The 144,179-nt window shown below is 39.9% G+C and overlaps 4 protein-coding genes and 1 non-coding gene across 11 annotated transcripts; 3 read left to right on the top strand and 2 right to left on the bottom strand.

Annotated features, from left to right (window-relative positions):
• Positions 1-2,191: 2,191 nt before the first annotated feature.
• Positions 2,192-11,452, bottom strand: LOC120554245 (gastrula zinc finger protein XlCGF17.1-like). 2 transcript variants are annotated; one of them, XM_039793022.1, is made up of 3 exons: positions 11,269-11,312; positions 11,082-11,118; positions 2,192-4,084 (listed from the first exon to the last, which is right to left on the bottom strand). In XM_039793022.1, the coding sequence occupies exons 2-3, from the start codon at positions 11,095-11,097 to the stop codon at positions 3,003-3,005; spliced, it is 1,098 nt and encodes a 365-aa protein (XP_039648956.1). In that variant the 5' UTR covers positions 11,098-11,118; positions 11,269-11,312; the 3' UTR covers positions 2,192-3,002. The 2 variants fall into 2 exon arrangements, with proteins under 2 accessions (XP_039648956.1, XP_039648955.1); XM_039793021.1 differs by lacking the exon at positions 11,082-11,118 and having other exon boundaries at positions 11,269-11,452.
• Positions 11,453-30,131: 18,679 nt separating this feature from the next.
• On the bottom strand, positions 30,132-43,738 carry LOC120554227 (zinc finger protein 501-like). Its single transcript, XM_039792984.1, has 2 exons — positions 43,575-43,738; positions 30,132-32,540 (listed from the first exon to the last, which is right to left on the bottom strand). The coding sequence occupies exons 1-2, from the start codon at positions 43,636-43,638 to the stop codon at positions 31,126-31,128; spliced, it is 1,479 nt and encodes a 492-aa protein (XP_039648918.1). The 5' UTR covers positions 43,639-43,738; the 3' UTR covers positions 30,132-31,125.
• Positions 43,739-58,761: 15,023 nt separating this feature from the next.
• Positions 58,762-106,260, top strand: LOC120554377 (protein SON). Of its 2 annotated transcripts, none has more exons than XR_005638386.1 (20): positions 58,762-58,894; positions 60,360-60,590; positions 63,741-63,775; positions 68,747-68,949; positions 71,486-71,670; positions 72,379-72,596; positions 75,916-76,198; positions 78,463-78,656; positions 80,506-80,658; positions 83,288-83,460; positions 83,630-83,764; positions 86,245-86,331; positions 86,660-86,878; positions 87,533-87,643; positions 92,196-92,312; positions 93,620-93,767; positions 95,567-95,635; positions 95,995-96,113; positions 101,443-101,558; positions 102,953-103,054. XR_005638386.1 is itself a non-coding variant. In XM_039793253.1 (20 exons), the coding sequence occupies exons 1-20, from the start codon at positions 58,812-58,814 to the stop codon at positions 104,702-104,704; spliced, it is 2,940 nt and encodes a 979-aa protein (XP_039649187.1). In that variant the 5' UTR covers positions 58,762-58,811; the 3' UTR covers positions 104,705-106,260. The 2 variants fall into 2 exon arrangements, 1 of the variants encoding a protein (XP_039649187.1); XM_039793253.1 differs by lacking the exon at positions 95,995-96,113 and adding an exon at positions 104,627-106,260.
• A 2,344-nt stretch (positions 106,261-108,604) lies between these two features.
• Positions 108,605-136,856, top strand: gucy1b2 (guanylate cyclase 1, soluble, beta 2). Of its 5 annotated transcripts, none has more exons than XM_039793248.1 (18): positions 108,605-108,886; positions 112,330-112,403; positions 112,480-112,574; positions 115,510-115,670; positions 119,121-119,220; positions 121,274-121,446; positions 121,544-121,640; positions 121,727-121,777; positions 122,109-122,212; positions 122,389-122,490; positions 123,162-123,255; positions 124,867-125,063; positions 128,051-128,174; positions 128,254-128,402; positions 129,254-129,400; positions 130,203-130,357; positions 131,666-131,847; positions 136,539-136,856. In XM_039793248.1, the coding sequence occupies exons 1-18, from the start codon at positions 108,668-108,670 to the stop codon at positions 136,730-136,732; spliced, it is 2,418 nt and encodes an 805-aa protein (XP_039649182.1). In that variant the 5' UTR covers positions 108,605-108,667; the 3' UTR covers positions 136,733-136,856. The 5 variants fall into 5 exon arrangements, with proteins under 5 accessions (XP_039649182.1, XP_039649183.1, XP_039649184.1 ...); XM_039793250.1 differs by lacking the exon at positions 108,605-108,886 and adding an exon at positions 112,116-112,141; XM_039793249.1 differs by lacking the exon at positions 122,389-122,490.
• trnar-ccg lies at positions 110,143-110,215 on the top strand. Its single transcript has one exon. It is a non-coding gene; the product is annotated as a tRNA-Arg (tRNA).
• Positions 136,857-144,179: the final 7,323 nt, after the last annotated feature.

Raw genomic sequence — 144,179 nt, 5'->3', positions numbered from 1 at the left:
TTAGATATAACTATAGTTAATCAATGGGATTTAATGTAAATTGGAGTCTTATGGGGCACCACTTGTACAGATTAATTGACTATATTGGAATACATTTTTAACTTAACCAAAATTAACATACCAAAAACTTGCAAAAGTTGAAAGATTTCTGGGTTCTCGTCACAGAAGTGGTTAGCAAAATTCCCTTTTGAACAAAGTCACGTAGACATCACATATATTCTGAAGCGTTTATTCACAAAATTATTAAAGCAAAATGAAACAATATCTAAATCAACTAAAAGATCCAATCTAAAAAGGAGGAAAAGGGTGTATGTGTGTACTGTACAGACAAATACAAGATGGCTCAGCTGGAGCTAAGCAGGTAATTAAAACAAGATGGCCGCTTCTTTTTTAAAGTGCTCATATTATGCTTTTTAGCTTTTTCCCTTTCCTTTATCGTCTTATATATCTTTTGTGCACGTTATAGGTTTACAAAGTGAAAAAGCTCAAAGTCCTCATACATCTGCTCTTGACTGGCTTGTAGTGCTGACCTAGGTACTGCGCATGTGCGACTCCCAACAAAGATGGAACAGAAGGGAGATGCCTCACTCTGTAGCTAAAGCGGAGAGCTCAACACACAGGGTGTTTTTTTTTATTAAACCATATAAACCTATTCTGATATAACCTCTAAATACAATCATGAACCTGAAAATGAGCATAATATGAGCACTTTAAGGCCACACGGGTTGCCTTAGAAAGAGAACATTTAAAGGGAGACTTGAGTCTCCTCATGGTATGTTCTATGTCTAAGTCAAATCAAAAGGTGGGAGGTTTGCTTATTAATTAAGTGTGTATGTCTAAATGTCTAGGAGTCAATCCGTGTAAATTAAGATGCCAGGTCAGGAACATGGATGTTTGTTACATGCTAGACTTTGGATTGGTGTGAAGCCTAAACCAACATCAACATAGCAGAGTGGCTTTCCAAAAACTTGACTAAACAAACATTACAACAATATAGGACTAGATGGCATTACATCAAATTAATGCAAGTACATTAACACAAGTTAACATTTTTGCTGTTGCTATGCTAATGCTAGCCCAGTTGGTTAAATCACCAGAGAAATAAATCCTTTTGTTAGCTGGCAGTTCTGCCATTGTGAGAAAGCCAGGCTAGATGAATTGTGGTTCTGAGGTCAAGTAATGCAGGCTCTGTTGTGCTGCATCCCAAACGTGTAGGCTGCAGACCTGCCAACCTTGAAAAAACGTTTTGAGTAGCAACTTACTGATTTATTGTCGAAGTTCCGGTTCATGAACACGGCGGCACACACGTGGAAAAAATGCCATTAAATGCCAAATCTGTATACATTTTAAACCCTAGAAAATAATTATGTTCAAGTAGGCTACTTGAATTAAACAAAACATTGATTATATTAAATACAATTAATTGGATCATAATATAATCCAATAAAATATATTACACTGCATAATGAGCACTTTTACTTTTGGTACTTTAAGTATATTTTGATAATACTTTTGTACTATTACATAGGGAAGATGTTGAATGCAGGACTTGTAACTGATAAGTCATTGCAGTTTTTTCTACTTTTATTGCAATACATAATCTGAGTAAGTCTTCCACCTCTGGAAATCACCAACAACAGTCGTGCATGAATACCTGCAGCAGTGTTTAACACTGAAAACACACAGCTCAGTTCAGCGTTTCCTTGCAGCTCTGCTACAGTAGCAGATAACCTTTGACGTTACCTGCCGGTCACATCGTCTCTAAACAGTCTGTTCACAGTGAAGTCCTGCATGGATCAATAGGTGTTCTAGTCCGGTGGCTGCTGTTTGTTATAAGGCACACACCGAGCAGATTGATGCGCTCACAGAGCCAATCTTTGCAGATGTTACCGCTTGGTGTTTGGCTAGCTAATAAGCTGTTAGCTTGAGCTTTGTCTGAAGGCGCTGAGCAGCCAGCCAAGGTCCGACAGACACCGACACATTCCGCACATCCTCCGCTCAGTTGACCGCCCGGTACCGGTCAGAGGCGTGTTTACTTTGTGTCTCGGTCCTCCGGTACGTCCAGTGACGGGCTCCGGTCAGTTTTTAATTAGCCTACATTAGTAACAGTTAATTTTGTTACAGTATGAACTTAATCCTAGGAAAGGCAAAACATATATAAGACCTTTGTAATGAAATCCAAGACTTTGTATACCAAATGCAAGGCTTTATTAATAATAATAATATAAATAATATTTCTCCAAAGTTGACAGGTAGGCTACGTAAATTAATTCATTTCACAATTTCACCTTTCTACATCAAAATCAGTTTACCTTTGCAAGCACCGTTCTCCCTCGGGAAAACCCATAGATATATGGGGGAAACCAACCAAACTAAAATGGGAATGAGGGAGGAATAACACTTGCATTTGATGCTTTCGTTTTACTATCAGTAACCGATATCCCCTCTTGACATTAGAGGAAGGAACCCGACGCTGTGATTGGTCCAACTCTTCTTCTTTAGTTTTTTTTTCCAGCATGCTCATGGCTGCTACGCTGTTTTAGCCATAGGTTTTAGCCGCCTACTACCATCAAGTGTGGACTGAGACGGTTACTGCACGTCAACGAGTGAACTCAAAGCAGTCACCTGATTTTTGCGTAGTTTAAAGTGACAAATCGTATCACCGTATTTAGATGTCAAAATGCGTATCTACTACGCAAAATGCGTACAGGTTGGCAGGTCTGAGGCTGGATGAAGCTGGTACCTTCAGTCTTTGTAGATAGCTTGGTGCTAACGGTTTTTGTTCTTCAGCCGTTTTCGGCACGGTGATAATGACTGGTTTACTCTAAGCAGGCACACGCACCATCTGCTGGATGATGATTGGATTCGAGACTTAGGACTTTCAAGGACCGACGGAGTATAACATCTCACATCACTTTTAGAGAATTCATTTATTTTCAGAGGGTTTAAACCTGACTGAGGTCCTCTGTTCTCCTTCCAGACTGGATCTCCACTCCACATGGCTACATTTTTTCTCTCCTGTGTGTGTGGGTTCTCATGTGAATATGTAGACTTCCACTCAATGTAAAAGCTTTCTTACAGACCGAGCAGCTAAATGGTTTCTCTCCAGTGTGGATTCTCATGTGTTTTTGTAAATTTCCACTTAATGTAAAAGCTTTCTTACAGACTGAGCAGCTAAATGGTTTCTCTCCTGTGTGGATTCTCATGTGGGTCTTCAAACTTCCACTCACTGTAAAAGCTTTCTTACAGACTGAGCAGCTGAATGGTTTCTCTCCAGTGTGGATCCTCATGTGTCTACGCAAACTTCCACTCTCTGTAAAAGCATTCTTACAGACTGAGCAGATGAATGGTTTCTCCCCTGTGTGGATTCTCATGTGTTTCTGTAAACTTCCACTCAATGTAAAAGCTTTCTTACAGACAGAGCAGCTAAATGCCTTCTCTCCTGTGTGGATTCTCATGTGTCTATTTAAATACCCACTCTCTATAAAAGCTTTCTTACAGATTGAGCAGCTGAATGATTTTTCTCCTTTGTGAATTTTCATGTGTTTTTGTAAACTTCCATTTACTGTAAAAGCTTTGCTACAGACTGAGCAGCTAAATGTATTTTCTCCTGTATGAGATCTCACGTCGCTCTTCAGATGTCCACTGGTGCCAAATCTTTTCACATACTTTTTCGCATCAGAACTACATCTCAAATCACAGACTGGGACTTCATTGTTATTCAGAGAGTTTAAACCTGACTGAGGTTCTCTGGTCTCCTTCCAATCAGCACTGTCGTCAGTCTCAGCTTCAGACGAGTCTCCAGTCTCGTCATCAGTATCTGGTTGTAAACGTGTACCTGGATCTAAGGAGAACTGAGGTTTCTCTTCATCCTCTTCACTCTTCACATGGAGAAGAGTGAATGGGAACTTGGTGATATCAGCCTCCTCCAGCTCCTGAAGCTGCTCTCCCTCCTGACTGATCCGGAGTTCCTCCTGTTCCTCTTTAATGTGTGGGGGCTTTGTGTCCTCCTGGTCCAGACTGGAGCTCCATTCCTGCTGATGTTCTTCACCAACAATCACTTTCTGGACATCTGATGGTAAAGCTGAAACACAAACACAAAGCCAATAATGTGAATCTTAACAATAATTTGCTGGAGTCTTGGGGGACACCCCCGGTGACCAGGAAAGAATGGGAGAAAAAGTTTTCAAATCTTACACTTTGCACCCGGTGAGAGAGATAACTGGAAAGCCAAACCAGTGGGTCATTAGTAACGCCAATGCTGCTAAATCTGTGTATGACTGTATTGTGGTCAATGGAGTCAAAAGCCTTGGCAAGGAATATAGCAGCGCAGTCATGTTTGGCATCTAATGCAGTAATAATGTCATTGAGTACCTTTGTAGTAGCTGTAACACAACCATACCCAGATCGAAAGCCAGACTGTGCCCCGGAGATTTCCAGAATCTTCCGAGACACATGGCAAGATGGAAATAGGCCTGCAATTCTTTGGGTCAGCCTGAGCAATGCCCTTAAACAGAGGAAGCACAACCACTTATTTCCAAGCAGCTGAAATTTCGAAATTTGTATGAAGGGAGAGTTTAAAGAGGACTGTAAGGGGAATGACAGGGGCCACAATTGTAATGTGATAGTGGCAAGCTCATCTGAACCAGCTGTTTTATACGGAGGCGTGGAAGGGCTGTTTGTACCAGGGACTGCAGCTATCATATAAAACTTTTGCGTTAATGCGTTAATTATAAACTAACACACTTTTAGCTAGCTACCACACACAAACTTTCACATATCTCGTCCAAAGTAAATACTATTAATGTGAAACTGAATATTATTGTTTACCATGCCACTCGGAGGCTGTGGACCAAATATGGCGAAGGTTGGCCATTAGGTAGTGCTATAATCAACATAGATGTGTTTTGATCTATACCTCCCACATTACATATCACACATTCAAAGTTTTTACATCCACATGTCTCTTCAATGAAGCTGAATCATACGGCCTTGGACACGCCCATTTAGAGGTGGGATCTTTTTTCGTAAAATTGCGATGAATGCAATTTTTTTGCTACTTTTGCGAACTTCTCCTGATCTGCACAAAACTTTGCATGTAGAATCTGTGGACTCTCATGACAAAACGTTTTTAAGTTTTGATACTCTGGAAATGTGCAAGTTATAGAGGACCAACTTCCTGTAGGTGGCAGTCAAAGCAGGAAGTGTTAAATAAGCCTATCTAAAAAAAATATGTTTGTAAGTACATGAGTTATACTTAATAGATAATGAAACAACCATTTAGAAATGAAATCATTTTCCCATTATAAACCAGTTGCAAACTATTACTAAATGCTTTGTTCATCATTTGTAAAGCATTGCTCCTATGTTAATTTTCATAAATAAAGCATTTGTATACACACTCATAAATGGTTTGTTCATAGTAAATAAGGCTCTCGAAAATGATGTTTATACATATAAGTTTGACAGTTAAGTACTTTTATAAACTATTTACAAACTATTAGTAATTTCTTTGTTTATCATTTGTAAAGCATAGTTCCTACATTCATTCTAAATCAGTAAAGCATTTGTAAATACAGTTAGTAAATGGTTGGTCCATAGTAAGTAAGCCCATGTAAAATGTTTATGAGTTGATGTTTTTAATAATTCATAAATGATGCATTAACCATTTGTAAATTAAGTCATTTTACCATTATTAACTAGGTACTCAGGAAGTTCTGTTAAAACAAGGAAGTTAATGATAACAGACTATCTAGACCTACATTTGTTCATGCCTTAAATAAAATGTTATGATTTAGAAATAGGTCTAAAACCAATAGCTGGGGTGGGGCTCACAAAACATACTTAACTAACCAGCAGTAACTCCTGAATTAGTCATGGATTACATTATTGGTAAGCATTTGTAACAGATGTATTAACAACCCAGCTATTAGTTTAGGCCTATTTCTAAAACATTTTATTCAAGGCATGAACAAATGTAGGTCTAGATAGTCTGTTAATCACCAACTTCCTAGTTTTGACTGACCTTATATGTTCCTGAGTACCTAGTTAATGATGGTAAAATGACTTTACCAATTTACAAATGTTTAATGCATAATTTATTAATTATTAAAAACATCAACTCAAACATTTTACATGAGGTTACTTACAATGGACTAACCATTCACAAACTGTATTTACAAATTCTTTATTGATTAGAATATAATGAGAAAATGATTTAATTTATGAATGGTTGTTTCATTATCTATCAAGTATAAATCATGTACTTACAAACATTATTTTAGGCTTATTTACTATGAACAAACCATTTATAACTGTATGAACAAATGCAATACTGATGATGAATTATGTATGAACAATAAATTAATAATGAAAAAATCATTAAGTAATGCTTAATAAATGATCAATTGTGTGTAATTATTAAGTGCTACCAAATATTTTACTACAGCGTTTTGTAAGAGAGAGAGAGGTGGATGCGCTCAGAGCAAACAGCTGTCGCAGAGCCTGTACGGAGATATGATTAACATGATTTCTCTGTGTGCCATGTAAACATCATATCCCAAATATGATCAAGAAACAGGATAAGCCTCATAACCACAATTTTCCTGGCCATGTTAACACACAATTCAAACAACACGCTAGCTACGTCCATGGGTATAGCGATAGGCTAGGACCAGTCATAAAAATGAACATTCTGATTAAAAGTGGATGGGTTGTTGGTGAAATAACTGGTGGTGTAAGAAAAAAAAAAAAAAAATCGATACACTTCGATTTTCGATTTTCAAAAACCCAATATTGAATTTTTTATTATTTTTTTACATGCAAAAATATTCATGGTAAGACAGTGGTTCATGTTTATGTTGTGTTTAAACCCCCTACCGCCAGATGGCTATGCTGAGACACACCACTAGTGTTCTCGCCTAACAGTGCCTGACTTTTTGCTAGAAGCAGAAGCTAACAATGTAGTATGGCTGAACCCCGTGTAAGACCAGCTCCCACTGCATTCCGTGCTGAAGTGTGGAATCATTTTGGTTTCCAGAGTAAGAGGGCACTACAGATATCGAAAGGAACCATGCAGCTTGTAAACTGTGTCTGGCAAAAATCAAGTACTCGGGTAATACCACGAATTTGAGGGCACATTTAGCAAGACACCATTCAGACACTCAGTTAAGCGGACAGCAAGCTAAACAGGACGACCCTTCACAACTCACTCTTGCTCAAATTCAAACGCACAAATAACCACCGACTACCACCGACAAATTACTCACATTAGGCGTAAAGTGTAAAAACTAATATAGTCCCTATTAAATTGGACTTCAATCTACGTACAAAAATATGATGAATTTGGGCTAAGATTTAGTGTTGGTGTACATTTTACATTGACTGTAAAACTAATACTAGTTTGATTTGATGTTTTTCAGCAGCAAGGGGAGGTAGGAAGAGCAGGTTGATCAGCCAAACTACGAGGATGGCCCTGTATCCACCCAGTCCACCAGCAAGACACCAAGGAGCTCCTGTGCTTTGGCAGACTTGCTTGGACCCCTACCAAAAACTTTGCAAAGCCAAAATCTGCACATTACACTGCAACAGCTGAGGTTAAACATTTTAGGGAAGAACCCCCTTTGCCACTTCCAGAAAATCCTCTCAGTTGGTGGTCCATCAGCATGAGTACCCTCAGCTATCCAAAGTAGCAAAGTACTTTCTTTGCATTCCCGGTACAAGCGTCTCTTCGGAGAGAGTTTTCTCCTCTGCGGGAGATATTGTTACTGCACAGAGAAGTTGTTAACCAGCTGGTTCTCCTCCACAAAAACCTTAAGATTAAATAAGCTTCCCTTTTCATTGATTTAATAATTAGTGTTACATTCCTCAATGTTTCCTTTAGGAATCGTGATTTTGCAACACAAAGGGTTATGTGTTGGGCACCCTGTGTATGAATAATAGTGCAAGCATTTGTTTTTAATGGCATAGACAAATGTCCTCTCTTTTTTTCAGATTGCACCTAATGTGCTATGCATTAGCCAAGATGTCACAGTCAGGGACTATGTATTTTCTTTAACTGACAGTTTACATTTGTTCATCAATTCCTTTAGTTATGTGTTGGATGTACCCTGTGTAGTAGAATAGCATTTTTTTTATTGACATGACACGTCTTTTCTTTTTTCAGATTGTGTATTGTGAAAGGGGCTATGTATTTTCTTTTATTATGGCCTACTTGAGCATATAAACATTTGCTCAATAAGAACCTCCATCCATCCATCCATCTTCGTCCGCTTATCCGGTGTCGGGTCGCGGGGGGAGCAGCTCCAGCAGGGGACCCCAAACTTCCCTTTCCCCGAGCAACATTAACCAGCTCCGACTGGGGGATCCCGAGGCGTTCCCAGGCCAGGTTGGAGATATAATCCCTCCACCTAGTCCTGGGTCTTCCCCGAGGCCTCCTCCCAGCTGGCATCGCCGGAACACCTCCCTAGGGAGCGCGCCCAGGGGGCATCCTCACCAGATGCCCGAACCACCTCAACTGGCTCCTTTCGGCGCCAGCCGAGCAGCGGCTCTATCTCGAGCTCCTCACGGATGACTGAGCTTCACCCCTATCTCTAAGGGAGACGCCAGCCACCCTCCTGAGGAAACCCATTTCGGCCGCTTGCACCCTGGATCTCGTTCTTTCGGTCATGACCCAGCCTTCATGACCATAGGTGAGGGTAGGAACGAAACTGACCGGTAGATCGAGAGCTTTGCCTTCTGGCTCAGATCTCTTTTCGGCTACAACGGTGCGATAGATGGAATGTAATACCGCACTCCGCCATTCTCGATTCTCGACCAATTCCCGCTCCATTGTCCCTCACTCGCGAACAAAACCCCAAGGTACTTGAACTCCTTCACTTGGGGTAAGGACTCATTCCCTACCTGGAGAAGGCATTCCATCGGTTTCCTGCTGAGAACCATGGCCTCCGATTTAGAGGTGCTGATCCTCATCCCAACCGCTTCACACTCGGCTGCGAACCGATCCAGTGAGTGCTGAAGGTCGCAGGCCGATGATGCCATCAGGACATCATCACATCATCTGCAAAAGCAGCGGTGAGATCCCCAGCCCACCGAACTGCAACACCTCCCACCCCGACTACGCCTCGATATCCTGTCCATAAATATCACAAACAGGATTGGTGACAAAGCCGCGCCCTGGCGGAGGCCAACCCTCACCTGAAACGAGTCCGACTTACTGCGAGAACCCGGACACAGCTCTCACTTTGGTCGTACAGAGATTGGATGGCCCTGAGTAGAGACCCCCTCACCCCATACTCCCGCAGCACCTCCCACAGTACTCTCCGGGGGACCCGGTCATACGCCTTCTCCAAATCCACAAAACACATGTAGACCGGTTGAGCATACTCCCCGGGCCCCTCCAGGATCCTTGCGAGATTGAAGAGCTGGTCCGTTGTTCCACCACCAGGACGGAATCCGCATTGTTCCTCCTCAACCTGAGGTTCGACTATCGGCCGAACCCTCCTTTCCAGCACCTTGGAGTAGACTTTACCAGGGAGGCTGAGAAGTGTGATACCCTGTAATTGGCACACCGCTCTGGTCCCCCTTTTTAAAAGGGGAACCACCACCCCAGTCTGCCACTCCTTTGGCACTGTTTCAGACTTCCACGCAATGTTGAAGAGACGTGTCAACCAGGACAGCCCCTCCACACCCAGAGCCTTGAGCATTTCTGGACGGATCTCATCAATCCCCGGGGCTTTGCCACTGTGGAGTTGTTTGACTACATCAGTGACTTCCGCCCGGGAAATACAATAAGAATAAATAATAAGAACCTGTGAACCACATTCCCAAGCTGGCAGTTTAATTTTCTGTGTACTGAATTGTTTACCTAAAGTAAACTTCTTTGACTTTTATGTGCATAAAATGTCTTTTTTAAATATTAGTTTTTCTAAAATTGTACTTTAAAAAAATCCCAATATAATCGCCTTACGCACAGTATCGAAATATATTGCAATATATTGAATCATGACCCATGTATCGTGATACGTATCGTATCGCCAGATTCTTGCCAATACACAACCCTAGAAATAACGTACAATCAATGAGATAATTTGTACTGTAAACAGAGCAGAGAGCAGAACAGAGCTGCTGTCGGCTGCTGCTCCTGTGCACATTTACGCATTGTTATCATTAGATGTGTTGCACAGTGCGTGCAGGATTACGGCTCCGCAACCACTGGTACTAGTGTGAAGATGTCGGCTTCTCTTCCGACAAAAACTTCACTTCACTAACAAGTTGGTGCAGGTATGATAAGTAAATCGGTTTCATCAAATTTTGAAATTAAAAAGCCATTGAATTTCAGCACTGAATATTTATGCATTGAAATTATGTACCTGAATTTTAGCCTCTAAATCTTACTCTTCAAATGTTCAACAACTAATTCTCACCTTTATTTTTTCTATGTTCATAAATTCAGAATCCAAAATTTCAGATGCAAAATACAATGTATTAAATTAAACTTATATATTTTCAACTTCCTCAAATTCTACAGGCCAAATTCTGCTGCAAAATGTAATGTTTAAAATTCTGTCAGCTGGAAGTCTGTCAATAGACTCATGGACAAGTTTATTTCCTCAATAGTTTGTTTACACAGCCAGAGGCGAGGGAGAGCAGCGTCTGACAGGGCAGAGACGTCTCTCTTTAACATACTTTGATTTAACGAGGGTTGTATAAAACGTTGCTTGCCAAACTTTTTTTATTTACATGAACAAAACAGTTAGTTTTAAGAGTCCTGTTGTCATTCATGTCTGATATAGCCTCTCTGAACACTGGTCTGTCCTACATGCATAACTATTTTAGTGCTAGAAATTCAATGGCTTTTTTTAATTTCAAAATCCGATGAAACAGATTTACTTCCATATGCAGGTTATGCTATATGTGCTCTACTGATGTATGAGAAGTAAATATAGCGCCGTGGAGACCTGGCATTGTATTGGTCGACGTTGTAAAAGTATCAGTGTGGAAACTCTTGTTCAGTCGTCTGTGGACTATTTGAGCTAATCGGCTAGCTTTCTCCACCTAGCTACCCCATTCACGTTACTCACTTGTTCTGGACGCCATCCACAGCTGCTTGTATTGCTCCTTTCAGTTATAAACGGACACACGGTAAACGGTAAAGACTCTTAGTTAATCCTCTTCTATAACACATTAGCTTAAGGGGCGAACAGGCTGTGAATGACTTGGCTAACGTTAGCTTAGCATCATTAGCAGAGCAGTATAAAGAAAGCAAACCTTCTCGCAGCTCCGTTTCCGGGTTTAAAACCACCTCTAGCTGTTTCCGGTGTCGGTCCATATCTGATGAACGAACTAACTCCTCGGGTTCTGCCGCAATTTGGATCCAACTAACGGCTTCTCTTAGCTGACTGCGCCGATGTTTATGTCGGTAAAATATAATCTTCTTCTTCTTCTTCTCTGATTTAAGGGTGGATCGCAAACCAATAGGTGCATAGTGCCACCCACTGTACCGGAGTGTGTAACAACAGGGCTTTGCATAGGCTACTTCAGGTTATGCTGTATACACACATACAAGACGTCTTAAGTATTGAGAATTTATTGGATATACAAATAGCCCCAGAATATGAAACGTATATGTATATAAGTGTTTTGTTTTCTAGTATTTTTTAATATAATAAAAAAAAAATATATATATATATATATATATATATATATAAAAATATAAAATATAATTTTATCTTTTAGCTGTACCTTTCTGATCACATACACTAGGGCAGGGATCTTCAACAGGGGGTCCGGGACCCCTGGTGGGTCCTCAGAGTCAATGCAGGGGGGCCTCAAAATTATTGTTAATTTAAGTTTTTAAAAAAAATTAACATCAGTAAACACAAATCCAACATATCATTAGCAAATATAAATCCCCACTGCTTACTGGCCTATAGGTAAGGTAGTCACTAAGGCCATCCACAGATACAGTTCATCCTAAGGGTTCACTGTGCCATATGTACTTTATGTTTAACATTAAAACATGATTTATAAAACCATGGCAACAATTATTAGCCAATTTCAAAACTTTGTATTCTATGCAACAACAAAAAAGCTTTGTATAGACAGCCCACATGTTATTGTAGGCCAAGTTTAATATGCAACTTCATTTTATACATAATATATAGTAGGGGGTCCCTGCTCCATCTCTCTTTCAGTTAAGGGGTCCTTGGCTTAAAAAATGTTGAAGACCCCTGCACTAGGGAGTAACTTCTAAACCTTCGACCACCCACTGGTCAGACTCTCACACAAACTGCCAGAATATCAAACTTCTAACAACAATATTAACAGCAATTTTCATACAGCAATATAACAGTAACAATAAATGTCACATGAATAATTATGAAATAATAACATTGCTTAACTGAACAGCAATGTGTACCTGTTGTATTTTAATGCAGGCTGATAGCAATAAGGTCAAAACCACTGGGTAAACAGAAAAGGCTCCAGGATTAATAAATCCTGGCTGTTAGCCTGGTCGGGACACAAGACACAATGAAGTGCTGTGTTATTGACTTTAGACAAGGTTTTTGTTGGTCAGTGGTGCGATCACTTTCCGCTGCCTCAAGATAGCAATACGCTAACAATGCACCTAGATACACCTCCTTGTAAGACCAGCAAGCCCATGGCCGCACAGATAGGTGCAGGATGGGTCCGGCGTAGGGTCCATGTCTCCACGTACCTACATACGTAGCCACAGAGTAGCTTTAACGCAGAACCATAAATCACACTTAACCCTTGCTGCTACATGGATTATAAACCTGCCTGTCCTATTCTTGGTTCTGCTGCTGAATAAGCATTAAATATATTCTGAAATGAGCAGAACGCCTTTAAATAGACTTTGTGGAATGAAGCGAGGTATGTACTGTACATCCTTCCTGCTGATGTTAAACACACAAGTTTGAATGAAATGCTTTTCCGATGTCAAATTCAGAAACATGCCCCATGACCTCGGATTTCCGAGCTCAGAACTCGGAATACCCCCCAGTACCCCGATGCCCAATGCCTCAACAGTTGTGAATGCTGTAGTAACATTTGTTATTAGCACTTGTGTCTTATTTGTGTCTCACTAAATCAGTCATACACACAGTCCTGTCCAACTTCTATCTGTGGACGCTATATGCAAACTTGGCTTCCGAGTTCCAAGGTAAATGGAATGCATTATTAGCTGCATGCTCGTGTTGAATGAGTATTGTAGTCGTAGTGTGGATAATTTTTTCAGCTATGTTAAAGCAACAATATCTTCAGTTGAGTGTTTGAGTTTGTCAACGAGCGACTAACTGCTGCTGCTGATGAAATATTCAGAGGTTTTGAAAAAACTATCATCGAGTAAAAGGAAGAGATTGATCATCAGCGCAGTGTAACGTGAATGGTGTAGGTGGAGAGAGTTAGCAGTTAGCTCAAAGAGTCCACAGACAACTGAAAGGAGCTTCCACGCTAATACTTTATTCTACATTGACCATTAAATGCCAGGTCTCAACAGTGCTATATTTACAGTCTAGTACAGGGGTGTCAACCGAGCTCCCCTGAATCTTCTAAGAATGGTGACGCCAATATCAATCGCCTATTTGATTGTTCAGTAGGCGGTGCTTTTATACCGGTTAATTTCTAATCTCAAACATGACCTGCTCGCAAGCAGGTTTGCTGTTCCGCATAAATTACCACTGCGATGTAACTCGGTAACAAGTGACCCACCGAAAACAATCCCACGTTCCCCATAGACGACAACAGCGTAATGACAGAGGAAATGTAAATCGCTCCAGTAGTAGTTTGTTGCACCAACAATATATCCAAAAACCCGGGTCTTCGATTTGTCCTCTTGCCATGTCCTAAAATAGATCCTGATAGATGGGCTTTGGCTCCAGGCTATAGAACAGAAGGGCATCACCGAGAGGGAAGAATCACGCTGTCACATCAGGAGAGAAACAGCTGTTGTGTAGCGGGTTTATCAAGACTTTCACACTGATATATGAGGCTCATAAGAAACGTGAATATTCTCATTCAGTGTGGTAAATGATGCTGGTGACAGTTACTACTGATGGATAGCTAACGTTAGCTTTAGTGGGAAGCTGCTAACAGTTGAGCAGCATCAGACTGTCATCTCCAACTAAATTTCAGCTTATAGATCGAACAGTTGGTTATTAATATAGGTTGATTAATTACAGACGACACTCAGCCTAACAATAGTGATTTAATCAGATATGTATTTCTACATTTAGCAGTATGCGGCCACCGTGTTGGGTCATTGATCTACTGATACAGGGGAAGACTGAGGGGACATGACGGTGGCGATCAACCTTAGTTTATTAAGGTATCGTAAATGCTCAGGTTCAGGCAAGGTTATACAATAAACATTAGACATGTGTCTAAAACAAACCATCTGTTTAAAAAAAATACACACACATTTGTCAAAATTATGATCCAAACATGATCGGGCATCTGGTAAGGATGCCCCCTGGGCGCCTCCCTAGGGAGGTGTTCCAGGCACGTCCAGCTGGGAGGAGGCCTCGGGGAAGACCCAGGACTAGGTGGAGGGATTATATCTCCAACCTGGCCTGGGAACGCCTCGGGATCCCCCAGTCGGAGCTGGTTGATGTTGCTCAGGAAAGGGAAGTTTGGGGTCCCCTGCTGGAGCTGCTCCCCCCGCGACCCGACACCGGATAAGCGGACGAAGATGGATGGATGATCCAAACACACGTCAAATTGCATTGACTTCTATGGGATCGTCTGTTTTCTATCCCCCAAAAGGGGGCGCGGCCTTGAGTTTTAGTGAAGTACCCTGGGCCGGTTGTGCGTATAGGAACCTATTACATTATATTACTCTTCAGTGCTATTTAGACAGGTCTGAACGTGTTTATTAGTTCTTAAGATGAGATGAAAATAACAGTTTCTCCGTGGTTCGAGGCTGACTTTCTCAAACAGAGCGTTCAGTGGATACAACCACCTGGCTAGCAAACAATGCAGTGTTGTGGTAAAAGAAAAAACTGAGAACTTTTGATTACTGAGAAACTGACTTCCTTAAAACCTTAACCATAAAATTCTATTTATTTACCCATTAAATTATGTAATTAAGAGACTAATGGGATTTCGAGAAGTTTATTAACATAATGTGTAAACAATGGATTCTGGTATAAAGTATTTTTAATGGATCATGTGCACCATTCAAGGGCCCCTAAACATTTTTAAAATGACCAAACAACATAAAAGCTATTCCACAAGTTATACCATAAAGAATTCCTTAGATCAAGACAAACCATTTCAAACATCCTATCTTTTTTTTATTTGCTTATGGTGCAACACAAGTGACAAACTTTAAAACAAGCATATGATACAGCAAGCAGGGCGACTAGACAACCGAAAACAAAAGCAGCAACATTAACAACAAAAAAGGCATGATGATTGGCTTAGTGTGTGTGTGTGTGTGTGTGTGTGTGTGTGTGTGTGTGTGTGTGTCCTGTGTCAACAGGGGAGAAAGTATAAATCAAAGATAGAAAGAAAAGTGAGAAAAGAAAAGAAGGGGGGGGGGAGAAAAAAAACTACAATGCTATAGGAGGACAAAGATACACCGAGGCAGATCTTATTTTATTATTATTAAATTCATAGCTCTTTCCCTCTTTTTAATTTTCTTGCTTTTGCATGCTTTTCCACCAGAACTGTAGCTGGTGGCCATGTCAGACAGCCGAGTCCATCCATCATTCTTCACAGTAAGCTAATCAATGAGGTTTCGAATAATGTGAACGCCAGCACTAGCTGTCACCGTTAGCTCTGCTAAGTTTGGAAATAACGGCACAGAATGATACTACTGTGGACGCCACGTTACACAGTGGTAATGTTAGACAACCCCCGTGTTCTGCGATGTGAAATTGAAGTTTGTGTTAATGGAGCAGCATTTTGACACTAAAACATAGTAACTTCGACCAAAATGTATATGTTTGGATTTGAATACATAAGGAACACAATTGGAATGCTACAGAATATAAAAACATATATACCTGAACTCGTCATTTAATTAACATTTAGGTAAATATACGTATTGAATCAGTTTTGGAAGACTCCCGAAATTAGAGGCCTCAGATCAGGATCTGGCCAAATAACCTTGGTTAGAATATCCCTAATGTTTACATTTAGCCTAAGCTAAATGCCTGGCTAAGCTATTTATTGTACCGTATGTTTTCCTTTCTGCAAATGCACTTTTTCTGGCCTGAATGCTATTTTTTATTTTCATGTCGTTCAGACCATGTTTTTAGACGCCAATATTGTGGCTATTTTTATGTGGCCTGCATGCTATTTTAAATGTTCCGGTCTTGGACCATGTTTTAGAAGCCATACTAGGCTAAGGCCATTTTATTTTGTATTTATAAATTGTATTACTATTTATAGCGTAAGGCCTATATAAATAAAACTGCAAGCCATGTTCCAAGGCTTGTTTCCTTTAATTTGTTAGGCTATTTGAACACAGCCCGTATCTGACTTGAATTCTAGTCTTTGTTTTGGAATAATGCAACTGAGCCAGCATTATGAGACATTGCCTTTTATTTATTTGACTATTCACGGTTAGTAAGACTATTAAATAAGCTAATTGTTTCTTTCAGCCTGTTAATAAATGTGCATTGAATTACACATTTCAGTTGTCTTTCTAGACTTATTGTAGGCTACTTGTTGCATACTGCTCTGTTGTTTGAACGGACGGAAAATAGCAGAGTCGCAGAGAGGTGTCTGGGGAGTGTATTGCGTACATGAATGTATTATTAGACCGGTGGTGGAGCAAGTGAGCGTGTGACGGTGACTGCACAGCAAGTGGTCGGAGCAGAAGAGAGTTTAAAGGGATATTTCACCATTGGAAATTTCTTTTTCGAAATTGGTACTTTCTAGGCCAAGTAAAGCCAGAAAATATGCTTTATGAGTCCACTCCCAAGCCACGCCTACCATTTACAGACATAGACAGACAGATAGTGAGGCATTCAACTCAACTCAAGTGTGTTTTATTGTCATTTTAACCATTGTGTACTCCTCGCGCATTGTGTATTGATGAAACGTATGCCACCTTGGTTCCAACTAGTCCTTTATTTCCAGTAAAACAGCATAACAGTTAACTCAGTTCAGCCAGTCACCCGAAATGCATGGAGACACCACATGCAGACTGTAAATAATTTTTCTCAACACAATGATTATATTACACAAAATGTACCTGATGATGAGTAACAGAGCATAACAGTTAACTCTTCACAGTTCAGCCCGTCACCCGAAATGCTAAAACAAATAAGAATGTAGTAAATTTAAGCTAAAATGAAGCTAGCAAAAACGTTACGTGTCGACAACAAATGAAGAGAAAAACACCATTTAAAACAATGAAAGAAGCAAAATAAACATACTGCATTTACTCATTTAACTGAATGCTGAAGATAAATACAAAACACAGTTTTACCCATAAGAAGGTGATTCAAATAAATATATATATATAACAGAGCTAATGTTAGGGCAGCTTACCATGGAGACACCACCATTGACATAAATAAAATGGACCAACAGAGCCCATTGCTCTGGACGGAGACCAGTGAAGGCTATTAGAAGCACTTTTCCGGTGATCGCTTGCTTTACTGCGCAGCCTCCAACTGAGAGAGACAACGTAAATGTGATGTGAGCAACGTGTCTGAAAGTTGTAAGTCTTCTGGTAGCTGTGCCAAGAGAAATCTCAATCATTCCCAATCTTGCAGAGACGGAGAGTGTAGATATATGTAAGGAGATAACATGGGCACAGGCTAATTATTGATCATTAACATCCTAGTTAACATTAGTAATTAAACCTAAACAGCTCATGTAAGTCGAAACTGCCTGCGAGCTTCTCCTGTACTATACGGTAATTCTTCTACTGTGCGACAGTAAGTCACTTGGTTATGACACAATCGTTAGCCTATTTTTATAAAAACGTCTGCTACGGAGCCATAACGTGAGGTACAAGGTAATGGAGCCTTTTCTACATTGTCATGTTTCTTTAGAATTAAACAATGGACAAATAGAGTCTTTAAACACTTCAGATGTAAAGTTATTCGCTGTCAAAGTGGCGCCAAAATGTATGCTAGTCAGTGGAATGCTAACAGGAGGTGATCTCTTTGTAGCGTCAAAATGGCGCCATAGGAGGTTCGAGTTGTGAAGTGAAGCTTACCCCCTTGGACACCACATGCAGACTGTAAATAATTTTTGGGGTTCACCGTTCATGTCTGCAGGGGTGCAGAAGAGGCCGCCCCGATACACACAACCAGGTCTCCATGGCAACCACAAGAAATCTCCGGAATTTAAACAAGATAAAAAGCACTATTAAACATGACAGTTAACTTTATAAAAATAAGTTGATGACTAATAATAAATCATATAAAATTAATATTGAAAAGTGAAATCATTAACTCCTCTACACATATACACGGAACGTTTCACCGTGGCTCAAGTGGTGTTACACATTTAAAACGACATTATATAAAAACGACATACGAAACAGGCTACATTTAGTGCACACACATCATTGGCTCCGTAAAGTTCAGCTAATGCATACTAGCATTAGCGCTTAGTGGGCTGTAAACTGTACATTGTACATTGTAAATTTGCGTGGAACGTAGAATGGTCGGCATTTAACAGTCACAAACTCCACCAGCAGTTAGCAGTTAGTTGGATACAAACACCCCATTTCTGCACCAGTTCGTGTTAACACAGCCCACCTCTCCACAAGTCTTACCCGGCGACAGCAGCAGGCCTGGTAGCTGGATAGTCCGGTACACTGTTGTTCAGCCATGTTTCCACAACAACAAAAACACAGCAGTCTCTGAACTCGCATTGGGAGTTTCGTTGAAGTTGGATGTAGTCCACTTTGTTGTCGAATGAGCGGACACTTGCAAGTGTAATGGGTAGATAAAATACCCTTATATATTAGTTTAAAAAAAAAAACTGTTACCCCCTCCTATTTTTTTTATTTTATTACATTTAAGATAAGTTTCATGTATTTCACTTCATGCCAGTAGATGGCGCTTTTGCACTGTTTAACCATAGTGGGTTGCCGTGGAGACGGTAGCTCGAGCGGTGAGAAATAAACATCCAGTGCTTGAGAAAGACATAATTTCTGTATCTCCACTTCTTTCCAACCCACAGGTATATTTTTAAACCTTTCCAATCTCTGTTAATATGTATCAAAAGAGTATATCACTAGTACGGTTGTTTATATGATGTATGTTGTCATGTTCTGTGTAGAAAGGTTATTAGGAGGTGTTTATATGTATTTGCTAGCAGCGTTAGCTAGCGAGCTAGCAGAAGCTAGTTGAAGTCAGTGAAGGCTCCGTTCTCTCGTCTTTCTGTACGGACTGTAAACAGTGTTGTTTTGATTGAACATCAGTATGTTTAAGTGTAACGTCTATTAAGTCTCTCTGTACTTTGTATCATTTTGTTTGTATTGCCGGTGCTCTGTTCAGTATACATTTTGTTAGCCAGAGGCTGTCAATGTTCAATGGAGGCTACGCCGCCGTCAGTTGATGTGCGCGTGCCGGTAGATGCAAACGGCAGACCGATGCGTTGTCGTGGTGATCGATTATCACACCGTCAGTAACCAGTTTAAATCTTAATATAGTATTCTTGGTATTTGATCTATGAAAAGGTTGTTTGTATTGTAATGTAGTTCATAGTAATCCAATGTAGCCTCTGAGCTGTTGTATGTGTTCACTTTGAAGGAATAATCTAACAGATAGCAAGATAGCCATGTAGCCTGTGTCTACCTACTTGGAAGTGCTATAGCAATTGTTTCAAGATATAATATGACCTATAGTGTCATTTGTTGATGTATATTTGATATGTTATACCGTAAGACTGGTATCTATTTCACAATTATTAAGAATAGTTATTAATGGATGTTGTATTTTATCTGATCTATACCAATGTGTTACATATTGGTTTGTTTATTGTATTCAGTGTAATTATAGACCATTTACATATTATATAGTCCATGTAATGGCTAAAGCTACAGTTGAGGATCTCATAGTATGGAAGTATAGTGTATTTCATAATTGTATGTGTTGGTAATTGTCCAGTGTCCTAGTGTGTGCTAGGCCTATCTGTTGGCATTGTTATCTAATTACTTTTTGAAAAGAAACTAAAACAACAAAAAAAAGAGAGATATTTGGCTGAGAAATAAACCTCAAGTGCTTGAGAAAGACATAATTTCTGTATCTCCACCTGCAACTTGTGATTCTTAGTAAAGACGTAGGTAATATATTTATTAGACATAATTATAAATTAAAAACAGAGAAAGCTTCAAGTGCTGACACTCGGCTTGCTTCGGCTAGCTTTGTGTAAAGACAACAGTCCAACCCCCTATGGGCGGGTTGAAAACATGCGGAACTAGCTGGCTGTAGTCCACAGACTCTGGCAAAAATGCCTCCGATGACGCTAACTGACGATTTTTGTGTCATCGGAGGGTTTTTTCCAGACCTGCAATACAGAGAAAGCCAGTCTCAGGGGGACATGAGGGAGGGAAGCACGGCCGTTCGAAAATACTACTGGGTTTCTACTGATATAAAGCTTAATGCTAATCGGTGGAGCATTCCTTTAAGTTTAGTAGCAAACAGATATCAAGTTAATATACAGCACATGGACATAAGAACGGCTTAGCAGAGTTTGCAGTTTTGTGCACTGTACATTAACCTGTAGCAGCAAAAGTTAACACCCGTTTTCTGGCACGTTTGTGAGGTCAAACATGGCACACCGGAAGAAGAAAACAAAGGCATACTCGTCTACTTGCAATGGGAAAGGAGTCTATCTATCATTAGCAGATTTTACTGTTTGAAAAATCTGCATATATGTGCCATGTTAGGTGTGAAAAGGGGAAAAGAATGTAACAAGACTGACTTGTGAATCTAATCATACTATAGAGTCCCACACTATTATATTATCTAGGTTGCGCTGCCACCTGGTGGACATCCCAATACACTACAAACAGGCACACTGCCTATAATACAGCTACTATAACTAAACAAAACAACAACAAAATGATCTGTATTGGCCCTCTATCGGCAGATATTGCTCATGGATGGTAGACAATCGTATCGGCGGCTAAAAACGTGGTCGAGGCATCTCCAACAGCTGCAGCTGATTCAGAACCCTGTTGCTCGAGTCCTCACTTAGACCAAGAAAGTAAATCACATCACTCCAGTTCTGTGGTCTTTACACTTGCTTCTTATACCACAAATAATTGATTTCAAAATATTTCTGTTGGTTTATAAAGCAAAACATATACATTTCTGATCTGCTGCTACATCATGAACCACCCAGACCTCTCAGGTCATCTGGGGCAGCTCTGCTTTCTGTCCCCAGAGTCAGAACTAAACATGGAGAAGCAGCGTTCCGTTTATATGCACCACATATCAGGAACACATATGGGACTACAGGTGGAAATTAGCAATTGTTGCTATAACCTGGCCCAAGACATATTCTCTTGTTTAACAAGTTTAATGTTTATTTGTGCATTGTCCCTGTTTCAAATAAATTAATTTCCAACAAACGCCCAGAAAACTGCAGGTCAGCTGCAAATCTCACTCAATTTAAGTCAAAGACTTTTCTTTGTCATGCCGCCTTTCTTTAAAGGGGTGATAGAATGATTACATAGGGTATTTCACACTGTTCCTTATGGTCTCCTAATGGGGTATGTAACATTAGTTGGGCTGAAAATGGCCCGGTTGATATTTTATTGGCCCTTATGCATCCCTGTGTTTTGGCCCTATTTGTAACAAGAGCTTTTCTTCCAAATATGGTATGGTCATGAATATTTAGATGAGCTGCGCGCTGCTTGGTTGAGCCTTAGCCCCGTACACACACATATAGACGCAGCTGATTGGTTGAGCGACTTCGCCATACACACGCATTAGAGGTCGTGTGGCTGATTGGTTGGGCGAATCCCCAATACACAGACATTAGAAACGCGACAGAATCTCATATTCCAGACACTGCAATGTTTCCTTACCAAATTCACTTCTGAGACTTTTTTATGCGAGAAATCAACTATGAAAAGCTCAAATATGGGCCGTTTTACGAAAATGGATGGCTAATTGCAAATTTGGTAATACTGTGTGTCGGAGTTCAGCTGCCTGTGTTGCTGGCTCGCCGCCTGGCCTGCCTTCCTCCACAGACCCCGGCTTGCTGTGAGCTTGATTGAGCTCCGGCACGGCTGCTGCAGCCCACAGCACCTCATACCCGCGCAAAGTCACCGTTTGGGCTGGTGGACTACTACCAAACGCCGCTGCCCTGACAAAGCTCCAGGGCCTGCATCTCCTCTCTTCCTGCTAGCTAAATGGCCCGTGTGTGAGAGCGCGGTCAGCGAGCTTGTTACACCAGCAATCTCTTACCACATGTTACACACATGTCACGCCACTTAGCTATACAACAACTAACTATATGTTTTATAAAGCTAACAACGGTGTCCGAGTTCAAGTTAATGAATATTTGTGAGCTGTACGGGTTTCGTTAGCTGCGACTGTTCCTACAATCCTATGTGTACAGATTGCGGCTAGTTAGCTTCATTTTTGGTCGTAATTTGAGTATATTTACAGTTTGAATTTCGTCACACCACTTATACAACATCTAACTATATGTTTTATAAAGCTAACAACGGTGTCCGATTTCAAGTTAATGTATATTTGTGAGCTGTAAGGGTTTCGTTAGCTGCAACTGTCCCTTCAATCCTGTGTACAGATTGCGGCTAGTTAGCTTCATTTTGGTCGTAATTTGAGTATATTTACAGTTTGAATTTCGTCACGCCACTTATACAACAACTAACTATATGTTTTATAAAGCTAACAACGGTGTCCGATTTCAAGTTAATGAATATTTGTGAGCTGTAAGGGTTTCGTTAGCTGCGACTGTCCCTGCAATCCTATGTGTACAGATTGCGGCTAGTTAGCTTCATTTGTGGTCGTAATTCGAGTATATTTACAGTTTGAATTTCGTCACGCCACTTATACAACAACTAACTATATGTTTTATAAAGCTAACAACGTGTCCGATTTCAAGTTAATGAATATTTGTGAATTCCAGAGGAATTCTAAGAGGAGGCTAGCTAGCTCTCATTGATAGAGCTCCATCCAGCCGCAGGCTCTATCAATGAGACTCATGGACAAGCGGCGTTTATTTTCCCAATCGTTTGTTTAAATAACTCAACACATTATAATTACACACATTATAAGATTAACTATAATCTGTGGTAAGAGAATGCTGGCGTAACAAGCTCGCTGACTGCGCTTTCACTCACATACACCGGGCATTTAGCTAGCAGGAAGAGAGGAGATGCAGGCCCTGGAGCTCTGTCAGAGCAGCGGCGTTTGGTAGTAGTCCACCAGCCCAAACGGTGACTTTGCGCGGGTATGAGGTGCTGTGGGCTGCAGCAGCCGTGCCGGAGCTCAATCGGGCTCACAGCAAGCCGGGGACTGTGGAGGAAGGCAGGCCAGGCGGCGAGGCAGCAACACAGGCAGCACCAGCCTCTGAAGTCCGACACACAGTCGAACAAAATTTGCAATTACACATCAATTTTCGTAAAACGGCCCATATTTGACCTCTAAGTAGTTGATTTCTCGCATAAAAAAGTCTCAGAAGTGAATTTAATGGTAAAATAGCATATGAACAATGTATACATTTTCTGAGATCTGCACGACCTAGATTCAGAAGACTAACTGATCTCAGGTCAGTTGTGTAGCCTATGTAAATGTTGGGGCGTGACCGTTCTCTTAATACACCCATGGGCTGACAAAGGTTCCGGATTTTGGGAGGTTGACGTCAACTTCCAGCTTTGTTGGGATTTGCCCGTTTTCAGCAGCAGTTTCAAAATATGAAACTTTCATAGTAAAAGGGTGTCAATGGGATTTTGAGCTTATATGTATGTCCTATTTACCCACCGAACTGTCGTTATTCAACTATGACAGGGTAAAATCGGTTTTGCATTCTATCACCCCTTTAAACAATTGTTCATTTCATGTACTGAACTGCAAGTTTTATTCTTGTATTTTATACCTGTCATATTCTATTTTAGCCGTTTTTATATTTTAAAGGTCCCATGGCATGAAAATGTCACTTTATGAGGTTTTTTAATATTAATATGCGTTTCCCCCAGCCTGCCTATGGTCCCTGGGTATCCTGCTCTGCCATCGAGAAAATGAAAGCTCAGACGGACCGATCTGGAATCTTCTCCTTATGAGGTCATAAGGAGCAAGGTTACCTCCCCTTTCTCTGCTTTGCCCACCCAGAGAATTTAGCCCACCCATGAGAGGGAGATATCATGGCTTTCAAACAAGCAAAGTGGCAGTTGGTCAAGGCCACACCCCCAACCTCCACCTTGCCCCTCCCTCTCTCCTCCTCAATAGCTACTGACACAGAAATGGCACATACTAAGGAAAGCTCATTGTGGGACTGGCTCTAGTGGCTGTAATTCTGCACCAAGGCGGAATTTCGGGAAAGAGACTTCAGATACAGTATTAGGGGACCACTAAGGTCTATATAAAAGCATCCAAAGAGCACCATGTCATGGGACCTTTAACTGCTTTAATGTTTTATGTACTGTCTGTCACAAACTACGAAAAAAGACAACCCAGTCAGTTTTTTGTGGGCTGCCTACAGAGACGCCATTATCTGTATCTGTGCAACTACCAAAATGATCTGTCTCTGTATATTTTCACATCCTCTCTGTATTTAACTAAACTAAGTTGTATGAACAGTCTGAACCACACCAGAGTCCACTTTAACGAAAATATTGTGTCCAAAAAGATTCTGTTTTGCATTGGAGATAGAAACTATTTACAGTAAAGATATATAGAAAATACCCTTCCCTGAAGGGAGTAATCTTAAATTATAATAATGCTGCGTTTATTTATATTTCAACTACTATACTTGGAGGATCCTATCTTAACTGTTTGGTAACCATGGTAATGGACCTAATTAAGGAGAAAAGCCTTTACAGACGAACAGCTGCTAAGTCAATCTTCCTATCCTAACTTAACATAAGAAAAGTGCATTACACAAGCATCTTAACTTTTCAAAATCTTGAATAAACTCTCCTAACTTTAAGATAACCGTTGAGCTATCCCAACTCTTTTGTTTCTGTTAAGTTTGTGGCTCTCACAACCAATTGCTAACAGTGCTCACAACTACAGTACAAGCTTGGGCGGCTTTGACTCAGGTGGTAGACCGCCTACCAATCGGACGGCTGGTGGTTCGATCCCTGGCCCTGCATTCCCATGTCGAAGTGTCCTTGGGCAAGACACTCAACCCTGAATTGTGTGAAGGTTTATCTGATGAGCAGGTGGCACCTTGTACGGCAGCCGTGGCCACGAGTGTATGAATGTGTGTGAATGGTTCCTGTACTATGTTAAAGAGTCGTTAAGACTAGACATATATGAATATATAATACAAAAATATATATAAATATAAAATACAGTCCATTTAATTGATGAGGACTGGTGGTTTAATTTGGCTGTCCTACACACAGAGTAACATTATGCCAGGCAAGTAATAAATCTATTTGGTCAGAATAGGTGATCTGTATTTAGGAGTGTACATTGCCTGATAAAGTTGAGTCACAATACTGACTGACTACAGTTTTCTCAACTCTATGGTACCACAAAACAGTGTTATTGATACTTATTATAACTGCTGTTAATAATTAAATTTTTATTTTACAGGTTTTATTTATTTTTCTCACCATGTTTGCATTAAATTGATATATGCTTACACAGGAATATTTTAGTTTGATGTTAGAGTGTTTCAAGATATTTTTTTTTCTCCTCATCCAGCCTTTGAGGTTTTTTTTTTTTTGTTGTCTAGTGGCATTCATAGTTAGAGAGGTTAGTCAGAGTCTCACGAGTCTTTTACCCATCTCCAGCTTTCACATTTGAGATGGGAGGTTTGGCTCAAAGTGTGTGCCCTTCGACCTCTGTCAGAGATCTCACTGATTTGGTGAGTCTTTTCTTCACGCAGCCTCCTGTTAGGCAGTGCATGGACACAGCTTCTTGTGCATAAGTGTTTAATGATATCTGAAATTGAACTCTTGCAAATGTTTGTTTTGCTTCACGTTAAAGGAACTATGTAGATATTTTGTAAAATATGGGTTGAAAAATATCAAAAAGGGAGAAGTGTAATGGAAAATCACTAACTTGTCTATTAACATATCGTACTATTGAGTTTTTAAATTTTTAGCTGTGTGGACTCTTTACCTCTGTTTTGATGTAAGGACCCTGATGGCCTAATTTTTCGCTCTTCTGTTTATCTAAAGTGCAGTGACTGGCTTTTCTCTACCTCCCATTTTGGTCACAGATTTGGAGGTCAGATGGACTAAAGGGTTGTTCATTTACCCCCCTCCCCACTGCTGTCAGCTTGTAGAGGGGTTAATAATCAAGTGATTCTCTAAGACTCTTTGCTCATTTTCTCAGACTCTCATGACGAACTAAAACCTTCTTTGCGCAAAGAATAAATTCCTTCAAATACTTGGTTGAATGAAGCTTTATTTCAGATCTCACCTAGGTATTAGAATTTCTACCACACCAGGAAACATGCTGGCCAATCAGAGCAGACTGGGCTTTTTCGGGAGGGGGGCTTAAAGAGACAGGCGTGCCAGCAGAGCGTCTCAGACAGAAGGTGAATACAGGTGCAGCAGCCATGGGCAGTATGAGAAGGATAGTGTGTTTTGAACAAAAGTATGAACCTGAAAATGCTATATAATATTTCCCCTTTAATAGGCAAATTTAATTGTGGGTAAGTCCAGTGCTGTTAACCATGATTAAAACAATCCTACTGACCTTAAACAATAACTTTATGAGTATGTTGAATGTTGTTTAACCTTATACCATTCTGATATGGTTTAGCCACCGAGCATAAGCATTAGTCACATGCCAACGTAGCACATTGTAGAAATGAAATATATTGAAATATATCAATAAATAAGGTCTCTACTGTGTTGCAGAGTGGCATGTAATCAATGACAAACATGTAAAATATATTTTCATCCCTTATCAAATAAATAAACTACAAATACTTAAAAGTAATTCTGATATCTCCCTGGACTCTATTTTTGACTTTGCCTCACTTCATGGCCATCCATTTTGTTTCAACAGTAAATCTCACCTTTCTTTGATTTAATCTCTCTAATAAATCAAGATATGTGTGTGTGTCTGTCTTTGAAATATCTCATGAACCGTTCATCCAATCTACTTCACACTTGGTTTTCTGGGTACCCGATGGACTTGGGGTTTGGAATTTGGAGCAGTTTAGACAGCACTGAATACTGGATATTAAACTGTGAATTAAAGTGAACGACCAATCAAAGGATAAGGAAAAAATGTTGAGAAAAAAAAAAGCATTGCCATAACGCATAAAGCTAAAGGTATCGGATTAATCTAATTGTAAATGACATAAAGTCCTGCGCTAAGGATCACGTAATTAGTAAAACTTTATTTCTGTTGCACCTTTCACAATGCTTAAAACATGCCTTTAATAAAACAAACATTCAAAAACAAAACAATCTAAAGCCATAAAAATAAACACTGTATAAAACACTATGATACTGTATATGATGACCATATTAAAGCAACGTGCTCTGCCAGACGGAGGCATCGAAAACAGAAACACTGTAAAAATGTTTCCTGTTTAGCATATTATTTATTTGAATAAATTCCATAACATGCCAATATAATTACAGAACATATTTGAGTTTTCTTTTTCCAAATATATCTTCATTCAAATTTACGATGATATCTTATTTTATTTTGTCTGGTTTTCACCGCAGATCGATCAAACAGGTGTTTGTGTAGGATATTAATTGTAAGAATGGCTTTGTGTGAAGAAAATCATTACTAAGACACATTGAAGAAAATAACCAAAGTAAACAGAACATATAACTAACATCCTGGAGAATCATCAATGTATAAACTTGTTTAAAGGTCCAATATGTAATATATTTACTGTATTTAATCAAAAGATGACCACAATATGTCATCAGATATTAAGGAAACATGGTAAGTTGAAATACTATCTTCTCTGACAACAATGCTAAAACCAGAATTTTTTACTTTGAAATATCCATTCCGGGAAAGAATGTCTGTTTTTATTTTGGCCTGTCTGCTGTTTTCAACTGCCCATTTGGACACCGGGGTTGCCAGACATTAAACAAAGAAACACGCAAAAACAACAGGCTGCAGCGATGGTAGCAGCTACCAAACAAATTGGATTAACAGAGATAGATTCATTCTACCCGACCTAAAAAAAAAAAAATGCATATATATGCATATTTCTAAACAGTTGCATGACCAAAGACGTGGTAAAACATCGGTAAATATTGGAGATGCATTTAAAAGACGGAGACAGCTTACAGCCCAAAAGGACGCAGAGTTGGCCAATTTCTTCCTAAACAGGTAAGCTTTGAGCTTCATTAATTTTCAGTCATTTCAACATTCATGTGCTTGCATTAGTGTTCATTTTGTCACCTATTTTTTATTTAGTCGTAGTCTTAGTCTTGTGCCAAATGTCCTTGTTAGTTTTAGTCATATTTAGTCTTTCACATATCTTTTTTTGTTAGTCAAGTTTTAGTCAAAAGAAAACTCAATATATCTTAGTCAAGTTTTAGTCAAAACATTTTAGTCTTTTTTTTTTTTTAAATAAATTATTTCTGATAATCATTTCAGTCAAATAGTTATGACACATTCAGATTTTTTGTACGTAAAATGCGACCAAATATCGAGCCTCATTTCACCAGTAAATTCCTGTTAAATGACAAAAACAACCACTGGATGGGAAAAGGGTATTTTACAATATCTTTGAATGCAGCACGAGGCTGGCTAGGCGAATTTCAAGTGAAAGCAACATCTGTTGTTTTTCAGACAACGGCAGCTACAGGAATCCTCTACAGTGAAATACAGACAAACTTCTACACTGTTTAGCTGTCAGCATTTTAACCGTGTTTACTCCAGCTGCTAGATAAAGATATTCAATTCAATTTTATTTATAGTATCAAATCATAACACAAATTATCTCCAGACACTTTACAGATAGAGTAGGTATAGACCACACTCTATAATTTACAAAGCCCCAACAATTACAGTAATTCCCTCAAGAGCAAGCAGTGCGACAGTGGCGAGGAAAAACTCCCTCTTGGGAAGAAACCTCGGACAACGGCCGGATGGGGATGTGATGAACAGTGGCAGTAATAGTCACATTAATAATGGAACAGTGACTTCAAATGGTAGTCGTAGTAGTTCATGTCATATCAGTGCGCTGCAGGGCGTTATAGGATGTAGCGTGGCCCAGCAGAGCATGGATGGACGGATGGATGGAGGTAGGCTAACGTTACCTGCTGCAAAGTGTAGTGTTAACTAGGGTGACATGCGGCGATGTTTAGGAGCATCAGAGAGAAGCGCAGCCAAAATCTGCATTGCTTAGTCCGGTAGATAACGGTCATTAAGATACCAGTGCGGTAACAGCTGAATATTCTATCTCATGATGAAAAAGTAGAGACGGTTGTAGACAAAAATTAAGTGAGATTTTAATCTTAGTTATTTTATGCAAAACATTTTAGTCTCGTCTTTTTTCGTCAACAATAATGCATGTTAATTTAGTCATAGTCAGCGTTTTTGGACATTGGTGCAGTCTCGTCATCGTCTCGTCTTTTCGTCATGGAAAAAGGTCGTTGAACATATTTAGTCTCGTCTCGTCTGACGAAATTCGATACTCGAGTTACGTTACTTGCAAAAAAAATGAGACAGTCGGTGAAGTGATCCTAACTGGTGCAAACGCCGCCATGCTAACACGCTAACATTACCGGAAGACCAGGCAAGCGGGCCACAGCCAACCACCATGACGGACATATGAGAGAAACCGCAAGTTTGACTTCCGAATAATGGAAACATGCAATTTTACTTTGGCAAAACAACCCTGTAGCCTGAAAAATTGGATTGGTAAGCTTATATTCTCTACAAGTCTCTCTACAATGTATGTTAGGGTGTAATGTGCAGTGAAGTGTAATGTGCAGTGTAAAGACAAGCTGTATAACAGGGTCTGTAAAATAGTAAGGTTAGTAAAATCTCCCCCGCCAAAATTCTTTCCCTGCTTCTGTTCAGCGGCCGTAGCCGACAAACAGCGACGACTGCGAGGTCGGGGTCTTTTTACCGGCTGTTGCAGTGACGTTAAGCGGAAAAAGGGTGGCTGTCAGTCGGGCACAAAGCTCTGCAAGGTCACGGCCATTGTTGTTACGTTTGGCCAATAAAATGTAACTTGCGGCCGGGGTACAGATTTCCGCAAGATCACCGGCTTTTATAACTGTCAACATAGCAGCATCTAGCAACTCCGCTGCCCTGTGGAGTAATGTCTGGCAATGCGAGACTAGCATCTAGCTAACATTGACATTGTGGGACATTGGGTTTAACGTCCGCAACCTGACAACCCCCGTGAACTTTGACGCTGGGGAGGAGGGAACGGGGTAGATGACTCTCCAGTATTTTGAATTTGGACTGCAGTAACCATATTAAATGCTAGCTGTCAGTATTACATATTGAAACTTAAAAGTTCATGTTGGTTGGTTGGTTCATGTTCACTGACTAAGTGGTGAGAAAGGCAAGGCAGAGACTGTTTCAGACACCTGAGGAACTTCCAGATATCCCCTCAAATACTGAGGAATTTCTAATCCTACATCATCAAGAGCTTCACCTCATCATGCTTGGTACAGAAACAGCACAGAACAGTACGGTAAGGCCCTGCAAAGCATGATTATAGGTAAACATACAATAGATTGTACCCTCCCCTGCCTAAAGGATATTTACTCCAAACGCTACAAGAACAAGGCTGAGTTATTAATCACCCAAACATTAACTTCATAATCCAATTGATTTTTAAACACTGTCAAAATCATTTCTAAAATAAGATTATTGGATTTTAGATTTGACTTTTTTTTAAAAGACCAACAGAGTATTAGATCTAATATCACTTTTAGAGACCTCATTAACTTTAAATTAAAAAGTTTTTACACCTGAGGAGCTCTGCTCTCCCTTCTTGACTGAAGCTCTACTCCACACGTCTAAATGGTTTCTATCATGTGTGGGTTCTCATGTGTTTATGTAAGTTTCCACTCTCTGTAAAAGCTTTCTTACAGACTAAGCAGTTAAATGGTTTTTCTCCTGTGTGGGTTCTCATGTGCTTATGTAAATTTCCACTCAGTATAAACGATTTCTTACAAACTGAGCAGCTAAAAGACTTCTCTCCTGTGTGGGTTCTTATGTGCGTCTGTAAACTTCCACTCACAGTGAAAGCTTTCTTACAGATGGAGCAGCTGAATGGTTTCTCTCCTGTGTGGATTCTCATGTGTTTATGTAAACTTCCATTCTCTGTAAAAGCTTTCTTACAGACTGAGCAGCTAAATGGTTTCTCTCCTGTGTGGGTTCTCATGTGTTTATGTAAATTCCCACTCACCGAAAAAGCTTTCTTACAGACAGAACAGCTGAATGGTCTCTCTCCTGTGTGGATTTTCATGTGTCTATGTAAACTTCCGCTCGCGGAAAAAGCTTTCTTACAGATTGAACAGCTAAATGGTTTCTCCCCTGTGTGGGTTCTCATGTGTTTCTGTAAGTTTTCACCTAGTGTAAAAGCTTTCTTACAGACTGAACAGTTAAATGGTTTCTCTCCAGTGTGGCGTCTCATGCATTTCTTCAGAATTGGCTTGCGGTTATGGGTTCTCATGTGTTTATACAAATTTCCACTCTCTGTAAAAGCTTTCTTACAGACGGAGCAGCTGAATGGTTTCTCTCCTGTGTGGATTCTCATGTGTTTCTTTAAACTTCCGCTCTCTGTAAAAGCTTTCTTACAGGTGGGGCAGCTAAATGGTTTCTCTCCTGTGTGGATTCTCATGTGTGCCTGTAAACGTTGTCTCAATGCAAAATATTTCATACAGATGGAGCAGCTAAATGGTTTCTCTCCTGTATGAGATATCATGTGTCTCTTCAAGTGTTTATAGGTGCCAAATCTTTTTCCACACCCAGAGCAGCTAAATGGTTTATCGCCAGTACTACATATTTGATCACTATTCAGAGAGTTTAAATCTGACTGAATTTTTTTGGTCTCCTTCCAATCACCACTCCTATCAGTCTCAGGTTCAGAAGAGTCTACAGTCTTGTCAGTGTCTGGCTGTAAATGTCTGTCTGGATCAGAGCGTCTGACTGGTGCTGGTCCTCCACAGTCCTCTCCATCAGCTTCTGTTTTCATCTGTTCCGGTTGTCTTTCATGAAGTTGTGAGGAATTAGGTTTTTCTTCATCATATTCATTCTTTACAGGGACAAGAGTAAATGGAAACTTGGTGATATCAGCATCCTCCAGCCCCTCCCTCTCCTGACTGGTCCAGACTTCCCCCTGTTCCTCTTTAATGTGTGGGGGCTTTGTGTCCTCCTGGTCCAAACATGAGCTCCACTCCTGCTCTTCACCAACAATCACTTTCTGGACATCTGAAGGTAAAGCTGAAAGACAGAACACATTCACTAATGTGAATCTTAACAATACTTTGCTAGGTAACTAAATTCACTCTGATAAGGACACATATCATAATGACATCAATTATCTTGAACTTTCCAATTCAAATTCTAAAGAAAGTTACCGAGCTGGAAGGTAGGATAACCTTGGTGCACCAGATCAGGATTGATGAGGCCCTGCTCGATTCCATGGTAGCTACGGCAAACGCTATGGTTTATGCTATGTTCAGACTAAAAAAAAGTGATCCAGTGCTTTGTTGTGGGTTGTGCGGTGGTGGGAGTGTCATTTAACAAACAGCCTATTTTTTGTGACGTCACGTATTTAACATTTAACATAGCAGAAGGCAGCTTTATTTCAAAGGAGCAAGAGAAAGAAAAGAGACAAGCGAGACATAGCGAGTGCTTTGTTGTTGCAGGAAACATTTAGCTATTACACAAACTCCCGGACAGTTCAGTGCTTGTGTTTAATTTTTTACCCTCAGCGTTTTAAAACTTTCTTGTGGCAGCGATAAAGGCAGTGATGTTCCCCGTTTACTGTACGGGATTCAAACCCCACCTCAAACCATGGCTCAAAACACACCGGGAAGTAGGGCTGGGCAATACATCGATATTACAGTGCCTTGCGAAAGTATTCGGCCCCCTTGAACTTTTCGACCTTTTGCCACATTTCAGGCCTCAAACATAAAGATATAAAACTGTAATTTTTTGTGAAGAATCAACAACAAGTGGGTCCCAATTATGAAGTGGAACGAAATTCATTGGCTATTTCAAACTTTTTTAACAAATAAAAACTGAAAAAGTGGGGCGCAAAATTATTCAGCCCCTTTACTTTCAGTGCAGCAAACTCTCTCCAGAAGTTCAGTGAGGATCTCTGAATGATCCAATGTTGACCTAAATGACTAATGATGATAAATAGAATCCAGCTGTGTGTAATCAAGTCTTCGTATAAATGCACCTGCTCTGTGATAGTCTCAGAGGTCCGTTTAAAGTGCAGAGAGCATCATGAAGAACAAGGAACACACCAGGCAGGTCCGAGATACTGTTGTGGAGAAGTTTAAAGCCGGATTTGGATACAAAAAGATTTCCCAAGCTTTAAACATCCCAAGGAGCACTGTGCAAGCGATAATATTGAAATGGAAGGAGTATCAGACCACTACAAATCTACGAAGACCCGGCCGTCCCTCTAAACTTTCAGCTCATACAATGAGAAGACTGATCAGAGATGCAGCCAAGAGGCCCATGATCACTCTGGATGAACTGCAGAGATCTACAGCTGAGGTGGGGGAGACTCTGTCCATAGGACAACAATCAGTCGTATACTGCACAAATCTGGCCTTCATGGAAGAGTGGCAAGAAGAAAGCCATTTCTTAAAGATATCCATAAAAAGTGTCGTTTAAAGTTTGCCAAAAGCCACCTGGGAGACACACCAAACATGTGGAAGAAGGTGCTGTGGTCAGATGAAACCAAAATCAAACTTTTTGGCAACAATGCAAAACGTTATGTTTGGCGTAAAAGCAACACAGCTCATCACCCTGAACACACCATCCCCAATTGTCAAACATGGTGGTGGCAGCATCATGGTTTGGGCCTGCTTTTCTTCAGCAGGGACAGGGAAGATGGTTAAAATTGATGGGAAGATGGATGGAGCCAAATACAGGACCATTCTGGAAGAAAACCTGATTGAGTCTGCAAAACACCGAGACTGGGACGGAGATTTGTCTTCCAGCAAGACAATGATCCAAAACATAAAGCAAAATCTACAATGGAATGGTTCACAAATAAACATATCCAGGTGTTAGAATGGCCAAGTCAAAGTCCAGACCTGAATCCAATCGAGAATCTGTGGAAAGAACTGAAAACTGCTGTTCACAAACACTCTCCATCCAGCCTCACTGAGCTCGAGCTGTTTTGCAAGGAGGAATGGGCAAAAATGTCAGTCTCTCGATGTGCAAAACTGATAGAGACATACCCCAAGCGACTTACAGCTGTAATCGCAGCAAAAGGTGGCGCTACAAAGTATTAACTTAAGGGGGCTGAATAATTTTGCACGCCCAATATTTCAGTTTTTTATTTGTTTAAAAGGTTTGAAATATCCAATAAATTTTGTTCCACTTCATGATTGTGTCCCACTTGTTGTTGATTCTTCACAAAAAATTACAGTTTTATATCTTTATGTTTGAGGCCTGAAATGTGGCAAAAGGTCGAAAAGTTCAAGGGGGCCGAATACTTTCGCAAGGCACTGTATATTGCTATCGTGATATGAGACTAAATATCGTCTTAGATTTTGGATGTGGAAATATCATGAAATTACATAAGTGTTGTCTTTTACTGGTTTTAAAGGCTGCATTTCAGTAAAGTGATGTACTTTTCTGAACTTACCAGACTGTTCTATTATTTGTCTTTTACCCACTTAGACATTATGTCCACATTACTGACGATTATTCATCTAAAATGTAAGTGTGAAGATATTTTGTTAAAGCACCAACCCTAGAATATCGCCGCAATATCTATATCGAGGTATTTGGTCAAGAATATTGTGATATCTGATTTTCTCCCCATCGCTCAGCCCTACCGGGAAGTCTGATCTCCGGTTACATGATTGGCCACCACAGCGTGAGGTGGGGTTGGGCCAGCTGCATGTTTTTTGGAGTGTCCCCCCTGTGGCAAACTGGGGTACTACCCCCATTCAAAATGAATGGAAAAACGTAGCTTTAAAAATTTGTGAGTTGAACTATTTTATTTTTAACTGGGTTACCTTGGTAAACTGTGTATCTAAACACAATCTTGACTGGGAAAAAGAAACAACTCAGTTAACCCTGTGCAAATCAAGCCATTTTTTTGCGTTTTTTGCTCCTGTGACATTTTTACTCACTGTGAGCTCATTTTTCCACTCTCTGTAAGTCTTGCGTCTAAAATTAACAAGCAGAACCATGGCCAGAAGGAGGAATAGCTCCTAAATATTTTTTGAGCAGTATAACACAGTTATAATGGCATAAAATATAAAGAAAACGTAACATTTAAAACTTAAGTTAAATTTATTTGATAATTTATTTTTAAAAAAATTGCCTAAGGGTACACATGTATATACAATACATTTGTTTTTTGGCTGAACATCATTCACACAGAAAAGTATTTACATTTAAAAACTTAACACTAGTGGTAGAATGTTACTAAGTACATTTACTCAAGTGTTGTACTTAAGTATAAATGTTGAAGGTACTTGTCCTTTACTTGAGTCTTTTCTTGACACTTTCTACTTGGGCGTGCTGTTTGTGCCAGAGTGACCAACACAGCCACGTTGGCTGACTTGCGACAAATGCTGGTTGAAGAATGTTTGTGAAATTAATCGATTGTTAAATTGCGCAGTCCACATACTCAGCACTGCTGCTCATCCCACAAATGCATGTTCCTTACAAATGGGGCACAATTTGAAAGGGAATCAAACAGGCTTTCCAACGGTATAAGATTTATTGCCAAAAAGCAACATGACATCATGACTTCACGTCAACATACATGCCACTTTCCTAAAGCCAAATGGCTTGTTATCTGTACGCATTTTGAGCTATCTGTGTGTATATCTACGCTATATACAGCAGACAGCAGTCTGCTGTATCACAGCGTGAACATACACGCCACTTTCTAAAGCCACGTGGCGTGTTATTGCGAGACTACGTTTTATCGTGAGGCTACGGTTGGTTTTAACGTCACACGCGGGGGAAAAGAAAAAAACGGTTTGGATTAGGAAAAGAAGAACTGGGTTGGATTTAGGAAAAGGAGAACTGGGTTGGGTTTAGGAAAAGAAGAACTGGGTTGGGTTTAGGAAAAGAAAAACGTGATAAGGAAACACGTGGGACGCAATCCCCGGTCTCCTGGGTGAAAGTCCTGTGTTTTACCTAGAGATGGTCCGATACCATTTTTTGCTTCGCGATACCGATACCTGAACTTGTGTATCGGCCGATAGCGAGTACCGATCCGATACCAGTGTGTCATATATTTTATTATGTTTTAACAACTGTATACTACTATCCCTGTTTGGACGTGATATGATTTCTATCTTTGTTGTTGGTCTGGCTCAGGTTAAACTCTTTAAAACATGAACAAACAAACAATGAATGCCACAGAACTTTCTTTTATTATCCAGTTTGACAGTCAGTTATAATGGAAAAAGAACAAAAATAAACTACTTTAACGTAGATTTTCTTTAGGGCTTTATTACGTGGTATTGGATCGGTGCATAAACTCCAGTACTTCCCGATACCAGCGTTTTAGGCAGTATCGAACATCTCTAGTTTTACCCATCCACCACCCCGACCAACCTCCCTACGTGGAGTTTCGCCCTTTCCTACTACTCGCTACGGCATCAATTCACACGCAAACGCAAGGCAATGTAAGTCAATGGAGGCCAAACGGCGTTGATAAACACACTGAAAAGCGACTGTGCATCTTCATACCACGCCAATAACAGCATACGAATTGGCGTGTCACACATACGCCACTTCATGAGATCAGTCTGCAAAAAGCATTGTTACCACAGAGAAATAATCTACCAAACACAAATTTCCTTACTTTTTGTGCTAAGTTTAGTTCAAAACAATGCTGCCCAGTTATTAACAAGTAGGGCTGGGACAATATGCTTCTGTCGTGATTCGATTATTTTACGATACACGGGTGCTGATTTGATTTGTATTGCATGCATTTTCTTTTTTTGCTTACTGTCATGACGTAATCGCCGTCAACTATCGCTGTCAACTATCGCCGTCAACTATCGCCGTCAACTATCGCCGTCAACTATCCGTCAACTATAGTTTTGATTTTTTTTGTAAATAAGTACTGTACTTAACTACACATTTTAGCTACTTGTACTTTGATTATTTCCTTCTCATGCTACTTTCTACTCCACTGCATTAATCTGACAGCTTTAGTTACTAGGTTCTTTACAAATTTTTTTTACACAAAAAGCATGTAGTTTATAAAATACTATGTTTTATTATAAATTAAACTACCCAACAATATACAGGCCTACAAGTTCAGCTGAAATGATTAGCCGATTTAACACTTAGTTTATTGACAGAACTGTTTTGATCGTTTTTCTGCATTGAGTACTTTCACTTTTAATACATTTTCTTACCTTTTTTTACCTTTAAAAGTAAATTTTCCTGATGATACTTACATACTTTTACTTAACTAACATTTTACAATGCAGGACTGTTAGACTACTTGTAACAAAGTATGGAGCACGCGCAAGATGGCGCCACAGTAACATCTCTCTGTGTTTGCTGTGCAAAACATAGCAACAGACATGACAAAATGCAATAGGTGAAGTTTAACTGATCTACAACGGAGGTAACCTAACTTTGTTCATCAAAACAACACGAAAACTGAACTTTTAACGTTACTTCTATTCTTCGACTTTGAAATCAACCTAACGTTACCGACATGGATGTTAGCACATTGCATTATAAATGGAAATGGAAGTGGACGAGAATATTTGCCATGCAATGCATAACTACGCCAAGAAAAGCTTTGAAACGCAACCTGAAGAAAAAGGAATGACTCATTTACCGGCAACACCTGTTCGGAGCCCTGTTACTATGAAGTCCAAACCAAACAGCGACTGCGTGAGTTACTAACACAGCCATGCTGGCAATGATGGAAAATATGAAGTGTCCGATACTGCTGACCAGCTTGCCGCCTCGGTGGACATGGCGCACAGACTTGGCCCTCATTCAGGAAACGCATAATTGTGCAATTTACATCCCGCACTCAGAGGGACATGGTCTGGAGAGAAGCTAGAATGTCTGATTTGCTGAAGATAAGGCTCTTTGAAGATCTCCCACAAGACGCAAAAGACGCCAGGAACAAGCTGTGGCCTTTGGTTGAAAAAGCTAGGAAGGAGGGCAGGATCCTGGAGGCTCTTTTGCCATCATTGATGATTCCAGGAATGACATTTAGTCAAGTCAGCTTAATATCAAGAAGCACAGTTTAGGTAATAGTTAAACTCTTGGCTTTTTTTTTTTTTTCCTCTTACTCTTAAGAATACTGTAATACCACTCCGTAAATTGGATACTTTATGCTGCTTCCACTGTTGTTTTAGCTACTTGTTTTCTTAGTTGAAGCCATTCAGTGGGTTTTCGCCCGGGGCTTTAAAAAGGAGACCCCACACCGGAAGTAAAGAGGAACATTAGTTGACGAGCGGCTAACAGCAAAAGCATGCGGAACTGATGATCTATAGCACCCGAATGGCAGCCGGTAAGAAACCTAGCTCTGAATGAACTGAGACTGCTAAAGACCGCTTCTGCTGTTGTAAACATTGGCTTAGCTGTAGCCACACGGTCGGTGATACAGAGACTCCAACGTCACTTAACCCTTTGTCTGGGAGACTTGTCTGCTTACCGTATTGATTGAAAATGTGTTTCAACTATTGTTGGTGTTTGTTAACTAAGCATTGGGTGGAAGTAGTGTTTGGTAACTGTTAAAAGTGCAATCTTCCTCCGGTTTTGTAGCAAACATGGTGAGATAAAGGGCTAATATGAGCTAATTTATAGCCTAATGCTTTTGATGTTATGTAATGGTGTTGGTTTAAATAATTGCATTTTAAATATGGTAAAATAAGTACGATAAAATGTTTAAATACTACTTTTAGATTAGGGCTGTCCCAAACGATTCTTTTTTAAATGATTAATGTAGCGATTATTTTTTCGATTAGTCGACTAATATAACGATACATTTTTCGATTAATCTAACGATACATTTTTCAATTAGCGATTATTTTCCAATTGCTCAATTATTAACAATTTACACAAAACAAATTTCAATAAGGTTCAAATCTCTATTTATTAAAAGGTTATCAATCCAACCACAAAATAAAGTCACTTTCAGGAGGAATAAAAAAATAAAAACTTAAAGTAAACCGAGCAAGTGCAAAAAGAGTAGCCTGGATTTGCTTTTTTTAACAGTAAAATAATGAATAAGCTCTTGTTTAACAACCAAGCTCTTCTCCCTTTAATTTAACTTGAAATGATTTGTATCTAAAGGCTGGTTAAGCACTGTAGAGAGGAGTTGGACAGTTTTTATTTTGTCTTGTTCCAGTGATTGGCACATCTGGTTGATGTATTTCCACTCACATACCCAACAACTGCTGAACAACGCCGACACACAGTCCTCGTCTTATCCACCACTCTCTCGCCTGTAGCCTACTACTGGAACTGACCCGAAGACCGAAGTTTTCGAGGCGGGGACGGTATTAGACAAGAGGACATGACACGGGAGGCTCCAGGCTGCAGGCGTACAGTCTCGAAGTTTTGCCAAACTTGCGATCTTAAAGAGGCCAGCGGGGAACTCTTGTGGGTCCCAACCACTCGCCATACTCGTCCTTTAGTGCTGCTATCTCTGACTCACTCACTGGACCGACCGTCGACCTGACAAAAACACTGCATGTCGGCAGACAAGCTGGGCTAGCTTCAGAGCTAAGGCGGGGCTACAGTTTAGGTGTCCCTAGAACCCGCGTATCCAGCAGTAGTTCCGCATTACATTAGTTCCACATTACATTCATTAATTTGCATGCAAGTTTTATTTATTTATTTTATTTAGTGACACGTCGACGCAAATTATTTGTGTTGATGCATTTACGCAGTCGATGACCTCGACGAATCGTCCCAGCCCTATTTTAGATATGGGTAAAAAGTACTGTAAAAATGTTTAAAAAATTGGGTTTAAAAATGTTTGAAAAATATGATAAAAATGTGTTAAAAAGCAGTTAAGTTGACATGATATAAAGCTAAAAACTGTTACAGCGCTAGGCATTTTCTGGTTTTTAGTGAAATGTGGAAATTATTGAATGGTTACTATGAGTTAAAATGTTACAGAAACATGAATTTTATTGTTATTTATATCTGGTACCAGAAATGTGTATATTTTCTTTCTTTGTGTTTAAAGGTTTTTCACCTGCTACTGCAACTGCTATAAAAGACTAAACTGTTAAGCATCTTAAAGGAACACGCCGACTTATTGTGAATTTAGCTTATTCACCGTAACCCCCAGAGTAAGACAAGTCGATACATACCCTTCTCATCTCCGTGCGTGCTGTAACACTGTCTGACGGCTCCAGCATTAGCTTAGCCTAGCACAGATCCGGCAGGTAACTGCTTCCAACTAGCCTACTGCTCCGAATTGTGACAAAAGTGACAAAATAACGCCAACATGTTCCTATTTACATGTTGTGATTTGTAGAGTCACAGCGTGTACAAAAAACAACGTAATATGAGACACAGCCATCTTCTATCTGTAAACAAACCGGGAACTATATTCTCAGACAGGCTTGCTGCGACCATATCACTCCGCCCAAGTACTATATTCTTCCGCCTGAGAATATAGTTCCCGGTTTGTTTACGGTTAGAAGACTACAGGGTCTCGTCCTGAGCGATAGACTAGCAGAGGAAGTGTAATGTTTACTAGCGATCACGTGCAGTCAGTGAATGGTTAATATGCTTTTACGTCCGTTTTGGTGAGCGCAGAGGGAAAATATGCCATTTTAAAAGTAGCCTGACGTATTAAGGTGTATACCGCCAGTGTGATATTTTTACGTCCGTTTCAGAGCGTGAACAAAAAGCCGTCTATCAGCAGGGATTGTAGAGTGCATGTCGGGGGAATAGCGCGGACACGCGCTTCACACCGCGAGCGGGCACGTGCGCCACTCGAAATTCCGAAAGTCGCGTTCTAATCCGGTCCGAATACTACCATTTGCGTAGGAACCGGTACCATAGTGGAACCGGTTTTCGGTACCCAACCCTAACCCCTACTAATCATTAGTGCTTGAATCAGTCAATCAGTAAATAATCATTAGATAACCATTCGTTATTCATTCATTTAAGGGACAATTCCTTCGCAACCTATCCCAAGATGGCGGCCGCATGTAAACATTAACGCTACGGTCTTTATAGTCTATCTTTGTAATAACCTGTCTGTACACTTACAAACTTCTCAATGCTTCGGTTTGCATGTAGGGACCCTCATTATACTACCGTTTAAGTGTGGCGCTATTCTGATCCTTGTTAGTGGTATCAAATAGGGATTTACCCTGTCCAACCTATAAAATGTTTTGAAACTCCATTGTGCATAATAATTTGAAACAGTGAATTTTGAGTTTTTTTTTTTTTTTCCATTGGGTGGTTATATATATATATATATATATACACACACACACACAGGCATGAAGTTAACTTTTTTGACCATAAAAAGCAAAACAGGACTTGCTGTGTCTCTATGATCCTATCCTGTCCTATTCATGGTAGCCTACTCGTGGACATTGCGCCGTCATCACGTGCTGTAGTGGGGGGGGGCCCGCCTTGATAATCCTGCATAGGGGTCCGGTGTTGGCTCGTTATGCCACCGCATATAAGAGATGAGATGACTGACAAAATCAGGAGTAGCCTACACGCACCACAACAACAACAAAAACACTGGTGAATGTGGACCATAACACGAGTTGTTGCAAAAAACTTGCAACTTTTTTTGTATAGTTCTTAAAAATGAAAAAATAAATAAAAAGGAAACTTGTTTTGGAGAGAATAATAATTAGTACTATTAATGAATTACTGGGCTGAGATTTCCTAGGAACCTTACCAAAAAGGCTCAGGATGATGATGTTGGTATAATATGAAAACGGCTGGTGGATTTAAGACACAAAATAATAACTTATTGAATGAATCAAATATGAACATATCTGTCAGTGGCTTGTTGATCTTTGCATTGTTAGTTAATTTCCTATCCTGGGCTGGGAATCACATTCCTACGGTTTAATAAAGTACTTATTGGACTTTAACTTATCATTGCACTTACAATAAAGTAGCTGTCCTCAATTTAGGTCATCCTGTAGGTCTCATCTGCGTTTTTTCCTGCGTGTGTGTGTGTGTGTGTGTGTGTGAGTCGCGGGGGAAACGGAGCAACAGGCCCGCCCGTTGCAGACAGCTGACAAGATGAAACAGCAGCAACTTTCAGAGACTTAAGAGTGAAAAATCGTTACAGCGTACATTGATGTTACAATGTATACATGTTGGCAGGATGGTCTGAAAAGTGTTGCACTGTCTTTTGCTGTATGTTTTTTTGGTAAATGTGAGATGTTCGAGTCACATACACGTCTCATCTTCATAACATAAACAAGGAAATGAATTTGACCCGTTCTCCCTCCCGCTTGGTCAGTGGCTGCGCGATAGGGAGCCCTGGCTGTCAATCAATGTCTTCCAGTGATGCGGGCCCCTGATTGGACCAGGCCCCATCAACGACTTCATATCATGCATTCTGACACACTTTTATGCACCAATTTACGGTGAAGAAGAAAAACACAGATGACATTTCAAAATATATTAAAATTATAATGGAAAGTATGTTGTTGCGTGTCATTGGGCATTTTTAAGTGGGTATATGGAAATCCTGAAGCTTTCTTAGTGGGTATGCTGCGTATACCTGCGTATCACGTAGACTAGACCACTGCTTAAAAATTGACTTTGATACTGATTGCTCCTTCATGCCTGAAACTGCTCTGCATCTATTTAGGAATTGTGCTCATACTGTGAGGTTTTGGTCTGATGCCCTTTGTTTCATTCAAGCACATATCATTGTTGATTTCTCCTTCACCCCCTCAAAAATATGCTTCTTGGTTTCTATGATTTCAGAAAGGAGGAGTATGTTACTACAGCTTTCACAACTGTTGATGCACGGAGCAGCCATGTTGGATTTTTAGCTCGGGGGTGTCCGAGTTCCGAGCTCGGAAATCCGAAGTCAGGGGGGCGTGTTTCCGACTTTGACATCGGCAAATCCGACTTCCGACTACAAATGGAACGCACTAACAACGTGTGAGAACGCAGAACATCTTGCGAGGTAATGTAAAAGTAGTCCCTTCAAAAAGAAATCTCGCCGTTACCCTTCCGGGGGCTCCGTAAGCTACGACTACATGCTGTGTATGGATGGTTCAGCTAACGTTAGCTTGGCATCATTAGGAAAGCGGTATAAAAACCTAAACAAACCTTCTCCTCGCAGTTCCGTTTCAGTTTTTAAAACCCCCACCAGCTGTTTCCGGCGCCGGTCCATCTCTGATTAACTAAACTAAACTAAAGCATTGGATATTCTGCCTTTATTTCTGTGTACGGCTTCTCTGCGCTGACTGCTCTGGGTCGGTAACATATGAACTTCTTCCTGTTTTTTTCTTCTTCTTCTCTGAATCATGGCAGTTCACAAACCAACGTATTAAGGTGTATACCGCCACCTCCTGTAGCGGAGTGTGTAACTCCAGGCTTCCCAATGTTACATTTTTAGGTTTATATATATATATATGCTTATTATACCAAAATAAAGTCTTGTATCATTCATTGAGTTTTATCATTGAATTAGGACAGAAAGGTCAGATTAGGCTTGGACAAAAGTCTTGTCGCATACAAAAATATAGTAATGTATGGTAGAAATTATACTTTATTTTGAATACACAAACAGTATTCCCTAGTTTTCCACTCCTCCCTAAAATCCCTTCCAAATGCCAGTCCAGCTTTTTTCTAATTCATGAATCTTATCACACAAGATGTTCCTCTCTAAATCAAATTTGCCACATCTCATAATTACATGTTCAACATCTTCAATTAAATTAGGCCTACATACATTAACATACAGACCTGTATTAAATAAAGACCTGCTTTTAATCCAGTAGAGTATGTCCGAATCTCAATATTGAGAAAATCACTTCCTCTCTTCTGCATTTTCCTTTGAAAACCATCACGTTAAATTATTTCTTTATGCCGTAATAGTGTCTCCCTTTAGTTTCTGTCCCACTTCTTCTGCCATGAACCCTTCACTGCTTCTCTTATTAAAGATTTGGCCTCACCTTTCATTAGGGGTCCAAGCCCGAAGATGGACAAAACTGCAGTAGAAAAAGCTACGCGGTTTGCACAGCAGGGCTGTGGAACCCTATTGTTTTTTCTAAAGATTATTGTCCTCCATTATTCTTCTCGCGTAAAACTCCCGCTACAGCCTAAACCGTACATGGTGGGGGGCCACTCCTGAGGTCAACCCTAGAGTGGGGTACTGAGGGGTCAAAGTGGGCGTGGCCTATGGGACCCAAGTCTAAATTTACCACTTACACTAATGTGAACAACTTTAAATTTACAGTGTAGATGGACAATGGGTCATGGACCACACCTACCAAAAATTTCACATGTGGACCACTAGGTGGCGCTATAATGTTTTTTTGCCTTTAACTCCCACATTACACATCACACATTAGAAATCCTTACATCCACGTGTTCCTTGAATCAAGCTGAATCACATGATATAGGCCACGGCCAAGTTTTTTCAAAATATCGCGCAATGCGCAAAACCAATTTTTTAGAACTCGTCCTATGCCGTGCGACCGATCTGCACGAAATCTGGTAGATAGCATCTCCAAATGGACCTGACCAAAAGTTATTCAAAGAATTTTGCTACGTTAAAGTATGCGCAGTTGATGACCAAACAAATTTTCCTAGCTAGCTACCACACACATATCATATCTTATCTCGGCCAAATTAAATGTTATCAGCAAAGAACATGTGATCGCGGTTACATGTCAGTTAAACTTTTCATTTCCAATCCTATCTGTATTTGTGAGTGGCGCTCACCTGTTGCGTTGAAAGCCTACTTTACGTCTTTATTGTCGAGTTAAGAGTATGTTCGTGTCGGCCGCTGTCCATTTCCTAAAGTTCTGAAATGCAAACAATTTTTGACTACTTTTTTATTTTTTTAAAGGGGCCGCGTGCGCCTGTGAGCACCCATGGAGGAAAACATAAATCTGCGCCTATGACACCATTTACAACAACTTGACCACCTCCCCTGCTCCTTCAACCACCACACCTGCCTCCACCCTCTCAGTCACTCTCTCATTTCTCTCTGCTGTCCCCTGTGGTCAGGGGGGTTAAGAAGTTTGTTTATTGTAGAGAATTGTTAAAGGTAGTCTGTATATGCATGGAGATGAACTGTTAACCACTACATTTGCAACGGCAATGTACCGCAGACCGCGCGGCTCACACCTCTCGATATTTACCGACGTTTGCCTCCCCACCCTCAGGCTTTGGGTTCTGCTTTCGCACACTCCCCTGGGCGTCGGGGGCGGGTGGCATCGGTGGCTTGGACCCCGTCATAACTGCTTGCAGTTCTAGTTATCATTTACAACCAAATCCCTTATATTTCCGTTGTTGTGCATATCCCAGCAATCCACTGAGACACTATGATCAAGAAGGTGGTTCACCCAGGGCAGGGCTTAACCATTGCAACCTGGTTATGCTGACCCCTGTGAACGGCCCTCAGACCGTACGAGCTACAAATTTTGATGTAGACTTAACGTCCAGGAACCTAAGGCCATTTTTACAATTCCTTTTCCGTCTGGTTTTATTTTCTTAAAAAGCTTGTAAAACATCAACACTGTTGTCTATAGTCAATCAATGTACATCATTTTTTTCCGGAAAAACTGGGCTATTAGAATATTTGAGCTGTAGTGAGGTCAATTGAAAGTAAAAAAAGGTTGTATGACCTTAAAAACAAATAAATAAATAAAACGGAAAATTTATCTCACAGATATTTATTGATATCACACAGAACAATAAAAGCTAAGCCAATCTCCTGTCTAAATCAGTTCCCATATGTCTTGGGTGTCAAACTGTGAAGAAATAAACATTATAACTTATATAGTTGACAAAATATATAACATTTTTCAAAAAAAGTCCAGACGCTTTTGCCAATAATCAAAATAATAATGTTCAAATGTATTGATATCACACACACAGCAAGCATTTGTGTTGTCTAAAACAGTTATCCTATATATTTGGAGTCATCCAGTCCAAAAATAAACATAATGAACATTATAACTATATAAATGACAAACTATTTACATTTCTTCAAAAAAAGGCCCAAATGTATCCCAAATAGCTAAACAGTGACGCCATTCTTCTCTGTAGAACGGTCATAGACCGTAGTTATCTCTCTTTTTCACTTTACTCTTTGTTCTCGCTCTTTTTTCCTGGAGTGAACTCTCTTTTCGACTATATACTCTTTGTGTGATGGACCTGCCTTCCCATTGGTTGAAAAACGTCAAAACAGTCTTGCAAAGCATCATGGGAGATTTATGCTAGACTGTAGCAGCCGGTAGCACAGAGCTAGCGGCAGAAATGACGGAAAACTGATAAATTACGGACATCAAGTGGATAAATCTTGGATGTAAGCATTTGGATTTATTGCTGAACAACTCCGAAAAGATGCACAAGTTCCAGGCTGGATAGAAAACCTTCTGGAAAGGCTACGAAGACAACAAAGACACCCCCATGACGGCTAGCTTCTTAGCTTCTAGCTGGAAAAAACGGTAAGAAGATCGATAAAAGTTTCATTAAATAATCTAAATATTAATCAGAGGTGCCGTGTGACGTCGTGGACAATCCCGTAGGGCTCTGAGGGTACAAACTCTGTGTGTGATTGGATGAGAGTTAACAAGGGAAAAAATAGTAAACAGTCTTGTGTCTCCTCTCTCCTCTCCTTCTCTAGCTGTCAGAAAGACAGAAGAATTGAAGAATTGAGGTGAGGTGCATGATGGGATATCAACACACATATTTCAAGGAGATTGTTGACTTTATTTGGCCATATAGTTCATATTTGGAGATATTACACACCTGATTAAATTAGTCTTTTGTATGGATGCATGGAAGGATGCTGTTTGATGACAACATATTTGCATTTGCCCACATTCATGTCAATCTTTCAAGGGGTGGGCTTTAATTGTAAATGTAATATTTTAAATGGTTTTATTTAATGCATGCTTTTCCAAGCTTTCATATGCCATTCTGTCCCTGTACTGTTTTGTTTTCCAAGTATGGCTTGCAATAAAGTAATTGTGTTTATTCAAACATGTGAGAACATTTATCATTTTTCTCCTAGAAGCCATTTATTCATTATGGCACTTGAGTATTTCTATAAGGGGCCCTATGACTAGTGGGAGACTGATTTAAAGCTACATTGTGTAAGAATTACTCCCATCTAGCGTTGAGATCATATATCGTAATCAACTCTCTCTCGCCACGCAGTATTGCAGCTACGGTAGCCTTCACTCTTCAAAAAGCGAAGGTGTACAAAAGGCCGTCTATCAGCCGTCGTTGTTGGAGTTAATTTGTTCTCTTAATACATCCATGAGTTCATGTCAGAGAGTGGCGCGGACACTACGAGCAGGCACGCACCCGACGGAAAGGACAGAGAAAGAAAAGGAGACTGCAGCGGTCCAGAGGATAATTAACTAGTTGGGATTTGGTGAGTGCCTCCAAAGCAGCTCCAATGTTCACTCTTTTTTCTGATGATGCCGATCTCTTGCTCTTTTCAATATCCGTTTTCTTTTTCTGGGAGAAGAAGAAGACTCCTGTTCCTGAAATTTGGATTTTGAATACGTGTGGTCCTCCATGTTTCCTTCTTCAAACTTGCCGGGGCTGGGAAGCAAAATTACGAATCCCACTATGGCCACACCAAGACCCGCCCTACGAAGCAGCTTGATTGGTTGGGGTTATGCATTTTACCTTGAGTGGTTAAGGTTAGGATAGCCGATTGGTCAGGGGATAGGACCTGTACAAATCAGGTTACATTGGCTACCGGCTAACGTATTTCAAGATGGCGCATCATTATGGAGTGTCTACCCCAGTTCATGCAAGCGCAAATGTAAAATTCCAAGCTAATAGGAATACTTGGAATTGATGGTGGTGGTCAATATTCATGAAAAAGGACAAGTTTGTGAAGGGCAATACAGATTTTGATAATGAACAACTACAAACGTTGCACACTGGGGCTTTAAAGGGGTTACTATAGGTACCTTCGTATATGTCCTTACCTGCAATTATTCTTGGACTTTTGTCCACTTTTTCTGGTAAATGTACACCCTCATTGTTGCATTCATTAATAGACACTCCACAACTCGCTTTAGCACTGACCACTTTATTTAAAATATAAAGTGCATGAAATGGGAATGCAACAAATGCAAAACATAGGACCAAAGTGTAGAGAACAAAATGTTCCAAATAACAGAAGAGTTGTAGAACATGACAATGGAGGGGGTTCCAATGGAACATGGAAATAGAATAGCAAAATATATACAACATGTAAAGGTACTTGTATTGTCACATACACATACATAGCAAAATTCATTCTCTGCACTTAACCCATCCCTCAAGGGAGCAGAGGGCAGCCCAGGGACCAACTCCAGATCTGAGCCAGTGCCTTGATCAAGGGCACTGACTGGAGATAGATAGATTTATTCATCCCGAGGGACATTTTAGGCAGCCAGTAGCTTAGACAACCATAACACAACAAACACACATACACACATATATCTCGCAGACATAAAAATCACTCAGAAATTTAAAGAGTTATAAAAATCACTCACAGAAATTTAAAGAGTTAAAGGTGCTATGGTAGACTGTGTGCAATGGTGGTAGTGCAAAAGAGAACAGTGCAGGGATTGAACAGTGCAATAGGTTATTATTAAAGGTCCCATGACATGGTGCTCATTGGATGCTTTTATATAGACCTTAGTGGTCCCCTAACTGTACGTACACACCGCCGCCGACTTGAGCTTCTAAAGATACCGGAAGTCATTCATTTTCAATGGAAGCTGTCGGCGTCGCGTTTTGGGCGTTTTGAGCGTCCAGAGCATCAATCAGAAAGTTGAACTTTGGAAAACTTCATGGTAATGAGCTATGACGCGGTTCGGCGGCAAGCAGCGGCAAACGGCAGCAACCAATCGGAATATAGACGTCCTTCGTGCTGGCTGATTCCGGAGAAATTTACGATGTAAACTTTTGTTCCTACCAAGACATTAGTTCCATGAAAATGGAGGAAAATCTCATAATCGCCATTGCTGGGTTCCCCTATCATTTATGATATGACGTTGTTTGCGTATAGGGACCAGTTAACGTTACCTGCCATCATATGGTCTCTAAACAGTCCGCTCACGGTGAATTCCTGCACGGATCAACAGCTGGCGGCTGCTCGCTCTGCCTGTATTCTGCTGCGGTTCAGCGGCTAACGAGCGAGCTAACTGCTAACAGACACCGCTGCGACCAACAAACAATACAAATTCTGTCCTTATGTAATTTATAAAAGGTTTCTAGTGTCGGTGTACTGGCCGTGCAGTGGCTGCTTCTGCTTTGTCTTCTATCGTGTGTTGAACGTGATCGAAGAATGCTGCTACGTCAGAGCGGCCAAAGCATCAAACAGCTTCCCCGTACTTTTTGACAAGCGTCCTCGACAGGGCGGCCAGAGCTTCTTTGCAGCTCAAGTCAGCGGCGGTGTGTACGTACGGTAATACTTTATCTGAAGCCTCTTTCCCGAAATTCAGCCTAGGTGTAGAATTACAGCCACTAGAGCCAGTCCAACAATGAGTTTTCCTTAGTATGTGCCATTTCTGTGTCTGTAGCTATTGAGGAGGAGAGAAGGGGTGGCAAGGTAGAGAGTGGTGGTGTGGCCTTGAGCAACTGCCACTTTGCTCGTTTGAAAGCCATGAAAGCTCTCTTTCTCATGGTTGGGCCAAATTCTCTGGGCGGGCAAAGCAGAGAAAGGGGAGGTAACCTTGCACCTTCTGACCTCATAAGGAGCAAGATTCCAGATCGGCCCATCTGAGCTTTCATTTTCTCAAAGGCAGAGCAGGATACCCAGGGCTCGGTTCACACCTATCGCCATTTCTAGCCACTGGGGGACCATAGGCAGGCTGGGGGAACTCATATTAATGTTAAACAAAACTCATAAAGTGAAATGTTCATGCCATGGGACCTTTAATTATTAACTATGACTATGAAAAGACAAGAATGTTAACATAATAGAATTAGAATTTCTTGACAAACCAGAAAAGAAATAATATACGTTAAGAACAATATATAACAGGGAATAAGTTATAAAATGTAGATTTTATGACCACAATCCAGATTGTGTAGGAGGGCTAATATAGCCTATAAGACAGCCAGGTGTACAGCAGACAAAATTATATAATGGTAGGAGCTGAGAGAGAAAGGCTCATGCAAAAAAAGTCCATTTCTCCCCTCCCCCTTTGGTGGTAATGATAAAAAAAAAAAAAACTTAGATTTATATCAAGATACCCATTTGGACCTTACAAAAAACAAAAAGGAGGGTTAGGGGCCAAAGGCCTCAGTGCATATATGTGCTTAGATGTGCTTTTATTCAGCACAGAAGGCTCTGTCTCAAAAGGTCCAGAATCTGGTGCGGCATTCGGCATTCTGAACCTTGTCAGAGGACCGGAGGGGCCGTGATTGACTGTAAGTGTCGAGGTCTGCACAATGACAATAAAGTTGAATATAATCTAATCTAATAGAACAGCAAAACTATATACAAGTTGGTTGTTCTCGATAAGAACACAACACCACAGTGTAGCTAATAAACAGCACAGGGGAACACAACAAGTGTAGAACATTAACAGTAATATAGAACAGCAAAACTATGTACACTATTTACAACCAAAACATGGTCCACTGCCTCTTGAAATTCTTCAAATGTCTCAAAGTTTTTTTGAGGGGGATGACTTTGTGCTCTCACAATTTTTGTTTTTGTATTTTTTGTGACCTTGTGTCGGTAGGCCACACAGCGCACAAATGTACAGCCTAACAGGGGCTTCTTGGTTAGCGCCACTGTGCTCTGCCCTCTTCCTTTTGTAGATTATTGACCTTGCCGGTGACCAGAGGTGGGTAGAGTAGCCAAACATTTTACTCAAGTAAAAGTACTGTTACTTCAGAATAATATGACTAGTAGTCATCCAAATAATTACTTGAGTAAGAGTAAAAGAGTACTTGGTGAAAAAACTACTCAAGTACTGAGTAACTGTTGAGTAACGTCTGATTTATTTTTTAACACAAGCATTCAATCAGACAGACAAAAATACAAAATAATCATCTTTAGGCAAATTATAGTTCATCCAATCAATTAAATTAATTTAAATTAATTAATTACAAAATAATAAAACATTATTATATTATATTATAAAATAATCCAGGTATATTCAAGTACTTAAAAAATAAAATCAATAAAATAATAATACATAAAAAATAAATAAGCACAAGTAACACAAATTTCCGAGGAGAGAGAGGGGTGCGCTCATTAGGGGTGGGAATCAGAAGAGGCATCACGATACGATATCATCCCGAAACTTATGTCACGATACAATATTATTGCGATTTTAAACATATTGCAATATTCTGTGATATATTGCAATTTATTACCTTTTTTCCAACTTTAAATTTTTCCCAATTTCAAATGATGTCCCCAAAGGACAATTTTGTCAACATTTGTTTTATCTAAAAAGATACATTTCTCTGTTTGTTCATCTCCCTTCAATTGTATTGTTGCAAAATGGGGATTGTCAGCAGACAGACTGACCAACACATATATCATAAAAGATCGATACTTGGCGTCTGTGTATCGATACAGTATTGCCACGAAAAATATCGCAATACTATGCTGTATTGATTTTTTCCCCCACCCCTAGCGCTCATACAAAAAACATTTAGAGACCGACAACCCCGTTAATATTCCCTGATGGGTATATTTATATTACATATTGGCTATTTCTCGGCTTCTTGAGCCATGTGTAATGCGCACAGCTGTTTCAGTTATGTTTTTTATATTTTTTATTTGCTCTCACGATCGCTTCCACTGCCAGGGTTGCAACTAAAATAATAGGCTAAAGAAACGGCAGTTTATGGAAAGGACAAGTGTAATTATGGTCAGATCTTGTGCCTGACTGATGGGGAAGTGATATTGATAATCGTTGTGATGTACACATCTACAGCGTCGCCTATTAATTTTTTTTGCCAGCTGTCCTCCTGTTTTAGGAAGCAGCGACTGTATTGCGTTTTGCCTGTAAAACCGAGTCTGTGTTCTTCGTATTTATGTAGAATTATAGTTTGCTCTTCTTATGTAAAATATGTGGCTATTGGTCATGTTGTGCAAACATCGCCACCAAGGAAAAGGAAAAACCTCATACTGACGGCGTAGGATGGATAGGCCTTGATCGGTGATATTTCTGGCCGACAAGGCCTCCTGTCTCCTGATGAACTCAGCCACACCGACCTCCTGCTGTTGCGGCAACCCACAAGTCTTCGCTCCACAGTTGGGGTGAAGCCACAGCTGTTTAATGAGGCAGTACATCAGGCGGTCCTTCCTTGAGTCCAGCAGGTAGGCAGCTGAGTATCTTTTTCTGAACTTCAGCTTTTGCACTATGGAAGACTCTGCTGGATCTCCATTCGTGCGACTGAAGAGCGCATTGCCCCAGCGTGCTGAGTAGAGACTCAATGATGCGTACATTGTTGCGTCGGGATCTGTCTTCCTTTTCGGCTAGCTTATGCTCAAATTTCTTCTGGTCATCAACACAGGCATTCACCATGTTTTTCATCTGCCTGTTATACCCCTGTGTCTTGTCCAGTCGTCCAGATCACGTACCGTAGCACCCTGCCTCTCAAGCTCTGTCCTGGTGTGTTGCAGCGAGGTATCAATTTCTGCTAACGCTTCTTTCACTGCGTTGCGGACCACTGATTCAAGCACATTTTGTTGCTTTTCCAAGACCTTGGCTATAATTTGTAGTAATGTTTTCCATGTTTATGTCCGCGCTAGCATCAGTAGCCATGTTAGCTGCTGCCATGTTGGCAGATTTCTGTGTCCGGGTAAACAACGAGACCTGCTTTTTTGCTCCTGCAGGCATTTCACTGAGTCACTGTGGTAACAAACGAAACAAATAGACCTGGTTTTTCAATGAAAATACGGAGGTGGCTGAGGAGCTCTAGCCCTGAGCGACCATTGCGATCACGGATGTCACCGGAAGTCACCTTAACCTACCTCTCTATCGAGAATGTATTGTCTGAAGCGCTTCAGCTACTTGGTGATGATGTCGTCCTCCTTCATGACAAGCCATTGTCTAATAGAGCAGTAAGCCTGAGCCATCTTTTGCTCGTGGTCACTCCCAGATTGAGGGTCAGCTTGAAGGCGCTTATGCAGACTGTACCACTACCCAATCTCTTGAAACGTGAAAGACCTGAAGCGGCCTTGTCCATAAATGGCCCTGTCTACATACATCTCAAGATGGCAGGAGACTGGAGGGAACAGCTGCACATATTTTAGGAGGTTGTCCTTTACCCACTCATCATTGATGGCTCTTCTCTCTGGTTGGCGGCTCTCTTTAAAGTGGCGATCAAGGACACTAAAATATGACAAAGCATAATTAATCTATGAAAAACATACTAAACATAGTTTGATTCTGTTCAGTGCAACATGCATACTATTTAATGTATCAACATCATTTTCCACCAGCCATTTGAAACTTTTGCCATTGTACATCCCAAACGTGATGATCAGTTGACCCAGACACTGCACCTCCGTTGGAGTTGACGTGATCAACTGGCATCTCTTTTTAGCTGAAGACAGAAATTGTACACAAGCACAGAAGCTCTAGTGCAAAACAGTAGGTTATCATGACTGCGGTGAAAATATTAGGTGGAAAAAACATCTATGACCCTAATGGCAAGGTATTAATTATTATATTGTTATAAGCCTTCTTCTCGTACCTCAGCTCGCAGTAGTCTGTGGTTTAGGATACTTTATATGCCTTGTTCTCCTTTGTTGCCTTAAGAAGGCATTGTTGCCTATCCTATGACACACTTGTGTCCAGAATACACAGTGTAGGCGTCAATGAATCCATCTCTGGTCGATTGTCTAAAAATAAATAAATGAATAAATAAAAAACAGTAAACTCAAAGTGTTATAAGAACTCCAGAAGCGTAATGTTTTGTAAGCACAAAATCCCACCTACGTCCACTTTGTCCAGTTATGTCTGATTCTTTTTCAGAAAACACACGGCAGCTCTTCAGGACTCCAGCTGAGACAGCAGCTGGTTTCTTTCTCCAGAAAGCAGGCCATACATTACAAGGCTTGAGGTAACATTTAAAAAAAAGACTAACTTGACTTCTACTCACAACTACGTGCTTGGCATTTCACTTTTAACATTTAACAATTACTATAGGTAAAATGAAGTTACTATTTTGATGAGTGCATGGATAAATTTATACAAAACTAAGTAGCTTTTTTGAGTTCTTGACTGAATTAAAATACAAATGATTCTCGCTGCTTTAATATTGTCATTACTGATGTCTTTCCGTTTGTGTACTTTCAGAGATAGAAGATGACTGCCAGGGGGAGCCAGTCATTGTGACAATGCTATAACAATTATTTATTATAAATAATGAATTTCTATTTTTATATTATTATAAGTAAATAATGTAACTGTAATTCCTTGTGGTTGAGTTTGTTTTCTCTGAGGTCTCTAACATTTTCCCCACATCGTCCCTGGTTTTTAGTAGCCTTTTTCCCGACCTAGACCAATTTTTTACATTACTTTAGGTGGTACAGTTTTCTCCAGCAGTGCAAAAACATATTCTGAATTTTTAAAGTATTGAAGTATACATTGTGTGAAATAAAAAAAATAAAAAATATCAAAAGAAACGGTAAGTGGTACTACATTGTACACTGGTCCTGACCTGTATGCATTTGTGGTGTCTTGTAAGCCTATCCATTCCTTATTGTTAAACAATTGTATTCTCTATCTCAGTGACAGTGTGACCTATGTACATCAATACAGATGTGTATTAGGCACACTGTCAAAATTTCGTGCAGAAGTGTCTAGTTATTATTATATAATAACACACACACACACACACACACACACATTGACCGTAGCAGTCTCACTCCTGGTCAGTGTGATGCGGGGCTCTGCGGTCGGAGTTCCACCTGCCGATTCCACTGATGAGTTAGACCTGGTAAGGCCGTGCCGCACAGTGGGGACCTGAACATCACAACAACAGGTATCAGAATCAGAATCAAAATCCGCATTATTAATAATAATAATAATAATAATAATAAATTGAATTTATTGGCCAGGTTTGCGTAAACAAACAAGGAATTTGACTTCGGTTAATCTTTGATCTCAAAGTACAACACTCACTTAACATATTAGAATAAAAATAGAATGGACAGTAAGAAATATAAAAACAAAAAATACTGTTAAGTATGCAGTATAACAACAACAATAGAATTTAGAAATTTACAAGAAATATACAATAACAATTGAAGAGAGGGAAGGAATAGTGCAATTACAGTATAGTCTGAGCTTTAAGATTTTAATATAAATATAGTGCAAGGCAGTTCAGTGCAATGGTAATATATTAATAACATTATTGTGATTGTAAGATTGAAAATATACATGAGGTAGATGAGCAGAACAGTGTTGATTGACTTTGTTCAGTGTAAAGGTGGGGGCTATTTCTGAGCGGTATTATCAGAAAGATACAAAAGGGACTTGTGTTGTCTTTTTTGCTGTTAAACAAGTATTTTCCCCCCTTAGATTACCTGGAATCATATGGGGCAGCGACTTGTGGAACCCCTCCAGGCTGTTGCTCCCACACAGGCCCTTGGAATACAGCAGGTCCACACCGTTGATGGTCGTGGTGCGGGCAACCCGGTACACGGCTATGCCTGGTGGGTCCTGGATGCATTCCAGGTGTCGCTGCTGGCTGGCCCACATTTCATCAATGGCAGCTGTAAACACAAAAACACACAAACATGGATGTCATTTTGCACATATTAGTAGGAAAGCTTTTTTGCACACCTCTTTAGGTCGGGCAGGTGCGTAGGATATGATCAAAAGTAGCAGATCAAAAAGTTTAGAGAAAATCCTGCACACTGACCATTACGCAAGCAATCATTTATTTAGAAGAAAAATACAACGTTTCGGTGTCAGACCTTCATCAGGTAAATTCTGCACATATTTGCAGAATTTGCACATATTGACATTGTGCGTGTGTGCGTGTGTGTGTGTGTGTGTGAGGTGTTTTTTCTTACCAGGGGACTTGAAGAGGCTGACACCGCTCTCATGGTGTACCAACCAGACACGTCGCAGATGTGATGTACCTAAAACACACATCAGAGAGAGAGAGAGAGAAAGAGAGGGACGGAGGGGGAGAGAGAGAGAGAGAGAGAGAGAGAGAGAGAGAGCATAGCTGTACATACTGTACATATCTGTCCATATGGTTCATTCAGTATATCCATATTTATTCAGTTTTTCTTATTATATATTCTGTTAATACTCTGCATATTTCTATATCTATATCATTCTTACTACTAGTATAATGTCACTGCTACTACATTGCACACAACTGTACATGTTGTTCATACATTGTTCATATTACATTACAGCCATATTTATTCTGCTCTTATAACATTGCAATATATTTCTTGTCCTGCCTATGCACCACCTCTCTATACTTGTATATCTTTATTAATACAACAATAACAATATTTATCAACAATTAACAATGTTTATTAATACAACAATAACAATAATAACTTTATTCTACAACATGATTTTTCCACCGGTGGTTATGGCATTAATGAAAACTATGCAGACTATGCTTTGTCTGTCATGACAAGTTAGTAACGTTAATGTTAACAGTAAAGTTAACGTAACCGTTGTACACTATTAACAATATTCTGTAGTGGATATACAACAAATAAAATGTAATGTATTATTTAAAAGGACTCCGAAAAAGCTAATAGAACATTTTATGAACGATTAGCGGTAACTTTAACTTTAACGTTAACGTTACCTATCAACGGGACTTTTAGTTAACTTAGGCTATAGCTAGCTTTAGTTGATACCATTACCGTTCCCAAACGATGAAATGACAATAGTTGTTTAAAGTCGACGATGTAGCCTGTGACAGGACAATACATATTTTATATCATATTTAATATCTCCAGATCAATACAGGGTAGAGACGTACTTTTCTTTTTGTTTAGAAGCACAGAAATGTGCCATTTCAACGAGGTCCTTGAACAATTGTAGGCCATCCTGAAGGTTTTCTGTATCCATTATGGAATTACAGCGTGTTTGTAACATAAATAAATTATTATGAATCCAAAAATCAGCTTCGCGACCTTTGAACCTAGCATCTTACTATGTTTTTAGCTCGTTAGCTCGCAGCTATATCTTTACATCAAGTCCTTCGGTGCCTTTGTAATCCTTCCAGAAATTTAGTAATCCGGCCTGAATTATTTATATTTTTATGGCCGATATAGCCGTTAATATTTCAGAATTGTAGCCGTATAGAACAACTGGGCTACAGGACATATGTTTTAAAAAGCCATATAACAGCCAACATTTAGCCTAAACAGCAATAAAACTCAACCGTTATTTAGGATATTTTTAATGGGCGGATTAAAATACAAAACAAGTTTATAGATTATGCATTAATAAAGGGATGGAGAGAAAAGATGAACAGAGACACTGACCCTGAATCAAACCACCACTGCATAATTGCATGAGTGCCACACAATCATTAATATCCTCTGCTCTTGTCTTCTGGCAATAACATACAACAATTGAGAAAAGAAGGATTGAACACCAGTCAGATAACTCTGATCCGACCTTTGTCATTGGTGTGAAAGAGGTATTTGTTGTTGCCTACTGTATTACCAAAGTTTAGCAAAGTACAAATACTTTGTTACTTACCGGTAAGTAGAATTTCACAAATCTGTATTACTTTGTTATTTATATTTCTGGAAACTTACTAACCCTACTTTTACGCCACTACATTTCCCCTAAGCATCTTCGTTACTCATTAAGTGAAAAAATATTTCGGTATGTTGGAGTCAAAGATTCTTCCTCACAAAAAAAGAAAATTCTGTTTCTGTTTTTGTCTTTTTTTAATGTCAGACTTAAAACAGACAATAAAGTTCATAATCAAAGTTTTTTACTTTTACTTCTAATTCTTAAGCACATTAATATCAGAAAGTTACTTTTGATACTTAAGTACAGCAAATATCAGATACTTTAAGACTTTTAATGAAGTAATATTCTAAAAGGGGACATTTTCTGGTAAGATACTTGTACTTTTACACAAGTATTGCTTTCAAGTACTTCATACAAGACTGCCTGTAAATTCTCCCACCTGCCACAGTCATACGCCGCATGGCAGGGTCATTAAATCAGCATCACATTGCATGGCCTAGCTATTTGACAAATCATAATAATATTAGCCATAATAACCTTAATGACTGGAGGGCAGCGCTACACGAAAAAGGGGAAAACAGATTGACACCCGGAACACAGCAGAGGACGAAACAGTTCCTACCCGGACCGGCAATGAGACGCACACTTAAACATGGCGGCCAACATAGAGCAGATTTTCCAAGATTTTATATTGAATAAAATCAGGGAAATAGAAGACCAGAATGAAGACAAAACGTACGTCAAATGTTGTGTTTTGTTTTCGTTTTAGCGACACTGAAATGACAATCAGCTAGCTAGTGAATAGTACTCAACAAAGGCGATCGTCTTCCAGCTAACGTTACAGCGACGGGTCGCCGTCTGGTTACCAGATTTAACATTCAAGCTAATTGTATAGCTCCATATTTATACATTTAAACGTTGGGATAACTAAGTAACTATGTTTTTTTTAAACGATAGTTTCAGTCGAATGCAGTAGTTATCTCTCCACTTGCTCGCTTTATGAGGAAGGAATGCATACTTAACGATCCGTGCAACGTTACGCTTCTGGGATTTCGGATCAGAGACGTCTCCAAGCACACTTACAATTAGAGCTGGGCAATGTATCGATATTATATCGATATCGTTCTATGAGACTAGATATCGTCTTAGATTTTGGATATCGTATTATCGTAATATGGCATAAGTGTTGTCTTTTCCTGGTTTTAAACGCTGCATTACTGTAAAGTGATGTACTTTTCAGAACTTACCAGACTGTTCTAGCTGTTCTTTTATTTGCATTTACCCACTTACTCATTATATCCACATTACTGATGATTATTTACCTAAAAATCTCACTGTGTAAATATTTTGTGAAAAGCACCGATAGTCAACACTACAATATCGTTGCTGTATCGATATCGAGGTATTTGGTCAAAAATATGGTGATATTTGATTTTCTCCATATCGCCCGGCCCTACTTACGATACAGTCATAACCCATACCTGCAAACTAGTCGCTTTTTTGGCGAAAAACGCCGTTTTGAATGGGAAAATGTCATCCACGTGAATCGTGTAGATCTGAAGAGTTTTTATTTTGGGGGGTAGGTCCGAGACCCAGTGCTATTACGGCACCGGTGCCTTAACGACCGTTATCTACCGGAACCGAATAGCAACACGGATTTCGGTGCCTTATTTAGGTGCCACTTCAATGCCTGTGCTTCTCTCTGATGCTTCGAAAACGGACGTTAGAGGGAACTGAAACATCGCTGCACGGGACGCTAGTTAACGCTACACTTGGCAGCAGGTAACGTGAGGGTGGGGGAAGATGTGTCACCTTTTTTAGCCCTTCTGAGTTTGCAGGTATGATAGCCACATGAACGTACACTTCCACATTGAGTCTGACATTGTGTCGGTACAGTAATCGATTCCACATTCCTCTGAGAAGTAACTCCAGGTTTTAAGTCCTGGCAGCTGTTTTAAAAATAAATAAATAAAAATAAGATCTGGATAACTTGGCTTAGCAAAATCCTGTCAAATTTAGAACATGCACAAGAAAGTCTGTTCTGGTTTTTACTCAGCAAATGTATTGAAATAACTCCTGCACTTCATGGGACAGGCCTCTGAATGAATTTTTACATTCAAGCTCAGGTTTCTTGTCAGTTGAAATAACAAATGTGACTTAATAGTGATCTCTCTCTTTTTTTTGCGTCTGTGTCCATCAGTGCTGCCGAAGGAGATAATGTTAATGGCATTGAAATGGTTGGAGCAGAAAAAGCCCCTTCGGAGATAGACAAACAGGACGACTTAAGGGGCAGTGGTTCACAAAAGAAACAAAAGAAGCACAAAAAACACAAAAGCAAGAAGAAGAGGAGAAACCGAGAAAAGGAGGAGGCGAAGAAGAGCAGTTCGGAGTCTGGGGCAGAATTGGAGGGAGGAACCAACCATCAGCCAAGGTAAAACTGTGAATTTTCATCAATACTTACAAAATGGTCTTATTCAAACTATTTAATAAAACTGTTGTTACGCTTCCATAGTACCATGACTAAACGGATAACAGAAAGTAACCCACGTCATTTCAGCTGATTAATAGTAACTTCTGTAATAGAAGAAAACTTCAGCGAACCAGATAAGAACGCAAAAATTGCACAATTAAACAAAAATGACAGGGAATGAAGGGCTACGTTATCACTTGCGTATCGGCCGATACCGAGTACCGATCCGATACCAGTGTGTCATATATTTTATTATGTTTTAACAACTGTATACTACTATCCCTGTATGGATGTGATATGATTTCTATCTTTGTTGTCGGTCTGGCTCAGGTTAAAATCTTAGTGAAACATGAACAAACACAAACAATGAATGCCACAGAACTTTCTTTTATTATCCAGTTTGACAGTCAGTTATAACGGAAAAAGAACATAAGTAAACTACTTTAACATAGATTTTCTTTAGGGCTTTATTACGTGGTATCGGATCGGTGCATAAACTCCAGTACTTCCCGATACCAGCGTTTTAGGCAGTATCAGAGCCGAGACCTATACTGGATCGGTATACGGTATCGGACCATCTCTAACACGAATGGCTCTATTTTCTGGCACAGACTTTGGCAAAATACAGGGATTCGCTAAGCTTAGTTGCTAATGAATCTGTTATCTCTTCTCTCGCTCTCTTACTGTCAAAGATCCCTGTACATACACATTTTTGAGCTGACACTAATCGCTGGCAGCCGGCCACATGAGCAGAAATTAACATTAAATGTGTGAGTAAGTTGATAACAGGCTTAAATTTAAACTTGACAGTCTGTCTGGTTAAAGTTCTATCTGCAAGCCACTATCAGTCAGCCGGAGATCTTCTGTGCGAGTGAGCTGCGTGTTTTTTGTGTAGTTCCGAAAAACTCCCAACAGAGTGACATGTTGTCATTCTAGCTGATCAAGTGAAATCATCAACCATACCTTTCATTCATATCGAATATCATATCAATAATTTCAGTTTATAAAGTCAGTATTTTTTCTCCTGGACCTTCCTTATTTGGTAAAGTAGCTTGTGAAAATTATAGTTTTCTAATGGCAGTAGGCAACAGCTGTTGTCAATGTCAGATACATATTTAATCAACATTTATTTAAATGAAGTGTCAGATCAGACTTGTCAGCAGATACCCAAAAGTTAAAGCCCTCGCATCAGGATAGGGGCCGAAAGTCCTTCATCCCCTACATACAGACAGCTGAATTTGATCAAATCCAGTCGTCAATAAATTTCACGCAAAACATCCACACTTGCATGACCTCCAACCCACAAATGACTAACTCACACCTCATACTACCCTACAAATATGCTCATGTACAAGTAATTAAACAGTCACAAATCCTTAGCTCCTAACTGTCCAAAACATGTCTTTTGTTCCTTGGTTTTCTCTTCACAACAAATACAATTCTATATATCTAGGCCTTACTACACTGGACATAGGTGAACCCATGTGTTATGACTTTGTGGTGTTAATTATTGCCTCCCCCTAAACTTAGTCTCCATTATACTCCTTTATTCCACATTGTTCTCTCTTTTTGTTTTGTACTTTGATTGCCATAAGGATGGTGGCAGCTCTGGAATTAATATTGGTGATATTGTTGTCAGTACGGTTATTGTTGATTATCATAATTTTTTTTTTTAGACAATGTGTACAGTGCGAGGCTTTATGACTTAAACACCCCCACCCATGAATTCCATATATTAAAAATGAATACAAATCAGGTGATGTTGAGTATCTGGATTACTGTTGAAATCTGCGAGGCAAAAAAAGCACAAGGACTTGGATATGAATGCATACAGGTGGAGAGAGAAAGGAGGAGGGAGGAGCAGGATAACTGAGGGCTTGTCCAAGGCAAACCTGAGCCAAACCTAACTATAAGAGCCCTGACATCTGAAGTTGAAAAATAAACGCTCAGTGCTTTCTAGTAGACAAGCTAAGCTATTTAACGCACTGTTTCGTAGCAGATATGTTCACAAGTCATTTTTTGGAAGTCCAAGTCGAGTCTTAAGTCTTTGAGCTCGAGTCCAAGTCAAGTCTCAAGTCTTTGAGGGGGCAAGTCCAAGTCAAGTCTCTGGCCATCTGATCTGTCCCTGACACTGTATTGTTAAATCTTATGAATTCAAAGCATGTGCTGTAGCTACCATCCATACCATACAGTATCAAAATCAGGTCAGCTCGTCATACGTTTCCCCAACGTATATGCGCCAATAAAAGAAAATAGAAATACATGAGTGAATTTAGATTTAAAAAGCAATAATTGCAAGAAAACAGGTTGTTGACGATTCTCGAAGCTCGAGTCCGAGTCAAGTCTGAAGTCTTTTGGGTTGAGTCGGAAGTCAAGTCCGAAGTCAGATGTTTGTGCGACTTAAGTGCGATTCGAGTCCGAGTTTCAGACTCGAGTCCCCAGCTCTGTTTCTTAGTAATCTCAAATATATCTTGTTTCTTATTGGTCGACATATACTGATCAGGCTCTAATATGTACATACAAATTGTTGAACATCTATGATTTTGAAACCATGCAACTAAGCAAACTATGCATAGTCAAAGCAAAATTGTGTAAAGATTGAAAATGCAAAGACCCAAAGAAGATCCAGTGGTTCTTTGAAAGCATCTGGACAGGCAGTACAAATGGCTGTAGATAGGTGGGCCAATGCATTTTTTGTCTCAGTGCAAGTTATTAGGTTGTTTTTTTGTCTTTTGTTGGCTCACTTTTACTCACAACACGCTATCCGGCAACATAGGATTCCATTCACTACGCTATTAAGCTAACTAGCGGCAGCGCTGCCGGTGTTGAACTGGACTAAAACAATGCATGCACAAAAAATGCGTTGGCCCACCTATCTACAGCTAGGGGAGACTGTGATAAGCCCTATTTCAACAAACGGTGGCGTATCCCTTTAAAGTTCTAGGCACTGCCTTGTTATGCTGTTCATTACAGGCCTTATAGCGTGCAGCCTAATGCTTGCCAAATTTGGCTTGTAAAGTAATTTGAGTGGTTGGGTTTATGTTTAAATCTTTACTATTGATACCCGCTTTTTGAATTTGCCTAATTTAGGTTTTTATCTTTGCTTCACAGAAGAAGAACGCCAACGGAGGTGAATAAGGAGCAAGGTAAGTCCGTCTCTTATTATTTGAATAGCATCATTCATACAACAATGTGTTGATCAGCTGTGGTGAAAAAAAAAATTGTTTATATTAGTGAAAGTACAGGTGCCATCATGGAATACTACTGTATTAAAGTCACATCAAAGTATCAAAAGTTTTCTTATGATGAATGTGATACAGTCATTTATTTTATTGTGGCTGATGTGCATCTTATTTAACCAATTTGCTGGCTACATCCCCATACTTAAAGCTACAGTTGGTTACTTTGAAATAAATCGCTTTTTTTTTTGTCATATTAGCTCAAACTGTCACAATATCCTGACAGTGCAACGTGAATCAGATAATCTCTGAAAAAATCTCTGCCTTCTCCTGGTGCTCCCCATGGCATTAGGAAAACAACCAATCAGAGCTGAGGAGTCGATAGCCGCTTTCCGACCGGAGGGATTTTTGCAGTTCCTAGAACCCTTTTTTTCTCGTGTTCCGACTGGACCAATTTGGGGATTTTTAAGTTCCTCTGGCCGCAGTTCCTGTAACTCTTTCAGCTCCTACTTCAGGGCAGGGTCTTTTCGCTGTTCCCTTTTCCGCATAGGAACCTAGGTCAACGAGGGTCGGTTTTCCGGTATAGACAGACCAACAACGGGACAATTTTAACAATTTTTGCCATCTCATTCATCACTAAATTCACTTCTGACAACGTTTTAGGCGAGAAATTAACTGTTTAGATTTCGAACCTAGGCCGTCTTGCGAAAATTGATGCCGAATTGACAATTTGCTTCAACGTTTTCGGAGGTGAGAAGCTCCACAAAGCTGCTAGCTCATCGTCTCTCAGACTGCTCTCGTAAATAAGAGGCTTTTATTTCGCCGTTGACGGTTCGTTTGTTTAAATATCACAACACATGCCCGTCATAAGATTAACGGGAACCTGTGGTTAACTGTCTTTTTGGAGTTAAACTCCACAAGCGTGCCCCGCGGGCTTGACAACCTCGCTGCCCGACAGTCTCACACACACACACACACACACACACACACACACACACACACACACACACACACACAGTTACATGTGTCCACAGCGCAGCAGGCAGAGGCGGGGGAGAGAGAGATACCCGTTTCTCTTCGGGAGACTTGTTTAAATTATGACAGATTTAGTGTTTAGTTCATACTTTTTGTTGTTGTATTTGTTTTCTGATTTTAACGCTATAAAGACCGTTTTTCAGCACTCCCTTACCCCTCCTATAGTCCCTATGGCCACTTGGCCAGTGTGAATGCAAATGGGAAAAATGGTTTTGGGGGAGAGTGGTTAGTAGATCTGCTCAGAAGTGGACTTTTCCTATAACTACGTTCCTGTAACTACTTGGTCGGAAAGCAGCTAATGATGCCATGTCAATTACTGCTCTTGAGCTGTGGTCAAACTACACACTTAAAAATGATGGGTTAAAAATAACCCAACTTGGGTTGTTTTATAACCCAACCGCTGGATCACTATTGCACCGGACCAACAGTAGTTAATTTGACCCAGCAAGATGGGTTGGTCATTTTTAACCCAACAGATGAGTTAAATATTCTACCCAAATGCTGGGTCAAATTAATTACAATTCTGGGTTGATTCAACTACATATTTGTTATATAGTGTGCCCAAATGCTGGGTCAAATTAATTACAATTCTGGGTTGATTCAACTATATATTTGTTATATAGTGTACCCAAATGCTGGGTCAAATTAATTACAATTCTGGGTTGATTCAACTAAATATTTGTTATATAGTGTATAGGTGAATGCTTGGCAAAATTAACCCATATCCCAGATTAATTCTAACACATTACAGTACAATTTAAGAAAATAAATTGCAATAAAACTGTTAAACTACAAACCTAGAACAGAATACATGCTAGATTTATGCATATATGCAATAAACACTTAAACAATACAAAAACAAAACATAATGGAATCTTTGAAAAAAATTTATTATATCAACAATATAGTGGAACTGGTGCAGTTCATATCACTCAGGTAGGAAAACATTCAGAGCAAAACAACAATTACGAATGAACTGGCTGAACATTCAACAGGCCAACAGTCAACAGGTCTATAGTGAACAAATTCAAATTCCTATTAAAAAGCTGCTATTAAGAGCCATTAGCTCTACTTGCAAGCAAGTATTCTACTTTGAATAAACTTTACCATTTTAGACTCCCCTCCTGGCATTTCTTATGACCAAGTTTCAAACAACTTTGATGCAGCATCCCCATGCAGGACAAGCCTGTGCAATCTATAAAATGGAAAACACATTTTTAAAACCAATTCAATGTGGCACACTAATAAAACATTATAAACAATGCATCCTCATATGTAAGATCATATTTCCCTATACCTACCATGCCTTTGGTCATTAGGTGAGGGAACTCTTCTTCGAGGATCTGATCGATGGTCCAATTGTTGTCCCTAATCCACTTGGCCCTGTACGTGACTGCCGTGTTCCGCATGTAGGTGTCTATCGTGGCTGAGGGGCTGAGAATTGTTTCTCAACCATTCTTTAAGCTGTGACTCACGTTCGTCTGATATGGTACATTCTGTAAAAAGAACAAGAAAGTTGTCATTCACTGAAATATGGATGTTTTGCTTCATCAAATAATTTTTCAGTTTAATAATTACCTGGTATGAGAGCCCTTGCAAGAGCGCCATCATCGGGCATTTGTGGTGGTGTTCTGTGCGCGCTCTCCGAATTCCTGGTTGATCTCAGCCCGCTTCCTGGCGTTCGTAGCCTTTCCTCCAGGAATCCAGTGGCTGGCTCTATTCATCTATTGGAGTCACTTTGACACATTACATGGAAGCTACTGAAAAAAAGAGGAAATTATATTTCATAAGAATTCATGTCTGAAAAGGGCTTTAGTAGCAATGCACACTTGATATGCTGTGGATGGGAAAACAAATATTTCTTACCTTTAAATCTTTCGACAACGTCTGGCACTCTGTCAAAGTGTTAATGACAAAGCTATCCATTGATCTGAAACAAACACAAAAAGAGCTTAAGCAAAAATACAATTGCTATTGTATTAACTATTCGGATATCACCATGTAAAAGCAATGCAGACTAACAGAAGAATGTAATCCAACGTGAAGATAACAGCCATTTTATTTAGCATCACAATCCTCCCTCTCTACCTATACAATTCATATGACAAATTGCATGCATGTAAATTGTTTTTATATGAATGCAATTCATATTTGAATATTTGTGGCTGCTCACAGCATAGCCTTCAGGGCACGACTGTCAGTACAACAGTCTACAGCAGTGGTTCCCAAACTTTTTATTATATATTTCTTAACCGTTAACTCAAGTGGCCCTTGTCGTTTGCCAGGCCGCCATTTAAAATAAGCATTTGTTCTATTTATTGTGGGTCACCACATTACTTAAATAAATGCACATACATGCATTTAGTCAGACATATCAGGTTATCTCACTGTTTTTACATACTTTAATCAGTCAAACACTGTGTTATGCCTTCACATTTCACATTAAAAGCTTCAGGAAAAACAAGAACGTTCATTTAGAGCCAGTTAAAATAATATAGCCTCGCAGCAACTAACTACGGACAGCCTGTAGGCTAGTAAACTATCTAGCTAGCTAGCTAGATAGTTAACTGGCGAATCACCTGGCTAGCTTGAAACTAGCTGGCAAATTAGCCTGGTGAACTCAATAAACATGACCATATGCCCATGGGCATTATGAACTTGTTTCATTAATTCATTAATATAATTCAGACCAACGGATAAGCTGTAGGCTATCCATGCTTCCATGATAACGGCTAAATGGCTAACGTTAGCTAGCTACGTTGTTAGGCAAACTAACCAACTAGCCTCACAATATAAAAGATAGTACTTTAATAGGTAACGCAACACAGACAATGTGAATTAGACATGTAGCTAGTGTACACAAACCTTTTATTATTTATTTGCCTCGTTGGATGACCAGACTGGTTCTCTGCTGTGACAAGCGCTCGCTGTGTGGACTCTGGTGATGATCTGATAACGTTCGAAGCACAAACAACCCAAGTGCTGGGTCAACCAATGTATGTTGGGTTGATGGATTTTGACTCAACGCATGAGTTGCACAAAATAACCCAACTTCCATATAAATAACCCATAATGGGTAAAACATTTCATAACCCAGCGGTTGCGTAGATGAAATAACCCAGCATTTTTTAGGGTGTAGGCAACGCTGATCAAATATAAATCAAGATTCTGTAAATGCATTGTCTATTTCTTTTTTTGGTGGTGGTGATGGCGCAGTGGATATAACACATGCCTTTGGTGTGGGAGATCTGGGTTCGATTCCCACTGTGGTACATCAACCAATGTGTCCCTGAGCAAGGCACGTAACCCCTAGTTGCTCCAGAGGCGTGCAACCTCTGATATATAGCAATTGTAAGTCGCTTTGGATAAAAACGTCAGCTAAATGACATGTAATAAATGTAATTTAATGTTTTAGTGTGGTGTATTTAGCTCTAAAATCAGAGTGTCTGCTCTGGCTGTTCGGGCCTGTAGGCAGTGCTTGTTTTTGGCTTCACTTGGTCACAAACCTTCTCATTTTACTGCTAAACAGTACAATAAAAAGTATTCGAGGTGAGAAATAGGCAATACAGGAAAATAATCTTGATTTATATTTGATCAGCACTGCCTAGTTTAGACAGGCAGCGCTAGACAGTTTGATAGCAGTTCATCATTAGTCATTGACACTGCATTAGAGACTCCTCGGCTCTGATTGGTCGTTCATCTTTGTGTGCGGTGGAAACTTGCAAATGCCATTAGGAGCTATCTTCTCCTACTGTCAGAATATAGTGACTGTTTCAGCAAATAAAAAAAAAGTTTCTTTTTAATTACCTACTGAACCTTTAAGACTCCAAAACCATATTATACAGTAATTACTGTTGTACATACATGCTATACTGGCACAGAGCTGCTGAACTGTCTGTCCAGGTGAGGATAACGAGAGCAAGTCCAGATGCCACAAGCGGAAAGGAAAGAGGAAGAAGAAGAAGAAGAAGAAGAGAAGGAGGAAAGGTGACGAGAACTCATCAGATTCCGACTCAGAGTTCGTGTCAAAGCAGAGGGAGAGTAATTGTGGTGAAAGCTTATTGCCAAGGCGACGAGAGGAGCTTCCTGATATCATCCCAAAACAGGTACATGTACCAACAAAAACTAACTGGAAAAAAACAGTCAGCGCATGCTGTCTTAATAAGTCTATGTCCTTAAAATATTAGTAGGGGGAAAATTAAATATAGGTTCTGACCTCTTATTAGCAGATACATAAAGATCCTTAGAATTGTAAAGGTCCTATGACATGCTGCTTTTTGGATGCTTTTATATAGGCCTTAGTGGTCCCCTAATGCTGTATCTGAAGTCTTTTTTCCGAAATTCAGCCTAGGTGCAGAATTAGAGCCACTAGAGCCAGTCCCAGAGCTGGGGGATGGGGGTGTGGCCTTGACAAACTGCCATGCTTTGCTTGTTTGCAAGCCATGATGTCCCATTCTTTCTCATGGCTGGGCAAAGCAGAGAAAGGGGAGGTAACCTTTCCCCTTATGATGTCATTAGGGGAAGATTCCAGATCGGCCCATCTGAGCTTTCATTTTCTCAAAGGCAGAGAATGATACCCAGGGCTTGGGTATCACCTATCGCCATTTCTAGCCACTGGGGGACCATAGGCAGGCTGGGGGAACTCATATTAATGTTAAAAAACCTCATGAAGTGAAATTTTCATTCCGTGGGACCTTTTAAAGGAGTCTCTGTAGGATTGGGGTATTGCTAGTGACTGATCCAAGACAGTCACACATATAATTTGAAGGCTACTCTTGCAGTGTCTCATTCCATATGTATCTATTTCCATGTTTTAATGATCAAGCCTGTTTGAACTGTTAAGAAATATTTGTACACCAAAGTTATGGTTGGGAACCTTGTATAGAACCAATATGTTTCCTTCTAAATTGCATAAGCTCGACTTTCTGGGCGGTTGCTAAAGGTTGCTACTTAAGGTGCAATATTGACTGTCATGTCACCCAACGTAATAGTGCGTTTCACTTACTTCGGAACTCAGAAGCCGGAGCTGTGTGTGACGTCACACCAGAGTTGACCGCGCTACATTTAAACAAGTCAGATTTCACTGTGGGGTTTGCTCTATCCAGGTTAGCCATTGTTAGCAATACCAGTTAGGGCTGTGCAATTAATCAAAATGTAATCGTGATTATGATTTTGGCTCCCAACGATCACAAAAACAGAATAATCGAGAAAAACAATTATTTAGCTCATTACATTTTGCAAGTAAATTCTTATTTTGTCTTGTGTTCTGAATGAAAAAATAAAGTTTAAATAGGCAAATTTCACAGATGAATGTGTTTTTTTACTGTTGATTTATTTAACTTTTTCCACTGTTTTTTAAGTTCAATAATTGCAACATCTTTCCAGAAGTCAACGAGTAATCGTGTCAAATTATCGTGATTTCAATATTTACCGAAATAATCGTGATTATGTTTTTTTTCCATAATCGAGCAGCCCTAATACCAGTTGTTTTTTTGTGCATACAAACAGCGTAGCAACATGTCCACAGATGGAAGTTTTACGACTGATTTAATGATACACAAATAAGACCGAATGTGCTAATAAACTGTACATCACTACAGCTTTCACTACTGTTGATGCACGGAGCAGCCATGTTGGATTTTGAGGTCGGCTCGCTCGGGGTACTGGGTGGCGCTCCAACTTCCCAACTCGGAAATCCGAGTTCAGGGTGCGCGTTTCCGACTTTGGCCTCGGAAATTCCAATTTCCGAGTACAAATGGAACTAATATAAAACTCACCACTGAGTTAGCATTGCTAACCTTAAATTGATGCATAAAGCTAATTCTGCAACAGTTTGTTTTTGAAGAGAATCTTCAAAAACATGAAGTGTCATGAAGTGTCATGCAGCGTAGGCCTACGTACGTATCGACAATAATTTCCTGAATCGATTATATTCCGATTCACAAGGTCCCGATTCAAGTACGTGTCAGATTTGATTCATCGTCAATGAGGTTAGGGAAATTTCAGTTACAATACCAGTTCTGATTCGATTCTCGGAGAAGGTATGCTGTAAATTTGACAAGCAAGAAGCCACCCTCAAATAATTTTTATAAGGCAGGTTCATGTTTACATTAAGAATTCACCCAACAAGTTTGTTTTAAGTACTTTTTATTTAACAGGACTGACATTATATCAACATATTCCATATATTAAAATATCAATTTTAATTGGAGAATCAATTTGTTTTAACCCAGCCATAATGCAGAGAATATGCTGGCATTGCAGAAGAAACATTGCAGAAACATTTGCAGGACACTGGATGCATTTCAGAAAATAATGAAAAACAAAGCTTTTCTGGAACAGTGAAGAATTGACAGCCAGAAACTACAATGCATGGCACATTTACATCAACACAACATTTTACTAAACCTTAAATGTAACCGCTACACGCTTATACCCAACCTTAACCTTAAAACCCAAGTCCTACCCCTGTCCTTGTGGGGTCCATCTTTTTGATGGAAGGTGACTTTGTGAATAGACTTCTGTCCTCATAATGTGATGAATGCAAACAGCATCATGTACACTGATAAAATGATGTGCATCAGTGACATAAAAAAAACAATGATAAAATTACGCATTTCTTTCTTTATTGCTTTCTAACAGGACAGCTCCATTAAAGGAAGAGGAGATGAGGAAAGACACGGCAGGAGAAGTTTCCGTTCCCGTTCACGGTCACATTCCTGTTCTCATTCACATTCAGTTAGGAGGAACTCTCGGTCTAGAGACCACCACCGGAGGTCTAGGACTCGCTCCCTATCCAGTACACAGCGCCACAGGACTCGGTCCAGGTATGAAAAAAAAAATAAAAAAAACATCAGTTGAGTTTTGGCCTGTATGACTTAACCTTGAATCTTTTGCGTTGTTTTTTTTTTTAATTAATTTTCCTGCGAGATATTAAATCATTGATTGATGATCTCAATTTGCCAACCAGGGACATTTGTTTTTGCTTTTTTAACGATATTTCTGAGTCCGTTGTCTAGTTTTTGTGACACTAAGTTTGACATGTTTTCTACAGATACGCTGCCAGGAAATGCGCGGTTATTTGTTTGGCACAGAACTCAGTTCATTTCTGGATGATATTGCATGTACTAAATTTCTATTGTAATTGGTTGAAGTGGGCTGTTTTGTAATGATATAGTTTTTTGGTTATATTTAGTTTATTGTGCTTTCAAATGTTTCCCAGACTTGATTTAATTAGGATTCTGAAGGCAGCACTATAGCTGACATACCAAAGTGCTGTGTCTCACATAGATTTAATCTGGTGGAAACTAAAGTTGGTTGTGAATCATTAGGTCACTCACAATCTGGTACTGTTAGGATATTTTGCCGGCACAATACACATTGACATGTACATAATAATGCTACCCCTGTGAGAAGAAGCAGCGTTCTGGCTGCTTACATGGTACATAAACACAGGTCTTCATCATAATCTTTCCTTTTTCTCTTTGTGATTTTGCTTAAACCTGCGATGATCTGGCTGATGCGGCTGCTGGTAGCTCTTCAGAGAAGAGGGGAGCTTTGGATGAACCCACACCGTCCACCCAATGTCCTTTAAAAGGCCTCCAGCCACCTGAGCTGGCCTCCAGTCCTACCCGAAGTAACATCAAAGCACAGGAGCTGGCAGAATCAAGCACAGAGCTGCAGAGTCCTGACCAGATGGAAAAGCCACCAGAGAACAAAGAAGATAAAGCAGACGACTCGACACAAAAACTAGGTAGGACCTATTTGATGACATTGCACTAGTGCAGTACCCATTCAAAAATGTGCGTAGGGCTGCATGATTATGGCCAAAATCATAATCACGATTATTTTTGATCAATATTTAGAACATTATATATCAAGATTTTGAAAAAATATATTTATCTACCAATTTTAGCCAATATCCTAATCCTACACAAAGCCATTATTATATTTAATTCAATTCATTTGATGCGGCTGCACAATATATCGTTAATCAGGAACAATTCCTAAACACCAGCAATGTAAAAAAGAATCTGCCAACACAAATGTGAGTGCCATAGCGGAAACAAGATTGTGACAAATCCGACAATTTTTTGTAAAGATAAAGGTTAATATTTTGGGAGTTTCAGGACGAGATATTAAAGTTACAATGTAGTTATTCTTGTAGAAGTAAAATAATAATTATTTTGTAACTACCTTTATACCTTTCTGTCAACCCTTTACCTTACACATACATTAAAACATTTTAAAATATGTGTTTGTACAGTTATTCAAGGTGTTTAAATAACCATGCCATAAACAATGAATTTAGATCATTTTATGAAAAATTATATACTTCCGAAATTTAAGACCAGGACCCTCTCCCTTTCTTAAAATCAATCGACCTTAAACTTCTTTCTCCTGAGCAAATTGAAGATCTTAGCAAGGATATAACCAATATAGAAATACAATCTGCTATAAAAAAAAACTTTGCCCTCAAAAAAGCTCCAGGAATGGACAGCTTTCCTATAGAATTTTACACCACGTTCTGGGCTAAACTAGATTCCTTATTCACAGAAGTGGTTAACTCAGTGCAAAAAACAATAGTCTTCCTGAAACAATGTACCAAGCGACTATGTCTGTTATACTAAAGCCAGGTAAGACTTGGGAAACACCTTCTGATTATAGGCCTATAAGCTTAATAAAATGTGATGAGAAGATCATAACTAAAATCTTCAATAATAGACTGGTACAAATTCTACCGAGCTTAATTAATTACGACCAAGCTGGTTTTATACAACATAGGGATTTAAGAACTAATGCCAGAACATGTATCTCCCTCACACAATATGCAAAGAAACATAAAATAGATTTAACATTAATGGCTGTTGATGCAGAAAAGGCCTTTGATAGACTAGAATGGTCCTACTTTCTTTAAAGTATTGGAGGTATACAACTTCCCATTAAATTTTATGAATATGATTAGAACCCTGTACAAGTCTCCTAAAGCATATGTATATACAAACGGAATTCTATCAAAACCTTTCTCATTAACTAGGCAGTAGTGCCCAAGGATGTCTTCTTTCACCATCATTGTTTGCATTAGCAAGTGAACCCTTGGCTCAAAAAATTTGAGAGATAAAAGAGATAGGAGGTATTGAGATTGGTAAGAAACAGTTTAAACATCGCAGATGATTTATTACTTTACTTAAGCAATGTAATCACCTCAGTTCCACACTTTATGAAAATAATTACAACCTTTTCAGGGATCCCCGGTTATAAAATGAACATTGCAAAAACGGAGCTGTTGGCAATAGACTCTTGCAAGAAAATTGTGAATCTCACACAATTTTGGATACAGAAAAAAACTAAATCTATCTTGGAACCTATATTAGCCATGATAATACCCAGTTGTATAAAGATAACTTTCTTCCATGTGTGAAAGACTTTAGGAAGGATGTTAGGCAGTGGCAAGACTTGAAGGTTAATTTAATGGGAAGAGTAAACCTCTTTAAGATGATGTTGCTACCAAAATTCTTATTCAAATTTCAAACTATTCCTAGAACGCCTCCTAAAACCTTTTTTAAAGAGGTAAACTCAATAATTTCTTCGTTCATTTGGTCAAATTAAGCACGTAGATTGAAAAGGAAACTTTTGTATCACCCAAGAGCAGAAGGGGGTCTTAATCTCCCTAACTTAGAGTTCTCTCACGTAGCAGCTCAGTCATTTTATATTCAACGCATAATGAATAAAACAAACGAAGATCCATGGATAGACGTCGAAAACAATCAATTACAGTGCCACAGTTTACTGCTAGCACTCTTTTCTAAGGACAACATCAAATCAACAAATTTTGTTAATAATAGTACATTAAAGGCCTGGAATAAAATGGAAAAAAATCTCCATCAAGAAATAGGGCTCCCCAGGTACATACCGATTTGGAACCATCCGTCAATAAATATACACTGCACACAGATATACTGGGAAACGTGGATAAAAAGTGGAATCCAGCAGTTGTCAGATGTCACAAACCACGACACTGTTGCACCATTCAGTGAATTAAAAAGCAAATATAACCTAAAAGATACAGACTTATTTAGGTATATGCAACTGAAAAACTGGAAAACACTGGAAAGCATTGATACATTATTACAAAGTATATACAATAAATGGACGGAAGACCTAGGGGTTGACGTTAAAGAAAAATGGAAAGAAAGCTTGTCACTAACTAAAATTAACTACTAATTAAAATCTGCAACCAATACAGTTTAAGATAATGACAAGAAACAACTTTGATAACACATCATCCAATATATGTTTAAAATGTAACCAATATGCTGACTCCCTTATGCACGCCTTTTGGTACTGCAAAGGAATTAAGAAGACTTGGGAGAGCATAGCGATTTGGTTATCTAAGTATACTAACAGAAAAATCATATTCTCTCCAAAAATGTGTATTTTTTTCAAGATATAGAGGGAATAAGATATCCAACTAGCTGGCAGATACTTTTTTCCTCTCTTATCTTTAAAAATCTAATATTGCAAAACTGGGAATGAAGTATTATCTGTGTATTGAAAGATCAATGTCAGAGGACAAAAATAAAAATAAACAATTTAATAGCCAATGGAGCCAAATCTATAATGCCATGTCTTAAGAACCCCCTTTATTATTTTATTTTACTTATTTTTATTTATTTATTTATTTTGTTGTTGTTGTTGTAATGTGTGTGTGTGTGTGTGTGTGTGTGTGTGTGTGTGTGTGTGTAAGTGTGGCCTGTCTTGAATGAGGACCAGCAATGTGTGGGGTAAATGGTGACAGGGGTGGAACAGGTGGGCGGATGGTAGGGTGGGTTGGCAGGGGTGGGTCGGTATAATCAATAATAAGTATTGAGGGAAGCATAGTATGTAATAAAGGAGATGAAATTCTGACAAAACTCAGATTTTGATGAAATTCTTAAAAAAAATTTAAATAAAAATCTTTGTTGTTGTTTCGCCTTTATTTGATGTACTTCCTGGTACTTCATGATGACCCACAGAAAAAAAAAAAAAAAGATCTAATTAATGTGTTTTTTGGCCTAATGCTAAATCTGCAGGTTCTGCCGCACCCCACTCCATGATGAGCCAGTCCATAGCTACTGAACCTGACCAGACCACTGAGCTCAGCTTGCCTCGGATTAAAGCATCAAAACACCCGAGTACATCTGACACTAATGTTAAATTGCCAGCAATGATGAAGAGGAAACCATCCAAGTCCCCACAGAGGAAAAAAGAATCAAAGTCATCAAAGAGGCAGAAAAGATCTAAGTCACCATGTAGGAGCCACAGGAGGGGATCCAGATCCAGGAGTCCTTCAAAGAAGAAGAGGTCACGGTCGAGGTAAAGTGACTGGGTTTTTTTCTGTATTAGGATCTCCTTTATCCATGTGACGTTATAGCTAAATTAACCAAACGATTATGATTATATGAATATGAGTTCACATTCAATTAATCAGTTAGTTAGCTGTTAAAAAAAGCATTGATCTTGTTATTTAAAGTGATTTGGTTAAAAAAAAATAGGCTATGCAACCAACTCATGGGGCAACACATGAAACCACAAGTGCCTTTTATTGGAGTAGCTTATTGGCACTAGCACTCGGTTTCAGCTCTTTTTTTTCTGCGAAGTTCGTGGCTCTCACTACCGACTGCTGGACGGCACTCAAAATGGAGAGCTACATGCCACTACAGTACATGGATGAGGACTGGTGGGTTAAATTGGCCAGTCTACTAACAGAGTGTACCAGGCAGACATAGCTGACAGCCTCGCAACTAAACTAATTAATGCAATGGAAACCTGCAGATTTATTGGGAAAGCGGCTGGCTGCATGTGTCCACGACAGACTGTAAAAATAATGGACAAAGCTTCCGGGTCTGAAAAGTGAAGCCAATGCGGAAGTGACTAAATCCTGAAAACAAAAGCGTCCGGCGGATTTCCCTGCAGCACCAGAGCAATCCCGGAAGGGGAACGCAAAAGATATAGACTAATGGGAAAATTACCCTACTTCTCACCTGATTTATTACCTGAATAAATGTTTTCATGAGTTAATCACTAATTTTAAGTCTTCTTCAATTAGGGCTGGGTATCGCCACAGATTTCCCGATTTAGATTAGATTTCCAATTCAATGTCACACACTACAGAAGTCAATAACAAAACGTATTGAGTGAAATTTAATGTAGATATCTTGGTGAGAGAGGTAAAGGGACCCCATTTGAAATGGCCAGTTTTCCCTCGCAAAAATGTAGCCTAACTTTGGAGTTTTTTTTTTTTTGAGGAATTCTGGATTTTATGAATCGATATCAGATCATTCCAATAAAATCAATTTGAATTGGAAAATCAATCCCAACCCTATCTATCTTCAATACAGCATGATGTTCATTTTGTGACTCATAGTCCCATTTATTTTAAAATTGGCGATAAAGCAGGGGATGCTTTAGGATGCGGCTACACGCCAACCTGTCAATCGGGACAGAGGCTTAGTAATGCATATCGATCAAACTTGTTTTTGGGTGTTGTCCTTGTTTTCGTCTCTAACTTTGACCCTGTTTTCACTTCACCAAAGTTAATTGGAACATTTTGGTCGCCATAAAAGCGTTCTGCTGACCAAGATAGCTGTAGCTAGCTACCACTACCGTTAGCTGGTAACTTAAAGGTGTCCTGCCATACAAAACCGTTTTTACTTGCATTTTTTGAAATATGTTATGTGTTATTTTATGATGTGAATGTGCAAAATGAGCTGCTACCTCCTTTTTCAGCTCTAGCCACTGAAAAGAAATAAGCAGAGAAATCAGGCCAATTACAAAAGCTGGTCAGTCTGTCATCATATTGCCGGAGCTCATTACTATTCATTAGCTCGCCCAGTTGGGCTGGGTAAAGGATTCTGACAGCCAGGCTCTCATTGGCTAGCTGTTAGCCAATCAGATTCAAACAGCTTAGCTTGTTGAATATTAATGAGAACTGGCAGAAATCGAGCAGAGTCATCCTGCAGGCTTTCTATACCACGCTAGAATGGCTTGAAACAAGGTAACCAAGGCATTTTTTCCACAAAAAATGTTAGAGTCCATGGTAGAACTTCAGACATTACCACAAAGTAATGAAATAGGTGTGGCAGGGCACCTTTAAGGGAAAGCTTGCCAAATGTCTGTCCTCTTTAGAATTTAGCTTAGCACAGCGGCAGTGCAACCATAAACAACACTGGCTTGGCCAGGAATTCGATTTGTGAACCGTCATTTTGTAACTTCTTTGTTTAGCTTTTCATGCAACCTGCTTTTAAATTATTTATTATTTCTTTGCATGTTTTGTCAGCGTATTGTTTTATTCATTTTGTACTCCTGTTGTTTATTTCAGCTTTTAACTGTGAGCATTAAAGACAAAGAAAAACATAAGTTGACAACCGCACATTACACTGCCTGTGATAGCTGTCTCATTTTAATTGGTCCAACTTGGGTTAAATGTTTATTCCCACTATGAAAGGAGTATAGTGCACTGTCCCTATTGACTGCCTGGGTGACTCCAAGACACATTATTCAGGAGACATTGATATCCACAAAAGTTGGTGCCGGTTTGCGTCATTTCAAATTAATTTAACTGGATCTTGTCCGTGCAGGTCAGGGGGCCGGCGGTCGCGGAGGTCGCGCTCACGGTCGGTGTCGAGGGGTCGGAGGAGGGCTACATACAGCCAGAGGGACCGCTGGAAACGAGAGCCAAGTCACTCCCCTGTACTCATCCTCCGCAAAAATAGATCCCCCACTCGGAAACTCTGCAGTTCGAGCAACAGCCCTCAACGCATCAGTGAACTGGGTCAGATAATATGAAATTACTCATTGGAATGTGAACCAACTATATTACTGTTGCTTTTTTTTTCATTTGCATTTTTGCATTATTATTTATAAAGAAGGTATCGGTGTCATGAAGTCGCTGTAAACCACCGTCACTGAAAGTGCTCATATTATGCTTTTAGGCTTTTTCCCTTTCCTTTATTGTGTTATATATGTTTTTGTTCATGTTATAGGTTTACAAAGTGAAAAAGCCCAAAGTCCACCCCAAGGGGACTTACCATCTCCAACAGAAAACACTGTTCACAAACTGCTCCAAACAGCTCTATTGTAGTCCAGCCTTTACTTCCGCGACGGACGTGCGTCACTTTGTAACACACGTTATAATGCTCGCCTAGCTGCTAGCATGGCACTCCCTTATACTCTGCAACTGACTAGCTAGCAGTACTTACTGCGCATGTGCGACTGCCAACAAAGATGGCACAGAAGTGAGATGTCTCACTCTGTAGCTAAAACATTGAGCTCAACACACAGGGTGAAAAGAGGAGCTGCAGCAATGTGCAGTACAACACAAATATGGTGTTTTCTGAAAATGAAACCACATAAACCTATTCTGGTACAACCTTTAAATACAATTATGAACCTGAAAATGAGCATAATATGAGCACTTAAACTGCAAACTCAGCAACTGCTTTTATACATCCACATGCAAAGAAAAACTGAAAGCTGTCCAATTCCAAAGTTAGAGGCATCTTTAAAGGTGATATCCCGTCCTGCTCAAAATCACGCATTGTAAACTAAACTCCAACACTAATTTTCAAAATACAATAATACTCAAACGCAATACGCTATGTCTACCAAAACAATGCATACATGTCTCAAAATCAAATAATTCTTCCGAAACCCTAACACATGTTCTCTTCCAACCGGAACATCCAGTCAGTCATAGCACAATGTCAGACAAAACACTAACATCTGATGGAATTGCAGAAACTTCTTACTTTCTTTGTGTTCATCTACATTGTTCAAATAGGTCGTCTTTTCTGTACTACCATGTAGTCATGCGATTGAAAGAACCTCAACACCTGTGTGTGTTTTCTAGATGGGAATCAGCTGCGATTGATCTATTTGCATAACTTCAATCAGTTGTTTTTCAGTAGCAATGAAATAAAATGCAGGGGATATATTTGGGTTTAAATTTACAATACGAACAACTGTTCACTTTGACTTTAGCCTATACGGTTTAGAACATGATGTTATCTGTTCTGACATACAGTGTAAAGGCATTGGTAAATGTGGCAGTAAAAAATCCATTGTTTTGGTCTTGGTTGAGCTTGTGTGTAAAAGAAGTTCAAGCATTTTAAATTTGTGTTAACTGTATGCATTTTGTGTCAAAGCAACAAGACGTGTTCATTGTATAGCATACACAGACGGATGTTGTGCTAACCGTGTTAAGAATTTAGGAAAGTTGTTAAAAGTATTTAAAAAAAAAAACAATTCAAAAACTGTAAGCCAATTTAAGTGGAAGTTCATTTCCACTTTTTGTTACATTTTAGCCACTCAGGCTTGGTGACAATCCACAATCTCTTAAATAACATTATCTCATTTTGTTTTTATTTTTTAAAGTAAAATCTGAGTTGCCTTTGTAGAATCGTTATCAAGTCATGCATGTCTGCAACAGTTGCTAAATGTTCCAAAAAACAATAACACCAGGTATATAGTTTAAAAATAGTTAAAGTGGTTTGTGAATCGATATTTAAATTAGTTTGAAACATCACACTGTACGTAAACTCGGTGAAAACCGGTATTGCATCAACGCATCCATTTACTTAATTGATTCCTCTATTGTATTTGTGTTTATTCTTTTTCTCCAGATAAGGACCAGTTGTTAGAAATTGCCAAGGCCAATGCTGCTGCCATGTGTGCCAAAGCAGGAATGCCCATCCCTGCCAGCCTGAGGTCCACAGTGCTTCCCCTGTCTCTGCCCAGTATGGCCATGAATGCTGCTATGGCCAGTATGACGGCCGGTACAATTTTGACTCTTATCTGCATGATTTTTTTTTTTTCTAAAATTACTGATCTATCAATGTCTCATCCATCTATCCAGTCATTTCATCACTACAGTACTCCCTTGAGGCTTGATGCTTATTTAATGATGATTAAGCTCATTCTAACCTTAATAAAGGTTATGATGTTCAATTATTGTGAAAACTATTTTAGAGAGGTGTTTATTCAACGTTATGGTCATTTTGAAGGCTGTAGTTTTTGTTGTTGTTATTCTGTAACTGCTACATTGAGAGGTGTTACCAATTGTCACTATTACTAATAATTAACTAGCCTCCTTAATCTAATGGGGTGGAAAATCTTTCCAATTTGGCTTGACTATACATAGGCCTATTCAATATAGAATAGAATATAGATGTTATGTTATATATATATATATATACAGTGAGGAAAATAAGTATTTGAACACCCTGCTATTGTGCAAGTTCTCCCACTTGGAAATCATGGAGGGGTCTGAAATTGTCATCGTAGGTGCATGTCCACTGTGAGAGACATAATCTAAAAAAAAATCCAGAAATCACAATGTATGATTTTTTAACTATTTATTTGTATGATACAGCTGCAAATAAGTATTTGAACACCTGTCTATCAGCTAGAATTCTGACCCTCAAAGACCTGTTAGTCTGCCTTTAAAATGTCCACCTCCACTCCATTTATTATCCTAAATTAGATGCACCTGTTTGAGGTCGTTAGCTGCATAAAGACACCTGTCCACCCCATACAATCAGTAAGAATCCAACTACTAACGTGGCCAAGACCAAAGAGCTGTCCAAAGACACTAGAGACAAAATTGTACACCTCCACAAGGCTGGAAAGGGCTACGGGGAAATTGCCAAGCAGCTTGGTGATAAAAGGTCCACTGTTGGAGCAATCATTAGAAAATGGAAGAAGCTAAACATGACTGTCAATCTCCCTCGGACTGGGGCTCCATGCAAGATCTCACCTCGTGGGGTCTCAATGATCCTAAGAAACGTGAGAAATCAGCCCAGGACTACACGGGAGGAGCTGGTCAATGACCTGAAAAGAGCTGGGACCACCATTTCCAAGGTTACTGTTGGTAATACACTAAGACGTCATGGTTTGAAATCATGCATGGCACGGAAGGTTCCCCTGCTTAAACCAGCACATCTCAAGGCCCGTCTTAAGTTTGCCAATGACCATTTGGATGATCCAGAGGAGTCATGGGAGAAAGTCATGTGGTCAGATGAGACCAAAATAGAACTTTTTGGTCATAATTCCACTAACCGTGTTTGGAGGAAGAAGAATGATGAGTACCATCCCAAGAACACCATCCCTACTGTGAAGCATGGGGGTGGTAGCATCATGCTTTGGGGGTGTTTTTCTGCACATGGGACAGGGCGACTGCACTGTATTAAGGAGAGGATGACCGGGGCCATGTATTGCGAGATTTTGGGGAACAACCTCCTTCCCTCAGTTAGAGCATTGAAGATGGGTCGAGGCTGGGTCTTCCAACATGACAATGACCCGAAGCACACAGCCAGGATAACCAAGGAGTGGCTCTGTAAGAAGCATATCAAGGTTCTGGCGTGGCCTAGGCAGTCTCCAGACCTAAACCCAATAGAGAATCTTTGGAGGGAGCTCAAACTCCGTGTTTCTCAGCGACAGCCCAGGAACCTGACTTATCTAGAGAAGATCTGTGTGGAGGAGTGGGCCAAAATCCCTCCTGCAGTGTGTGCAAACTTGGTGAAAAACTACAGGAAACGTTTGACCTCTGTAACGATGACAATTTCAGACCCCTCCATGATTTCTAAGTGAGAGCACTTGCAAAATAGCAGGGTGTTCAAATACTTATTTTCCTCACTGTATATATATATATGTTCCACTCACTAATTGAATCACAGTCAATGTGTTTTATTAAGCCTTTATTACAAGTTTTTCAGTTCCGTACTTTTTTACATGACTTTTCACACCTGAAAGTCCGAACCAAGGTTCATGCTTTTGTTACATCGTATATATTTGTTCGGGTTAGTTTTGGTTTCACATCGCAGTTGCGCTTACATTGTTTACATTTGATCTGGTTAGTTTTGGTTTCACATTCACAAGCGCACTAAAGAACTTTACGTGAGCCGCATCTCCCAATGCTTGTAAGTGATTGGTTCATAGGAAGGCTTTCCCGTCCTCTCGTATCCTCTCCTATGATCCTCTCTCTGGTGTCGAAATTTTGGCAAGTGTTTTTCCAACTGACTCCTGCCCTCCCCGTGCTATTGCCACTCTTTTGGGGGAGCTGCAGCATTTATTCAGAGACACCGGTAATTTTGGTTCGGATCAAACTGGAAAGTCCGGACCAAACGCTGTAGGTGGGAAGGCACCCTGAGAGTCATTTGTCGGAGGGGTGAGGCATGCCTTAGGCAGGTTTTTTTGTATTTGTTTGTGTCATCATGACATCATAGACTAGGGGTTAAGCATTTGGGGAATTTGTAAAGTTCAAATTGGCTATTTTAAATTGATATATAGGTCAGCTTCTGAGAGGAACGGTTGACAAGCTTGAATCGAACTTGAATTAGCTACTGTAATTGTTTTTCATTGGCTCCTTTCTTGTTCTCTTTCTCCGTCTCTGTATTTTCCTTCCAGCCACCATGACAGCGGCGTTGTCCAACATGGGCATGTCGTCATTGCTCCCGTTGCCCTCCATTACCAACAAGCCCCCTCCTGTCTCAACGCAACCCAACACTGCTGCTTTGGAGGAAGTGAAGAGGAAAGTAGCGAAGCAGGCCAACAGCATCAGCATTAAGGAGTTTACTGATGTAAGGGTACATAGCAGTGCAAACCTTTTATTATTTACTGGAGTTTCACTGCACTCAAAAGATATCAAATGTAAACTTAAATCAACTTAAATCAACTTTGCAGTGGTAATGAATGTGAAACCAATTCTCTAATTTCTCCTTTGTAACTAACGTGCGTGTGTCTTTGTAGAAATGCAAGATGATTGTGGACAGTAAAGGAGAGCTGCCGGTGGCAATGCCTCATGTTTCAGACGAAGAGGATGATGGGAAGCCTTTTGGAGGATCAGCTCTTCGAGAGCAAAAAGCCATCAGCTTCAGCATCAACGTAACGTCCACACACAAGCTACACTGTGTGTTATATGATACATTGCTATGAATTTGAGTTTTCTCCCTTGTGAATCTGTGGTAAACCCCACCAATAATACATTGAAGTTTATGGGTTAGCACTTTACATGATGACTGAGAGATAACAAGGAAATTACCTGTTATTTCATAATAATGGAAACATGAAATATAATAATGCCTCTTATTATTTTGAACATATTACCCTATTATTACCCCTATTTTTCCCCTTTTCCAATTAAAATTGTCTTAACATTACTCTCATTCCTACCATTAAATTGCAAAACATATTGCATATTGACTTTAACCCCTTATTGTTGAGATGAAATTGTTAATTGGAGGTCATGTAAAGATGTCCTGCCCCATTATTGCTTGAGATTTAGTAGTCATACATTGCCTGATTGCAATTAATTTGTGTTGACCACAGTCATCTTTGCACAATTGTTAGATTCCCCTTAAAGGGAATTTCACAATAATTACATGAAAAACACATAAATGCCATATTTCCACCACATTTTGAGTTTGACGACTTCTGCAAAGGTTTTATGGCACATGACATTTGCAAAATTTGCATACTGGTAGGGTAGTGGATGAAAAACACGCATTTTCTTTTGCCAGTTTTCTGTAAATTTGGTTCAAAATTTGCACTACGTGTCGATGTTTAAAATGTTGCAACAAATGGAATTCAAATTAGGTTAGTTTCCATCAGATGGGTTAAGGGATATTATCTGTCTACCTGAGCAAAAGGTTCCAATGTCAGAAAAAAACAAACGTAGAAAAGAAAAAGAGCTTGGCCATCTGGAATTGACTGCAAATGTGCAGGTCATTCTGTTTCATCTTACATGAGATTAGATTACTTACTTTCCGAAGCAAGATGATGACAGATATGTGCCAATATTAGGTTTCTTTATTTATAGCTGAGAGTCTCCCTTAGTAGTTCTTGTAAAAATAATTTTGGAGATCATTAACAGACAGTCCTTTGCTGCTTGATGTTAGTATATTTTTAAAGGGTAGCTTCGGGTTTTTTCAACCTGGACCCTATTTTCGTGTCTAAGTGACTGATGGGAACAACAATCTTTGAAATTGGTCCAGTATCAAGCAAGACCGCTGCAGTCGGCAGTCAGCGAAACAGGCTACAATGTAAGTTATTGGGCAATTGCGCACCTTCAATTTACGTTGTCAAAAGGGCTTGTTTTACCACTGACGGGCTCAGATTATTGTTTCAAGTGTCTGACAACATTATAGAAAGGATCCCTATAGCTGTCTACCTTTTTTTGGTTTAACAGGAAAATCCCTGAAATCGTTATCGACCCACCAGACTCCACTTGAATAAACAGTCATTTTATCATCTTAAAACACTTCATTCAATTTCGACAGAAACAAAATAAAACTCAAAAGCCGTCTTGGTTTGTCTTTTCACTGTTCCAATAATCACCACTCTGGTTCGGTTGAAATAAACCCTTAATTTACCCAATTACATGTGGAAATATGCTGGCTCTATACAAGCTAAAATTATTTTTTATATTTAAATGGAGTCTGGAGTTATTTAACTGTTTCTGGTTAAACAAAAAGCATCTTACTCATTAACAAAAAGGTCTATCTCATTAGGGATCATTTTCATAATGTTGGTCAGACACAGAATAACAATCTGAGCATGTCAGAGGCAAAACAGAAATATTAAATAGACAATGCACATTTGCCCTATATGATTACATTGCAGCCTGGTTCATTGGCATCGCTGCCGGTTGCCAGTTTTGTTGAATTTTGTCGCTTCCATCCAACTTTTATAATTCACATAAAAATGCTTGTATGGAAACATGGCTTTGTGTTTCCTCGTTGCATATTAACTTTTCAAAATGAAATCAAGCATCCTTTAACTTTAATGAACTTTCTTGGAACACTACTTTAAGTTATGTCGGCCTCCACGACAGTTGTAGAGCAAGAAAAAAAAATCAATCTATGTACAGCAGAGCGAGAGTTGACATTGTTTGAGCAAACTATTTTCCTTCCCGCATCATTAAAATGAACAGCATGGATTTAGGACCAGCTGTAAAGCCAAACCCAACAGCACCGCTGTGTGGCATAAAGTCAATCAAAACAAAGATAATTAAATTGTAATTGCAATTATTTGCTTGACAATTAATCTGCAACTAAAATGTCATGATTGTGCAGCCCTACAGTATTCATACATGGATACCTACCAAAAGAAACAAGGGAAGCTGTAAACAAATAGTAATCAATTTTTCCAGTTGTTTGTGGTAGTTTGACTTATGGTCAGGCAACTTTCACCAGTGAGTTAAATCGCAATGTAAAGTTATCCCGCAGTGTAATTATACAATGCACCATGATGTAGTGCCTCTCTTTGAGTTGTCCTGACTGATTTTAACACACCTGCCAGCCAGTTAGTGAAATTCATTGGATTGAAGCAAAAATAATTAACACTATAACCTCTTCTCGCTCCAGAACACCACAGTACGGCCAGCAGTGCGTAGCGACGCAGGCATGGCCAAGGAGTTTCCTGTGTCTTCCGGATCCCAACATCGTAAGAAGGTCTGAATAGATGTGCATTAGATTTGGATCTTGTAACAGTGTTTAAAAGTCAATTTCCTGCTGTAGATAGGAGGCAGGTGTTTACAGTACTGCAGTGCTATAAATGGCCGCTACAGGTAACCAAAGGCAAAATAACTACAAATTACTTTCTCACTAAAACAAATCAATTGAAGGCAGAAAAGCTGTCCTCTTGGTCAACCAGTTACTATATTCCAAATTACAAGCAATGAATTCACTGTTTACAAAGGGGCATCTATGTAGCTATTGCGTATGTCACACAGCAATTTCTTAATGAGTGTGTGGTAATGTAATGTGTTATACTGTCCAGGAGGGCGAGGCACTGGGGGCCTACGGAGAATGGGTTCCAGTCGACAAAACATCAGACAAAGCTGCAGCTGCCTCCAGGAAAGCCGGGACCACTGTTCCCATAGCGACAGCTACCTCATCATCAGGTGAAACGAAGACAGCACCAGGGTTAACGGAGGTTGTCGAACAGCCTGTTTGTGTGCTAGATAATGACAGCGTTTTTCCTGACCCACTACTGCAGGTGAGAAGTGGAAGTATACCGTCTATGTTCTTTGTAATACTGTATTTATGTATGTAAATTGTAATATGCATTGTTGTGTCTGTAAGCACACAGATAATCTGGAACCTAAAAGGTAATGCTGATTATGTAAAAGGGCCTATTTGTTGCATGTGTAACTTTACTGTTTACTGTTCCCGACTCTGCAGCAGTGAATCTCAGGCACATGATAAATATAGGTCCAGGCCTGATAAAAACGATGTCTCAGAAACTCTGCAACAAATAGCACTAAATATTAAACTAGCGCTTATGTTATGAAGATATAGATAAACTCACGAGAATGACACAATACTCAATAACTACTGTAAATAACAAAAATGTGTGTTTCAGTAAGCATCAATATCTCCACTTTACACACGACATGTACACATCCAGTTATAAGATAAGTCATAAGACAATATAAAACAATTCACAAAGGTAACTGATTTAAAAACATTTTCTCAGGTCTTTGCTTGTAAACCTGAGTGTGCCGACAAATACCTGACTAACTGACTTTTTGCCTTTTGAAATTTTTAAATTAAGGTCTCTTCCCCCTCTCTCTCTTTCTCTACCCTCACTACTGTTTTTTTTTTTTCTCACCTCTGTTCTGTCTGTCTTTCTCTCTCTCCCTCTCTGCAGCCAGTAGATATTTCTCAGGCTGTAACTGAGAGAATCAAAGCTCAGAGGCGATTGGCTGAGAACCCCTATGATGTCAATGCTATCTGCATGCTTAGCCGGGCACAAGAGCAGGTATAGTACACATATTTTAAGAAGTATTATTAGTACAGACACTTAGAAAATTAAATATATAGATAATGAATATATTAACCCAACTAAGAGCCTACAACCCTGGGTAGACAGTAAACAGTGGCTGGCAATGCTGATCTAACATTGGGGGTAATGGAGTCCCCTATTGCTAGCATGTGTTGTTTGACCAGTCTGGTGGCCAGCTCATCTTGTGGGGAACTTGAATGTCTGCATAACTTTTCATGGCAATCCTTTCCAGTCTTTGACATATTGAAGTCTTGACCAAAGTGGTAAACCTATTATATACCACATTGTGCATATAGTTATATATTATAGATTAGATTCAACTTTATTGTCATTGTGCATAGTACAAAGACAGCGAAATGCAGTTTGCGTCCAACCAGAAGTGCAAAAAAAGCAGAAAAGTGCAATGCGATATACAAGCATAGACAGGTGGTGCATAGGCAGGACAAGAAATATATTGCAGTGTTATAAGAGCAGAATAAATATGGCTATGTAATATGAACACTAGCAGCAAGTTGTGGTATTGGGTTTTGGACTTTAACAAGTACCCCTTTGAAAAAATGTATATAGTGTTACAGATTTACAGCTGTTTTTTTTTGTTTGTTTAGTTAGGATTCTCAATCCTCAGTGCAATGCAGGAGCTATTCTTCCTGAGGTCCTTACAACTCTCTTTACATTCGGATAATGTAATAATGAATGTACATCATACACATTACAATACCTCGTAAAAAATACAAAATAGGACATCGTAAGACCGAGATTAAACAAACACAATGGCATCATTTCATAACACAATACGTGTGATAATGACAAAATACACAGACAAGAAAAAGACAGACACATATACAGTCAGCTGCACCAGTGCAGCCAAACGTACAGCCTGTTTCACTCAGGGCCAGATGTGCTAACGCTTTTGCGCCCACTTCAGGCGTATTTTTCATGTCCAGGTATGTACAAACAGGCCGCACTGAGGTAAAAGCGCAGACTGCCTGTCGCAGCAGCTGAATATGGCAAATTGCGCTTTTCCGTGTCATGCATATGCATGGAGGGTCAAGGAGAAAGTGGGAGTTTCCCATAAAGAGATGGGAGGGGAAGCGTAAAGTGCGCCTAATTATGTCTTCCGTGGTATGTACAAAATCCACCCGTGAAAGCGCGCCTCTGTTTTCCGGTGAAAATTCTCTGCCTCTTAAAACAAGGTGTAAACAAGGCGCAAACGGGTTTCCTCACATATGCCTCCTGGTGAAATGGCAGCAGTAATCCGAGCAAGACGAAGACGTAGGCCAAGGAGACGAGCTGCAAAGAGGATCACACTTTTCCAGTTGCGTGAACACAAAATCATTAAGTGTTACAGATTAAGCAGCCATACAATATTACAGTTACTGGAAGAAATCAAAGATGACATTGAATCTCCGGCTCAGTGTTCACATTCCATTTTAGCAGTTGTTAAACTCCTCGCTACATTACAAATATTGGCATCAGGGTCATTTCAAACGGTCATAGCATCAGCAGTGGGAATATCGCAGTCTGCACTCAGCCGTGTCATAGCACAAGTACTAAACGCTTTGCTGCAGCGCAATTTACGGTATAGTGGGCGGAGAAAGGCGCTGATTACCCGATGAACTGCAGGTTTGGTAAATACAACGTAAGCTGAAGTATCACAGCGTGTGCTTTCTGTGGTTTAGTCATGGCGCTGATAACGCTACATTCGCAAATGTACGTACATCTGGCCCTCAGTGTCTCCATTAAAATATGCACTGTATAAAACAAAATCAAAAGTTCTCATATAAAGATACATCAGCAACTATTTAATGTGCATTGCAGTTACCTCCGACTTTTTGAGTAGCTCTGGTTCCAGAAATGATTTTTCCTATTCAATATCTACATCGATCGTTCCATCCATCGTTTTAGAAAATGCTTATATAAAGAGTTTTAAGCCTGGAACCTAACCACGCAGCTACAAGATGAATCATGACCCAAAAAATATTTTGAAAACAGCAAAAAATGCTAAGGTACAAGACTGTGTACATAAACAATCATAGATTGTTCAATGGTAGCCGGTCGCCGGTTCTTAGGTGCGGTAAACATTTCCATAAAATGTAACAGCAAGCTCCACCAATCAGAGACGTCTCTGTTACGCGTAGGATTGTGGGTAGTGTAGTACTTCTCCATGGCATCGCGAATGTTTTTTTTTCTTAAAACAAGGTTGATTTCATACAAACTTGTGGCTTCTACCGGGGCATAAACCATGATTTCACAATCTCATTGCTCGTGGTAAGTACACCTTGGATGATTTAGACATTATGGCTAAAAATCCAAATCCTTCTGGAGAAAATAAATATGATTTTTCCTTCCGGAACCAAACTGTTGAGGTCTATGGCCTCACGCCGGTTTACTGCCAATAACGTGTGAATGTTCTACCTAAACCCCTTTCATACATGCTCTGCAATCCTGAAATTATGTAGATATTACCCCACTCAGATGTATGCGAGTACGTAAATGTCTAAATCAGTTTGATCGAACAGAGTCTACCCTGTCAGCTCCCTAGTACAAAGACTGTGTAATCTCCAATTAAGCCTGTGTGTGAATAGTGCCGCTCATTAGGCTAAGTATTCACGAAGAGCATGTGGACGTTCCTATTATGCGGCTCGCAAAACCACAAGAAAACAAACATCAGAGGTTGAAGAAGAAGGGTGATTAACACAAAGACGGCAATGAAAATGTCTAACTGGAGAAATGTCTTAAGTTCAGTACCTTCTGTGTGTAAGGACTGACGCTGAAATCATCAGACATTCAAGGAAATTAAACCGAGTATTTCCAGTTCAGTAAGTCAGAATGCGACTGATACAGAGAATCTCCTGTTGTTTGCTGTATGTGTGTAAGGGAAACTCCAGACGATATCTGCACCTGATTCTCCTGACATTGTCCGGAGTTCATACTGTATTAGAAAACTGCTCTACTCCCCCCCCCTCCCCAGTGATCGGAAGAGACTCTGGACAGGCCGACTGACAGTCTAACATTACATATCAAAGATGCCTACGAACGACCGAACAGACTTTACACTGTTTCTTTTAGGTCGAAAAGCCACAGTGAAAATGAGTCTTGTTCAAATACTCATTAACCCGCCCCTGGGATGGCTCTCCTCTCTCAACTCTGCTGTAAACGTGTTCTACTGGAAAAGGCAAAAATGAATCAAAATATCCACCCTTCAAGAGTCTAAGAGACTTGGTGGATTAGGTTCGCCGAACATCGTTACTTACTTTCTAGCATATCAATTGCAATACATTTGAAAATGGATCAGAAAAGAATTACCAGCGTGGCTGGTAGAATAAACAAGTAGCCCTGTAGAAATCCAAGACTTTCCGTTTATCAATGGAACTATAAAAGCACACAAATGTTAAAGCATCACCATTATAACTACGTTGTCTGCCTGTTGGAAAGCAAACTAATTCCTTCATTTCAAATCTTCAATTAATCACTAAGCCATTTAGCATGGAAGAGCAGCCAGCCTGGGACACCTACTTAATGATTACTTGTCTATGACCTTCTGTAACCAAAATATAGCATGCCTGAATATAGTTTTTTTTCCCAATACATTCAAGAGAAAAAAAGCATTAAAGCCTATCAACTATATTACAGAACCCATTTGTATATGAATTAGAGATGCACCGATAGACCGGCCAGTGACCGGAATTGGGCGGTTTGCCGATTTCATGCCAGTCAATGCTAAAATTAACTGACAACATAAGTTATACGAGTTACACGGACGCGACAGCACAGTCTCTTTTGTGTCCGCGCTATTCTCACACATGTAGGGAACCTCGGGAATTAACCTGGAACATGTCAGCTGTTCTTCAGCAATGTGTGCAGAAGATAACAAGTTTGCAATATGCAACACCTGCAAGGAAAAAGTAGGGCGTGAAGGGACGACACCAAAAACCATAATAAAATTTCTTTAGTTGGATATTGGTTGTGAAAAGAAGGAAATGCTTCTAACATTGCTATTTAGATGTGTGTGAATTTCCCACACCAGGAGTAATTTATGTAGTTCTATTGTATAGTGATCCATTATATGTTTAAAAAAAATTTCTATGTTCTGTGCAAAATGTTCTATTAAAGAAAAGATAGAAAATAAATATGTTCGTGTGCTGTAAAGTTGTTAGAAAAAATGAAATCGGAGTCGGCTAAAATCGGTATTGGCTGGCCTAACTCAAAGAATATCAGAAATCGGAATTGTAAGTTGTATTTGTAATCGGTGCATCTCTAATATGAATCACTGGCTGAAAGTGCAGACTGAAAATTTAATTGAGAAAAACTCAAAGCCAAACATTTGCTTTCTCTTATTGCAAGCTCTCCAGCACTGATGCCCGCTTTGGTATCTTAATGACTTGCGATGCACCCGAGTGGGAGGAGTAGTATGCACTAATTGTATGTACAGCACTTCATTGCTAAATGTTTCCAGACTGTCTACTAAATAAGACTATTGGATCTACGACTGTCTGATCTACTGTAAATGTGACTGGAAATTTGATAGGTGGATGCGTGGGCCCAATCCAATACTGTTCCTGGTCTTTTCACTGGTTCGACTGGAGCCCAGGTCCTCAGCTCGGAGGAGCTTTCTACCAGCGGACCACAAGCATGGCTGAAGAAGGTAAGATGCACACAAATGCAACATACACAAGGAAGAATACAAAATCATTGAGACAGATGTTCCAAAAAATGAGCATAGACTTGTACACCTCTTTATAAACTAAACACAGACCTGCATCTTTTGACATGTTGAGGTTTCTGCGCATGTCTGCTGGTATACCACTGTTAGCTTTATTTTAAGTAACCACTCTTGTCAGCATTAATTTGATATTTTGACGACTTTGGCTCAATCTGAAAATATGTTAAGATTTCCAGGTACCAAATTATCTTTTTTATCAAGGAACTATAAGCCGTCTTCATCAATTTGATGAATTTTCTTGATAAAACACACATGAAATAGCTTTTTCACACCCTGAGATGCAATGAACAAGAACTTTGGCAGAAATGTAGAGAAACTGCGGTCTTAAATGTACACCTCCGAAATAACTTATTTATTTATTTATTTATTTTACAATTTACACTTGAAATGATGTACTACGGATTACAAAGTAGTACACAATGTACACCATACCATGATGTTTAATTTTTACCTGTTCTTGAGATTTCATTTAAACTGTATTTATATATTTTTTTACAAAATGAACCAAAACATTGACAACGCAGTCTCAGGGCTTCTGTATACCTACCTCACAAGTTCAGGACAATCACAAATCACACCCCAATAAAAAATATTTTAACCAGATTAGACACAGCCTGGACCACAGTAGACTGTGCCAATCAGATCACTGCCCCTAACCAAATGTCATGCTTGAGGATGACAATTGGCTAGGCTAGCATTTATGTGTGTGTGTGTGTGTGTGTGTGTGTGTGTGTGTGTGTGTGTGTGTGTGTGTGTGTGTGTGTGTGTGTGTGTGTGTGTGTGTGTGTGTGTGTGTGTGTGTGTGTGTGTGTGTGTGTGTATATGCACATACACCACTGTTTATGATATTTATATTGATGATTATTGTAACAGAGACAAATTATACTGAAAAGTATAATTCCGACACAAATATTTTTTTTCCACTTGCCTCTCAGGGTTTCTCTTTGTTAATACATTAGAGTTAGGGTCCTCGTCTCTGTTGTCAGGATGAGGAGGGGGTGGAGAGGAGGTGTTACGTAGGTACCAACACCAAAAGTATTTTGTGTTTCACTGAACTTGCCAACAAAACCGTTGTGGCTTTTTCCTCCTGTTTCCCCACCAACGCATAAGTGGTCCTTATGTCACCTCAATATCATGACTGACTATTTGTCACCTCCCACTGATAATCTGTTTTCTTTCTTTCTTCCTCTTTCCTTCTGTCTCACTGTGTCTGTTTATGTCTCAATTAGGACCAGTTCCTCAGGGCAGCTCCAGTATCAGGGGGTGTCGGGGAGTTCCTGATGAGAAAGATGGGCTGGAAGACCGGAGAGGGCCTAGGGAGGAACCGCGAGGGCACCGTGGAGCCAATCATAATTGACTTCAAGGTCGATCGCAAAGGTCTGAAGCCACAGAACACTGAACCCAACAGCCTAGTGATAGCTAGCCTTGACAATGTATGCTTTAAGGCCAATTTATGCTTCTGCGTTAAATCTACGCCGTGGGTACGTACGTAGGTACGTGGAGATACGGACCCTAGGCACTTCTCAAATTTTTTTTACTACACTTCACGGTGACGTAGACCGCGACAAATGTGATTGATCCGCTCGGCCGTGGCTTGGTAGTGCTGCATCCCTCCTACTCATTCCCGGGTTCTCCTTCTCCATAACAACATGAAGTCAAGGAGAGGGTTAACTTTTCCCGCTACAGATTTCCGACCGTGGTCATAAAGCACAGGGGAGACAATGTTTTTCTCCATCTACGCCTCTAGAGTCAGTACTCGCTCCGAAGCTAATCCCTGTAACTCTCCAGGGCTCCAGACTAACCTTTTTCACTAGGAGCACGGTGGCCCCCAACTGAAAAAAAAAAAAAACAACCTATAGACTAATACAAAAGTAATCCCTGTCAATCATCACTTATGACCGACTATATGTGCGTGGTGGTGTCTGTATTTGAGAAAGACCCTGTCCTCTACCTAGGTTTTCTCTTTTATTCATTTATTTTTCTGTGTGCGGGACGTTTCTGGGCAGTAACAAAGAGCCTTTGGGCCCCACGTTGGTGCGTAACCCTCAGCCGATAGCAGCGTGCATGGTGTGCACCTGTGTAAATACTGCCAGTACTGGTTTACAGTACTACCCTCAGTATCACACTGCTGTCAGTGCATTGCACAATTTTCCATCTGCCCATTCTGACTGATACACATTACTCATTACGACATTGGTGTTACAGTCTATTGACGATGAGAACAATGGCACTAATGCCAATGGTGGCGGTAGGGATGTTTATGATTAATCGATTGTCTGTTAATCAATGTTAATGTTACCCATTCAAATTATATTAATCGACAATGCAGGATAGGGGACGTGTCACAAAATGCTGTGTAGATTTGCTGTAGTATGCTGACGCGCTACGCTGCCAGATGGGGCCTCTTACTTTTTAATGAGATTGAGTTACAGGTGTGTTTGGTAACCGCCCCTGAAAAAGGCCGACTGAACTGTAAAACAGACGCACCTCCTGCCCTCTGAGGAAGAAAAAAGTCGCAGCGGGCCTCACTCTGCTCACGGAGGCAGTCCTTGTGATGAACTCTGAATCCGAAAGTTGTTTGGTGGTGGTGCGGTTTAGCTACCTGAGGCTTATGCAAACGCTAAACTAACATCTCGAACAAAAACAGCTACTCGGTTAACGCAGGCTTAGAGCTGTGTGTGTCAGAAAGCAGGACTTTAATTACACACGCTTCCATCTAAATCGACATAAAAGTGATTGCCTATATTAGCGACACTCCCTGCTCCCCCGAGTATGAATGCATTTCAGCGGTGGCAGTAAATGGACAGATAAAGTTGCAACAACAGTATTGTTCCTCCCTGGAATATATCAGGCCAGCTGGGCTAACGCTAGCTAATAGTGAACATCAGAATACATCAGTCCATCATGTAGAACAGGTCTGCAGACGGGAGCTCTGCAATTTTAAAATAAGTCCGTATTTTGTGGTATTTAGTTTGCATTGAACATAGATGACCTATGTTCGATGCAAACTAAATTGGTCATTGGTAAAAAACGGTTTTCGAATGGAAAAACATCCAACGTATTTCATAAATTATTAATGATTAAAATGATTACGTGGCGGCAGATCTGTCTATTAAAGGAATTGCTTAAAATGTGCTTAAAACTAGATGGTGGTGATGATGATTTCTGTGTTTCAGGACTAGTTGCTGAAGGAGAGAAGCCACAGAAGCAGACAGGAGGACTGGTGGTAACCAAGGATCTAATGGGTAAACGATGCACAGCAAACACAGTCACAGCATGTACAGTGAAAATAAACTTGAAAAATGATTTAGCTGTAACCTTTAGCCTCAGACTACACTCCATTTTTTTTTCTCCATTTCCTGACATTGGAATCAAGTTGGATCAGGAAAGGCCTTTGAGAACTGACAAAATGTATTGCAGTTTCCGTCAACAAATACAACTAACTAAACGATAATATGAAAGATGAAAAAATGAACTTGTTTTAATGCAAGGTCTTATTTAACGACATCTGCAGGCATCTGTGGAATCACACTGTAGCTCCTGATTAGTAAAACAGTTCCCTCCACTGCTGAAATGTCTCTCATTTGTTATCTGACATTGCCAGGTCTTGGAAGAAATGTAAGGACTAAATTAATCCACAATCCACTGAGAATAAGGCAAGAAGCAGCCACAAAACAGCTGAGACAAACTGCGAAATCATGCAGGCAGCACGCCAACAACAAGGTCAGCTAACGCAACATCAAGTGCTGTGGATGTAACGTTAATGTTACTTTCAGTCGGCCATCTTTCGTGTTGCTCTTGGAAGGAATGAGAAACGATTAATGTCAATTACTAGAGATGCACCGATAGACCGGCCGGTTTTCACGTTCTCGGCCATGACCGGCGACCGGCAGGTCAGTCTGACATATGCCGATTTCATGCCGGTCAACGCTACAATTAACTGACAACTCAAGGACGCACGCACACATGGACGCGAGAGCGACAGTCTCTTTTTCCCCTTTCTCTCAACTTTTCCGCCGTGTGTCGCGCGTACCCGATCGCGGTGTTAAGCGCGTGTCCACGCTATCCTCGCCCATGTAGGGAACCTCGTGAATTAACCTGCAACATGTCAGCTGTTTGGAAATTCTCCAGCGTGTGTGCAGAAGATAACACGTTTGCAATATGCAACACCTGCAAGGAAAAAGTAGGGCGTGGAGGGACGACACCAAAAAACAAAATCCAATTTTTTTAGGTTGGATATTGGATGTGAAAAGCAGGAAATGGTTCTAACATTGCACTTTAGATGTGTGTGAATTCCCCACACCAGGAGTAATTTATATAGTAATATATAATTCTGTAGTGATCCATTATCTGTTCAAAAAATGGTCTATGTTCTGTGCAAAATGTTCTATTAAAGAAAAGATAGTAAATAAATATTTGTGTGTGCTGTAATGTGGATAGAAAAAATGAAATCGGAATCGGCTAAAATCGGTATCGGCTGGCCTAACTCAAAGAAAATCGGAATCGGCCTAGAAAGTTGTAATCGGTGCATCTCTATCAATTACTAGTCAATTATCTAAATCTTCCTCTAGGTGTTCGCTAAAGAAATATCCTCTCACACTAAACCGTAAACAGCTGAACAGTATTTTATTAGTGAGCAAATCAGCTTCTGAATGAATCACCGCTCTGCCGGGTAGCTGCTGTACTGCTAGGTGAGCAGGAACGAAAGAGAGGTTCTTATTCCAACAGCCAGAGTTTATAATGATGACTGTATTGACTGAGGAGAGTCAGTCTGTTGGATTACTGCAGAGCAGAGTGACATGGACACTGTGTGACAAGTACGCAGTGCCTTTTCCACTATCCTCTCCAGAGATGAGCACGACACATGAAACAGATGGTGCCCGTGCAGAACAAAGATGGCAACAGCTGCCTTGAAATAATTAGAAGACAACAATGCATGACTAAAATGAGAAACTAGACTTAAATGTCCTTAGTTTTTGTTGACTAAAGCTAGATCAAAACTAACTGCATAATATGAGTGCTGTCCAACGATTAAAATATTTAATCGAGATTAATCGCATCAATGTCATAGTTAACTCGCAATTAATCGCAGATTTTTAATCGCAGATTTTCATCTATTCTAAATGTCGCTTGATTTCTTCTTTTTTCTCATTTTAATGCTCTTATCAACATGGAAAAGTGGATCGGCTTGCTTTGTGCTTTTGTCGCCTGGCTTTGACGAGGGGGCGGAGAATTGGCATCAGCTGTGTGCTTGGCCATCATCAAGTGGTATTTCAGACTGGACGTGCTGCGATGATAGCTCAGTTCACACCGACAAAAAAACACAGATCACTTTGGTCTTGTCAATTTGGCAACTTTTTAAAAGTAAACTTTCCATTCAGAATCTTATTGACATCCCTTTCGGCGTCTCGCACTCGCCATCCACTCAAAACGTAACGTTAGCCTGCTACTCTTTGGCCGGCTCGCAAGCCCCAAACAAGTGTGTGCGGCGTGCCTGTTGTTTAGTTTCCGGTCTAGCTAGATCCGGTGTGGTGTTGTAGTTTTTCTAACGTTACTACTTGTTGCAACACCATGTGAAAAAAAACTACCAATTTATCTAGGCCAAAAAGAACAGTGATTAAAAAAAAGAATTGACGCCGTTAATAACATGTTTAACTAAGTCACAAACTAAACTTTTAAAATTAAAACTGGTTGGCGCTAACTGCGGTGACAAATATTGTGTTTCTATGTCTGCCTCATAATAAAAGTCACCAGTTGAAAACTAACTGGTGTACTTTTTTGTGTGATTTATTAATGGATTTCAATTTTATTTTTTTACAACAATAACAGAGAAACATTCACACGGGTGATTGTCTGATGTTAGAAACGGAATAGCTGTTTTTAATAAAGCCCATCTGATCTGGAGAAATAACCAATCTAGCCCCAGGGCAGGTACTTCTAGATTTGTATATTGCACATTCAATTACGAAATGGGGTGGTTGGTGTAGGAGCCACATTGAGGGGATCTTGGTTTTTCCTCAACAATAGAAATCAAAGTGGTGTCTTTAAATATACACACACCGTCATCTGTCGTTCAATCTAGCTAAACTCTATAAAGAAAATCTGTTAGTTTACAGACATCAAGCTAGGCTTATATGCTAGCACCAAATGCTATTTGCTTTACTTATGTTACCCTCGTAATTGTGGACGTAACTTTCTCTCGTTTGCTGGTGGGTGCAGGTTAAAGTGCGTCCACAATTCTGTGCACGTTGTTGACATATGTACTTGGGGCAAAGGATCATTTAATTGGTCAACTCTACACCTGGCGTTCCATTGGTCGGGGAATTTTGACAGGGCTGTATCACAAAAAAAATCAGAGAGCGCAGGAGTGATCCAAGAGAAGAAGATACGCAAGCGCACAGAAGCAGCCAGAGTGCGAGGAGAAGGGCTGAAGCTGAGAGCAGGAAATCTGTCCAACCAACAACATATCGGAGTCCAAGCAGAAAGTTTGAGCAGAAGCACAGTATACCCAAGCGCAAGCAGTGGCTATTTGAGTGTGACAGCAAGGTTTTGAGGGAAATTATTACAAAATCTGAAGATAAAATTAGAGAAATGCACTCAAATTTAAAAGAATGTGCTCTTGAATAAAGATAGGACTAAAACTCCATAGATTTAAGGCACTTTAGCATTGACTTTTTCTGACCTGGAGGCCACATCTGTCCACTTCTTTTATACAGTGTATGTGTAAGTTTACTGTATAGGCCCAGCAGTGCTGTGACTCATTTCCAAATACTTTCATGGTGTTTCTCTGTTTCCCCCGTCTACTGACCGAGAAACTGCATCTGGTCTGCTCACATGTGCTTTCTTGTGATTGTTGGTTTGTGTCTAAGTGACTGATGGGAACAACAATCTTTGACATTGTTCCAGTATTAAGCAAGATAGCTGCAGTCGGCAGCGGTGAAACAAGCTACAATGTAAGTTAATAGGGCAATTGTCCAGCTTGTATTTACCTTCACAAAAGTGCTCGTTTTGCCACTGACCGGCTCAGATTGATATTCTAAGTGTCTGACAACATTATGGAAAGGATCCCTTCAGAGATAGACCATTAAAACCTCTGAGACCTTTCTGTTTAACCAGAAACAGCTCTGAAGTAGCTAGCGTTAAACCCACCAGACTCCCTTTAAAAAAGCAATACTTTTAGCGTGTATAGCGCCAACATATTTTCTAGTGATGCACCGAAATGAAAATTCTTGGCCGAAACCGAAAACCGAAAAAAGAGGAAACCAAGACCGAAAACCGAAACCGAAACACCGAAAGAAATTAAGCCAATTATTAGTACCATTGCATTTATGGCTATGACTGTGTACTAACTTTACTAAAATCAAGGCATTGCAATTGTATAAATTAATATTAAAGTTTAATTAAAAAAATATCTAGCAGAAATATGGCTACAATCTGATAGTCACATACAGTATGCAGTAGCCTAAGAACAGAATAGCTTACCTATTGTTATTATTATTATTATTATTATTAATTGAGGCACTTTCTTGCAGGATTTCACTGAACATATCAGACAACGAGGGTGCATGCCCCTCATCTGGTGCAGCGAGACAAGTCTTTTTTTTCTGCGCTCTGATCTCCTCCTGCGCTGGGCGCTGCTCCGTCTCCGTCTCCACGCGGGTTCTCCGCATCCATCGCAGCCTGGATCATTTCTCGTGCGCCCTGCTTTATTTCCGCATCCAAGTAATGGTCTTTATAACGCGGATCAAGTACAGTCGCGATGAAGAGCAGAGGATCCGAATAGATCTCACTGAAACGTGTGCTGACAGACTCTTAAGAGCGTACTTTTCATTGTTTTCACTCCGTGGTCCGTCTCAACCTCTTTGCTTAGGAGACGCTTTGCAGGTGGAACGGATCGGGTACTGACACACGTGCAGGTCGCGTTTTCTGTTTGCGTCATCACAACATTTTCCCTTTTGGGCCATTTTCGGCCGAAAATTTTCGGTGGCCGAATATTCGGTGCATCCCTAATATTTTCACATGCAAATCGGTAAACCATGTGTTTATTTCAACAAAAACTAGAGTTGTGATGGTTGGAAAAGTGGAAAGACGACCCAAAATGGCTTTTCATAGTTTTATTTTGTTTCTGTCAACTTTGAAGGAAGTGTATCTTACGATGCTAAAATTACTGTTTATTTACATGGAGTCTGGTGGGTTTAGCGAACGCGATTTCACGGATGTTATGTTTAAAAAAAAAAAAAAAAAAGGATCTTACTCTTTAACCTCCTTAGAAATCCTTTACATAATGTTGTCAGACACTTAGAATATTAAGCTGAACCTGTCAGTGGCCAAACGAGCACTTTTGTGAAAGTAAGCTGCACAATTGACCTATTAACTTACATTGCAGCTTGTTTCGCCACTGCCAACTGCAGCGATCTTGCTTAATACTGGGCTAATGTCAGAGATTGTTGTTCCCACCAAAATAGGGTCCAGGTTGAAAAAAAAAACTTTAATTTTCGCCACAGCAATACCGCTGTATTACCGAAACCAGTAATCTGTAGGGTTAGGAAATGTTCACCAACCTACTAAGCTAAGCTACTCTGGCAAGGAAAAAAGACATGCCACTCTTATGGACAGCAAAATAGACACAGCCCTGTCCTCATTTATTTAAACATCAAAATGATACAAGGCGGTTTGTGTGATGAAACCATCTTTGAATGGACATAAAGGGCACAGAAACAAGCCTAGAGAGTAAATACAGCTATCATCATATCTGTTAAAATTCTAATTCAGCAGCAAGTTATGTTAAACAGTGGCTCTTGCTATTTGAAAATTGCAGTCTTCTAAATTGTGATGTTAATGTTGAAATGATGAATAGCAGTTCAGCCCCAGCCGGTACCCAAAGAATTAGCCAGTGTCACAAGGTTATAAGGACTATTTTGATTGTTAGCCTTGATCAACGTGAATTTTAAATGAAGTGTATGGATATTCTATTAATTCATCTTCTTCAGGATATCTCCGTAGGATATTTGTGTGCCCCGTCATCTTATTCTGCCCTTTCATCTGTGCACAGGGAAGCACCCGGTGTCTGCTCTCATTGAGCTGTGTAACAAGAGACGGATAATGCAGCCAGACTTTGTCATGGTGCATCACAGTGGTCCCGACCACCGAAAGAATTTCCTCTTCAAGGTGGGTCCTTTTGATTCTGTGTGCCAGCTTTACTCCTTTTCATTAGCCAGTTCCATGTTGGACCTTTGAGGTTTGTCCCCACTGTTAAAAGTGTTTGCATCTCTTTATCTGCATTCTATGATATCAGATTTAAAGAAATTCTGTGTCCATTTCATCGTCATCTGACAGCCATGTGCAGCGATGCTTTGAACTAAATACTAACATACTGACGCTGAGCAGGTATGTTGTTTCCCATGTTTAACCTCTTTTTGGTTATTTGGCTAATTAGCGCTAAACACAAAGTTAAGCTGAAGCTGATGTGAATATTTTTTATAGCTAATTGGTCATAAACCCAAGTATTGGACACATTGAAATTTTGACCTGATAGTGGCACTAACGGAAAAGTCAATTTCGTGGCAGTCCAATGTAAAGAAATTTCACTCGGAACCACAAATGTCAACCTCATTGTGGCGCTAGAGGAACATTCAGGAGAATTCATTGTCTGGAAACCATTTTGTCCCAGTTCATGTTGTAGATGTCGCGATATTTCGGCAGCGAATCATTTAGATGATCACCAATGTCGTCACAAATCGACCTTTCTGCACCACGCGTGTCTGTAATTTCATGGAAATGCATTTAATATTTGTTGAGATATTTCAGTCTTGACCCAAGTTGCAAAATGATAGCAAAATGAGTCAGCAGCGACAGATCTGACCACCTGACTTTGGAGTTACAAACTATGGCCATGTTTAATTTGCAGGTGTGATGTGTTTTCTGTATTTGCAGTGCATTTTCTGAATGGTGCAAATATGTATTCCAGGCCATTATTAACTAGTCCACATCATCAGGTTTAGATCAGGGCAAAAATTTACATGAAAAAATAGGGCTGCTCCCTTTTAGTCGATTAGTCGACTAATCGGTCGTTTTGGTCTTAGTCATCTTAGATTTCTTTAGTCGATTAGTCCTGTTTGATGCTTTTTTCATGCTGAATGACTTATTTCCAAGAAACGTACGAGCACATCTCTGGTAAACACAAGAATTAAAGTGGTGCTTTTGCGTGACTCTTTGCGGAGAAACTCAGATTTACAGATCCGTCGATTAAATCAACTAATCGATTAGTCGATACAATTGAATGAGTGTTAGTCGACTAAGAATTTCTTCAATCGAGCACAGCCCTAGGAAAAAAAAAAAAAAAAAAAACGCAGTGAAGACACTAAATCAGTCCAGCTCAACTTGGAAACTCAACACAGTTCGGATTTGAGTTTTAAAACAGCAACATTAAAATCGGTTTTTGCACGAGGTGTGCTTCACTCACTTATTCTAATCCCTGTTCTCAATCACATGTTTTTATTTGTTGCTTCTGATGGTCGATTTCTGACATTTGATCATCGATCCATATGTTTTGTTGTCTCCAGGTCACAGTGAATGGCGTGGACTACCAACCCCAGACAGCTAGTCCCAATAAGAAACACGCCAAGGCCATGGCAGCTACCGTTGCACTGCAGGCTCTGGGAGAGGTAATACTGAAAACAATAATCCAAGCAGTTGGCAAGTTCCATAGTCAGAATATAGTTTGTTTTACTTCATTTTACCTGTATTGTCTCTGTTTGGATATTCCCCATGCAGTAAGTTCCAAGCGCAAGCATTTTAATATAAATACAGAAAATACACACTGTGCGTAAAAGTATCTTAAATACTGCTCAAATGTCATTAAAACATCGCCATCTAACAAGACTGAGCTTTAAGATGGATCAAAGTTGAGGTCTAATCAATGGATTGTCGTGGAATTCGGTTCCGACATCATCATGTCCCTCTCAAGATGAATTGTAATAACTTCACCACCAAAATATCAGTTTGTCCCATTCATTGGTAAATTACCAAATACCTACAAAGCTAATGACATTCCCATCAGCCTCAGCCGCACTTTATGTTTAGTGCCGTACTTTGTTTAGTGCTCATTAGCCAAGATGGTGAACATGGTAAACATGTTGCCTGCGATGCAATCAGCAGTTTTCTTAATTCTGTTTACAGTGAAAAATCTGTTGTTGTTTTTTCTGACCGCTGCAAACGTCGAAAACACACGCCACAAAAGCGTCTTGCGAGACTATGACAACCAGGAGCCATGAGGTGTCATGTCATTAGCTCTGGCATAACTGCATAACATGCTTAATTCTCAGTACAATGGTTTGATATTGCTTATCTCTACTGTTTTTCGAAATGCACAATAAATAGGCAATGAAATGAACAAATCTTGCGGCACCCTTTACATGTCCTCAAAGCAACCCAGGGTGCCACAGCATCCACTTTGGAAACACTTTGGATGTCTTATTTCCGAGCTAGCATTACGAGTCATCAGGAATGTCAGAGAGTGTGTTATTTCGCCCGCAATCCCTGTACACTACCTGGTCAACCTGTAAAAGTAACGTCAGATGGCGATTAACCGCGCCATTTTTTCATTCTTAAAAAGCTCTAAGGGCCCCATTTTAACGATCGAAGCGCACAGCGTGAAGCGCACCTTGGCGCATTGCTATTAACGATGGCGGAATTTGCTAGGAAGAATCGATTTTCAGGAGAAGAAACCGATGGATCAACTGACAGATCATATATGCCACGAGCACTATGACACCAAAACTCCACGAGGTGAAGCAGGCGTTATTGACCAGGTTTTTATTGGCCAATGGCGCGATCACTTCCCGCTGCCTCAAGATAGCAACACGCCAAGAATTCACCTGAACACACCTCCCTGTAAAGACCATGGGCGCACAGATGAGCGCAGGTCCATTTGCTATTTAAACAACGTGGGCGCTGGACAGAAAATTGACAACCGTGTCGGTCTCTTCTATGTCTTTAGTCCTATTATAGGTCTAATTTTATTATTGAATTATTAGATTATTTGTGCTGCATGACCACTCATATTAATCCAGAACCGGGTTACTATGTCCCAATGGCTTTACTAAACCAGATGTTGTGTTACTTATCATTTCAAATCTTGGTGTACATTTAACAAATGTGTTTTCATGTGCTGATCATGAAATATCACATGAATTCAATGCCAGCTTGTATTCAAATGTCCTTCATTTTGTCCCTAGGTTCCTGTTGATGGACCAGGACTCTACACTGGCCCTGTCTTCACTGCCGCGTCTACTGGCCCCCTGTTTTCTACATAGACACCCACACAATAGAGGGACTGACACATTCTCCATAGTTCAACTGTTGGACTATGTTCTGTCTTCAGTCGTGGGACATTGACAGAAAGGGATTTTTGAGTCCCGCTAAATAACCGGTCCATCATTTCCACTCTGGTCACTTATTTATACAGTATGCTAAGGACCGAACAAATACTCTAGGCACAGGACAGTGAGAACCATGAAGACCAGTCTTGGCTTCACATGACACCTGTGACTGAATTTATACCCTTCAAAGTTACATTTTCTTTTAAACTACGTTCCTGACAGAGTGGCAAATACTTTTTTTGCTGGGTTTTTAGAATTGCGAAAGAGTCTCCACCATATTAAAAGTGGATGGCATGTATGTATGTATATATGTATGTATGTATGATATAGTAGCATTTCAGCCTGATATATATATTAGCTGACCAATACTTTAGTATAACCCTAGAACAGACACGAGTTTCATAGCAATGGATTTGTTGTTGGTCGCTGACATTGGAAAAAATGAACAATGTATCTGTAAATGCCTGTGTCCTGTTGGTTAACTTTTCTGTTGGTCCTGATATTACATTTGTGGCCTGGCCTCTTTCTTAAAAAAAAAAAAATGTTTCTCATACAAGAGGCTTTTAAATTTTATGGAACTAACCCTCTAAAAATGTGTAAACTGAATAAAGATTATATTTATGTTATGTAGTAGAGGAAGCCAAAATGTGTTTTTGGCAAAAGAAATGCCTGTGTTTAATGTGATTTCAGCTTCTTATCAGTGTCACCGTTTATACGACTTAGCAGGGTTCTGACCTCCATTTCAGCCCTCCAGTACACACACGAGTTGTGTCCGCTGCTTCTTTTTCACTCGCCAGTGAAGAGATTCACTGGGCGTTGAAAATGCATTTGTGATTTTCAACCAGCAGGAGTCCATAATGCAATGACACCATCTCTCACCATCTTCCCATCTGTAAACACTGCCAGATGTTTTAGAGCTTCTCAGTATGAGCACTACGGCTGAGCGTTGAAGCTGGGGTATCTGCTGTGGTTGGCAAGTGCTGACACCCAGTCCACTGATTGTGTAAAGTCATAATTTACTCTTGTATTCTGATGAAAACTGATTCCCACACAAAATGTTTTACCCATAAAAAAATACTTCGATTGACCTTTTCTTTTTGTGAAGAAGTGTACTATCCCAAATGGATAAAACATGACTACTGACTATAAAAAAATCTGTTTTATTCTGAGCATACTGTATGTAAGGCAGGTGTGGAGAATATTCCTAATCTGTCAAACTTTTTTTTTTTGTATTTCTGACCAAGGTACGATCTCTACTGTTGCTCTTTTAAGTATAAGTGATACAGTTCTATATGTTTCTTATTGTTAACAAATCTAATGAATAGACCAAAGCCAACAAAAAACTGAGCCTGCTGAGAAGTATTATGTACGGAAGCCCTGAGAGGCAACTGAGAAAAGAAATTGTGATGATCCATTTTCCAAGTCTGATCTAAATTGTTTTCTCTCCTGTTTATGACATAAGCATAGGTGAATAAAAGGTTTTGCCAGAATCATCTTTCTAAGTTCCTATAAAGAAAATTCATCTCTTGGGGTACCCTGGTAGTAGAGCTTAGATCGGGCCCAAAAAAGTCAAGCCCGACCCTACCCGAACCCGTGCGCGTTGTGTCCGTGTCCAAATTAACTGTAATCATGAGCCCGAGCCCGATTTAAACCCAACAAAAAATTTTAATACGTGGGCCGTTATAACTGACATCAACTACAATTCAGACTTTTTTGAACTGCAGGAATCTGTTTAGAAGGGGTATGCTTGGAGAAGTAACAAAAGAGGACATTAAAGGCTGACTATCATCTTTTCTGCCATGGCGAGCCTGCTTCGTGCGCCTGTTCATCGTCCCCGTTTTTTTTGCTGTAATAGGCGAGCACTTACTCAATGCACTCCACAAAGCCAACACATATGTTGTCCCAGCCCACGAATTGTTTAAAATGGTTCCATACCTCCGACTTTCCTCCAAACTTGCTCAAAGGTAGGCTAATTCTCCTGTTTTTATATTTTTCTTTACATCTTCAAGCTCCATGTTGCACTAAAGCTACACCATACAGCACAGCAGGCCCGGTGTGATGCGTGCGAGTGGAGGAGACGCTGCGCATGATTATGGCATAGCTTTCTCCCCACCCAATTAGGCTAATAAAGTAATGTTTAAAAAAAAAAACTGAGTGCTTGCCCCAGGATAGTGGCAGGAAATGTCGGCCCGACCTGGCCCGTGGGTCGGGTCCAGTTTGGGCTTGGGCAGAGAATCTAACCTCTACCTGGTAGCTCACCTGTTTGAGCGTGCACCCCATATACGGCTCTGTCCTTACAGCATCCCAGGTTCAAGTCCGCCCTTTGCTGCATGTTATCCCCCCTCTCCTCCATTTCCTGTCTTCAGCTGTCCTATCAAATGAAGGCCAAAAATGCCCCCTCCCAAAAAAAAACCTCTCTGAAACCGGTGGACAAAAAGTTTTGTCAGGTGACATTTTTTGTTTGTTGGAATACTCATTTCAGCCACAGGAGGCAGAAGTGCACCACTACCCATGTTTTTAGTAGGACTAAAAGCATTCATCATTTCTTCCAGGTGAGTTTTAATTTCTCCATGCACTCTAAACATAAGGTACATATATTGTGGCAGCAACTTATGTATGTATGTTTTTTTGGGGGGGGGCTAGAAATGTATTTTAATCGACGTTCACCTGACAAAATAAAGAAAGAATGCTTTTAGTCTTATTTAGAACATGGGGTAGTGGTGCACTTCAGCCTCCTGTGGCCAAAATGAGTATGACAGCAACAAACACAAAATGAACCTGACTGCACAAAAATTGTAAATGGCAAAAAATGTCCAACTCAGATGGAAAACAGTAACTTTTTTTCAAATATTGCTCACCTCCTCTTCCACAGATAGAATTACTTTTTAACAAACTTTTTTTTTTATTATGTGTTCTTAAGTCATGAACAGGAAAGAAAACAATTTATATCAGACTTGGATCATCAGAATTATTTTTTTCTTGCTTGCCTCTCAGGGCTTCTGTAATTTTGCGTATATCCAGAGCCTGATATATATTTGTGCCACAGAGTTTACTGCTGTCCAAAGCCTTTTAAAAACATGAACAAGCCACGATGTAGGACGGTGATATGTTCATTCATTACTATTAACACGCATACTGTAGCAGACTGTAGATGATCTGTTATATGAACTGAAAATGTAGTCTCTCTGACTTCTAAACCTAACTATCAGCCACACAACCTGTGTTCTGTAAAGACTAAAGCCTTTAAATCAGACAAATAGCAATTCAAATCCCTCCAATTCAAAAACAATAAAAAGTTTATATAAAATATCATCATGTTGAGTCGATTCTGAACCAGTTAGATCAGCTGAGAGCCAGGCGTTTCCCATCATGCCCTGGGTCCTGGGGTCTTGCAGTTGGTGGAAAGCAACTTCGGCGCCTGCCTCTCAAAACTCTCGTGAGGTTATTGTAGCCCACGTGCGCAGAGCAAGTCGGGATCAAGTCGGGATCAAGTCAGACACAAATTGGTGGTCGATTCTGCACAGGCCTGGCTCATCTTAAAGCTTGGGGCTCGTTCAGCCCCGAGAAAATGTAACACCTGATTGGTTGACATCTCTGGACACACCCACCCAACGAGAGAAAACATACCTCAACGCTTGTTGCACACCGCTTCACACCGTTTCGTTCAACCCGGAAATTGCACCAAACGGTTTTGAGGTTGAACGTGCCCAGGTTGCTGAAACAAGCCCACCTAGCTCGACGCTTTGGGCACCCATTTGTCACTCAAAGCGGCCATGCCCTTAATTATGCATAACTTTAATCCTTAGCTTAATTGAAACAGGTGAACCTCTTTTTTTGAACCAGGCTGTAAACGTGTTTATTTCAGCTGTAAAGTTGGAAATTTTAATATGTGGGTCCATGTGGATTGCCTTGCTTTTGGAGACAGCCCCAAGTGGTCATTTTAGGCTTCTTTGTCACTTCCGTATTGGCTTCATTTTTCAGCCCCGGAGATTGCCGCTTGGCTTAAACAGAGAGAGAGAGAGAGAGAGAGAGAGAGAGGGCACATTATTTAGTACATTCAACATATGCACCATTGTGGGAAAAGAGCTCAATAGGATAACATCAAACACAGACATGGTGAGTATGTCTTCATATTTTAACAGATTAAAGACTTTGTCTGGTGGGGAACCCTAATAACCAATGTTGCCATGTGTGAAAGATGTAACATTGCAAATAACTGTGGATTGTGCAATCAAATGTGTTTGGATTGTATTTACCGGTATTTAGGTTTTAATAGGGGAAAAAGGAATGCAACCATATTTTTGTTGTTGATTTTTATGAGTGGGGGTTCAAATATAAATTGATAACATATTCTCTCCACTAAAAGTAGCTGGAGCACAAGGAATCGTAAAATCAGACACAGCCATGCGTGTCAAATGTGTCTGAAATCTCAGCCACTTCTATTTGGTATCAAATTTGTGCTATTAGCTCTTAGTTCTTAACTAAATCAGCAATATTGGAAACTGCACAAACGTTTTTAGAACAGCAAAACTGGACATTTCAATCCACAAAAGGTTTTAGTTCTGTGAAAATCTTTAGCCATACATAGCTAGGCACAAACATTTCTGTTACAATGCAGATATTCAGTAAAAACACAGATTAGTAAAAAATAATCCAATTAGAGCTAACCACTCCCAATTTTATGCAGTTACACATTTTCCCTTAGTGGTTGTTGCAACAATACAAAATGTGAAATACTCATTTTACTTATTTATTTGTTATATTTTGTGTAAGTGTCTTACCTCTCCATAGGTTTGTGTGGGAATGAGACTAGATATCTGTCCCCCCGTACATATACAGTGTACCTTGATAATGTGTCAGAACCGCCCAGAACATCAGTGTTCTAGTTGTACAGTCAGTACTACTGTTTATTTTTCTGGTGGAATGTTATTGAGTACATTACTCAAGTACTGTACTTAAGTACACATTTGAGGTATATGTACTTTACTTGAGTATGCCCCTGTGATGCTAGATTATACTTCTACTCCACTACATTTAAGAGGCAAATACTGTACTTTTTACTGAACTATATTTGTATCACAGCTAGAGTTACTTTTCAGATCAAAATTATTCATACCTTCCTGTCTAGTCAAAACGATCCAAATTTGGTGACAATGAATGTGAATGTTTCTGATAACCTGAATGATCCTTTGTTGAGACAATTCTTCACTTCTTAAGCTAAATAGAGTATTCAAAAACCCTCTTGAATCAGCTACAAAATGCAGGGCTGTTTTTGTGAGCTCATGAAAAGTACAGTCTTTTACTGCTGGTCCTTACAATGATGCTACCAACATGTGATCTTATTGATTGATAAGACGCTTGGAGGTTTACAAGGCCCAGTGGCCTAATGGATAAGGCATCAGCCTCCGAAGCTGGGGATTGTGGGTTCAAGTCCCACCTGGGTCAAGAAGCATCATGTTTGTAATTATATATATGTATTTGCAAGAGCCAGTTAATGGGAATACTCCTGAATGACAATTCATTTACCCAGCAGGTTTTACATGTGAGGGAGATGAACACTGAAGATTAAAGTCGGAATTCTGACTTTTTTCTCAGAATTCTGACTTTAAACTCACAACTCAGTACATTTTTTCACATGTGGCCCTAATCCTTTTCCGTATATTTGATATATTTTCCCTTAGGCATTGTTGAATATTGTCTATTTGCATACAATTGTATATATAATACATTGTCATTATATGGATGGGCTTTAGTAAGGACATTCCATCTAAATCCCTATACAGGACCTTATCATTTTATTAAGTCAAAGCCATGTACAGTGGGGAGAACAAGTATTTGATACACTGCCGATTTTGCAGGTTTTCCCTCTTACAAAGCATGTAGAGGTCCATAATTTTTATCGTAGGTGCTCTTCAACTGTGAGTGACGGAATCTAAAACAAAAATCCAGAAAAATCACATTGTATGATTTTTAAGTAATTAATTTTATTGCACAACATAAGTATTTGATACATCAGAAAAGCAGAACTTAATATTTGGTACAGAAACCTTTGTTTGCAATTACAGAGATCATACGTTTCCTTCATACGTTCTTGACCAGGTTTGCACACACCAGGTTTGCACACACTGCAGCAGGGATTTTGACCCACAGACCTTCTCCAGATCCTTCAGGTTTCGGGTCTGTCGCTGGGCAATACTGACTTTCAGCTCCCTCCAAAGATTTTCTATTGGGTTCAGGTCTGAAGACTGGCTAGGCCACTCCAGGACCTTGAGATGCTTCTCACAGAGCCACTCCTTAGTTGCCCTGGCTGTGTGTTTTGGGTCGTTGTCATGCTGGAAGACCCAGCCACGACCCATCGTCAATGCTCTTACTGAGGGAAGGAGGTTGTTGGCCAAGATCCCGTGATGCATGGCCCCATCCATCCTCCCCTCAATACGGTGCAGTCATCCTGTCCCCTTTGCAGAAAAGCATCCCCAAAGAATGATGTTTCCACCTCTATGCTTCACGGTTGGGATGGTGTTCTTGAGGTTGTACTCATCCTTCTTCTTCCTCCAAACACGGCGAGTGGAGTTTTGACCAAAAAGCTCTATTTTTGTCTCATCAGACCACATGACCTTCTCTCATTCCTCCTCTGGATCATCCAGATGGTCATTGGCAAACTTCAGATGGGCCTGGACATGTGCTGGCTTGAGCAGGGGGACCTTGTGTGCGCTGCAGGATTTTAATCCATGATGGCGTAGTGTGTTACTAATGGTTTTCTTTGAGACTGTGGTCCCAGCTCTCTTCAGGTCATTAACCAGGTCCTGCCATGTAGTTCTGGGTTGATCCCTCACCTTCCTCATGATCATTGATGCCCCACGAGATGAGATCTTGCATGGTGCCCCAGACCGAGGGAGATTAACCGTCATCTTGAACTTCTTCTATTTTCTAATAATTGCACTAACAGTTGTTGCCTTGTCACCAAGCTGCTTGCCTTTTGTCCTGTAGCCCATATCAGCCTTGTGCAGGTCTACAATTTTATCCCTGATGTCCTTACACAGCTCTCTGATCTTGGCCATTGTGGAGAGGTTGGAGTCTGTTTGATTGACTGTGTGGACAGGTGTCTTGTATACAGGTAACAAGTTCAAACAGGTGCAGTTAATACAGGTAATGAGTGGAGAACAGGAAGGCTTCTTAAAGAAAAACTAACAGGTCTGTGAGAGCCGGAATTCTTACTGGTTGGCAGGTGATCAAATACTTATGTCATGCAATAAAATGAAAATTAATTATTTAAAAATCATACAATGTGATTTTCTGGATTTTTGTTTTAGATTCCATCTCTCACAGTTGAAGTGTACCTATGATAAAACATTACAGACCTCTACATGCTTTGTAAGTAGGAAAACCTGCAAAATCAGCAGTGTATCAAATACTTCACTGTATATTTTGTTTAGATTACAGTGCTGTTACATGCTTATTGAATTGATTTATTGTGACATTTAATTTAATTTGAACAGTGGGTAACCAGACTGTGTGTGTGTGTGTGTGTGTGTGTGTGTGTGTGTGTGTGTTCTTTGCAGTACGGGTTCATAAACAGCTGCCTCCAGTCTCTGGTGATAGAGAAGTTTGGCCAGGAGACCTGGGACAAACTGAGGTTTGGCACATATACCCATATGTTTATCATGGACAGCAATTGGTGACAAATGTACTAATTTATTATTTTTGCATAGCTCTCTACCAGGCGTCCAGGATACCTTCATGACATATACGGTTTACGACGATATCCTAACCCTCAGTCTGGTGCAGGAGGCCTGTTTACTGCTGGGTAAGAGTGCAAATTCCTCTATATCCTAGTAATAGTGATGTCCAAATGAAGCCTCATGAAGCTTCTTGAACTATTTTATTTATTTTCCACTAGATGGTGCTCATGGTTTAAAGAAATAGGCTCAGAAATCCTGTTATTTCTTAGTGGTTAAAATGCCGTCTTGAGGGAGGCGATAAAGGGATAGTTTGGATATTTTGATGTGGGGCTGTATGAGGTACTTTTTCACAGTAAGAGTATTGCAATAGATGGTGCCGGCAACTCCCCAGGAGTAGCAGGCAGGAGTACCTGCACTTTAGCTAATCAATGCACTGTGGACGGGGCAGCACAAGCAGAAGCAAAACTTATTTATTTAAAATTAATCAGGAGAGACAAGCATATCAGGTACAGATAAATGGTCATTATAATTGATGATATGTGATAAATAAGTCTTGGCAAAAACTCTTTGGCCCTTACACAGGGAGATTTTTAATTGCGTCTGCACTGAGCAGCAGAAAAATGAATAACCCCATGGAGTCCAGACACTGGCGGTGGTGGCTGATGATTCTGATGAGGCGGAAGAATCTACGGAGACTAGCGGTGATGTGGCAGTTAAGCTGCCTACACATGATAAGTGATTTGCTCTCTGTGCACCGCTAGGTAGGGCGCAGAGAGCAAAGCGCAGTGCAGTTATCGTCATCAAGGGTGGCAAGGAAGCTATTTCCCATTGCTAGGTAATGACATGCTGTTATCTAATTTGTTGTGCTTTCGGAAGATCAGCGGCAACTAGGCGGCAACCACCTTCCCCATTGGAAATCAATGGAACGGCTGGCGCAAAACAGTTTTGCCGCCTATCATGTGTAGGCGGCTTTATGACAATTTGCACTGAAATGCAGCTGATAGCAACAGAGAGAACAGAATAAATAGCGTAACAGCTGTAAACGTACAGAGCTTTAGGGGTGCCTGGCACCCTTTTAACGTAATTGTTTTTAAACGTTATTCTGCTGAGCTAATTGTGCATTTTAGCATAATTTTGGACCATCATGGTAGGGGAAACACTGAATCATGTAACTAGAAAGACACAAACAATTCTGAGAAAACTTACTTTAATGCTGAGCCACAGGGCCATTACTTCAAAGAAAGTCTATATCCTTTGCGTTCCACTACCAGGATTGCTCCGGTGCTGCAGGAAATTCCGCCGGATGCATGTATTTTCCTATTCCTTCCACTTTCTTTGTGTTGGAATTTTAATTTGGTGGATTTATGAGGACTATTGTTGACTGCTCCTCAGATCTCTGCATTGTAAATTGAGACAGCTAGCTGTTAAATCTGAGTTTTCTCTCGCACAAGTATTTTGCTCTGTGCAGAGTTTAGCCCCGCCCATCACGATTGTGATTGGTTTAAAGAAATGCCTTTAAACCAGAGCACATCTTCCTCCCATCCCCGAATGCTATGGGGAGTAGCCTGATCCTCCTTCAGCGCGCTTTGGAGGAGGGTCAGGCAAAGTGAGATTAGCTACAAAGGTGAGGTGGTATTACAAATGGAACAGTTTTATGCAAATATTGAATAAGTGGAAAAATATCCATCAATGGAAAAGCAGACATTTCCAATATGCAGTATCGATAAGATTCATGGGATTTTGACTAATGGCGGACAAGCGTGATTTTCTAAAAATGGCTCTGAATTGTTTTCTGAATGATTTAGGCAGCTAGATTCTGGATTCTTCAGTTTAGTTTCACGATGCTGGTATTTTCCTGGAGCAGAACTCCCTAGCTCACAAAAGATGATTTTATACAGTATTGTCAAGTTCAAATAATAAAAATAATACTCTCAACATATTGCAATTTATTACTATAATCACACATTAATGTAATTGGGCTCTTAGGATCAGTATTGCCAAGATTTATAGGTAGGTTACCGTATGTACAGTATGCAAAATTACTTTTTAGGGGTGCCGGGATCAAGTTAAAAAAGTACTAAAATCGCCTGTGCTCTCAGTCAGACGGCCCTTTCCGACGGGGAACTGAAGCCTCTATATTCATCTATTTATTTATTTAGTTAATTAGTTTATTTGTCAGGGACAATGTAAAAAATACATTAATCTTACGAAAAGATGTTTTGTACCACAGTTAGCTAATGCTAGTTTCCATCTGCAGTTCCCGCAGCTCTCTTCGAAGCCACCGCGCTTCTTTGATAAATACAGTAATTTCACCTAGCAGAACACAGGAGTTGCTGGTCTATTCAATTCAATTCAATTGAGTTCAGTCTACCGCTACCTTGATCGCTTAGTTTGTTTGTATAATTGTGTGACTAACTAGGGTTAGTTTGAATTCACACAATAACACAAACTAACCGATCAAGGCAGCATGTGGGTGTCTGAGGTGCATCCGTGTGTGCATGTGATATCTCAAGTGTTAACAATGTCCCCAATGAAATCAAACAGCTTACCCTCAGTAGTTGTTTATATCTTTGCATGCACAATCACTGAAAATCTATTTTTTTTGCACAATATGCAGCAATTTAATTTCCTTTCTTTAAAATGTCAGTAGTAAAGAAACATTGCATGGCACACTACACATTTGCAAAGGATTCACAACAGCAGCTGCAAAAAAGCATTGTACATGAGAGATAAATTGTTTATTAATACACATACTTGGCAGTGACATTGAAAGATTATTAAACAGTGGACCCCTGGGCACAGATGTGTGAAAACATGACAAGATTTGTTTATTCAGGGCATGCCAACAGGGTACTAAGCCCTTCCCAAGGGTCTGATTATCTCGACTTTACATACTTTGGGAATATGGTGTAATTAAATAGCTTGCTGCCAATGCTGTAATAAAACAAACAGGTGTGCACCAGGAGGCTGGACTACAAAATGATAGGATGATGATGGTGATGTATTTTTATATATCTATATACATGACACTGTTTCTTTGAATGTGTTTTATTCTTTCAGATGTCTCTGCTGATGTATTTCTTAAGCTTTTTGGAGAACATTTCTTTCTCTTCTGTAAGCAAGCGGGCTATGACACCATGCTGAGGACACTGGGGGGAAATCTCATTGAATTCATTGGAAATCTGGATTCTCTCCACAGTTACCTTGCTCTGTCCTATCAGGTGTGCTTATGTGTGTTATTATTCTTATTCTATTATTCTATTATCCTACTTGCCAACGACTCCTCACACCTAAAAGAAAACCAGACTTCGGCAAATGCTGTTGTACATTTTAACCATATTTTTCCTGTGAGTGCTCAGTACGACATGAGGAAAATGTAATTTCACCTGTGCAGAGCTGTGCAGCACATCTGCTCAAAAAAAAACAGAGCCAGATATTTTCCTCAGGAGTTGGTAGAGACCAAAAACAGAGCTTAAAGAGAGTAAATATTGGATTTTATCAGGTGGACACACTCTGTTGGTCCAAAATGAATGATAATGTTGCTTTGTGACTATGTAAATAGGACCTTAGCTGCTCTAGAGAGGACAGCCCCTATGAGTATGTAACTTTACCGTTTCCAAACTCACACTTTGGTAAATTCACCACCGGGTTTGCCTCCATCAGCCACTAAGCCACCTGATCTTCTCCAGATGCTCCTCCCATGTGTTAGTGTATGTCATGGCATCAATTTAAGTGACAATGTTCTTTAACCCCTGTGTGTCTGAAGCCATTAACCACTGAAATGTGGTGGGTGCGTTCTTCATTCCAAAAGAAACAACTGACGTGGATGTTGTCTTATGGGAGCTGTATTTCCTGCATTGCGGTGGCAGGATGCCCTGATGGCTGTCTGGAAGTTACTTGCCAAGACTAGCAAGGTGGAAAACTGCTTCACTCAGGCAGCAGAGGACGCCAGGCTCGTTTTTTTTCCACTCCTGTCGTCATTTGGCCTCCTTTTTCCAACCGCTTTACTAGTCCTACCAGTATCAGCCACCTCATAACCATCAGCTAGCTCGGCTGCAACCCTAAACTGCTCCGGTAAAATGATATCTTTTTTTTGGGATTACTGCGCTACAAAAAAGAAATTTGAAGAATTTATCAGATGAACGGCGCCCACCGTCCACGGGTGCAGATCGCACTTGTTAATACTGAAAGACAAGGAGATTACACCACTGTGTAGTGTACATGATATGATACATACTGGTACCTCCCAGCTCCTTCACTTTCTCACCATTCCTCTCAAAACGTATATTGTAGAGTTGCTTCACTGCAATTTGATTTCTCTTTATTACTGTAGTGTGTGGTGAGGTGGTGTTGACATTTTGAAAAATGCCATATCTAATAGTCTAACAGCATTGCTACAACCATATTATAAATTTCAACTTGTTGTTACATGTAAGCAGTTACAACTGATCTTCTGCCACCACCGTGGGGCAGATGCTCGATCCTAGAAAGGAAATAAAGCAACATAAAGTCAATGTATTCTACATACATTCTGAGACATGCATTGGCTGAGGGGGCTTTCACACCTACCTCATTTGGTACGGACCTTCTGACTTTTCAGTTTGATCCAAACCAAAATTAAACCTCCCCCAGACCACGGTCCGGACTAAACGGACGGAATTTGGTCCGACCAAAAAAGGTAGTCATGGTCCGGTTCGCTTATAGTGTGAAAGCATTTTTTTTGGATGGTTTGGACTTTCGGACCAAATACAGGAAGCTCTGGCAGGCTATTATCGTGTTATAATGCCCGGGGAAGCTCCTTTTAAGGAATAGCTCAGTGCTTAGTGTGTAGGCTACATAAGAGAGTGTGTGAGATGGTGAATGCGCTCAGAGTAGACAACCGTCGGCTATCAGAGCAGAGAATACATCAACAGTTTACTTGTTAAGTGGTAGTAAATGTACAGTGTAGGTTTCCATTTGTCTCTGAATAAATGCTGCCGAAAGAAAGTTCCCGTGTCTTGCTTCTAGCAGTAGGGGAGAGCAGCAGTCAGTTAAAAAAACTCAGACACAGAGAGAGGATACTGGAGGAGGGGGAAGCCCGTTTACATACCAATCAATTTTAAGTATCAGGAGACGCAGCTCACGTATGTGATGACGGCAGGACGTAGTTTTGTCACGTATAGATCTTTATTGTGCTTGCATAACCGAAGTGCGAAACCAAAACTAACCGGATCCAATGCAAAAACGTGAACCTTGGTCTGGACCTTGGATCGGACTTTCAGGTGTGAAAGCCCCCTAAGTTTACTGGAATACCAGTGTGAAGAACTATTGCAGTGCAATATTTGATTACATACCTGTTTTCTCTCCTGAATGTCTGGACTATTGACGCTCGATTAGGCTGTTCTCCCTGACCAGCCTCTGTCATACTTAGGCCATGGTTGATTACTTGTCTGTAATTGTTGCCGTATCTCATTTGATGGTTCTCTGTGCCTTTGCCTTTCTCTGACTCTTCCTTGTCCTCTGTGCCCCCCTCTTCCTCTCCCCCTCACCATACCACCCCGCACTCCCATTCCCCCATCCTCTTGCACGGACAAGCTCTTGTTCCTGTCTGTCTCCTGCATGCATAAATGTGTTTGAGAACTGATTGGTTTTGAATTTCACCGCCTACCAGCTAAATTGGACAGCATTTGCGTTTGGTTGCTCTCAATTGTGAGGAAATTGAATTGTTCCCCATCTAGCCTAAGTCTATCCATCTGACAACTTTTACAACAATACCACATAGCTATTATGTATCTAATATATGTGTGACAGGTTATTGTGATTGTTGGTTGCTCTATTTAGCATGTAGGGATTTACACAATGAACATGAGTACAATTGCATTTGAGAGTAATATCATTCAATAGCAAATTAATGCAAGCTATTTTGATCTGCAAGGCTTACTCGGTGCATTTTATGTCAAAGCAACTGTAAATGACTATAGTTATATGAAAAACTGTTCATATACATAGTCATATAGTTTGACAAAGTTGAATACTCATTCGACGATTGTGCCAAAGCTATTGAGAAAACTTGTAATATGGAGTATCTTTATTATTATCTTATGTTGATTTTTTTTCCTAGCGAAAAGAGCTGCACAGTACATAACATAGGCTACAGTGAGTTTACATTCAAATTATTAAAGCAATTTACACCTTGATAGCTGAATAGCTCTGGTTTAACAAAATAATCAAACATTCACGTAAAGCAAAAACCAAATCTCCAACAAAAGGTCACAGATATCTGGCTAGTCAGGAAAAACAATATAAAAAGAATCCCTGTCTATCTACCTGGTGGTATCATGTGTAGTATCTTACAGTATTGTGTATGATATTTGCAGAGATAAGTGTCAGTGTGGATCTGCTTTAAAAGGAAGCTGAGACATCTTCTCTTTATCTGCAGCATGAACAAAGTAGTTGAGGATCGGTTTCTGATAAAGACAAGGAAGATGCAGGCCCAGGCACCCATCCATCCATGCATGCAGTCCACTTTTTGCTTCTATATGTACTGTGTGGGGACACCACTGCTATCTGTCATATTCAAAAACAGGGATTTTATGAACTGCACCATGTAGAGACAAGTAGTATTTTTCAGTTTGTTTATTTATTTATTTTAAATTTTAAACTGAATCTTAACCATACAACCTGTTTTTAAGGAAATGAATGCACCATCTTTCCGAGTGGAGATGACCGACGATGGGAAGATGCTACTTCACTACTATTCTGACAGGAAGGGCCTGTACCATATTGTACCAGGTAAAGTCAACCACACTTCCTCAATCCACATCGATGATTCTGATCACTTATGTTGTTAATTGTAAAAAAAAATAACAGTTGATATAATGTGATCACAATACTAAATATACATTAAAAACTTTTTCACAACACCATTAATAAATGGGAAGAAAGGTGACCAATTACTAATTACTTACTGAAAAAGTAAACACATTACTTTATTTATTACACACAAACAGGTGTGGGGCAAGAGGGTTGGCATGGGCCGAAACACATCTTTTTCCTCTCTCAACTGGCCAAGATTGTTGTAATATGTGATACATCTTTTAAAAGATGTATCACATATTACGACAATCAACGGAGATAGATCACTGCAAACAGTAATCACTGAAGGTCCGTGCAGTGATCTATTTTTGCGGTAGCTTGGGATTCCTGTGTTGTGTCTCGGCCACCCATAGACAGGGCACTTCATACACACATCAGACTTATATGAAGGGCTTGTCCTTTGACTTTCCTTTTTACGATATGCGATACACTTGATACTGATTTGCCGTTTTCTTTGTTATGGAGGGGAATAACGGATTTATTTTGACAAAAAAAAGTGTAGCTAATTTCTATGATGTACCAGTGCCTTACAATGCTCGTATAACAGAGTTAAAGCAGGCTTTATGTGAAAAGATGGTTGATAAAGGTTGGCTGCCTCCATCAGCTGTGACTAAGGGTGATGCCACACAGGAGGCGGATGTGAAAATGGTGGAGGTTGTTAATGTTGTTGTTGACATGTCCATGGAAGAACCTATCTTTAGCATTTTTTAGAAAAATAACAAGAAATCTGCTCCAATTTGTTGATTCGGCAGAGTCTATATTACCAGACTGCAGAGATGGAGACTTGAGCCTGAGACTCGGACTTGAGTCACACTGACTTCAGACTTGACTTGCGACTCGACCCAAAAGACTTCAGACTTGACTCGGTCTCAAGCTTCGAGACTCGTCAACAACCTGTTTTCATGCAATTATTGTTTTTTTTAAATCTAAATCCATTCATGTATTTCTATTTTCTTTTATTGCCGCATATACGTTAGGGAAACGTATGACGAGCTGCATGTCCCCTGCCCTTTGCCATAATGTGCAATGTAACGCACGCGCGCTATGCCTTAGGTGCGCGCACTCACATAAATGCATTGACGATGGCGACACCAAGTCCTCCCGGAATTGTGCCTTTTGTCATTAGTTTTGCTTTCAATAACTTCACAAACAGTGGCAATAAGCGAACAGTTACATGCAAGGTGTGTGGCACCAAGATAAATGATGCCAGATCAACAACGTCAAACTTCATCAGGCATCTCAAAACGCACCACTTGCTAATGTGAAAGAGACGTTAAATTTAGCATATATCAATACATATTCAATACAGATGTTTCCCTCAAACTTTGAACACTGAAGCATGTAATGCATGATGAGGTTGGGCTTTACAGCAAGTTAGTAACACAGACAAACATGTATTCTTTGGTGCATCTGCACCAAAATGTTGAAAAATACAGTTTTGAAATTGAAACAAAGGTTGAAAGGTTCTTAATTTGTGTTTCTTCAGATTGCATTGTAGTAGATCCCATAAAGGTATTCTACAACTGATACTATTACTGTATGGATGGTAGCTACAGGACATGCTTTGAATTCATAAGATTTAACAATACAGTGTTAGGGACAGATCAGATGGCCAGAGATTTGAGGGAAAAGACTTGAGACTTGACTTAAACTCAAGCTCAAAGACTTGGACTTCCAAAAAATGTCTTGTGAACATCTCCGCCAGTCTGTGTCAAAAAAATTGGCATTCAAACTTGTCCGAGACGCCTTGCTGTTTCTCTGAGCCAGTTCTAGCAGAATTAGAGGGTGTAGCTATCCTTTAACCTAGCATTGTGAATGTCTCTGAACTAACCTTTGCTTTGCTTGTGCTTTACTTTGCAATATGCAACTATTAAATCATTTACTATACGCTGATCTCTCACTTACTCCCATCCACTGTGCGTAACCCCTTTTCTTTTGCTTCCCCCCCCATTTTTCCTTCTTGCTGCAGGTATCATGGAGGCAGTTGCCAGAGAGTTTTTTGATAGCAAAGTGACCATGGTGGTTCTTAATCAATCAGAGGAAGATGAGCGCACAGGGAAGAAGGAGCATGTTGTGTTTCTGGTAAAACAGACCAAACAAGGAAGCAAGACTAGCGACCAGGAGCATTCCAGTCATAAAAGGGTGGGTGTCTGTGGGTGCATGCGCATGCTCTGTTTCTAGTATATATTATGTGTGTTTCTGATTCTTTGCCAACCTGTGCTCTGTGTGATTTTCCCAGGAGACATTATTAAGAAAAATGAGGGAGCAGTGTGTGTCACCGGCGGGGAAAAAGCATGGCTGGGACCTGATCAGAGCTGTGGTTCTCTCAGAAAAAGGTTAACTGTATTCATAAGTTCATACTTTAAAGGTATCATTTTTAAAACCTGTGCACACTGATCTTATCTGGAAACTTGCTTTACAGACGCTGCCCAGAAGCACAGTACTTGGGGAGAGATAAACAGTTCTTCATCAAGTAAAGAAAAACTCCCTGCTTCCAGTCTTTATTCTATAATAAGCTAGACACGTCCTGATTTTAGCTCTGTATTTAATACAAACATTAGACTGATATTCATATTCTCATTTAATGCATGGAAAAATAGCAAATTAGTGTTTCCCAAATGCTGAACTAATACTTTAATTGATTAATAATAATGAGAAGTTTCAAAAACTAGGTCGTGTTTACGCTGCATTGTTTCCTGTGAAGTGAACAGCCGGAGCCTGACGATATTCTGTGTTAGTTAATTATGTTTTAACGGTAGCTTCCCTAACACTTATGGAACGGGTGTGTTTGATTTACTTCCCAGGCAGCCTCCATTGCACCTTCAGTCCGTCTTACCCGAACAAGCTGTGGGTGGAAGAGAAAACTTTCTGCAATGCTTTTCCCTTCCATATTGTCTTTGATGAGGATGTAAGGCTCCATGTGTCTGTGTGCTTTAGTAGCTCCATGACAGTTTCGTAGTATGTATACCGGATTCATTAGCACACTGAAAATATCTTTGGTTTGGCTCAAACTCCTACCTTGCTTTTGTCACCAGTCTGTTTTTCTCTGTTTCTGGTCTCTGTTCTGGGTTCTCGTTCTATCAGCTGAAGGTAAGACAGACAGGGGTGAACATACAAAAGTTTCTTCCAGGTCTCCAGGCCAGAGATGCTATGTTGGACCAATGGTTCACCATTATACATCCACAGGTAAAACATAGACACAGAGTCAAGAGTTCAGAAATTGTAAGATAGTGTGAAATGCAACAGTAAAGTAGTTAATTAAAATACATCAGCAGAAAAGAACAAAGCATACTACAGTAAAAAAGTGGAATGAACAGAAGAGTGCAGTAGAAAGGAATGCTGGGCTGATCCTGGGGTTGCCCAGGGCCCTGAGCAACCATGACCTTTACAAGAGCACCTGTGAGTCTTAAACCAAGAATGTAGTTGTCTAAACTATGGGGTTCAATTCCCTTAGTGTATTAAGAATACATGCAGAGAGAGCTCTATGAAGAATCAAGCAATACTATATATTTGATGGATTTTTTCAACTCTCCTTGGGACAGTTAACCAGTTATGGTGTGTGTCTACCCATTCCTAGCAGACTAATTTTCTAGCGCCACCTTTTAAAGACATGACATTTGGCATGTCAGAGCCAGGATTAAAGAAAGCCAAATAAACATGTTGGACCATGTCAACTTCAAAACCATATTGTATATTATATGTTTGTAATATCTGATGTATTTTTTCTTTGTGGGTGTTCATGTAATCAATTGAAAGAAATTATACCTTTTAATAATACATGACATGGATATGCAAGTAAATACTACAGTATGAATTATTTGGTTGGATAGTTTACAGCCTCTTTCTCTGTTTTCCAGGTGACCTTTACTATAGAGAGCATCAGGAAATTCATCAACAGTCAATTTGTCTTGAAGAGCTACAAAGACAATCACACCACGCTCAAGCTAAGAGGTAGGTTCTTATAAACAGTACCACAATACATTTGTATAAACAAACCATCCCTGCGCTGTTACATGCAATATAGAAAATGTACTCAACCAAATCAACTTCATCTTCTACAGTAAATGCTTTTTGAGAAAAGCTTTGAAAAAAGATCAGTAAATGCTAGCATGACTGAGACACACTCTGCAGTGAAAAAGGGGCAGTGACTTCAACGGGGAATCATTCAATTTAATTAAATTCAATTTTATTTATAGTATCAAATCATAACAAGAGTAATCTCAAGACACTTTACAGATAGAGTAGGTCTAGGCCACACTCTATATTTTACAAAGACCCAACAATTCCAGTAGTGACTGTGTGACCACTTGTCACCCAGGGTCACACCCAGGTTCCTTGCTGTCAGAGTCTGCATCACCACAATATTGTCATGATGGGCACCCCTTCCCCTAAAGAAACATATTCTCAGTCTTGTCCAGGTTGACCTTGAAGTGGTACCTTAACATGCAAGCAGTGATGTGCCTCCGCCTTAGAGTTGGAGTTCTACACACACACTTAATTGTGGGGAGAGCAGAACTTTATTTATTTAATACAATTCAATTCAATTTTATTTATAGTATCAAATCATAACAAGAGTTATCTGAAGACACTTTACAGATAGAGTAGGTCTAGACAACACTCTATAATTTACAAAGACCCAACAATTCCAGTAATTCCCCCCAAGAGCAAGCATTTAGTGCGACAGTGGCGAGGAAAAACTTCCCTTTAGGGAGAAACCTTGGGTGGTGAGGAAAACTTCCTTTTAGGGAGAAACCTTGGACAGACCCAGGCTCTTGGTAGGAGGTGTCTGACGGTGCCAGTTGGGGGGTACTCACAATAAAGCTAATGGAGCTATGACTAAAAAATAGTAGTTCATGGTGTAGTAGGGCACTGCAGGGCGTTACAGGGTGTAGCAGTACGTAGCAGGGCATAGCAGGACGTAGCAGGTCACTGCAGAGCGTAGCAGGGTGTAGCAGGGTGTAGCAGGGTGTAGCAGGGCATAGCAGGGCGCGGAGCAGGGCCACTGTGACAGCTGCAACCATGATTTAGGTGGCACCCTAATCCAAGGAAAACTGCTGGGCGAAAAAAAACACAAGGACTCTGGGGAATAAGCTCCCCAGAGCTATGTTAGTGACAAGCATTTCAGGAAACCAAAGCTGATATAAAAAGGATTGAGGCATTCCACATTGGATGCTTAATAGGGCTACGTGGCATCATCTGGTCTAACAAGACCACAACCTTGGAATTACACAAATCAAAGTAACCAAGCAACAACATGATCCATCCTTCGAATGGAGGCAGATTACCTTCTAAAGGTTGTGCTGACACGGACTCCTCCAGGTAAAAGCAAACCCAGAAGAACAAGAATGACCTTGTTTGGGACTGTGATGGACAATAGCCAACTTGAACCAAACTTAATAGAGGCTCATCATTGCACAATAGAGGTAGCTCATTGTCCCACAGGGGACTAAGATGAAAAAGTAAATAAGAGCAAAGGAAATTGAGCAGGGATGTCAGTACCACTGAAATGATATCTGAGCTGCATTCTCTCCACAGGTTAACCTGTATTGCATTTATCTGTAGGTCAGATGTTGTGGATGGAGTCTCTTGGCTGTATGTTATACATGTGTTCGCCAAAGCTACGAAGCCTCCAGGAACTTCAAGATGTCGGCCTCCACCTGGCTGACCTGGCCCAGCACGATGTCACCAGAGACCTGGTTCTTCTCAACCAGCAACGTCTAGCTGAGATGGAGCTCACCAACCAGTTGGAGAGGAAAAAAGTAGGGAAGCAGCTTTTAGTTTGTGCAGTCTTTAGTGACATTCACATTCATAGGGAGTGGCATGCACATAGTTTTGACAAAGGCATATATGTAGGTGGTCTGGCTTCCATGATCATACCTCAACCAGGTGGAAATGCTATATGCATTCCTTGGCCCAATTCTTAGGAAAAATACAACACTTGTTAATGTACCTCTGCTAATACAGATTGCATGTTAATACCAGGTGGACACCTTAGATTAAAGATTGAACATAGGTTTTTGTCCTTCTTCAGTACACATCTACAAAAAATAACAAACCAGTATTTGATCTTGTATCAAAGTGTGCACAGAATAATAGTAAACTATAAAAAGGCATAAAGATTGTTGGTTGATTGGTTGGTTTGTCTGCCTGTTGGTCCACCACTTTGGTTCAGATTGTCATTGTGTACATACATTGATATACTGACTTTGACTTTATGGCCACCATGAGGTTGACATTATTGGGTTTTAGTGAAATGCCAGAATATTAGTCTTTGTGAGCATGTCAGCATGCTGATGTTAGTACTGCTGTGTCTAAGTCCAGCCTCATAAGCCACTGGCTGTAGCCTCTCAAAAGTTCCATATTGTAAATAGTGAGATTTCACTGTCTTTTTTTACTTTAAAGCAGGTTGAGGTGCTATAGAAATACTATGAAAGTATCTAAATCTGTCAATCCACAGAGAAATGCACACAGCCCGTATTCAGAAACCGTACCTTTAAACAAGCCTTTAGGACTGATGTCAGAATTATACTATATATTGGTAGAAAGAGCTGCTACAGTGGTGTTACAGTCATTCCCCGGATGCAATGATTGCGCAGAGACGCAGAGAGCGCAGATGTGTAAGACTTGGAAATGCTGACCAATCAGAGCAGACTAGGCTTTTTCAGGAGGGGGGCTTAAAGAGACAGGCGCTAAAACAGAGTGTATCAGGCAGAGGGTGAATACAGGTATATTCAGACTAGGGGTTGCACAGACTAGTCAACTAGTCAACTTGTCGACTTTACTGCTCCACAATGACGTTTTGAGCTTAATGTCTACTTGTCGCTGATCACATGGTTTTATCACTAACAACATGGACGCCTCAGAGAAAGCAACAGCTGAGAAGGTTGGTTGGTCAGAATAGATCTGTAGCACTGTCACTTGCAACATTAGTCAAAAACGGTGCTAATGCTACAGGTGTTACCGCTGGTGAACCCAATAGTGATGATGCACAAACTGAAAAATGGGTAGTTGCAAAAGCACTTGCTGATAAATTGGGCAGGTTGCAAAATGCTAGAAAGGCAAAAATGTTAATGACATCATCAGCGACTACTGGACCTTGACTTGACTTTCATCACATTCGTGTCGACTTTAAAAACTCTGAAGTCATGCAACCCCTATTTCAGACACAGTATGAGAAAAATGAACATGCTTTTTAACATTAAAGCATGTTAACATTTGTTGTTATATATAATATAAGTATAAACATGAAAATGAGCATGCTATGGGCCCTTTAAACCCAATCCACATAGAAAGTGAGTTTTCGATGAACTTACAGAACATTTATTTTTCCTTTTATCATCTGTTGACATATCAGTGTCAGAGATGTGCATTTACTCGGTTAGACATTATAAGTAGAAACTGCAAAACTCTAGAGAAATAAATGTTTTTTTATTATTATGACAGATTGAGGTGAGAGCAGAGGGGGAAGATTTTAAATGGTTTGCGTTAAATAACAGTTGTGTGCTTTACTAGCCATCCCAGGGGTTTACTGGGTGTCATTGTAAAGAAGTAGTTTTTTGGAAAATACACATTTTCACTGTAGCTATTCGGCCTTACAGTCAAGATGTGTCTTTCAAACAAAATATGACATAAGGAAGATGTCTTGTAGTAAGAGGATAAGATTCAGTGTCATCGAAATCCAACACAAAAGTTATTCCTTGACCCCACCATCACATTTGAAGTTGGTTAGACTTCGTCTTGGACTGTGAACAGCTGATATAGTAGCCAGACACTCAACCATACCTGTCAGATTATGGATTGATAGAGGTGGTGTTTAGGTATAAGTTAAATATAATAAGATGTCATCTGCCTATTGATTAATTTTGTGATGATCGTAATGGGGGAAATGTACAATGTTTTGAATCAGTTGGTGAAATGTGAGCCGGATCACGATTTCCCCAAGGTACGAAAAAGTATCTATCTATCTATCTATCTATCTATCTATCTATCTATCTATCTATCTATCTATCTATCTATCTATCTATCTATCTATCTATCTATCTATCTATCTATCTAGCTATCTATCTAGCTATCTATCTATCTAGACAGCTTTGTGCAACAGATTAAGTTATGGCCTTTATTTAATCAGGTAGTTTGATTAAAATCAAATAAAAAACAAACATATCCAAATAAACAAATTATATGTTCTGAAATTGCTAATGCTGTAATGATTGATAAGAGCTCCTTGTGTGGCAATGAGCTTGCTTGTTTTACCACCGTTATGATGGTGAGGACAGAAAATCAACGATTGTTGTTTAGCAAATTAGTAGTTTGGCCTACTGTTGTCCTTACAGCTCCTCAGGACCTGCTGCTGACAGGACAACTTGTTGAGAGTGTGTAATGACGTGTAATTGATATGACAACCCTCAAGAGATTTTGAAATAATTGTTAAACTATCTTGATATTTTTCAACTAAAAAATCTAGCAAAACATCCTTAGAGACCTTTTAAACCCCTCTTGCAGCATAGCCCACTTTTCTGTTGTTTCACAGTATGTTCAGTATGTTCCAGTATGTTTTGCTAATTACTCACTACTGATGTAGTGTTTTTAAGCTATTTTGTAAAGAAACTATGAGTGTCATCTACCACTTCAACTGTTTTCAGTGCTTACACTTATACTGATGGTGGACTTCTGTGTACTACTTACACATTATCATATCATATATCATTGAAACTCCTTTCTGGGTTTATACTTCAACTGTCTATAGGAGGAACTGAGAATTCTGTCGCGGCACCTAGAGGTTGAAAAACAGAAGACAGAGACTCTGCTGTATGCCATGCTGCCACGCCACATAGCCGATCAGCTTAAAGATGGGAAGAGCGTAAAGGCAGGTCAGTCTGTCTGTCAAACATGCTGTCTATCTCTACATGTCTGCCTGTTGCCCTGTAAAAGTGTTTTTTTCTTTTTCAGGGGAGTTTGAGGTGTGCACTATTTTGTTCAGTGATGTTGTAACCTTCACAAGCATCTGCGCTGCCTGTGAGCCCATCCATATTGTTGACATGCTTAACTCCATGTACTCCAAGTTCGACCGACTCACCAACATACACGGAATCTACAAGGTATTATCCCACTGTGACATTTGTCATCTCCACAGGAGGTTTAGGATGGATATTGTGGTGGTTGAAATAAACATTTCTAGATGAGGTTATGTTAATGTTCAAACAATAAAGCAAAAATGCACTGTTGTACTGGATGCAATGTGCTTCTATTTGTAAGTCTGTTTGTCCCTCACCCTGCAAAGTACACCTTGTGTAATTAGCTACAAATGTGCAATCTCTAGGAGGTGATAGCACAATTAACACCAGTTTAGCTACAAATTAATCAAAGAAATCTCTCTTTTAATTCAAAATTAACCATTTTTTATTGAATCCATTTAGGTTAAACTTGTATTACTTGTAAATAGAAATAATTTAAATAAAAGTAAAATACTTAGATAAGATCTGCACGTTGTTGGCTGAAAAAGCAAAGATACTGTAGTTTCAGTGGTAGACCATGTTTCATGTTCACAACCTGTAGTTTCAATCTGAAAATTAAATGAGCATACAATAAGATGAAAGCCATAATCAGCACTAGCTGAAAGAAATGCTAGTTTATTGTTCTTTGCTAATAAAAAGGTGTAAATAAAAAACCTTAAGAGATTCCTTAGCATCACATCCTAGCAAATCCAGGTATTTTATCAACCTGTAATCAAATCAGATCAAAAGCTAATGCTAAATGTCTTCATATAGACATGTAAAGCATGTAAAATTGTGTGTTTTAATATGAGATTATAGGTGCATAATGCCATATATGGCAGATGACTGCATTAAAAGGTTAAAGATGTGTCACAATATGTTTAATAGAAGTATGTAAGTGTTCATTTAATTTCACATTGTTTAATCAAAGAGTTTGGTTACTTGGTTTCCTAAAGGTTGAGACTATTGGTGACGCATACATGGTGGTAGGTGGCGTTCCAATCCCTACAGAAACCCATGCACACAGAGTGGCAAACTTTGCTTTGGGTATGAGGATAGCTGCCAGAGAGGTCACCAACCCTGTAACCGGCAAACCCATACAGGTAAGAATTTAGAATCCTGTCAAATAGTTTATCAGCTGCATGTTTATGTTTATCCTAATTGGTATCTCATGTCCAAAGAAATTAGACATGGTGCCGGAGATGCCTGAGGTGAGATAGCCTATATACTTCAAGTGTAACTGAAATCAGACGATACTTTACTTCCCGTGACGCAGAAGGAGACGTAACTTCGTAAAAAAAGAGGGCAAGAGTCCTGAACCTAACTCCTTATGCAGAAATTTGGCACTCTTATACTTTGTCACCTTACTTCCTACTTTGCTCCCGTGATAACTACTCTGGCCACTAGAAGGCTCTGCTACTATAAACGTAAATATTAAGTCATAATTGCTGCTTCAACAAGCAACTCATTTGGGCAGTTTACTGGAGAGGATAATCTCACAGCCGCATCTCTTTCCAGAATCATTCCAGGCCAGCCCCTACTTTCTGTACTCTCAGTTAGTAAGTGGTATCCAGACTATCAGGAAATCAGCAGCTAGCCTAGGTAGCAAAACTCTACACACATCATTCAGCATCGGGTCTGAGAACCAGTTTCCAACCAGCATATCTCAAGAAATTGAGACACACCAAGGTCTTCTAATCTTAAAGAGTAGAAAGTCTGAACCTTTTCTGATATCAAGGGTCGCAATTCCCCTTTTGAGTTATTCAACAAATTATTTAACTGTGATTTTCTACCACAGGATGTCACACTTGATTTTAGGGTTTGTGTCACAAAGTAGACCACTATTGTGTTAATGTACTCCAGCCAGCATGTATGTGCTGAGAGTGGTGGGTCTGTACGTTTCAGATCCGTGTGGGTCTCCATACTGGTCCAGTGTTAGCTGGGGTGGTGGGGGAGAAGATGCCTCGCTACTGCCTGTTTGGAGACTCTGTTAACACTGCCTCCAGGATGGAGAGTCATGGTGTCCCTGATCACATTCACCTCAGCACTTCCACATATAGGTATGTATGTGTGTGTGTGTGTGTGTGTGTGTGTGTGTGTGTGTGTGTGTGTGTGTGTGTGTGTGTGTGTGTGTGTGTGTGTGTGTGTGTGTGTGTGTGTGTGTGTGTGTGTGTGTGTGTGTTGTTTAAGACCAGTATCCTTGGAACTACATTTATATTTGACGATTCTGCAGATCATGATTACTGTAACATCCAGTGTGAACATGTAGGGCCCTATTTTAACTATCTAAGTGAAGTGCGTGGCGCAGGTGCGTTTAGGGTGTGTCCAAATCCACTTCTGCTAGTTTGACGGGGGGCATGGTTCAAAAGGGTTGTACTGAAGCTACGTTCACACCACAAGTCTTAATGCCTAATTCAGATTTTTTTCCACAGATCCAATTTTTTTGGGCTATTCCCATTACCTTTAAAATGTGGCCTATATCAGATTCCAGAACCTGCATGCGTAAAATAACAATAACAATGACATTCTGATATGACTGTATGCCGTCACCTCAGTTAAAGGTTTAGAGGAGCTGCTAAACATAACTGGCCTTAGCGAGTTAATGGCACAGAAAATAACATACAACAACAAATAGTCCAAAACCAAAATAGGCTCTATTGAAAACAAGGGAGATAGTGTCCAGTTGTGAGGCTGCATGTTATCTGTATATCGCCAGGTGCAATTAGACATATTTTACACTTGTTTTTAGCTAACCCTAACCCTGGAGGGGTTTCTCCTTTATAATCCAGTGTTTTATTATTTTGTCGAAACTAAATCTTGGTGTCCTCGTATGTGCATAGAGCAGCAACCAACCCTCTTTAGCATTGTGTAGGCAAGGAGATAGATACAAACTGTGTGTGCTAAGAAAGTACTGACAATTTATGATTTTAAAGGTGCTGTAGGTAGGATTGGGAAGATCCAGGACTTAGCCAAAAAATTTGAACTTCTCAGTCCCTCCCCCATTTCTGCTAAAGCCCAAAATGTTCTCCTAAACCCCTCCCCCCACAAGGGAGAATTAATGCATGTGCATGAGCAGTGATTGACACGCAGTTAGACACTCGGCCATGAACAGGGAGCTGTGGATTTTTGCAGGCTGTAGGATTTTTTTTTTTAATTACCTGCTTCATGTAGTTCTACTGGAACATAGGGTCAGTTTCAATAAATATGACATTAAGTCTTACCTACTACACCTTTAAGATCAGTGAAAATATGTTCACGTGCCCATTTGCTGAAGTACAGTGGCAGTTGTAATCACTCTTTCCAGAACTTTACTTATTTCACTTCTGTGTCCCTCTGTATCCCCTCAACCCACCCCATCCCCTCTTCAGTAAGTTGAAGGATGCTGGCTTCAACATACAAGAGCGTGGGCAGATTGAGGTGAAGGGTAAAGGCCAGATGACCACTTACTTCCTGCTGGGGAACCCGTTGGTGTCAGAAGATAGCATCATGGGAAAAGAGGTTGGAGGGCCATGTCTTTACAGGGATGACCTTCATAGCCAGAGCAAAAAAGGTAAGTAAGCTTTATTTATATAGCACCTTTCACAGACAAGAGGGGGTCACAAAGTGCTTTACAGAAGGAACAAATAAAAAGAACAACAACAAATAAAATACAATACAAAACCATATTGCTAACTAAATGCTTGTCTAAAAAGATGTGTCTTTAGGTGTTTCCTAAAAGTTTCAACAGAGTCCAAGGCTCTCAAGGATAATGGGAGAGAGTTCCAGAGCCTTGGAGCCACCACTGAAAAGGCACGATCACCAAAGGGTAGTGTGTCTATTGTAAAGTCACCAGGGTGATTTGATGGCAGCTGTCGCTCTAATAAACACATGTATTGGTTTACAGACATTAGTATATTGAAGTTTAACATACGCCTGGGAAAAGTAGAAAAAAAATTATTATCCAGAAACCTAAATCTTAGTTTACAGGCTAACCATATGAATACAGGTGTACAGCAGCAGGGCACATGTTATTGATTTCATTTGACACCCTTGCTGCCACTTAAAGGCATTACCGTGGCGACAGTAGGCGGGGGATTTAAAGTGAGCTGCACTTGATAAGTGTAGACGGTAGGTGGAAGCAGAATGCTTGAATCCTGTTGACAGCATGGTTGACAGGATCTTAGGACTGAAAAATTATACACACTCTGACCACAAAGTGAGTTGCAAACTGGCTTACATCTCCGCCCCCTCTGCCAGACATCGGGCATGTGTGTTGAGGCGAGGGTCCAGGTTCCAAAGTGCTGCTTCCACAGGTGCTGCCACGTGACAGAAAGGCTCTGGAGTGAGTGCAACTAGCCTGTAGCTGCCCCAAGTTGATGAAGCAGATTTGAACTTGTTTCGAAAAGCCAATGTGGATTTGTCCGCAAATCGGCGGAACACCCACTGCCCGCTGTAGTTCTCCCTAACGCTGCGGGATGGTCGCATTTGCACACAGGCCATGGCCAAGAAGGCTGCTTTAAACCCGGGATACACAGGGCAGATACAAACAGGTCAGTGACTCAAATCTGTTCAGTGTGTCCCGTGCCGCCGTCCGTCTGGGAGGCTGTCGGCCTTCATTTTGGCCGACCTGACATGTTCAGTCGGCTCCAGGGTAGTCGGGACTCACCCGGAAATGGCGAGCGGAATGAGGTGACTAGAGTCTCTCAAAATCTGACGTAAATCTTTTAAACCTACCTTTGTTGAGCAGAAATGAAGACAGATTCAGCAACTGCATGGCCTATTTCTCGCTTAAAATGTTTTCAGAAACACGTTTCAGTGAACTATTTCAGTACAAAATGAGATCGTATTCTGAACGAGGCACCATGACAGTCTGGCTTTGAATTTCCGGAGAAAACAAACCCATGTGATGCGCTCGTCCATTGCGCTCGTCCAATTCTTTCATTTCTTGGGCAACAACACAGAGTAGCGCCGCCTGCTGCTATGAAGACGTATTACGGTTTAAGATGGCGCCGGTGTGTCTGGCTCGCAGTCTTACCCTGACAGTCTTTGTTTTGTTTGTGTGGTTTGTGCTGTCTGTCCCAAAGACTATTCATTCTCTGTTGGTGTATGATCGCCAGGAGCTACTAAAAATCAAAAGTACGGTGGACTTTACAGCAAACTACTCCCAGGGTGGTTCAAAAACATTTCCTCCTCCACTCTTGACGGATGTCCCAGCTCATCTGATCCGCATTGAGGGTCCACCTCCCCGGAGACGCAGACGCAGAGGGGCACGTAGCGGCTGGTTGGTCCGGATTAAGGCATGGCTGGCTTCACCCTCCGAGTTGTTGCCGGTGACACCGGAATGTCACCGATGTTTTCAACGCCTTATCGCTCGTCGCGGCCTTTTTCCAACTAGCAGCTGGTTGATACCTGTTGTAGGCCCGTATGAGGAGCAACATGGTTTGCGTACCTGCGCGTCTCGTTCCCAAAGTCCTCGTGGAAGGAATTACAGCAACCTTCGGCCGCTGTGCCGGTCAGCCCTGTTGATGTGTTTTTTTTTTGTTTTTTTTTTATATTTTTATCTATGTAAAGCACTTTGGTAACGTTGTTGTTTGCTTAAATTGTGCTGTATAAATAAAGTGGATTGGATTGGATTCTCATGTCGGTGTTGCCTCAGTGTGTCCCGAGGCAGTTTTTTGGACCTCGGGGACGCGACTGATCATTTCCACTGGCTTTTCTGCCGAGGTTCGGCCGTATGGTTGGTGTGTAACCACTTTTATGCTTGGTTGTCGTAATTCTGGTGGCCCCGGGTTGCCGCTTGGTGCCGTAGTATGCAGAAATGATTCAAATGATGGTGTACTAGCCCTGAAACATTCCCCAGTTCTTGGGGCTCTGTCTCAGGAGGCAGGTGCGATAGACACGCTGCTCACTCTGGGCCAACCTCTGGCTCCTGAGAGGGAGAAGCTGAGGGGGGCTGGACTGGCCTGTGCAGGTTGTGCAGACTATCCAACGCTGGTGTGTGGAGAAGAGGCTAGATTCTCTGTCTTGGTTGTCAGCTCTATTCTCTCTTTTTTGCAATTCCTGATGGATAGAGGGCTGTCTCATGTCACTATTAAACTGCATGAAGTTGCCATCTCTTCCTGCTACGAGTGTTTTGGCGACAGACTTTAGACCTTAGCATCGATCACATGCCCCAAGTTTTCCACAGATTGGAAAAACTCACATTTTACCTTACAGACTCTCAAGCCGTATTCTTCCAATGAGTTACGCAGATGCTCTTCATCCTCTGCTCCAGTGCACAGGATATCATCCAGGTGGCACTGCACTCTCTGCAACCCGCTCAGTATTTGATTCCTATGTCGTTCGAACAGTCCTGGAGGTGATGTGATACCAAAAGCCAGTCTGCTGTATCTGAAAAGTCCTTGATGTGTATTAACGGTCAGCATTTCACGTGACTTTTCTTCCACATGCATTTCTAAGTAACCCTGATTGAGGTCGATTTTGCTGATTTTTTGTTTCCCATTCAGTCCAGCAAACAACTCACTTGAATTCAATTTTATTTATAGTGTCAAATCACAACAAGAGTTATCTTCGTTACAGATAGAGCAAGCACATGGTGCGACAGTGGCGACGAAAAACTTCCTTTTTACAGGCAGAAACCTCTGACAGACTCTGGCTCTTGGTGGGCGGCCATCTGCTGCTGCCGGTTGGGACACAGAGACACGGATACAGATATAAAGATATGGAGAAATGTGATTCATAATAATTATAGCGGTTGGTATGATGAACAGTGGCAATTATAGTATTAATAAAGATAATAGAAGTATGACTTGAAGTAATAGCAGTAGCAGTGCAGGCCGTAGCAGTGCAGGCTGTAGCATTGCGTTGAGCAGGACCACGGCAGCAGCTGCAACAACGATTTAGGTGCCACCCCCATCCAGAGCATAGCAGGGTGTCAAGCAGGACCACGGCAGCAGCTGCAAAAAGGATCCAGGTGCCACCCCAATCCAAGGAAAAGTGTGAGGCAAGAAAACATAAGAACTCCGAGGAAACAAGTCATCAATTAGAGGAAGGGGATGCTGCTCCGCCATTAACACAGGATTTAGTGTTACCTTTAAGTCTCCACAGGTCCGGATTCCCCTGTCCTTCTTTGGTACTGGAAGGATGGGCGTATATATATATACAGTACAGGCCAAAAGTTTGGACACACTTTCTCATTCAATGCGTTTCCTTTTATTTTTTTATGACTATTTACATTGTAAATTCTCACTGAAGGCATCAAAACTATGAATGAACACATATGGAATTATGTACTTAACAAAAAAGTGTGAAATAACTGAAAACATGTCTTATATTTTAGATTCTTCAAAGTAACCACCCTTTGCTTTTTTTATTAATAAGGGAAAGAAATTCCACTAATTAACCCTGACAAAGCACACCTGTGAAGTGAAAACCATTTCAGGAGACTACCTCATGAAGCTCATTGAGAGAACACCAAGGGTTTGCAGCGCTATCAAAAAAAGCAAAGGGTGGCTACTTTGAAGAATCTAAAATATAAGACATGTTTTCAGTTATTTCACACTTTTTTGGTAAGTACATAATTCCATATGTGTTCATTCATAGTTTTGATGCCTTCAGTGAGAATCTACAATGTAAATAGTCATGAAAATGTGTCCAAACTTTTGGCCTGTACTGTGTGTATGTATATATATATATATATATATATATATATATATATATATATATATATATATATATATATATACATTAATATAACAATTTGGACAATTGATAGCCAATACCGATGTCTTGTTGTTGTTTCCACTTTTGTGACAGGGAATGATAGAAATCATTACTGATAACTATGTACAACCAGATCCCATTACTTCAAATTGTTCTTATGGTTGTTACTACTACTATTACTGAACGTTTTGGCTTCAGCAGCAGAGTGACATCTGGTGGTTTGCAAAACTTAAAACAGTCCTTTAAGCCAAAGCACTACAACACCTTACTGATATCATAGTTGCAATGTTATGTGTGGTATAAAAGTTTAAGTAACCGGGACGTTATTTATTCAATCTGTAATACACTTTCTCAGAGGTGCTGCAGCAGTAAATGCTACATTTATTGTGCAGTGCCACAGTAAAATAACAAATATGTTTTCCAAAGAGATGTGTATTTGGTGGATGTACGAACATGGAGTAGTAGATGTAATACTTTTAATTGTGAGTTAAATGGTTCATTTAATTATAAAATCTTAAAAAGAAATTATCTTTCATTTAGAGTCTGACAAAGTGCCTGATGTGAAAACTGTGCGAGGAGACACACCATCAGATGGAGTCTTTGCCCCGGACCCCACCCGATTGGCCTCCATCACTCCCTTTGCCTGGGACATCACTCCACCATATGAGACAAACGAGAACAACTCTGAGATATCTGCAAGCAATTTCAACAGCCGACTCTGTGTCTTATTCTGACTAAGAACCCCCTGAGCCTCTTATAGCTCACTGAAGTTTAACTGTTCAGGGTTCTGCAAGCTTAGAGATGGTTGAGCTCAACACAGAGAAAAATATGCAACTTTATTATAGCTCCAATGGGGGGGGGGGGTTTGAGATAATATTAGTTAGGTTACTTACATTAGTAACAGGGGCAACTCAACTCCAAACCACACTATGTAACAGTTATAGTCACAGTTTAGTGAGCATACATGTACCACTTAATACCACAAAGTAGCTTTGTTAAAATGTAGTATAATAATGTAGTATAATAATTTGACACCACAGTCTTTAAAACCTTTAACGACCCTGCAGCTGCAAAGCTCAGTGTAGAAGGTAACCACAATTATATCTAAATCTGTGCTTTTGTTTTACAAAGTAAAAAAAAAAATGAATGAAATAGGTGATACCAATTAAAATCCTGAAAAGGATATATATAGTCATCCCATGATACTAGCAGTGTAACTAAATTCTGTTGATTCTGAAGTTCTTCACAGTAAGAGAATGAATATTTTACGTTAGTATCTAACCTAGTTTTGGATTACACTGTTCAGGTGTAGCCCTTCAAAAGGTTACCCATACTGTCATGTCTAGGTCCTGCGATCAAGTTTTCTATCCTTTTTTATTAGTTCTGTTTTTCATAACACTTCCTGTTTTATTTTGATACCCACCGTCTCATCTCGTTTCAGGTCTATTTACTTCCTGGCCTTTGTCTACCTTTCCCCGCCCCAATGTGTTTCACCTGTGTCTTGTTATCTCTGTCGTTGTCTATTTAAGTCCACCTATTTCCTTGCTCTGTGCAAAATCATCTCATTCTCCTGTGGCAGCGTTTGAGCATTTCTCCCTGTATTCCTAGTTTACTTGCATCATGTTTTGACCTTTGCCTGTTTTGGAATTACCTCTTTGCCTTGTGTTCTGGATACCGTCGCCTTTGAGTTTTGCTTTCTGCAAATAAACCTGCTTGGATTGAACTTTCTAAGAGTCTTGCTTCTGTGGCTGAATCTCATCACCCTTATTTGATAGCTCCTCGACTCCTCGGTCCTCGGCTGAACCAGAAATTGTTCTATCCCTCCTCGGTGATACATGGTGCGTGATACATACTGTGACATACCTACTACTGAAGTTATTTTGATTAGTAATGACCAAATACACATGCTGCTCTCTGCTTTATAGCTTTTTGTGACAGAACAAGTGGGATGTTGTAATATAAGATAAGTATCTCCTCTTTTGTCTGCCAGACATGTTTTGATTGTTGACCTGTTTTGATTGAGATCGTAGATTCACTTGCCCAGTTTGTCTTAGTGCCAGGGAGAATATTACAGAAGGTGTTGTACGAATGAAAATCCATAGATTTGTGAAAAGAAATCCTCTCTTAAATTGAGGAGTTGCGAGTAGACCACTGATATTCTCTGGTTGACATGAATTCTGGCCTGAGCTGCTACACTACAGTCTGATCACACAACTACACACTGCAGTTTGTACTGCAGTCAGTGGAGCCTCAAACTGTAACCAAATGACAACATCTGTGATGAGCTGTATAGAATCAGAATATATAAGATCACAGAGAAGACAAAGCCGACGGAACATAGGCTGATGTGTTAATAAAATCGAATGCATGTGAATGTTATGGAAGTGAACACTTTGTTTAAACTAATGTAATTATTTAGAATAAATCTATTCGGACCAAGACCTACAGTAGCCTGCTGCTGGCCAATGTAACTTCACTTGAAAATAAGATGGGTGAGCTGACATCCACACAGCCCTCACGCATCTTGAAGGCAAGGACTACAGTTCGACAGCTTTTTTCAAACTATTTATTACAAATTTGTTATTGTTTGTTTTAGCTTTACTGTAAGATAGGATAAGATAGACTTTATTAATCCCACACTGGGGAAATTCCTATTATTCTCCTTTTTTATTTGTTGTGTAAGGAAGACTGGCAAAACAAGCTTTTCATTGCATGCTGTAAGTTGTATTCACTGTGCATATGACTCGACTTAAATCAAAAGGATTAACAGGCTTTTGTTACAAGAACGTATATTCTTCTTGTTAATTTGGATGATAGTTCATATGAGCATGTGGTTTGTTTTTCACTCTCACTAATTACTAAAAATGAGTCAGAATCACAGAATGATGTCTCCTTATATGTTAATTGGCTTTTTGATCATTTTGAATAGAAAACAAACATTTACAAACATCCCATCCCCAATAACACAACATTCAGAACATTCAGAATATAAGAAATATTAATTAATAATTAATTAATTAATTAATTAATTAATTAATATAAAAATAAGTAATTATCAAGGGAAAAACAGACAACCAGCTATATATATATATATATATATATGGGGGTATAACTTGCAGATTAATTGATCATTCAATTGAATAGGCTCTGTGCCAGCTTGGAAAACAATCTACACATACAACATATACACATACACATGTATGTCAGACAAAATGTGTATATAAATGTGTCTCACAAAAACATGAGAACACAACAACAGGCCATTCTGGTTAATAATTAATATTTTTATTAATATATATTGTTAATATAATTAACAAATGTAATTAATATAAAAGAAAATACTGGTTTTAACTAAATACAAATGGTATGGAACCGCTTAACAAAAGTTCAAGTTCTTAGCCAGTCTAAGAAAATTTGCAACTGCAGTAACATATTTAACCCCTTACACTATTAACAACACAGTTGCTTCAATATATATATTTTTTAGAGTCTACATGCACATCCAAAGTATTATATGTTTAGTAATTAACATTATCTGACACACGACTATAATAGATAAAGCAACTCATTGTTTGAGTAAGTAATAAGAGCTCCCAAATGATTATCGAAAATAATGAAAACCTCAATTAGACAGTGGGACAGTGGAAGGGGTTAAACCTATCTTAATGTTTTGTCCTTAATATCATAAGGTAACCTGTAATGAGTGGGGCTCATTTTGCTTCCTCATCGATCAGAAACACCTACACCTGACAACAACCTCCCTGTTTACGACATTAGACGCTGACAGAAAATCATCATCGCTAACGCAACATCATCAAACACTACACGGCTTGTATGTACACCCATAGAATGAAGGGACTGTGGAGGAATGCTGCTCCGCTAAAAGAATGACATCACCACACCGAGTAGGTTGTGAATTTCAGGCCTTTTCAGATTTGCTTTTCATTTTGGCGGAAGTAACTTTACACAACAAACGCCTGCCCGGAAGTATGTTCTATAGACTTGAAAAAGGTCCATTATACTAAGTAACAAAAGACAGCTGATGCAACTGGAGACTGAAAGAATTAAAAGTCACTGAATTGTGAATTAACCCCCTAACCCAAAGAAATGTCAGTTTTAAAGTGCTCATTTTATGCTAATTTTCAGGTTCATACTTGTATTTAGAGGTTATATCAGAATAAGTTTACATGGTTTAATAAAAAACAAAAAAACACCATATTTTTGTTGTACTGCACATTGCTGCAGCTCCTCTTTTCACCCTGTGTGTTGAGCTCTCTGTTTTAGCTACCAAGTGAGGCATCACACTTCTATTCCATCTTTGCTGGGAGTCACACATGCGCAGTAGCTAGGTCAGCACTACAAGCCAGTCAGAAGCAGAGTATGAGGGCGTGCCACGCTAGCAGCTAGGCGAGCATTATAACGTATGTTGCGTTCGTCACAGAAGTAAAGGCTGGACTACAATTCAATCAGGAGAGACTTCGTTGCAGATATGCAAAGGTTTATTGTTCATATCCATAATGAAGAAATGTACAGTCTTTGGAGATTAGACTCCATCATTATAAATTATATTTAAAAGGGGTAGAGAAACAGCACACATCCCCCGGTTGGAGTCTAGACACTGGTGGTGGCGGTGAAGGAGCCTGAAGACCAAACCAAAGGAGTCAACGGAGCGGTCTGCCTGGAGGAAGACCTAGGGTGCAGCGGGTGACGATGACTGGAGGTGGAAGGGGAGGAGGAGGGTTGCACGCTTTGCCTGGAATGACAGCTGACAGCCGCAGCGAGAGAAACAGATTTAAGCAGGGATGAGATGCTGTGATTGGCTTGTACATAATCATATGATATTCATGGCCGATTCTGATTGGTTTAACTGAAAAGGTAATGCCTCTAAACAGCTGATTTGTTTTAAGAAGAGAGAGTGGTAATTGAAGTTATTTGAAGTCTTCCTGGAAGAATTTACACTGAGTAGTGTGTTTTCTGTTGGAGATGGTAAGTGCTTTCAGGGTGGACTTTGGGCTTTTTCACTGTCTAAACCTATAAAGTGCACAAAAAAGACATATAACACAATAAAGCATTATATGAGCACTTTAAATGACTCATAACACACATCAGAGGCACCAAGATGAGTCAGCTTACCAGCCTTAGTCCCCACTAGCCTAGTTATACCCAAGCTGTCATGAAAACAAGGTCATAAAGACATGCCTTTATGACTCTTCTTAGCTATTTTGTCTCTCCTAAACAACAAAATCCAGAATATATTACCAACAAGCAAGTCTTCCCATCTTTTTGATTGGAAAGTCTCAACCTTCTCTCACGTCAAAGGTTGCAATGCCCCTTTTGATTTCTTCAATGGATGATTTAATAGTGATTCAGCAATTTGACATGAAATTCAATACTTCCATTTCCTAATCATCTAATTATCATCTGATTAATTAGATTTTAACATAACATATGACTAATGTAGTTGTATCCATTTTTGCATGAAGACAATAAAAGGCTAGAGAGAGTTCTACCACCAGGTTTTGAAAAGCTTTTTGTCATTGTCTATAAGGTTTCAAAGCGATAGTAATTGCATCAGTTTTGTGTTTCAGACTCACACACATCACAATGAAGCTCCCCAGCCTTGCTGACGAAGAGGGGGCAGAGGGCTGATAGATAGAGCACACTGCTTTATTAGGGTGCAATTTTAGAAAATGACTTGAAATGGCGCATAAGCACATGAGTAATGTGAGCGCTCACATATACACACACACACACACACACACACACACACACACACACACACACACACATACACACACACACACACGCTCATACCGAGACTCTCTTCACTGTAGTGGATTGTGTAAGAAGATAATGGCTGAGCCAAAATCAGCCCACTTCAATCCATAATGACACATGCAGTGTGTGTGTGTGTGTGTGTGTGTGTGTGTGTGTGTGTGTGTGTGTCAGAGGTGAGTTGAGTAAAGCATAGCATGCATTTCTTATGTAAGGTTGTTGGCTCAAACACACACACACACACACACACACACACACACACACACACACACACACACACACACACACACACACACACACACACACACACATTAACTAAGATTAAAACCATTGTAGATCCCAGATGTAAATGAGGCAGACTCCACCCACTCTGTTGTACATATTTTGGACATGTCCAAGGCTTTACAGACGTTTTGGCCTTAGACCTCTAGGATATCTAGGTTGTATGTATGTGGTTGGACCGTGAATGGTCAATGTGCTAAATTGTGTCCAAATATATATGTAATTTTTTTAAAGAATAAATTCAGAACAGGATTAGAATTTATATTTTAAATATCAAGGATATTTCTAGAGAAGCAACAGTAAAGTTTACAACAGCAATGTCACAATGTACTTTCACTGGAAAAAAATCAAAAAAAAAGTGAAGTTTTGAAAGAAGGAAGCACATATACAGTGCATCAGTAAGTATCAGAGCTTTTTCCTGTCCCCGCTCCCCTCTGCTCCTCCCACTGCTGAGGTGATTCACTGCCTGCAAGTACCACAGGTAGAGAGAGGAGGGGCTGGTTTGTCTCAGCCAGCAGCTAAGTTTACAAGAATTTGCCCAATTTTAAGATATGTGGCAAACTAAGATAGTTAGACTACATGCAGACAGCTTTTAGCTAATGTGTAACTGTTTTGGTGACTGTGTGATTAGTCTGGTCTTTAAAAAGGTTGTGGCCACCAGGGGGCATCGGTTAGAATGCAGACAAGATGCTCCTTTGAGGTATTTTATTGGAATTAAGGTGTGTGTGGTTCTGAAACAGAGATACATGCAAATAATCAATAAAATCTAGACTCTATATCATTTAAAATAGTTACATGCTTAACAGGTATATAATAAAACATTATACACTTAAGAGGTTGAATTATAGTTTTGTTATATATGACTAAAATGCAGTGTTATAACAAATGCTTATTACTAAGCAAATACAAAACTTAGAAATGCAGCAATAGAGTATTTCCCTAAATGTTTAATGTTTATATGTTTAAAACTTTTATGTAAATGAAATGAATTATACATTAGCAATCACAGTAGGTGTGCAAAATATGAGATCTATTTAATTATTTATAAATGTAATATATTATTAATAGGGCTGACAAAATTAACACAATAATAACAAGATAACGCAAATTCCTTTTAAAGCCAATAATCTTTTTTGGTTTAGCGCACGCTCGTGCTCTGATTTCGCTACGTTGTTTGTTGTAGTTGTCGTTAGCAAGATTTAACAACTTTTGACCCTCTTTGCGACTTATGAATATATTCAAATATATTTCTGATTTAATTCATTCCCATAAGTAGCAGTCCACAACTTCTCTGTTAAACAGCACAGCTTCCCTCTCCCTCTTCTTGCGCAGCAGCACTGCACTGTTTAACAGTCAGATGGCTAGCAGAAACAACCTTCCATGAGCAGAAATGTTATTATGCATGTACTGTTGATATGAATTGGGTTACCACCGGAGTAATTGAGTCTCAAATACTACTTGGCAATTAAAAACTTGGAAAATATTCCTTTTAAAGGGGCATTTTAGGTGTAGTGATTAACACACAATTAGACAGCCCTCTGGCCCTGATTGGTGCATCTGAACAGGGAGCTGTGGATTTTTGCAAATCACACTACAGGCTGTAGGTGATGCCAGAGGAGCCAGATTTATTTTTTTATTACCTGCTTCATGTAGTTCTACTTAAACATAGGGTCAGTTTCAGCAAATATGACAGAAAGTTAGTTTTATAAGTCTTACCTACTGCATCTTTAATATCACGGAATTCTTCTGTGGGCCCATCAAGCAATTTTCGGCGATTCCATGAAACTGCCACAGATTTGGAGTTAAGGGGCCGTGTTCATTTCACAGAATTCTGTGAGATCAGGTTGGTGGGTGAGGTGGTCTTCAATCTGGTGGTATACAACTGCAGGCTGTGAAATTATTTGTGAACATAATTTCACATGCTCAAAATATTATATTGATTATATTAGAAATGATTATACAAATCCTGCTTTGTACTAACCCAGTTGTTGTGGACACATTTCTGTCAAAAATACATGTCATCTACTAGGTCTTCAAATCCTCAGATTATGGAAGTACATGAAGACTTTTGTGTTGGTTCTTGCAGCCAATTACAAAAGTAATTATTATAAAAACGTTACCACG

Source organism: Perca fluviatilis, chromosome 24, assembly GCF_010015445.1.
Source record: "Perca fluviatilis chromosome 24, GENO_Pfluv_1.0, whole genome shotgun sequence".
In the NCBI taxonomy this organism is placed as follows: Eukaryota; Metazoa; Chordata; class Actinopteri; order Perciformes; family Percidae; genus Perca; species Perca fluviatilis.
This window is presented reverse-complemented; position numbering and strand designations above follow the sequence as displayed.

Bases quoted from the DNA above. Each gene is read 5' to 3' on its own strand.
- LOC120554245 (XM_039793021.1), bottom strand. From the start codon at position 11,329: ATGGACCGACACCGGAAACAGCTAGAGGTGGTTTTAAACCCGGAAACG. The intron at 4,085-11,268 runs GTTTGCTTTCTT...TTTGTGTTTCAG, and splicing joins GGAAACGGAGCTGCGAGAAG to CTTTACCATCAGATGTCCAG.
- LOC120554227 (XM_039792984.1), bottom strand. From the start codon at position 43,638: ATGGACCGGCGCCGGAAACAGCTGGTGGGGGTTTTAAAAACTGAAACG. The intron at 32,541-43,574 runs GTTTGTTTAGGT...TCTGTCTTTCAG, and splicing joins AACGGAACTGCGAGGAGAAG to CTTTACCTTCAGATGTCCAG.
- LOC120554377 (XM_039793253.1), top strand. From the start codon at position 58,812: ATGGCGGCCAACATAGAGCAGATTTTCCAAGATTTTATATTGAATAAA. The intron at 58,895-60,359 runs GTACGTCAAATG...TGTGTCCATCAG, and splicing joins GACCAGAATGAAGACAAAAC to TGCTGCCGAAGGAGATAATG. The intron at 60,591-63,740 runs GTAAAACTGTGA...TTTGCTTCACAG, and splicing joins GGAACCAACCATCAGCCAAG to AAGAAGAACGCCAACGGAGG.
- gucy1b2 (XM_039793248.1), top strand. From the start codon at position 108,668: ATGTGGATTGCCTTGCTTTTGGAGACAGCCCCAAGTGGTCATTTTAGG. The intron at 112,404-112,479 runs GTTTGGCACATA...ATTTTTGCATAG, and splicing joins GAGACCTGGGACAAACTGAG to CTCTCTACCAGGCGTCCAGG. The intron at 123,256-124,866 runs GTAGGTTCTTAT...ATTTATCTGTAG, and splicing joins CACCACGCTCAAGCTAAGAG to GTCAGATGTTGTGGATGGAG.